At 34.4% G+C, this 105,270-nt stretch overlaps 6 protein-coding genes across 8 annotated transcripts; 1 reads left to right on the top strand and 5 right to left on the bottom strand.

Moving 5' to 3' along the window:
• Nucleotides 1–4,688: 4,688 nt before the first annotated feature.
• LOC111044292 (UDP-glycosyltransferase UGT5) lies at nt 4,689–20,950 on the bottom strand. Of its 2 annotated transcripts, none has more exons than XM_039436407.1 (7): nt 20,624–20,950; nt 17,644–17,823; nt 15,555–15,745; nt 13,081–13,546; nt 9,039–9,267; nt 6,883–7,102; nt 4,689–4,967 (listed from the first exon to the last, which is right to left on the bottom strand). In XM_039436407.1, the coding sequence occupies exons 1-7, from the start codon at nt 20,624–20,626 to the stop codon at nt 4,694–4,696; spliced, it is 1,563 nt and encodes a 520-aa protein (XP_039292341.1). In that variant the 5' UTR covers nt 20,627–20,950; the 3' UTR covers nt 4,689–4,693. The 2 variants fall into 2 exon arrangements, with proteins under 2 accessions (XP_039292341.1, XP_039292342.1); XM_039436408.1 differs by lacking the exon at nt 20,624–20,950 and adding an exon at nt 18,861–19,116.
• Nucleotides 20,951–31,084: 10,134 nt separating this feature from the next.
• Nucleotides 31,085–33,022, bottom strand: LOC120353334. The gene is made up of 2 exons (XM_039436633.1): nt 31,640–33,022; nt 31,085–31,090 (listed from the first exon to the last, which is right to left on the bottom strand). Exons 1-2 carry the CDS (start codon nt 33,020–33,022, stop codon nt 31,085–31,087), a joined length of 1,389 nt encoding a protein of 462 aa, XP_039292567.1.
• A 1,680-nt stretch (nt 33,023–34,702) lies between these two features.
• Nucleotides 34,703–35,455, bottom strand: LOC120353288. Of its 2 annotated transcripts, none has more exons than XM_039436410.1 (2): nt 35,329–35,455; nt 34,703–35,281 (listed from the first exon to the last, which is right to left on the bottom strand). In XM_039436410.1, the coding sequence occupies exon 2, from the start codon at nt 35,254–35,256 to the stop codon at nt 34,723–34,725; it is 534 nt and encodes a 177-aa protein (XP_039292344.1). In that variant the 5' UTR covers nt 35,257–35,281; nt 35,329–35,455; the 3' UTR covers nt 34,703–34,722. The 2 variants fall into 2 exon arrangements, with proteins under 2 accessions (XP_039292344.1, XP_039292345.1); XM_039436411.1 differs by having other exon boundaries at nt 34,703–35,276; nt 35,324–35,430.
• Nucleotides 35,456–37,229: 1,774 nt separating this feature from the next.
• Nucleotides 37,230–40,201, bottom strand: LOC111044299 (protein-S-isoprenylcysteine O-methyltransferase). The gene is made up of 4 exons (XM_039436632.1): nt 40,188–40,201; nt 39,605–39,774; nt 38,664–38,881; nt 37,230–37,415 (listed from the first exon to the last, which is right to left on the bottom strand). Exons 1-4 carry the CDS (start codon nt 40,199–40,201, stop codon nt 37,230–37,232), a joined length of 588 nt encoding a protein of 195 aa, XP_039292566.1.
• Nucleotides 40,202–42,680: 2,479 nt separating this feature from the next.
• Nucleotides 42,681–44,135, top strand: LOC111044298 (ankyrin repeat and zinc finger domain-containing protein 1). Its single transcript, XM_022329395.2, has one exon. The coding sequence runs from the start codon at nt 42,681–42,683 to the stop codon at nt 44,133–44,135; it is 1,455 nt and encodes a 484-aa protein (XP_022185087.2).
• A 6,627-nt stretch (nt 44,136–50,762) lies between these two features.
• LOC111044297 (nitric oxide synthase, salivary gland) lies at nt 50,763–94,720 on the bottom strand. Its single transcript, XM_022329393.2, has 21 exons — nt 94,627–94,720; nt 93,260–93,401; nt 91,612–91,751; nt 83,909–84,083; nt 80,224–80,325; nt 76,957–77,151; nt 69,927–70,024; nt 69,331–69,475; nt 68,686–68,790; nt 67,695–67,774; nt 67,094–67,216; nt 65,983–66,157; nt 63,682–63,808; nt 62,013–62,279; nt 59,992–60,161; nt 55,870–56,080; nt 54,502–54,589; nt 53,888–54,009; nt 53,245–53,393; nt 52,395–52,586; nt 50,763–50,876 (listed from the first exon to the last, which is right to left on the bottom strand). Exons 1-21 carry the CDS (start codon nt 94,680–94,682, stop codon nt 50,763–50,765), a joined length of 2,976 nt encoding a protein of 991 aa, XP_022185085.2. The 5' UTR covers nt 94,683–94,720.
• Nucleotides 94,721–105,270: the final 10,550 nt, after the last annotated feature.

The raw sequence follows: 105,270 nt of genomic DNA, 5'->3' as shown, positions 1-105,270 counted from the left end.
CTTAGGATAGGAAAAGCTTTAGGTTAGGAAAGCTGAGGTTAGGAAAAGCTTTAGGTTAGGAAAGCTTAGGTTAGGAAAAGCTTTGGGTTAGAAAAATTTAGATTAGGAATATCATAATTTGAAGATTTCAATAATCAAAATGGCTGCTACTTATAGGTTAAATGCATGTAAAATTCTGCTACTTTGATCTTAGTTTATTTTGAAAACAATAGAGACCGCCGTTTAATTTTTGTGATTTTGTGTGTGCTCAAAATAACATACTAAATCGATCCCAACCAAAAATTTGATGACAGGTATTTTGGCACTGGACGTATAATTATGACATTGAAGGAAAAACTAGGCTGAGCCTGTACTATTTCTCTCCAAAAATTCAGATAAAAAGTTAATGTTGTCCCAAGTTTGACGTTATATCACACTTCGTCACTTGATTTTTGGTCCAAGAATAATTATTTGAAGATTTTTAATTTTGAAGGTTGACATACTTTGAATAAATCACAGAATGTATCACAATGAATAATAAGCTTGAGAAATATTACACTTATTTGAAAAATTTGAACAGTATACAAATAGTAAATATAGTCAAGTTTACAAATAAGGCAAATCAGTTTTTTAGTTTGATTATTTGTTTTTCGTTTATTTACTATTACTGCTGTCCAAGTTATTGAAGTGATGAAATTTTATAAGAATCGATTCACAGAAATCAAGACCACTTTAGTTAGATCCATGAAAACAAGATTGGAAAGACTTTAGAAGTTTAGAAAAGATGATATAGAAGTGACTCAGGAAAGATGAATGAAAGTTTAAAAAAAAGTAAGGGAATGTAGAATAGGTGCCTTTTGGTTTTCATCCATCAAAACTCCTAAACTAATGGTGTGCTTGACCAAAGTCATAAAATTGAGCTAATGCTCGGAAAGAAACATGAAAATTTGTCAGTATAATTATTGTATATATATACAAAGATATGCAGGCGAAAAGAAGTTTAATAATGTTAGGATTTCCCATCCATCGACTGAATTTTATGAAATAGTCTATTTTTTAGTCTTTTTAGTTATAAATTTTAGTGAATTAGTGACCCCCATTTATTCCAACTAGTCATTTTTCGGAAAGAATTTTCATTTTTAATTCACTTCGCTTCAAAATACTTATATTATAATCTTGGCTACTATATTCTGCCAAAAGTACAGTTAGTCTACTAATAAATGTGACAAATATGCTTCACATCAAAATCCTGCCTTCATACTCATTTTAAAGCTTTCAAATTTTATTGGTTTTATCATGTTTTAAAATTATTATAAAGTGATGAAATTATCATGTCTTTGTTTCTCTACTGGGTAGAATTTGCAATTTGAAAGCGTTACTATTTTGGTTTTAGTATTGTATAATTTTAGGACTCTTATTCTCGCACAAGCTGCTGGTTTTTCAAAAACATTCTCTACTATTTATTGTAATTTTAATTTATTGCGATGGGTATTCTAGTTGAAGCATTACGTGTTAGAAAAAATGAATTGGAAAATATTGACTATTGAGATTACTAGATTTTAAGTTTTTTGAGTATGAATTACCCCACAAATCATTTTTATTAAGTGTTAAACTGAGTGGCAAACACCATTTTTCAATAATATGTGCGAATTATTTATGGAAAATGAATCCTTTTCATTATTTCTGGATCACAATTATTCTCAATGTATTCACTTACCTACAGTTGACATAATATAAAAAAATATGACTATCAGTAGTATAATAACAATATCTCATCTAATTGATCTCATTTTGTGTCAAATTTAAATTCAAATGAAATCAGTTTCGCTTGTATTTTTCCTCTTAGTTGATAGAAATAGTTGTAAGACAAGTACAATGTAATAGTGTTTTAATAGTTGAAAGAAATAATTACTCACGAAATTACGTGTAAAATATAATTTCTGGTAGTGATAGAAAAATCTATAACCTAGTTGTATTATTTTAACTCATTCATCTACAAATTATTCTCTACATTTATTTAGTTGCAATTGAAGTTTTAAACATTTCATTAAAATTTGATTTGATTTACTTTTGAAATAGATGTATTCGACTGAGATATTATATAGCATTATTTTGAAATTTTTAACAGCTTTCTAGTTTATTTGTACTATTTTTTTATAATATCGTTGGAGTATTGTAATTTGTAAACTGTATTGATGTAAAGTACATTAAATGTAACAATTACATCAAATTACCCATTTAGTAAACTTTTCAATGTATACTATGTTTCTGGTTAGATGTGATAGATGATATTCCATGTGATGAGTTATCCTTTAAGAGTAGTTTGTTACCAAATTTTAAAACTCTCTGAAAAATTCTTGCAAAATTCAAAATATTCACCTACCTAACGTCTGAACTGTCTGTCTTGTACAACACAACAACTGTATTATTTAGAAGCTCTGTAAAATTCGATGTTTTAATGCCAAACTTTACAATTAATTCAAGTGATTAAAGTCATTAAATCGACCATGTTTAGTAGTTTAGATTCTGGTGTTTTATTTCTCATCCATTAAAAATCCAACATTATACCTATATGTTACTTTAATTTTATAAGTAACTCCACTCAAATCCTGAAAAAAGATCGAAAATAAGACCTCTTAATAGAGATCTTACTTTAAATGAGACCTTGAAAATAAGTTTCAAGGTGAAACTTCAGCCCCATCTACAGACCCCAAAATTATACAAACTGCGTATCATCTATTCTTCTGTACATCTTTGTTAAAATTTGGAAAAGAACAAACAATGAAATGAAACGAGATTGCATCGAATCAATGCTAATAGTCTGAGAATAAAAAAATGCTTTTATAGTGAGGTCCACGTTATAATGACAATAGAGAAATATAGGAAAAAATCTGGTGTGGTGCACTCACACAACTTTCCTTGCCGTTATGAAAATTGATCACCTGACGCTAGTGTTCAAGCGCATCAAGTCTACTATTCTAAGATCTGAGCCAGCTGGTGACAGGACAATAACGCTGGAGACACATGAGGTCTGCTATCTCTTCATAGTGAATGATTTGATAGAATCAACTGTTGCAATCAGAATTGAATAATCACATTTTCTCGAATTTCAAGCTTATTTTCAATTTTAGGTGAAAATGTTACTGAACATTAATTTATTGTAGAGATTTTCATGCTCAATCTTTTCCACTTGAATATTTCGTTTAAATAATTGTATCTGAAGCCTGATAATTGAGAATCTAAAATCAAACTTTGCATAGATGGGTCGGAGCTCCTGAAATTTTTACAGATATGAGACTTGTGGCAGTTGATAGAACTTATCAATGACTATTTTAGGTATAAATTTGATCAAAATCGTTGGAGCCGTTTTCGAGAAAATCGCGAAAAACCCGGTTTTTGACAACATTTTCGACATTTTAGCCGCCATTTTGAATTGCATTTGATCGAAATTGTTCGTGTCGGATCCTTACAGGGTAAGGACCTTACGTTCCAAATTTCAAGTCATTCCGTTAATTAGTAGATGAGATATCGTGTACACAGACGCTCATACACACACACACACACACACACACACACACCACACACACACACACACACACACACACCACACACACACACACACACACACAACACACACACACACACCACACACACACACACACACACTCACATAAAAACCAATACCCTAAAACCACTTTTTTGGACTCAGGGGACCTTGAAACGTATACAAAATTTAGAAATTTGGGTACCTCAATTTTTTTCGGAAAGCAATACTTTCCTTACCGTACCTATGGGCAAGGAAAGTAAAAAACGTTGCCGATCCTTTGTCTTGTCAATGCCTTCTATAGACGGTAGCTAATTCAGGTTTATTGATGTAATTAATATTAACGGTTCATTCTCATTTAAAATAATCAATTATATTTTATTAAGCAAGAAATTATATTTTTCAATAACTTCATAAGACCACGACGGAAATGGTGGAGTCAAGTGAAAGCCGATATGGAGAGAATTGGAGCAACAGAGGAGGACGGCAACGAGAGAGGTGGAGTGGCTTTGTTGGTGCGGCTAAATATCTACTTAGATTTATGTAACTTCATAATTAAGATGAAATATTTGTCAATTAATTATTAATTCTACATTGTTAAAATACAATTTGGCAACAGAGCAAAGCGAGAAAGATATAGCGCTATCCGCTTTGTTGAATGATAGACATGGATAGCAATACCATTGCTAATCAAACACTGCCATTATAACGTGGACATCACTATAAAACCTGAGTGAAGAAACTTCAGATGATTCAGTAGAAATAATTATTGAATTTTTAATTCTAAAAGCAACAACCTGAAGTGTACTACTTGTTCAAGTGAATGTACCAGTTTTTACTTTTTGTGTAGTTAAGAAGTTGATATTGTGGTAATTATTCATATTAAATTAAAAAGACTAAAAAATTATCAAAAACCACAGATTTATTGATACGGTACTTAGAAAGACCGGTTTCGGTTTATTAGAGATTGTCAATGGTAGTGTAATAACCGAAACCGGTCTTTCTAAGTATCAATAAATCTGTGTTTTTTTGGACAATTTCTTAGTCTTTTTCATTTAATACCAGTTTTTAAATTTCTGTTTCTACTAGACTGTCTTCTAAATTAGAAGAGAATTTATAGATAAATCTCTTTTATCTTTGGAATAGATAGATTCAAGAAAAAAAGTATGATCAATTAGTTTTTACTTTTTTGTGAAACATTTTAGAAATTACAAATTTTAACAAATAATAGACTATGGCTAGAGGTAAAGCTGCAGCTAATAGGAGCGCTGCAATGACATCTAAACACAAGTACTGAAACCAGTAGAGTTCCAGGGAGACTGGAGTCAAGTGGGGTGCCCCACTGTGTCTTAGTACATATTCCACCCACCAGACCGCCGTTTCTAGCGCTGGCATCGGCTTATCATTCGTTATCTTTGATAGCCGCATCATGTTTTCCTTGTAACTGCAAAAATAAATAATTCACTTTCAGTAAATTATAACCATTTGATGATTACAATAGCTAATCGGAAAAGGTTGTGAATGTCGGCTAGGCACACACCAGTTAGTCAAGACAAGACAAGACACGTTTAGTCACAATACTTTACATAGTTGCTCATGGAGTCATGTCTAATTGCAATGACTAATCAGTGTTTGTTGCGACATACACCGGTTAGTCAAGACAAGACTAGTCACGTTTAGTCACAATACTTCACATTGTTGCATTATGAAGCAACACACACCGATTAGTCATTGCAATTAGACATGTCTTCAAAAGTAATTATGTGAAGTATTGTGACTAAACGTGACTAGCCTTGTCTTGACTAACCGGTGTGCGCCATGCCTAAGAATCGATTGATGAGTTACTTCTTCTTCTCAGCCTTCTCCCACTGAGGTCGGCGTTTCGGGTCAATCGCTTCCAGGAGTCTCGGTCATGGGCTTCGTTTGGTGTTAGTCCCTTCTCTGCAAGATCTGAGGCGACAATTTTCCCATTTCTTCCTAGGTCTTCCCCTCTTCCTAGTGCCTTCTACATCCAAATGGTCAATTTTTCCCCACATAATCGTCCTCCCTTCTCTCCACATGCCTGTACCACTGCAGTCATTTCTATTGTATTTTATTTGATATTTCTGTAACCTTCATTCTGTTTCTTATCATTTCATTTCGGATTCTATCCCTTCTAGTTACGTCGAAACTCCACCTCAGCATCTTCATTTCAGTGACCTCCAGTTTGTGTTCATGGGCCTTTTTAACTGCCCAGGTCTCCGCTCCGTAGGCCTATGTCAACGCCGGGCCGCACGACTGTTTTATAGATTTTTCCCTCAAGTTTGATGAGTTACTATCACATCTAATTTAGTCAGCCGGACTTTGCTTTCTTTTACTCATAATGATGAGATCAACAAATTTTATAATTGAATACCACTCCATATATTTTTATACTATTTTATCTATACTCACTAACTTAATCTATGACAATAGCAAGTAGATATTACTAGACTACGATACTTTATTGTTTATAGTTGTTTATTGTTTTTGAAGGGACGGATTCAAGGATCCAAAGGTTCAAAGAACCCCACACGTCAACCGAAGCTTATTGTGTTCCCAAGTAGTATGTTAGTTAGGCAAACCAATGCCTGTGTCCTTTACAAGAACCAGGAGTTTTTCCCTATACTAACATCCCATTCATCACCTGGTCGCTTGTCGATATGCTTGGCAGTCTCTTTAGACTGATTAGTCCCCGTGACCTACATGAGTTCCACTCCTGGCCTTCTTTGAAGGTCCTTCCGCTGAGAAAGGGGCGGTCAAGTTGCCTCTAGGGCGCCCGGCCACCCGCTGACTCAGCCCCTCTTGACCCACATTTGTTCCTGGAGTTTCACCCATCTCTGGTCTCTTGGGTTTTTCTTTTTGCCCCTCCGAAACTTTGCAGGGTCAAAAGCCTCACCTCTTCCAAGAAGTTTTGCCTAAATGGCCGCCCTTCTTTGAGCTGTGGTGAGGTTTGGTCTCTCCACCCTAAACTCGTGACCTACGTGAGTTCCACTCCCGGCTAATTTGTAGGTCCCTCCGCTTAAGGAGGGGTCGCCAAATTGCCTCTAGGGCACCTGGTCACCCTTGACTCAGCCTCTTGACCCGCATTTGTGCCTAGACTTTCACCCATCTCTGGTCTCTTGGTTTTTTCTTTTTGCCCCTCCGAAACTGCCCCGATGGGGCAGATCCGTGGGTTTGAAGGAAAGACAACTTCTGGAGTTGCCTTGAGGTCCATTTAGTCGCCTCCTACGACAAGCAGGGATACTGTGGGTGAATTCTGGTTTTCAACACATTCTTGAGTACTCAAAGCTCCCCCAACCCACAGGGGGAAGTATAGTAACTTTAGTAGGCTTACTCACCTTGAATGTTTGAGCAGCTTGTTGAGGGTCTCATAGACAACTTGGTAATTAATATCGGCAAACTCGACGACAATGCCAGCCTTGGCTTCGGCCACTTTCATAGCATTGTAGTCCTGGTCTCCGAACATTGGTATGGCCATCATGGGCACTCCAAAAGTGGTCGCTTCTTGCAAACTTTGTAGACCACATTGGCTGATGAATAGACGCGTTTTTGGGTGCGCTAAAACATTTCAACAAGACACACGATAAATAGTAAACTAATCTCTAATTGATCACTTACATTTTTTAGATAAAAAATAATCCCGTGTTATCGGATGAGCACGTTAAAATATCGGTCCCGGCTGAAATATGACTGTCGTAAGGCCCATTGACGGCTTAAATTATATATTCAGGCGGTGGGACCTTCCCGCAAGGGACTCCCCACTAATAAAAGCCATACGAATTTACTTTTTACTTTTAGATGATAATAATGTTTCAATTAAGAAATTTTGTGTTTTAAAAAACAATCTCCCTATGTCCAGGAGAAGATTTTCCTGGAAAAATGTTTTATTTTTATAATAATAAAAATAATTAATATTTTGTCACAATTGTTGGATATTCTTCATCACAGTTGAAAGTTCTCATAAAAAAATGAGTTTGATAGGTCTCGAACCTTTCTTGAGATTCTTGAGCCGCGCGTGCTACAAATTATACGTTACGGAGTCACTTGGAGAAAAGTGTGTTTCGTTGGGCTTTTATATTGTTGTGTAAGCTTTTTAATCACAAATTGGATACACTTTCCCAATGATACAATTAAAATTCATTGATCAATAGCAATGAGAATCAGCTTATATCGTCGGTAAATTCAGAATCTCTATGTTGATTATGTTATTAGTTTGTTATAACTTAGTCTACATGGAAATGAAATAAATAAATATGAAAACTTGTATGAATTTAAAAGTAGGCTACGCATCTTTATTGGTTGAGTACGAATCGCTCAACAAGACAAGACAAAAAAAAACTCCTCGTTGTCCAGCTGACTTTTTAAACAGTGCTGCCACACTCTTGCAGCATAATGAATAATATGATTGAATATGTAATGTCTCTGAAAGAGACAAGATAATCAGTCCATTCATACAATCAGTTCGACTAGAGTTCATAAGTGATGATGCGTCAATTGTGTTTTTCCTGTTCCGTACAAATCCTTCTATAGATAGCCTGCTACTTATGAATATAGCCATAGCCACCTCTAATACAAGGCCCCGGCCTACGATATTGCAACGTCGCAGTGTAGGCCTAGAATCTAATACATGATTGGTGAAAAACATCAGCTGGTATTTTTTTAAAATCTTTTTCACCAATCATGTATTAGATTCTAGGCCTACACTGCGACGTTGCAATATCGTAGGCCGCGGCCTTGTATTAGAGGTGGCTATGATATAGCATAATATGAATCCTGCATTTTCAAGTTAGGTATTGTACAGCACTGGATCTATCCTTTGTTTCTCTATTCTATAGGCTGAGTGAACCATTATTACCAATGTAGGCCCTATATATTATTGATTTATTTGAATATAAGTATTTAGCGAAATTTATTATATTCCTTTATTTTCATCACCAGTTCTGCAAGGAAGGCACTATACCAAAGACATTTCAATCATTTAGCACCAAAATTATATAATTTCCTCCTGCAAACTTTAAACAGATTAATCATCCTAGAAAGTTCAAAACAATAGTAGGTACACAATTGGTTGATGAGCAAAGGAAGACAGAACATAGAAAACATTATTTCAAACAACTAACCACCTACGATATTTTACTTACTAAACACTAACTAATTATTAATACGCTCAAAAAAACTAACAAAACCTACTCTAGAACATGGTACGCCATAGTGGAGTAGATCAATTTCCACACAGAAAAAACTAAACAAGTAGAGGACACATTATAAGAATTTTTTGTAACTAACTTTTGTATGTAATATTATAATTTATCTAATATTTTGTGTAATTGATGTTGTAGTTTTAGTTTTTTGGGAAATAAACATTTATTTATTTATATATTTATTTATCTATTCATTTATATATATATATATATAATATATATATATATATATATATAATATATATATATATATATATATATTTATTTATTTATTTATTTATTTATTTATTTACCTAACACAGACTGTTGCGGCAGCCATTTTCTCGTCAACACATTGTCGGGCTGCCCGGGAAGTTTTTCGTCGCTCTCCCATTTCCAGAGCACCCGGAATGTGGGAAATTGCGAGAAAGCCTTAATAAATGCGGCCCTCTTCTCAGCCGGCACCGAAGTTCCCTTCATGTTACTGCCCAGGCTGAAATAGACCACTCCATCCTCAGACTCGTCCATCCACTTCTGTATTTCCTGCACAAATAATTCCACTGCGACATCAGAAATAAAGTAGGCTATTTGCGAATAGAGTAGGATAATCATCTTCTTATATTTTTATCATTATTCCTATCTCAATATTCATTCAATTGACGATAAATTATTATTGATTAAACTTCTGCGCATTGAGAAATTGTCATTGAAATCCTAGAAATCATAAAATCAGACGATTTTGTGAAATGAAAAACTTTGGCTCAATGGAGGGAAACCTTTTATTTGACATGTCGTACACCGTTTGAGCCACGGTATATAGAAGAAGACGGTAGGTGTCACGCGCATATTAGTGCTGAATTTCCGGTATAGCTGACATCATTTTATTTCTAATCATCTGTTTTTTACAAATAAGTTTCATAAATTGCCGATAGGTGTTATAAACCTCGGTTGGTGGTGATGACGCAATCTAGCTGGCTGGCCACTGCGCACACATTTCATGACCACTACCGTTTTCATCTAAATACCGTGGTTTGAGATGTGCTCATCAAATGCGGTTTAATACGATGAAATAATAATAATAATAAATTGAATTTTTTCATCTATCATTTTTGGGTTCCTGTGCAAATACTTGAATCAAACTACTGATCATCCAAAAAAATGTTCAATAATTAAATGTATGCTACTTAGATTGTTTTCAATTTTATAAATACAAATGTTATAGCAAAAACTATTTTTCAAATTAACAAGAACATTGAAACAATATGGAATAGGATATTATCATAGCCACCTCTAATACATACCGTATTAGAGGTGGCTATGATATTATTCGGGCTTCATGAAGAACAAAATATTATTGGGTTCTATATCATTCACAATGTAAGTTAATGCTGTGTATAAATATGGGATAGGATATTATTCGGGCTTCATAAAGAACAAAATATTATTGAGTTCTATAATTCACATTTTCAATGTAATGTAATTTAATGCTGTGTATAAATATAAATCAGTTGACATTTTCTTAGGAATTGTGTTTTCCAAGCTTCGATGTAGGAGTTTAGAAATCTAAACGATTGAAGAATTGACATGTCTACTAAGGTTTGACATTTCCACATCCTCCCATGATACAGTCATAATGAAAATAAGAGTCCTCACCCGATATAAGATTGATAAAATAATACATTTCCATTATTTGATGAGCTCTATCTAAATCAGTAAAAATAGAATAATTGTTATGAATAATAGTCTTCTGTTTATACTGATACTATTGAACCTGTTCGTCCTTCCCTAATCATTTATGGATTGTGTTTTTTGTATCATTGAATGAATAAATAAATACCTTCACTTTTTGTGTAGTTGAAAAGTTGATATTGTGGTAATTATTCATATTGAATGAAAAAGACTAAGAAATTGTCAAAAACCACAGATTTATTGATATTTAGAAAGATCGGTTTCGGTTATTACACCATTGTCAATCTCTGATAAACTCTGTTTTCTGTGACCGAAACCGGTCTTTCTAAGTATCAATAAATCTGTGGTTTTTGACAATTTCTTAGTCTTTTTCATTGGAAATAAATACTTACATGAATTCTCATCAAGAATCTTCAACAGAGATGAAAATCCTTCAACAAAAGTACTGCTTGAATCCTTTCGTGGGATACCGTACAAAACTTTATTAGTCTCATAATCTTATAATAATTTTTTAGTATGAGATGATAATTTGTATCTACTTAATTTAATAATTATAATGAATTATCACTACTACTATGTCTACTTTTTGAAGTGAAAGTAAAATCTTAACCTTATTCTTTTTTTAAACATTTATTTGTAAAAATTTGGGAGAAGACAGTTTTGGGCTATGCCTGTTGTCTTCTCCCAATCATATTATATTTATTATAATTATGATTTGTAATTGTCAATGAGATAAATAAATAAATGAGATATCTGTATTCGACCGGATCTTGAAAACGGCTCTAACGATTCTCACGAAATTTTGAACAAAGTAGGTTTATGATAAGAAAATTCGATTGCACTAGGTCTCAACCCAGGGATAACTTGCTGAAGGACATTAAAAGGATAAATACGTCCTTGGAAGAACAGCTGGAAATTTTGTCGTCTGTCGATACCGTAATGGAATAGAGTGAACGTGTGCATGTATGGTATCATCCAGCTGACGATCTCACATAAAGAAAAATTGAGCAAGAAAAACGTATTTTCGTTTATTTCTCTTTTTTTTTAGAAAACATGTTTACGAAAGTCCAAAATAGTAACTAGATGCTGGTAGTGTAGAATAGTGCATTATATATTAACAAATATTGTAGAAAACATAGTATATCATTCTAAATCGAATTCATAGTATATCTATCTGTAATTGATGATGTGTTTGTTTTTTGAAGTGTGAATAAATTGTTATTTTGATGAGTGATAGTAGCTTAACCTAGATTTAGATTTGGACTGTGGTATAGATTTGAAAAGGGACAGTTTTGGGCATCAGCCTGTTGTGCCTCCTCATATAACTGTAAAAATAATTGTACGACAGAGAAAATGAATAAATTAATATAAACTATAAATTCAATCTTTCGTCACAAATTTTCTATGCTTTTACACTCCAGAGCAAAGCTCGGTCTCCCGATATTTAATTTTAATAATACAATCAGAAATCATGAATGGCTGGGTACAGAGCAATAGGCTCAGCCCAGAATATACTAGTAGTTCTGTGAACAGTAGACCTCGCGCTCAGTGAGTTACATTGACCTGTTATGTTTTCTCAAAAATTAATAAATAATTTATCAATTAAAAATGTCTATAGTGAGGTCCAGGTTATAATGGCAGTGGTTATTTGATTAAATTTTCTCCCTGGAGACTCTTTAAAGAGTATAGGAAATCGTCAAGGACTATTTGTCAAACAAATAAAGGAATACATATAAACATATATTATATACATCACATTCCACAATGTACATTGCAATTTAATCCTCCCAAAAGCCTCATTCTCCATCCATAAATTCTTGAATACTGTAGTAAACCCCGTTTGCTAAATATTTGCTCAATAGCTTTTTGAAAATATCCTTATTCTCATTTTCTCTCAAAGCTGACGGCAGTTTACTCATAAATTTCATACCCATATAAGAAGGCTTATTTTCATACTGAGTTGTGGACCTAGAAAAGGATAGTACCACCGGCTTTGTCGAATGATAGACAAGGATAGCAAAACCGAAGTTGATCAAATACTGTCATTATAACGTGGACCTCACTATAGAAAAAATCCTAAATAGACATAGAGCTTTCTGTCCTATATCGTACCGTGACGTGTCGTTCCGGAATGTGAGTGTGAGCGCTGTTATCAGGTCTGGCTGCAACTGTCTACAACGTTGATGGAAAGATACAATTTTCAAGATTTTCCATGTTTTTGAACGGGTAGTATTATAGTCAACTGTCAACTAACGTTAATGGAAAGATACATTTTCAAGATGTTCGATGTTTTTGAACGGGTAGTATTATAGTCCACTAGACAGCTGATTTATGATGAATAATTCTATAGTCTGATGTTTACAGTGATATTGGCGTATGAAGGAGGCTCCTTTTTCCTTTTATATTATCCTTGAAATGCAAGATTTCCAAAAACCTTGTATATATGTCGACGCGCAATTTAAAAAGGAACATACCTGTCAAATTTCATGAAAAACTATTACCGCGTTTCGCTGTAAATGCGCAACATAAAAACATTTAAACATTTAAGAGAAATGCGCCAAACCGTCGACTTAAATCTTAGACCTCACTTCACTCGGTCAATTACCTTAAATAAAAATAACATATTCATTTTTGTTTCATTGATAATATTTCTATGATGAGGCATACCTGCGGCAAAGTTGGAATCTGTTGCTGTATGTGCAGCGGCCCCACAAAAACCGTATTAGGATTGACAGGCCTGGGGTAACCGGTGGCCAAATCCGCGCTAGCAATCACCAAACTGACATTCCTCTCCAGCTCATAGGCGGTGTGCTTCACCGCCCCGAAATACCTCGTTAACAGCCTCTCATTCAGCGGATCCAAGTATCGGATCCTTGTGTACTCCATGTAGCAGTGCATAAGGAAATTCGCCATGCGCTCCGTGAACGACATTCTGTGCTCGTGGGGGAGAATGAGAGAGGGGATGTAGGATGGGAGGGAAGGGTTGCCTGTCATGGCGTCCCCTGTAGAGGATGGGTGGGTGGTGATGATGCCGATGATTGGAGGATTGCCGACTAGCTCGCTGAAGCCTAAATAGCCGGAGTAGTTGAGCGATTCAAATAGGATTAAGTCGTAGGTTGTGCCGTTTATTTCCCTGTAAAATAAATAATAGAATCCTATAATTAAACATTCAAATAGCCGTTTTGAAATACCGTACTTTATTAGTAAATATAAACCATCAACTTTTGTCCAATCGCATTATTTGTATGGACGTGATTCATTAATCCTTATGGTCACATTTTGTGTAGTTGAGAAGTTGATATTGTGGTAATTATTCATATTAAATAAACAGACTAAGAAATTGTCAAAAACCACAGATTTATTTATAGTTAGAAAGACCGGCTTCGGTTATTACACAATTTTCAATCTCTGATAAACGTATTGTCTATAATAAAACTATCAATAAATCTGTGGTTTTTGACAATTTCTTAGTCTGTTTATTTAATAATCCTTATGGCTTTTATTGGATCCTTTCGTAGAGATGCCTTGCCATAATATTGAACATTGAAGTAGCTCAATTAGTGACATAACGTTACTAATATTCAAATACTCAATTTTCAACGTTCAATACTCAAATACTCAATTGGTAAATAGAAATAATTTACTTTTGTCTTATCCCACTATTAATTTGGTCATTTATTTATTCTGACCTTTATTGGCAGAGAGATCCTCTTGGATGCTCTGCTTTGTCATATTACCCAATGTCTCTTATTATATACACTCAAATTCATAGCTAAATTTATGTGGTATTCAATTTTTATTTCTTTTTTTGTGTCCTATCTCATTATTTATTGGATGTTGACATTTTGATTCCCTTAGATATATCATTAATATATTAAGATATAGTGAGCCTACCATTTGGAAAATGGAAGTACCAATGGAAAATTTAAATGGAAAGAAAAACTTGATGTGCGTGTGTGCTTGTCTAGCTCCGTTTAATCTAATAAAATCTATAAGGACGGAAATAGTTTATTTCGCACCTAGAGCAGAAAATGAGATTTTTGCCCGTGGTGCGAACGATATTTTTCGCCACACTACAGGTGGTATTGCTGACAAAATAAATAAAGAATGCAAAATAAAGAATACTTGTTATCGTACTTATCTCTTGATTTTAGTGGTAGAAGATTTGCAGTCAGGATTTCAGATTCTTTTAAAATTTCACTTGGAATATCACGGGCGTCGTCATCTTCAAGCATTTTTGAAAATTTGGAATGCGCTAATCAACAATAAATAATTGAATAAAAATGGTTGCGAACCAAATGCTGAATTAGTTTGATTCGAAACTCGAACTGAAATCATGGCGACTTTGATGAAGAAAGTGGACACTCGCCCGATCCAGCGGATGACTTATTAACTACGGACTTCCAAGCGGCTGGAAAGAGAACACTTTCTGGCCTAGACCGGAAAAGAAACCTGTTTCTTACGTCAGACGAGAGTCGTCTGCAAACAAGGTCTTTCAGATCTACGTAGGGACTGGAAAACAGCTGCTTTCTGTGCAGTGTGGCGAAAAATAAACATTTTATTCATATAGCTTTGGTGTAAACGCAGCTTAAGAGGTTGTATCTATTCAAAATTCTCTGCGTAATTTAAAATATTCGAATTCAAAAGTTATTATAGTCTATAAATTATTTATAGAATGAATCACATATAATTGAAGTCTTGAACCACTGAAACCTATCTCTAATCTATGAATATGGAAAATAATATTCCCTCCATTTTTGAAAATAATAAAACCATAGACATATTACACTAAAGTATGGTGATTAACTTTCACCAAGTCTGCATATTTAATTTGCCTATTCAAATCTACCTAGGACTCGTTGATAAATTATTGAACTTAATAGTAATTTGCTATTTATTACTATAGTGAGGTCCACGTTATAATGACAGTATTTGATCAACTTTGGTTTTCCTATCCTTGTCTATCATTCGACAAAGACGGTGGTAGTATCCTTTTCTAGGTCCACAACGATGCCAATTATGTTTTTGACAGTGTAGAAATATATTTATTTAATTAATGCAGAGAATCGACATCGCTATTCTTCTATCTTTATCCACTGCCATTATAACGTGGACCTCACTATAGTACATAATTTACCTACTTGATGAAAGCCTGCATCTCTGGAGAGCTCATGGTCGATATGAACAAATATTCGAAGAAGTTTGGTAAATTTTGCACAATTTGTATTGCACTAATCCTGGTTTGAAAATCCATCTCAATGTTTTTACTCATGTTCCTGAATATATCGTACATGAAACTTATATCGACATCTCTGTGGTTTTTGATTGGAGACTGCAAATGGAAAAATCATAATAATTCAGGTAATTAAAATATTAATGAAACATCGTTATTAGCGAGTAGAAGTTTAATATTATAATGGTAATGGTGAAAAGTGTAAATTTAATGTATTGTGCTTACTATAACCTTGGTGTCCGGTTTCCCATTAGGGAACTTTGGACTATATACGGCGAGGTGCAACTACCCTTAGGTCTCCCCACCATTCAAAGCCATACGCTAATAATAATAATGTAATGGTAAATTTATACAATTGAATGAAATAGGATAGGAAACATGCTTATTCCTTCATTATGAACACCACAATTTCTTTGGCAAAGATGAATTTTTGCAAACTTTCTGATAATTAATTTAATTTTAGAGTTATAAAACACTCCAACACTTACATTAAAATTGTAATTACCGCTGAAATTACTAACTAGAAATCACGCATTGGATAAAGAGCAGTATACTAAATACAGTAGAATCACTGTATTCAAAATTCTAAATTATGTAAAATTGAAAAAAGGCTGAGGAGAGATAAAAACATGAAAAATAATACTAGAATAGTGTGCACATAAATAATACAAAAAAGTCAAATTAAGAAAAATGATTCATTTATCTATTTTCAACGCATAGGCGCTAACATGTGTAAAAGTTATCTCCTAATACCTATTTAATTTTTAATTATTATTGAACGAAAATCCAAATTAAATGCTGTAAAACACCCCGAAGACGTCTGCTATTTCAAATATTGACAATAGGGTAAACAGCTAGATGGAAATTCGATGAGCGTTACTATTCAACAGTTTTTTGTCAGCCCGAGAACATTGAATTATTAATTCACTAGCCGTCAGGCTCGCTTCGCTCGCCATATCCGTCTAGCCAGGGGGCTCCGCCCCCTGGACCCCCGACTGGATCGTCCAAAAATGAGATCAGCGGGCTCACTTCGCTCGCCTGCATTTTTCATTTCATTCCATCAGAAAGTCAAAGTACTGAGAAAACACAGAAAAGCTGAGAAAAACGCTGATTTTGGGCGTATCTTTGATGAAATATTAAAGTCACCTCATTACAAAATTTTTAGACCCTAGCTAAACCTCTGTACCAAATTTGCACATTTTCTGTCTATTACTTGATGAAAGGACTGAGAAAACGCAAAAAGCCGCTAATTTTGAGCGTATCTTTGACGTTATTGCGAATTCCTTCTAACACAACATTATTACACCCTAGCTGAGCTTTTGTACTAAATTTGAGAAATTTCTGTTCATTTGTTCTCGACAAGGCTGAGAAAACGCTGGAGAAACGCAGATTTTGGGCGTATCTTTGGACATTTTTCCAAATCCGTTCTTAGTGCGCCTCTAAAGGGCCAACTGAACATATCTACCAAATTTGAACGTTTTTGGTCCGGTAGATTTTTAGTTCTGCGAGTGAGTGAGTGAGTCAGTCAGTGAATGCCATTTCGCTTTTATAATAATAATAATAATAATTCATTTATTTGATCCATAGATTCATATACATGAATATAAGATCTTGTCAAACATAAATTTACCCAGAAATTGTCAAGTACAGAGTAAAAATTTTATAAATATAATAATACATAAATTCAAATCAATTTGGGCAGGTACTATAAACTAAAATGTTAGTTCACAGTTGGAATTCAAAAATTCTTCCATATATAGACTAGGATTTGACTAATTGCAATATCTCAGTAAATTCCATCTGTAGACTATTTAAATTTTTACGCTTCAAAATGAATTTTACGTCATAATAATTATTGTGACTGAGGTTAGATTACACAGAGTAAGAAAGACTAATAATAATTTGATGACTTCATGCACTTAATTTATGGATTGCATAATCTTGATAGGCGATTAATGACTTTATTATTTTAAAAAACTCAAGGCTATCATACTTACTTTACTTGGATTAGTTGTAATAACAGTCAACTTGTGACCCTTTGCAGCCAATGCTCTGCTGATTGCAAGCAGAGGCTGCTGATGACTGAAAGAAGCCGTGGGAAAAATACCAAGGATGTTTGCTCCATTTCCAGTTGATAACAATATCGTGAAGATTATCAGTTTCAGGTAGTTGTTTATCTAATAGAAAAGGAAATTATTAGGATTGAGTAAAAGATGAGAGAAAAATAAGGAGTGTCACTTGACCTATAAAATCTACTATACAGTATAATTATCTACTATATAAAAAAATCATGAAGAGTAAAATTTAATATACGATAAAACATGTGATATGAAAGTAATCAAGCTTATATAAGACTCCATATATGCTACACAACGCTAAAATAGTAGCCTACCAGCAAAGGTTGGAGGTCATTTGAATGAACATATATTATGGAAACTTGAAACTATCAAATACTAACTTGTTTATGTACAAATAATATATATTGAAAAATATATTCATTATCAGTATTGTAAGTACAGTAATTTATACAGGGTGACACAGAATAACGGGAACTTTTAAAAACGCTATAAAACATTAGTGGGAAGGGCAAACATGATTTTATTCAAACTAATGCAAAGTTCAAGACTTGCCATTTGAGAGTTATTAATAACATCTATCACTTTTTGACAATTACTTTTTTAAGATGGCTTCTTCCTGAACGAATACACTCTTGAAATCTGTGTTGAGATTCCTGAACGATTGCTGCAACATTTCAGTTGCCATTGAATGCTGTGCAGAGTGGATTTCGCTCACAATTTCATCAATAATTTTGAATTAATTAAAACTTCAAAATTAAATCTGCAATATCCCAGATATGAGATGTTGCAGCGATCAATGAGGAATCATTAACACAAGATTTCAAGAGTGTATTCGTTCAGGAGGAAGCCATCTTAAAGAAGTAATTGTCAAAAAGTGATAGATGTTATTAATAATTCTCAAATGGCAAGTCTTGAACTTTACATTAGTTTGAATAAAATCATTTTTGCCCTTCCCATTAACGTTTTATTGTGTTTTTAAAAGTTCCCGTTATTCTGTGTCACTCTGTATATGCGATATTTATAGAATTTACAGTACGGTAGGTATCATGTTAATCTAATATATCTTATAAAAAATGAATCAACATGGTAAAATATTATCAAGGTTTTTGATCATTTTTCATACTCAATATACTTACGACAGCTTTCTGGATTATTGTATTTGAAATTCTGCAGAATGAATCGGATTCAATAATTATTTAATAGTGCGAATTATGGTGCACTTTACAATTGGTGGACTCTGGAATAACTATCATTCGAATTTACACTTCCATATTTGTTGAGACAACATATTAGATCATAGTATTTCTATATTCAAGCTGTACATCATCCAACTGACCTACAATTAAACTTATCTCTCCTGCTATTTTGAAATGCTCTTTACGCAATCTCAAGTGATACTGGTAATTTTTCATTCTGAAATCAAATGTAATGCTGCCTATATTATAGTGAGAACCACGTTATAATGGCAGTGTTTGATTAGCAATGGTATCCTTGTCTTCCATTCAACAAAGCGGATAGCGCTATCTCTCTCACTTTGCTCTGTTGCCAGATCGTCTTTTAACAATGTAGAATTAATAATTAATTGACAAAATATTTCATCTCAATTCATTATGAAATTTTTGAAAAATATAATTTATTGCTTGATAAAATATAATTGATTTTAAACGAGAATGAACAGTTAATATTACATCAATAAACCTGTATCAGCTACCGTCTATAGAAGGCATATTGACAAGACAGAGGTTCGGCAACGTTGTTCTCCTATATTTCTCCTCTGTCATTATAACGTGGACCTACCTCACTTTAGGCTAATAAACTTGATAAATTCCTATTTTTATTTGAGCTGGAAATAAATAAATAATAAAATTTACACTAGGAACAGAGTTGTTGACAAAATTTCTCCATATTAAGGTGAAATTAAATGGAACTGACAACATATCTTAGATTTCATTTTATCAAAATTCCTGGAGAGAAATAGTACAGGCTTAGCCTAGTTTTTCCTCCAATGTCATAATTATTGTATTATGATTATAGTATTCAATACAATAAATAAATGAATAAATTAAGTTTAATGACAATAAAATATTATTATTATTTTAAATTGACACAAAAATCAAGTTGATTATGCATTGCAATATTATCTTCTACACACATTTACTAGTTTGATCTTTGAAGATTTGATGACGCTATATAATTTTAATGGGGAGCCATTAAAACTTATTCAACTCAGTGTTATTATAAACTGGTTTGTTTTTCTCGGTATTCTAAAAAAGACAACTTTCTTTTTCTAGTCCTATTCCAGTAGTCATCGTTCTATAGGTACTTACTCCAATTAAGATCTTAATACGGCTACTTGAATTGTTTAATTATTATAGAAATAACTAGTAGAGTATTCTTTACAAAAAAATAACAATTGAAAATGGCATGAGTGCTGAAACTAGTAGTGCATATGTAAAAAACGTTTAAAAACGGTTCCTACTAGTTATTTCTTTAATAATTTATTAAAGGTAGCCTACTTACTCATTCTATTTTTCTAAAAGACTTGTAAGAAGCGTGTCGTCTGTTTTGAGAATCAGTATATTTTGCCACTCCCATTGAAGTGAGAGCATTCATAAAAATAGACTGATCGATTCAAATATTAGATTGAAATAGATTAATCTTTCTACAGTTGGTATTTATAATGCGAAGTAGCTCTAATAATCCAGATTATTAATTTGATTACTATTATAATAGTTTCTTTATAACAAGAGAATGTATGAAATGAAAAGGAAGAGTATTTTTAGCATTGTAAATATAAAACATGATTTTCAAATTCAAAGTGATAAATATAACAAATTCTAAGACAGTAAAACATTATAAAAAATCACACAAATGAAAAAAGACCGATAAAAGTACTCACCATTTTTATAGTAGTATGTATGTCGTTGAAACCAAACTACAAATTTCCAGATTAAAAAAATCAATATGGATATTGAGAAAATTCGTTTTCTAGATAAAAATCAACAATCACATATCAGTAAAATAGTTTTGTATGAAGTTCCAAAACTGGATATCATAAGAAATGTCTCGTAACAATATGTTTCAACTCCAGTAGTTTTGTTCAAAATAACAGCGCTTCAAACAATAATAATAATAACACAGAACTGAGTCGACTACGAGATGGAACTAGTTGCTATGCCAAGAGTCGACTGATCTAGGAGCACAAGATAGTTCAGACCAACTGCTGGTAGATATAAAAATGAGTGATAATGATAAGGTCTGCAACACAAGACAGGGAGAGAGAGTTGATAATAAGAGAGGGGATGAGAGGGATTACTGGTTAAAGTGAGAAGCCATGATGTTGTTATTGGTGCTGTTTAGTGAGAGACTATGATGACATACCTTTTAAATAGCATCAACGATACTTCCAATTCAGAAACAGTCTGACAGTTTCAAGTGAATCCAACTAGTGTATCAGCCGGCTTCCTAACAGGTTTATTGACTAGCACGCATTATTGAGCTGTCATCCTTCTTTCTACATCAATAATAAACTAGTAGTTCTGTGAACAGTAGACCTCACGCAGTATTCTCATCCACAAGTACCTGATTGAAACTATAGACCTTATACAAATACAGCAATAGACTGACTTCTCCACACATCTGTGTAATCACTTGTCAGCTGATTATTTATGATGAATAATTCTATAGTCTGATTTTTACGGTAATATTGGCGTATGAAGGAGGCTCCTTTTTCCTTTTATATTATCCTTGAAATGCAAAATTTCCAAAAACCTTGTATACACGTCGACGCGCAATTTAAAAAGGAACATACCTGTCAAATTTCATGAAAATCTATTACCGCGTTTCGCCGTAAATGCGCAACATAAAAACATATAAACATGTAAACATTCAAACATTTAAACATTAGGAGAAATGCCAAACCGTCGACTTGAATCTTAGATCTCACATCGCTCGGTCAATTATTGTTGTCATGAAATAGGGAGAAATAAGATAGAACGTAATTTTTTGGGAGATTAGGCCTATTTGGTTCGATATAGGCAATTCAAATGTATAGTGAGGTCCACTTTATAATGGCAGTGTTTGATTAGCAATGGTATTGCTATCCTTGTCTATCATTAAAGCGGATAGCGCTATCTCTTTCTCGCTTTGCTCTGTTGCCAGATCGTCTTTTAAAAAAAATTAATCTTCTTTTAAAAATAAAAATTAATTATAAAATTATTGAAAAATATAATTTTATGCTTAATGAAATATAATGAATTATTTTAAACGAGAATGAACAGTTAATATTACATCAATAAAACTGTATCAGCTATCGTCTATAGAAGGCATTGACAAGACAGAGAACCGGCAACGTTGTTCTCCTATCTTTCTCCACTGCCATTATAACGTGAACCTCACTATAGGCTATTAATTCAGAACTATTTTTAGTTACGCACTTCTATACTGATACTCTTTTGGTGACCCAACGACATTATTAATTTTATCAACAATTTTAGTATTATCATCAAACACATTTTAGGTTTTTTTGTTCACGGGAATCGGTTGCAACAGATTGAATAATATTGATTTTTGGTCTTTTTAATCTAGTATAGCTCACTCTTGGATAATTTTGTTGCACCATATTGGAAATACTATTTCAAATAAACATACTCTATTATTTGGTAACTCTGAGGAAAAAATGGAAATGAATGACTGGGAAAATCAGCCGTCAATTACTAGTAAAAGGAGAATTTTTTTATCAAACAAACTCGTTTTAGTGAATTCAATAGAAAGCGTTTTTGAGAATAGAAAAGAATGAGCTATATTTAAAATACCTACATTTTTATAATAATGATTATTTTTATTGTAACAGCAATGAACAAACATGTTTTGGATGGACACGTTAAACCGTCGGTCCCGGCTGCCTAAAAAACAGTCGTTAGGTCATGTCAGAGGCCCTGAAATTAATCAGTTGCGACCTGAAAACTCTGACACCAGACCTGAGCCAGCCAGGTCACTCGATATTATTATTATTATTTATAGCAAACAATTCAAAGCTTAAATAAAATTATTGAAAAATATAATTTCATGCTTAATGAAATATAATGAATTATTTTAAACGAGAATGAACAGTTAATATTACATCAATAAAACTGTATCAGCTATCGTCTATAGAAGGCATTGACAAGACAGAGAACCGGCAACGTTGTTCTCCTATCTTTCTCCACTGCCATTATAACGTGAACCTCACTATAGGCTATTAATTCAGAACTATTTTTAGTTACGCAGTTCTATACTGATACTCTTTTGGTGACCCAACGACATTATTAATTTTATCAACAATTTTAGTATTATCATCAAACACATTTTAGGTTTTTTTGTTCACGGGAATCGGTTGCAACAGATTGAAAAATATTGATTTTTGGTCTTTTTAACCTAGTATAGCTCACTCTTGGATAATTTTGTTGCACCATATTGGAAATACTATTTCAAATAAACATACTCTATTATTTGGTAACTCTGAGGAAAAAATGGAAATGAATGACTGGGAAAATCAGCCAATTACTAGTAAAAAGAGAATTTTTTTTATCAAACAAACTCGTTTTAGTGAATTCAATAGAAAGCGTTTTTGAGAATAGAAAAGAATGAGCTATATTTAAAATACCTACATTTTTATAATAATGATTATTTTTATTGTAACAGCAATGAACAAACATGTTTTGGATGTACACGTTAAACCGTCGGTCCCGGCTGCCTAAAAAGCAGTCGTTAGGTCATGTCAGAGGACCTGAAATTGATCAGTTGCGACCTGAAAACTCTGACACCAGGCCTGAGCCAGCCAGGTCACTCGATATTATTATTATTTATAGCAAACAATTCAAAGCTTAAATAAAAATAGTGAACAAGTCCTCATTACTAAGGATATTCAGGACTTATAGTACTCAAAGTTCTACGCAACTGTGAAGTGCGTATCTCTTCATAGTGAATGATTCAATACTGAATCAACAGTTGCCAACAGTTTGCAATTGAATAATCACATTTTCTCGAATTTCGAGCTTATTTTCAATTTTAGGTGAAAATGTTACTGAACATTAGTTGTAGAGATTTTCATGCTCGAAATTTTCCACTCGAAATGTTTTGTTTAAATTGTATCTGAAGCCTGATATTTGGGAATCTAAAATCAAACTTTGCATAGATGGGGCGGAGCTCCTGAAATTTTTACAGATATGGGACTCGTGACAGTTGATAGAGCTTATCAATGACTATATTAGGTATGAATTTAATTAAAATCGTTGGAGCCGTTTTTGAGAAATTCGCGAAAAACCCAGTTTTTGAAAACATTTTCGCCATTTTGAATTGCATTTGATCGAAATTATTCATGTCTGATCCTTATAGGGTAAGGACCTTACGTTCCAAATTTCAAGTCATTCCGTTAATTGGGAGATGAGATATCGTGTACACAGACGCACAGACACTCATACACACACACACACATACAGACCAATACCCAAAAACCACTTTTTTGGACTCCGGGGACCTTGAAACGTATAGAAATTTAGAAATTGGGGTACCTTAATTTTTTTTGGAAAGCAATACTTCCCTTACCTATGGTAATAGGGCAAGGAAAGTAAAAATCAGACTATAGAAATATTCATCATAAAAATCAGCTGACAAGTGATTACACAGATGTGTGAAGAAGCCAGTCTATTGCTTTGTTTCCATAAGGTCTATAGTTTCAATTACAGTAACTATATTGGGTAATATAGTTACTGTAGTTTCAATCAGGTACTTGTGGATGAGAATACTGCGTGAGGTCTACTGTTCACAGAACTACTAGTTTAAATTAAAAATAAAGTATCATTAATCATATTGGATTTTTTGATGGAATGATAATTTTATATCGGGGCACCGAGCTTCGCTCGTTATTTTTATTTATAAACAGATCACAATTCTCTAAAATGATCGTGTTTACATTTTACAGCTGGCTATATGTCATCTTATGAATTTCGGGGATGCGATATTTTGATTTTCACATACTCACTCGCTCACTCACTTTTTTACTATCCACAGCTTTTTCAGCCAAGAATGAATTATCCTTTTAATGTCGTTCAGCGAGTTCTACCAAGGATGAGACCTAGTGCAATCGAATTTTTATATCATTAACCTACTATGTTCCAAATTTCGTGAAAATCGTTAGAGCCGTTTTCGAGATCCATTGAACATAAATAACCAGATATAAATATAAATAACCAGATATAAAAATACAGAAATTGCTCGCTTAATTTAATAGGATTAGGTCGAAGAAAATAGAAAACTTCTAGTTGGGATGCAACTTTAGTAGCGACCTTATAATATGATTCAAGTTTAACTGAAGTCTTTTAGAATAGATTTTTTGTGATTCTTGATTTTCAATGACAAAAGGTAGTTTTTGTTAAAAAGACGTTTTATTTAACAATTCCATATTAGAAACAAAGACAATAAAATACACTTATTAATCACTCTTAATGAACAGTTAATCACAGTTAATAATCATATTTGGCTCTTTTACAGAGCAGTCCCTAAGAAAACTTTCAAAGTAATGGACAACTGTTACTAGGAAGGACAATAAGGTGTTGTATTTTCAAATAACTCAGCTATTTTGGTTATTCAACCAATGAATAATAAATTGCGAGCCTGTCCACTCTACATGAATATAAACTGTGTCCCACGAAGAAGTTTACACGTTTGATTTTATATTACGTGCCCATTCATGCACCGAACTTTTTCAAATTTTACACAGTTTACGAATTAGGTTCTAAAAATATTCTGGGAAAATTTCAACTCCCTAACCTTCGTAGAAACTAAATGGCAGCATATTGAAAAACGATACTTTAAGAACATTAAAAATGTGTTTTTGGTTTTATAAAATATGTTTATTGTTGCACTTTAGGGTAATATAACTTTTGAATAAAACAACAATGAGGAATAAAAGAACAAGGCCTAGTAAAAAACCTTAATAGTCTAAAATTATTGAAATTCAAACCCATCCACAGCAACACACTGATAACAGCGCTCAAGAAATGATTAGTAAGCTCTTACAAAGAAACTCCACGGTATCCGGAGAAGTTCCTCTTCTATTGATCGTTTTAGTTCCTCATCATTATTGAATTTATGGGTATAAACTGTTTCCTTCAAGTAACCCCATAAAAAGAAGTCACAAACAGTAAATCTGGTAATTGGGGTGGCCAATCTAAGAAATCACTTCCACGACCAATCCAACGGCGATGAAGTTTGTCATTTACAAATTGCTTGACATGATTTGCGAAATGAGGTGGAGCACCATCTTGTTGGAAGATTGCTCGATCCATCAAACGAGCCAAGACTACCGCAACGTAGTGACACAATTAGATAATAAATCTATGAAATCTGTTTTCATAAAGGCTACGAAGGTTAGGGAGATGAAATTTTCCCAGAATATTTTTAGAACCTACTTTGTAAACTGTGCAAAATTTAAAAAAGTTCGGTTCATGAATGGGTAAAATAACGCGTATAAACCTCTTCGTGGGACACAGTGTATGTGATGAGCGAAGCGAGCCTGTTGGTCACTTGTGACCCAAACGTTAATAAAAACTTTTATTTTATATGCAAAAAGACTTGTTTTTATTTTAGTTACCAAAATCAAGTGACTGTCTCGTTCATATTATAATGTGCAATAACAATAGTGTAGAACTTCAATCACAGCTGTTAAGCTACCGTACTGAAGTTCTTTTCTTTTTTTTTCCATCATGATACTGTTTCTTTATAATGATTGCATTGTAAAAATATTTCTAAAATATGTCTGTGTTGTGAATAAATTTCAATTTCAATTTCAATTTCAATTTCAATTTCAATTTCAATTTCAATTTCAATTTCAATTTCAATTTCAATTTCAATTTCAATTTCAATTTCAATTTCAATTTCAATTTCAATACCCAGGTGGTGCTATTTTTATAAGATTATCGGAAAATGAATTATATTATGAAAATTACACTAATATTTTATAAACAGCAACATTTGAAAAACCTTTAGGAAGAATGTTCAATTTAATTACATTTAATAGAAATCAAGCTATGATGTAATATTCCAATTGCTTAGACTAAGAATAGTTCTGTCAAATAAAGTTATACCACATAACTTCTGTAAACAAGCTAAACCATTAACACACTTTTTTATGTATTTGAACACGACATGCAGTCAATTTATTAAGTAAATAATTAAAAACTTTTACTTACTGACTGAAGCACTTTCGACCGTCTAGCGATCATTTTCAACAGTCATTTTCAACACTGTTGAAAATGATCGCTAGACGGTCGAAAGTGCTTCAGTCAGTAAGTAAAAGTTTTTAATTATTTACTCAATAAATTGACTGCATGTCGTGTTCAAATACATAAAAAAGTGTGTTAATACAAAGCAGCTCGAAATTGACCAAGAAACCATCACAGCTAAACCATTATTTTTAATGAAATGACTAGTTAGACAAATATGTATGTCGGTACCATTTTGAAAATTAGGATTGTAACGAAATTAGGTTTTGAAAAAGCATTTGAAAGTTTGATAGAAAAACAAGAGTTCTGCTGTATGAAATGTAACGATATGAATAATAAATAATTAATGAGTTTAGTTTTTGGGTAACATTTCCCTGTATTAACTTCCATGACTTCTAATTTGTCCAAAATAGATTATAATGACCAAACACTTGATTTTTTCTTTTCCTGAGAGTACAAATTATGTTTTTTTTTTGCAAACTATGATATTGCAATTCCACTCTTGAACTTGCAATTTTCACAGCAGTAGAAATTGTTCTTCCCTTATGATATTCTTCAATTCACGGACCTCCAAAAAGGATGCAAGTCGTGGGATATCCTTTAAATATGAACTATCAAATCTCACCACCGGCTATACAATATCCTGCTCCAAAACATTCACTCGGATCTACATAATATTCGTGGTCTAATAATGACTTTTTTCCTCATTTTTCCCTTGGTTTCTCATTTTTCGCCTTTTTCTATTATTATATTTTTTCTTTGTAGCACCCTCTTGTGATACCTTCTTTGTGATATATTTTTCTTTCATGTTTTCAACTAAACCAAAATACGCATAGTCCATTTTGCATTGTAGGTGTTTTACAAAACGAGATCTTGAAACGCCGTAATTAAACGGACTGACTCTGCCCGTTCCTATACCACTCCCTCTCAGTCATTGTCTGTAGCCATAGTTGGTACTACAAAACAGTCCGAAAATTCAGTAGAGTTTTCTTGTCAGTTAAATAAGTTCAATGATTCAAAAGTGCTTGACTAGTTGAATTTCGTCAAGTTCAAATTACGACAACTACTTGAGATCGAGATCTATATTTGAAGTACAAGGTTTGTACGATAATGGATTTGAGATTAAAAAAGGGTATATTTGAAAAAAATCAGAATAAATTACATGCACGGCATGTAATTATTACTACATAAGATTAGATTTTGTAACACGATACCGGTAACAAATATTATTGTGTCATATTTTCCCCTTCCATTAAAATATTCCTCGCACTGCCCTTCTTAGGTTTTATAGTCTCTTCTTTGTTCATTCTCTATTAAGTTTGGTTATTCAAAACTTTGTTTGATTAGGAGTTATTTATTAAACTAAATTTATTGTTTGCACGCACAATAAAATATTGAAGTTAGATAACAATATTAAAGTGTAGTATGCACGATGTCATTTGGGAAATAATTGGCTAGATCCAAATAGTTATTATTATTCAAACAAACTCTCATGGTAATGTAATGAATTTCACGGCTGAATACCTCTGACAAGCAACACTAACTATCAGCTAGTATTTAGGCATGAAACATAAAACAGTGGCCTACAATAATCAGAAATTAGTACTCTTTCACTTGTTTGATATAATAAGTACCTTATCTTATACATTTTTTCAGACTTTCTTAAGGCTGTGCAAAGGCTAAAAATATACTTTTCCTACAGTTACCTTGAAAAGTGGCCATTGCTGCACTGATTACAGAACGCAAAGAATCACTTTTCCGCACTAGTGCGCAAAGTGAGTACTTTGCGTACTCCAGATTTGCAGCATGACAACGCAAAATACTTAGTAGGTTATATGGAGCAACAGTGCAGCAAAATCAAAATGAAGTTGGTAACAGTGACTGGGCTGCTATAGTGAGCAGAGGTGCAACGAAGCACAACGCGCTAATTATTAGTATTAGATATTATAACCAAGGACAACGAGGACTTTAGGATTTTAGGATTAAGGTTTTTATCAATAATAAAATGACACAGAAAAACATTTGATGGATTTCAGGCAATTTTACCCATAATTACCCACTTTTCATATTCAATGGTAACTGTAGGAAAAACTTAATGTGAAATACGTGCGCAAAGTTCCTCTGCTGTACTCAACAAACCATTCCGCCCTCGCCTACGGCTCGGGCGTAAACGTTTCTTTCGGTGCAGGAAACTGTTACTTTGCGCACTAGTTGCACAAATAACTATTCTACTCGTGATCAAAGTCATTCGATTTGTATATCATGAATCTATCAAAATTAAAAAGCTTTCTCAGGAAAACATATTTTCCGATCATTACTTTTTAAGATATGAGCGCTTAAAGTTTAAATTTTTGGGACAGAACATTTCAAATTCGGTAGGAGATAAATCCATGAGATTTATAGGATAGATTCTTCATTGATCTGTTAAAACAAGAATTTTCTGAAAATATAAATTTTCAAGATAGTTTATTCAATTTACTAAAATTATCCAGAAATAACTTTCAGTTGAGTGATTTTTGGTAAATTGAATAACTTTTCCAAAAATTTGATATTTTCAGAAAATTTTTATTTTACTAGATCAACAATACAATGGAGAATCCATTCTCTAAATCTCATGGATTTATATCTTACCGAATTTGAAATGGTCTGTCCCGAAAATTCAAACTTTAGACGCTCATATCTCAAAAAGTAATGATTAGAAAAAAATGTTTTCCTGAGAAAACTTTTTCATTTTGATAGTTTGATGATATGCAAATCAAAAAACATAGAAAAATATCACGAGTAGGAAGTTTATTTTTTGCCTTTGCACAGCCTTAATATCTCAAGGTCACAACATTCAATAAATGCATCCTATGCGGTGAAATATTCTCATAATTTATAATCACTTCACTTATATGGGCTACTCTATTCAAATTAATGAAAACAATATAAAAAATTGTAAAAATATTTTAAAAAATTTAATAAAAGGGTAATACTAAGTTTTTATATTGTTTTTATCAATTCTCATAATTTAGTACAAATCAGTACATAATACCATAGACAAATAAGGCTGTATCTTTACACTCAGACTGCATCATTACATTATTTTATAATAGACTGTATCTTCTCTATGATAAGACTTATTCGACAATCTATGTAATTAATTCATATATGACTATTTTCTTTCTCATGGACACAGAGCTGGAAATACAGCCAATCTATAGTGATGTCCACGTTATAATTGCAGTGGAGAAAGACAGGAGAAAAACGTTGCCGATCCTCTGTCTTGTCAATGCCTTCTATATACAGGTTTATTGATGTAGGCCTAATATTAACAGTTCAATTATATTTTATTCAGCAAGAAATTATATTTTCAATAATTTCATAATTGAAATGAAATATTTTGTTGATTAAATGATTAATTCTACATTGTTAAAAGACGGTCTGGCAACAGAGCAAAGCGAGAAAGAGATAGCGCTATCCGCTTTGTTAAATGATAGACAAGGATAGCAATACCATTGCTAATATTAAACACTGCCATTATAACGTGGACCTCACTATAGTATTCTATTAGTGGGAACACTCTTACATGAGTGACAAATGATGCCCAATTTCATCAAACTCGGTCACAACATTTCAACATAGTTGAATCAAGTACGATCTACATAGAGTGCACGGGAACATATCATTTTTATGGGAACATTTTTTATTATTGATAATTCCAGTGCACTCTTGTAAAGCTGCGTTTACACCGGAGTTAATAACACAAGTTTTCAACATTTTTTTTATCAACTGATGTTAACTATGTGTTTTCAACAGAAAAGTCCATGTTATTAAAAATATTTATGTTATCCATCGAGAGTCGGTAAAGATCTTCATATAACCAACGATCTTTATTTTAATACATTCAAGACTAAACTGTTATTAACGTTCTGGTAACTAATGTATTGAAATCGTTATGATAATAATAAATATCATCTGTAACACAAAGGAAATGTGTTATGCTAATAACAAAAGCCTCTTTTATCGCATTAACTTTTGTTAATAACAGGTTACTATCTTCCCCGCACCCCCTCGCCCAGCATCCCTACCCTACAACTACAGCTGTTCCCTAATAACTACAGCTGAAGACAAAACACATGACAAAGTTATTAACTTTTATTGATAACAAAACTAGCAGCCAAAAGAAAATGTTATTAACTTATATTGAAAACTTTTGTTTTAAACTCTGGTGTAAACGCATTATAATTTATTTACATTAGATCAGATGTAGATCAATATGTTAATGATTACACACATGTTTCAATTCAAATTTGAAGACATTTTTTTTGCTTTTTTGCTGGTTGTTATATCATATGAATACTCTCGTTAAATGAAATCATATGGAAGTCAATTATATTGATAATAAGATCTTGTTAATAACAAGGAATTTTCTGTTAGAAACATGAGTTATTAACTTTTGTCAAGAGAAAATGATGAAGATTCAGTCAAGTTAATAACTTTTTGTTAATTACTCGTGTTATTAACTACGGTGTAAACGCAGCTTGAAGGTAGACGCACACAGATCGTCATCGGACGGACGGCACGCATCGGACGGATCGGATTATTAGATTTAATGCATTGTTTTCAATTGGAGTGCGATAGTGTGAGACACTATCGAAAGCCTTGCTGACGTCCAAGACCCCCCAGGCAAGCGAAGATTCTTTGCCTCTCCTCAGGATCTCTCCAAACATCCTGGCGTTAATGTAGCACCCATTTCCGGGCACAAATCCCCTCTGGACATTGGACAACATCACCAACGATTTTATCCTCTTCTCCAGGCAGCCGCTATACAACCTTGCCAACAGGTTACCAACCGTTATTGGCCTCCATCCACTGGCCCTAGACAAATCTTTCCCTTCTTTTGGGATCATTGTCGTAGAGTTTCCCCTCCAGCAGTCTGGGTATGCCCCGTGGGACAGTAATGCGTTAAAGATTCCCGCTAGCAGCCCATAAATTCCCTCGACAACCTCTATGTCCGCCCTACGAATACCTGCTGGGCCGGGAGCACTTCCTGGCTTTATTCTACGCAAACGTGCCCGTACTTCATTAGCTGTCACTGGGCCAATAGTTTTGTCGTTCTCTCCTGATGCCCAATCTATATTACACAGTCCCTCAGTGGCCCATAAGTCTGTATACGCCGCTCGTATCAACCCAGCAGGTGGTTTAACCTCCTCAACTTCTAGCATTCCCGCCAGACGGTTTGTTTTGCATAGTTCTGCCAGCCTTGAAGGGCATTTTTTAAACAGCTCCTGAGCATTAGCATATCTCTTTCTCTTTCTGCTAGCCCGGTTGCCATTACCGTGCATTCTCCTTCCTCTCCACTGATAACCCTCCCCATCATTTCTATTGGCTATTATCTCTTCCGTTAGTCTGACCACCAGATAATCCAAGAAACCTTGACTAAGGGGACCTTCTGTCCATCTTTCTTGAAGCTCTATTGCCAGTGGATGGGTCTGCTCCGTATTTAGCCATACTCTTCTAGGATCAGCCGCCCAGGAGCTACCTTCAAACAATAGTCTCAGGTCTTCTACCTGTTCCTCTTCTTCGTGTGGAGCTGCTGCAGGATTCTCATCTTCCTGTGGTTGGTCCTGATATCTCTCAGTAGGGACCAAACCTTTTTTCCTCAGTATCACAACTCTATCTCTTATTTGTTTGGAGGTCTTGCCCTGGAGAATCTCCACCAGTCCCCCCGTGTATGACTGTCCCACGTGAGCTCTGAGGTATTCAATAATAACGTCATCCTCTTCAGCCGACCAGACTTTATAGCGAGTGCCCCTCGCCACCCTGACATCCTCAGATCTTTCAGTTATCCGCTCCGCTGGATGCTTGTGCCGCCTATGTTGCGTAAGACCCACCGGCGTAGCGAATCTATCCCCACAGAGTTCGCAAAGGTGTTCATTTGCATCCTCTACAGGTCCCCTACACTTAGGCATATGGCACGAAGCAGCGTGCGGCTTTCTGAACCTTCTGAGGCACACGGAGCACTCGAACAGGATATCAACGTCCGAATGCATTGCCAGGTGATGTTTGAACAGAGCACCTGGCTTTTGGAACCATGCCTTGCAGAGGTCACATTCCTTAGGTCTAAAGGGAAAACTATATACAAGGGTCTGCCTACCATCTAGCGTTTCATTGGCCATAGTCGGTTTTGCTAACGCTCAATTTTACTGCCCGTTGGTATGCTGGGCAGTCCCTTTCCAGAACAGAATGGTCATGTTTTTGTCCGTACCGTTTGCATGCCCCGCACACCGCATCCTTAGCCTTGTTCGGACACTCCTTGAAATCATGCTCCCCAGCACAGTGACTGCAGACGAGCCTCTCCCTACAATATTTGGCCACGTGCCCATATGCTTGGCATTTGTAGCACCTTGCCACATCCGCATAGTCCTTGATCCTGCATGCATTCCAGTCGACATACACTCTTTCCTTGGTCTTCAACCACTTCCAAACCTCCGCAGAGCATTCAACGACCCAGTGTGTCTCGTCGTTCCTGGCCTTCACACTCTTTACTTTCTTGAAGCCACGGGAGAAATCGTCATTCGAAATTTGCCCGTCATGGTTTTGCTTCAAGAGGCTCTCTAAGACCTCTTCGTCAGTCTTGCCACCAGGAATATCATATATCATTACCTTGGGGAGAGCTTTCCTTATTTCCTTTGCTCTCAATCCACTATTCCCTTGTGGGGGTACTGCCGCACGTACTTTCTCTGCTGACTCCTTATTACTAGTCTCCACCAGGACTCCTCCATTCCTTATTCTCCTCACATTCCTGACCTGGATGAAATCATCCGCTGGTTTAATCACCTCTACCAGTTTCTTCCTTGTCTCGTCAGAAGTGAGTTTAGGCTTTCCCTCCCCGTCCCGCTCAGGGTAAATCAGGATGATGTTCTCCTGCGTTGGCGGGACTCTTTTCAGAGAGGGGGCTCTGGGAATATTCAAACGCGGCTGTCTAGCAGCCTCGGCAAAGGTCTGTCTAGCCCCCTGCCTTGGCTCCACCAGCTCTCCTCTTAGTGCCTCCTGTAACTCCTCTCGAACAATTTTACGAATGGAAGCCTGCAGATCCCCAGAGCCCTCACACCCTTCACTTTTGGATGATTTAGCCATTCTCATACCAGCTTGCCGCAGGTCATCCATCATAGTTCTACCCACGTCCAGATCGACTTTCTTCTTGTGCCCTCTTAATGCTACAGATTCCTCAAACCAGTTATACATTCCTTCAATCCTTTCCATCAAGTCCACCAGCGGGTCTGTTTTAATCTGCTTATTAGGCTCAGCCTCGTCCTCAGATCTTTTCCTTTTTGAACAGGCATTATCCTCAAATACCACGTCTTCCTCTTCATTGGCACCACCTCTAAGTCTTATTTCTAGCCTATCCTTGGTCATCCTCACTGCACCTTCTTCCCCTGTCCTTGCCTTCATGGAGTCCAGAGCCTTCTGCTTCTCATATTCCTTAAGTCTCTTTGTCTGTTCCTGCAGATAGAGAATCGCTCTTGCCGCCTGTGTCTTCGACAGCCTTAGCTTGTCGGTATCAATCACGAAAGCTCCCGGCATTCTTTCGTCTGTCTGCACCGCCGAGCTGGAGGTACATCGCTCTAAGTGAGCCTTCAGCTTCTCTCCCTCAAGAATGGATTTTGCCCTTTCCTTTATTCTTTGTTTTTCCATCAAAGCATTTCCGCGATTGATCCTATCCTCTGCTTGATCAGCCAGGTATCGTCGTTCACTGTAATATCTGTCGACTTGCTCTAATATCTAGCATTTGCTCTATTTCATATTCTCTCTGTTTCTCTGTCCTACCCGCGCTAGCAATGAGTCGCTCACCGATTTCCGCGAATGCTTCAAAAGCTGAACCTTCACTTCCATTCTTTCGTCTAGTTAACCTTGCGCTTTCTTCCATCACTCTAACCAGACTCTCTCGCTGGGCCTCTTCATCCACCGGCATGTATTGGGCTCTTGGCACACTTCGTCCGTCGTTTGGATAGAGTATTCCCACACAAGATTCAACAACGTATTTGATTCCTATCCCCATACAGCCAACAGCACTATGCCAATTACGATTCTCCACACAGTCACTAAAGAAAGAAGCAATGGCCTCCCTGTCCGATAACCTGATGTCCTCCGCACACTCCGCGTAATGGTAGGCCAAGTCATGAATCTGCGCTATGGCATCATCAGAATCGACCGGCTCGCCATTCTCGATAGGGTTACCAGGGCCCAAATAATTGTGCCCTGGGAACAATAATTCTATGGGCATCGACCAGCGGTGGCACCTATCCCAGAGGCCCTCACCCCTCGCACAACAGGTGGGGGGGGGGTCCCTGCCCAGCCCAACAAACTTCCACTGGCTAGATCCACTGATCCCGCTGTGGTGCCGACTATGACCACCGCTACAGACAATGACCCTGAATCCTAACTTAATATATACTGATAATCGACAACAGATTAAGGTTAACTAGTTCTAGCCAAGACCACAAGGTCTCCAACACAAATACTAGCCCCCACTAAGAGACACAAGACTATAGAAAGGCAATATGGCTCATATACAGGTCTCAGACAAATATTAAAATTTTTCAAGTACCTGTAACTTTGTCTAAACTTAACCGACGGTAATCAAATTCACCCAAGTTGTTTGTCACCCAAGCCACCACAACTTGGCAGACGAGGGGAAACCTCTTTCAGGGGGGGGGGTAGGTACTTTGACCAAATTATGGAAAAACCACCCCTTAGCGGTGCTCTTATCGGTGCTATATAATGGAAAGGGGTGGGGGGGGGTAGGATGAGAATAACTAGATAACTAATAAGGGTAAGAGGAAATTTTTTTTGGGAAGAGGGGTAGTGGGAATCTCAACCCTTACCCCACTGGGTGCTCTCAAAAAATTCAACTACCCTTAGCTCAGAAACGGGGGGGGGGACGCAACCTGTGGTGGTTGGAATAATGTGATTCCACAATCCTCCACCTAAATCATAAGAGAGGGGTAACCTCCCACCCTCGCAAGTTCAAATCACCCTTTAGGGGTTGAGGGGTGAGATAACAAAAATGGTGGTTGTGGGGGTGAAACCAGAAAGTTTCATCAGAAGATGCTAATTAGTGAATTATATTAGCATTTAACGACATTCTAATACTATAATAAAGATAGAATATAAATAATTGTAAATATTAAGAATTGCACCCTCAAATTAATCTAAAAACCATTAATTAGTGAAACTACTATCCTATGTATCCCTATTAAACAAGAAAATAACAATTAAAATTTTACAAGTCCAAAAATAGCTGACAGAAAGAAGTCAGTACTATTAATTAAACTATAAAACATCTATTAGTGAAATGCTAATTTACCTAAAAACTATTTATTAGTGAAATCCAGTTAAACTAAAAATTATTTATTACTGAAATCACTCACAACTGTCTGAAAAAATTACAAGTCCAAAAAATGCAACTACAAAAATGGCTTGCACTTTTTTTGCCACTATAAAAAAGAATTAAAATTAATTTATTCTACCTCTAATTTTTCTTATCAAAAAGCAAGCTTGCTCTTTGATAGACAAGAGTTGATAGGCCACTAATGAAATTACTGTCACTTTCTTCTTCCTAAAACATTATTCTTACCATTTCTTATTTAGGTCATTAAATTCACTGGAACTTAAAAAAATTCTCCTGCCCTAAGGGCAGGTAATTAAGGAGTGAGACCAATGACACTTCAAAGTAGACCTTAAGCACTATAACATAGTCAAAAACCAGATCAAAAAGTACAAACCCACTCACAATACAGGCCAAACAGTAATTCAGATGATCTTCCTATGCTAAAGCATAGGCAGAGCAAAAATCAAGCACTCAAAACACTTATAACTTAGGAACCCTAAGTCCTACTGACTTGAAATTTTGCACACTTCTTCAGCTTTTCAATACCAACAAGATGGTGTAACACTCAACTCAAAATTCAAAGAAAAAAAAAACACTTTTTTGTAACTTAACACAGGAGCTCCAAAAAGTGATGTTCATGCCAGCTCTGCTGACTCCAAACTGAAAATTCCAATTGAAAACAATGCATTAAATTAATCATCCGATCCGTCCGATGCGTGCCGTCCGTCCGATGACGATCTGTGTGCGTCTACCTTTAAGCGTACCTTGTTTGATCAAGTACAAATCTCTCGACCGGGCTTGGTTGAACCGGCGGTCAGTGATTTTATTACGGTTAGTTACTCAAGATATCTCACTTGGATGTGGGCCTATTCATCAGTCAAGATGTAGCCATTTATGAAGGGCAGACCCGTGGGTACCGACTTCTGGTAATCGATGTAGGCTTCGCCGAAAAATGACAACAGAGTCACCTCTTCAATGGTCACTCTATCGTGGAAGAACTTCCAGCTGGCCAGAGTGTACGCTACTATGCAGAATGGGTTCAGCAGAATCAACTGCAAAAAACAAGCAATGAATAGGAAAAATTATAGAAAGCTATCAGATACTTAAATTGATATTTGCTCCCAACTATTGAAAAAATAAAGCTGCGAACAGAACGTGTAGGGCCCGTATGCAGATACTCGGTTTAAACGGAGAAATGTCAGCTGTTCGTTTAAACCCCGTATGAAACACATTATGATAAATGCAAACTTATCTACAAGTAAACGTGGCTTAGTGTTAAACGTAGTCACGGTATTTAAAAAAATACTTCATCAAAATACCGTGAACGTAGTATTAGCATATGGCACTAAGTCACAGTAAAGATCACGGTATATAGAAGAAATATTATATTTTCATCTAAATACCGTGGTAAAGATCAATGCCACTAAACAGCTGTGCAATGATGGGAACATTTAAGCCCGGTTGCACAAAATATTGTTGAATTTTAATCATGATTAAATCCACGAGAACTAATCAGAGAAGGATATTTTAAAAAAAGGCTTCTCTGATTAGTTCTTCTTTCTCTTTATATTAAAAATAATGAATTATATATTTTCGACTATACAATTTTTTTTTTAAGATTTAATAATACATTTTTGCAATTGAGATTAAATAATATTTCCTTAATTAATTATATTTCTACATTGTTATAAAACTATCTGGCAACGTTGCAAATCTAGAAAAGGATAGTGCTATCTGCTTTGTCAAATGATAGACAAGTATAGCAACACCAATGTTTATCAAATACTGTCATTAAAATAAATAAATATTGTCATAAATATTGTCATTAATTTGGACCCAGGGGTGCCCACAGCATGTTTTGATGTCGCAAGTTGCGACATGAGGCTGAATTTTGGGGGGGGGGGAGATTTTTGGAAAAATTGGACCTTACTACAGTTCAACTCTTTTTAGTTTCCTAGCCCTATTACCATAGGTAAGGAAAGTATTGCTTTCCAAAAAAAATTAAGGTACCCTGATTTCAAGTTTTCTGTACATTTCAAGGTCCCCGAGTCCAAAAACATGATTTTTATTTTGCTTGGGATGATTCAACCATGCAACAATAGCAAATTATCAGACGATTCAAAGATAAAACTCCAGTTATCGATGATAACTGTAGTATAATAAATGTAGTTTGATAACTGTCGTATAATTTACTGCAGTTTGATAACTGGTGTTTTATAACTTTTATAATAAATGTAGTTTGAAGATAAAATGAAGCTCCAGTTATCGATAGAGATAAGATGAAACGGCAGTTCACTAACCTGAGTTCCAATCGACCAATAAAACCAGCCGACATAGCTGGGATGCCGAAACAGACTGTAGACCCCGGTTGTGACCAGACTGTGCCCTTCCTTGTGTTCGTCCTGAACAATATGGTTGAAGTTTTTCTTGGCAGTTAGCATGGCCAACTTCCGAAGCCCCTCGCCGAATAAGCACATCAGTAATCCAAACAGGCTCACGTACCTGAATGTTTTCATACCTGCAAAATAAGTGCAATATGATGTTAATTCACAATCTGTAGTAAATAGTAAATTTTCAGCAATATTAGTAATAAATAAAATAAAATCAAAATTTTTATTCACAATTCAAACAATTGCCAAACCCGAAGGTTTTTCGGCGGGTGCCCAGTTACAGAAAAACAAGATACATTTAAAATTTAATGATAAGTAATAATAAATATCTTTCTGAAACTTGTACACCGCTAAACCGTTTGTAAAGGAACTTGATATACCTAAGTTCAGTATACCTGTTGGTGATCGTGTCTTGTTGGTGATGTTGTCCTGTTGGTGACCATGTCTTGTTGGATGTAGATTTCGATGGGCTCTGAAGAGCCTGCTGACGGATCACCCTCTCTTCTCGCTCCATGAGTTCTATATGTAGGAGAGCAGTGTGGTGAGTGCTTATTATCTTATTTGATTTCTGCCTTAGGGCAACTGTTTTCTCACATTTTCTTGACGTGTCTCAGTGGGCTTCACTTTAGTGATCCCTTTTATGGATCTAATTAATTAAATAAATACTAAAATACTAGAGTAAGAGTAAGAAGTAAGCTTTTCTACTAACAGATGGAAACACATTGGAAGTTGCATTTGTTCAAATGCTAATTAATAAATAATTATTATTAACAGCATTTAACTGAGATTTACATAATTTAATTGAGAATTTCGTTTAATAATAATTAAGTAAGCTTTTAAAGATTTTATACCTGGATAAAGCCACAGCTCAAAGAAGAATTCAATCCAACTACTGACAGCCGCTACCTTGTATTCAGTGCTGTGGTTAAGGATGAATGAACTGATGGATAGACTCTCAGGATTTGTTAGCGCTATGGTCAGAAATTCTGAGTAATGGAAGAACGCCATGAAGCATAAGTACCTGCAAAATAAATTGGTAATAAAATATTTGTAGATAGAATAAATAATATTCTATGATTTTGTGTTTGTGTCATTAATGGATAAAAATAGTATTTTCCAATCAGTTGAAAAATTAGTAGCCCAACTTTAAAATAAATAATAGGGGAAATTGTAAATTGAATTAAATTGTAAATATTATTAGGAAAAAAGCGTTAAAAATTGAGAGCAAAGTTATTAGTGGACAATGATCAATGTAAATCAACAGTATCATTTTTTGGTCGCTTTTATGAGTTTCAGAATCTTGGGTAAATATTTTTTCAAGAGTTTAAAATCTCTTTGCTCTCAATTTTTAACGCTTTCTTTCTAATAATAACTCATTAATGATAAGTAAAACATTAATCAATTTTATGTAACATTTTATAGTTACTCACCAACCAAAGATGTCCCATGTTTCATTAGCTAATGCTGATACATGCAGTCCAAGGCAAAATATGAAACCAAGGAATGCTGCTCTAACTCCAACCTGGAAGTAATTTAAGCTCTGATAAAAAGGAAAAATTAAGTTGATCACTGATCAGTTGTTTATAATATACTTGCGAAGAAATACCTAAAAAATATCAGCAGAGAATTCAATCACGTTAATTTATTTATGAATGGAAATATCAGTTACGGACTTACGTACTCTCAAAAACGGAATTTTATAACTCAGGTAAATGAGCAAGTAATATTGATTATTTGAAAAGCAGTCAAGCCCGTAGCCGCGCTAATACCTAATCATTCAGGTTTTCTCATACATTGCAATCTAGATTTAAAGCTAGACTAAAGAGCAATTTTAATTACTCAGGTAAGATGAGAAATACATGTGCTTCCTACGTTGACAAGGAGACGACTTGAGCTGACGAGGTAAAATATTACTGGTACTTCGAAAGATAAAAAAGCTGTAGGTTCTCTATTCTTATTATGTTTATCATTAGCCATGGACAAGCCTGGAGCTTGAACCTATGGGGGCATCAGCAAGTATATCAGTACTGCATGGACCTACCAACGGTTCTTGAAATTCATCAAAAATCTCTTTTTATCTGGAAGGCCATTTTTTTCAGTTGACATACAATAATTTCCTAGCAACGACTAGAGCCACGCGGCTTAAGTCGCGTGGTTAAAGCGGCCGCAGATAAAGTACATAATCTTTAAAATCATAAGATTCTAGAATTCTTAAAATGTTTATTTTGTATCAACTTTATGATGAACGCGTAACGCGGAAGATGAACTGAAAGGCTACTTTACAGCTTTCTTGATTCATATCTAATAAGTCATTGAGTCCTATGAAATTATAGGTTATGTGCTTCAGGGAACCAGCCGCAGCGACTCTACTCAAGCGGCTCAAGGAGATGCTAAGGAATTGCACCCAAAAATAAAAATTATAAGAATAATTTGAACTTGAACAGTATACAATTTATTCTGTAAGCTACTAACAAAAATAATTGAATATGTTTATAACAATCATATTTAGGAAAAACATAGCTTAGGTACTTGAGTGAATATTGTAATTGGGCAACAAACAATATTCAACTTGGCTACACATATTTCAAACAAGAAAATAAAGTTAGCAAACTTACCTGACAAAGGAATTTCCTAGTTAATGCATGAATTGCAAAATTGAGAAGAATATAATTTATTGGTAAAATATAAATAATGACAGATAAGTAACTGCGGAAAAGGGGTTCACTGATAAATTGAAACAAGAGAATCACAGCCGAGCTAGCTCCTAAAAGAAAACAGTAAATACTAACAGCAGCAGGGCTACTCTTCATTTTGCTAGACAAATCTTCATTAATCAACTTATAAACTCAAAAATTAAAAGGCATTCAAAAAATCTACATCTATTCTCCAATGCCGATTGTTTTTCGTAAAAATGAACATAACCTAAAATTCATAAAAATCCAGACAGACAGTGTTACCATTTGGCAGTTTGAAAATTACCATATTACGCACCAAAGTAGATTTTCGAGATCTGACTTGCCGGCAAGAAATAATGTTGCTTATTTTCTAAAAATATTCAAATGATAAATGGTAAAATCAACTATCATAATCGGATAATCTATTTGAATTCTGTACTAAACCAAGATGGTGAATTTCTATATCAAGTCACCAGCACAAAATACGGACAAGAAATCAGGTGTTTCAAACTTCAAAGTCAAAACAGCTGAGCTGAAAAGTTGAGGTTATGTTCTGACCATGAGTTTTGTTTTGTATTTTCTTATCATTATTCCGTTTAAAGATACTTTTACTAGACTTTAAACGACTTTTAATACTTTTAAAAGTGTTATGTTTTAATCTTCCTTAGTTATTTATTCTACTATAATGGAAGTAAGAACAATATCAATTTATAGTGAAACTTTCAATGAACTTTTGAGTGGGGTTAGGGTTTCACAATTTATGAAAACAAAACAACCTTCCAACCTAACAGTGAATGATATTTCCAGTTCTGTGGTGCCTCCAGTGGACAATAAAGAATTCCAGAAAAAATCATGTTCTTTCTGCAAGGTAGAATTTCGAGATATATTATCACAAAGACAACACTACAAGCTTGATTGGCACAGATACAACCTAAAGCTAAACTTGAAACAACGAAAGCCAATTACAGAAGAGGATTTTTCAACTAAAGCATTCGAAGATGACGTTTCTAGTATTTCAGGATCAGAAACTGAGAGTGAAGATGAGTGCGATTTGAAAACTGTCGTGAAAGGTGCTGATGACATTGGAGACATCATCACCCGACGGATGAGGATGATATTTGAAAACGGTAAAGGTAATTTCTTGTCTTTCTCTCAATGCTGGCTTACAGACAAAAAAGATCAAATTCAATCCGAAACAGAGATGATTGGTACGGTTAAAAAACTTTCTTCCTGTTTACAAATATTTGTGGTTATGATTGGAGGGGGCCATTTTGCTGCTTCGATTTTTAATAAGAACGAAGTGATTCAACACAAGACTTTCCACTCATACACAGTTCGAGCCAAACAGGGTGGTTCTCAAAGTATGAAAGACAACAAGCAGAGTGCTTCAAAAAGTGCAGGAGCCAGCCTTCGTCGTTATAATGAGAGGTCTTTGATGCAACATGTTCAAGAGATACTGGCCAATTGGTCGAAAGACATCGCCGGTTGTCATTTCGTCTTCATTCGTGCAGTCGGTCCAAACAATCAGTCAATACTTTTCAGCGGCAAGCAGGCATCTTTGCAGAAGAATGACCCTCGAATTAGAAAGATTCCGTTCCCTACAAGACGAGCCACCTTCAACGAGACGCGACGAGTTCACAGTTTACTCACATCTATAGATGTTTACAAATCTGAATCAGTGTTCCAAAGCAAGTTCCTGGGTTGGTCTACAAAGAGCAATTTTGAAAGTGAAGTCAAAGAGAAGTCTGTAGATAAACCTAAGCCCAAACCATCGAAGAAACCCAAACCTGTAACTTTGTCAACACCAGAAGAGTCTCTGTCAAATTCTGTTACTCAACTTGATATCAAATCTGATAACAGTGATCATGGAGAAAAACTATCAGAAACCGATAATATTGAGTTGTCATCTTCAGAAGTTGCTTCGGTTGAACAAGGTGATAAGAAACAAGTAAGGAAGAAGAAAAAGAAGAAAATTGTAAAAGAGCTTGAAACAAAACCTGAGGAGCATATTTTGAAGTTTAGAGTTGATGTTTTAACAGCTTGTACTAATGGTAATGTGGATGGTTTGAAAGAGGTTTTGGATTCGAAGGGAGACAACATTTCAGATGAAGAAGTAGTTATAGCTATGAATCAAATGGCTCCAGATAATGTGACACTACTACAGTTTGCAGCTCAAAACAGTTTCAATGAAATAGTTCATTTGGTTCTACTGAACGGAGGAGACCCCTGTGCGAAAAATGCCAAATCCATGACTGCCTACGACTTTGCCACCGAGAAGGAAACGCGAAACGTTTTCAGGCGTTTCATGGGCGATTATCCTGATCGTTACGACTACAGCAAATCGCACATACCTAGCGCACTAACGGACGACGCTAAAGAGAGACAGAAAGCGGTGAAGAAAGCGAAACGAATGAGGGAGAAGGAGAGGAAGAAGGCTGATGAACCGAGGAAAGCGGAAATCGCGGAGCAAAAACGCTTCCTGCAGTTGGATGATCGGGAGAAGCGGGCGCTTGCGGCCGAAAGAAGGATCCAGGCTTCATTAGGGAAAAGTGGCAAGGATTTAGTTTTATTGCGGTGTTACAGATGTGCCATTAATATCACGGGGAAAGTACCTTTTCATTATGAGAGCTTCAGTTTCTGCTCAATGCAATGTTTGAAAGAACACAGACAGTCCAGCCAAACTTCCAGTAATGAGATTAGTAGATAGCTTGAAAAGCGGTATCATAATCAATATCTGAATTATCTGTTCTATATAAACTTTTTATGTCCTAGGTGGACTGTGACAATTATATAATTTTGTTGCAATTATTCTGTGTTGTTTTATTTAAAACTTTACATCAATAGATGTATACTTTCACATTTCACAATTAGTACAACAGATAAAAATGTAACTTATTTATTACGGTATTTCTATTAGGTTAATAAAAAATGGAATGATCAGTTCAAATGTTGCTGGTCAAAAATGACCTACGTCAGTTGATGTCTCAGAAATAAAGTTTAAAAACTGGAGAAACCACTGTAACTTAATACACAAATATATTTGATGATTATATCGAAGTCACTGATAGAATTTGAACTTTAATATTGAGATCAGTAAATCCCACACTCAGATCAGTAAAATCACTCATCTTCAAATGCTTTTAACTCAAGAATAGGAGTGAATTTTGCCAATATGATTACATTATATTGCTCCTCTCGTCAAGTACTATCATTCCTGAGAGTTTGAGCGATTTTAATTCTTGACATTTTTACAAAAATAAACCATGATGTTTTATTTTTTTATTCATGGATTTCATGAAAATGCGAATCTCCCAGATTTGGTTGATATTCGGGCTATGGATAGAGTTTGGCCATTTTTTTATCATAGAAGTGTTATTATTTTGTTTATTATTACCAGTGTTTGCCATAGATCTAATCAGACCTGGCAATGTAAGTTGTTTCAAATAAATATAAAATATCTCAGGAAAATCATGCTTTGAAAGGATTGGAGACTTGGACTCTCAATATTAAATGCATATTATCGGTGGCAACAATGATAATCTGATGTTCCATGAATCATTTTACACAAATTATTGTAAAACGTGAAATTTTTTCATGTTTGAACATTTAATTCTGGAACTGGAAAAACATAAAATTGTATGAAGTGTCTATACTTTGATAAATGCTTTGAAAAGTTCTGGAATAAAGTTGTTTTTGCTCCATGAATTATTTTTTTGGGCTAATTTCAACTGAGGTCTTTTTCATGAAAAATCTGGCGTGGTACACTCACACAACTTTCCTTGCTCATTGAACTGTAAGCCTTAATAATTTAGGGGAACAACATAATGACGGTTGGCGGCTACATATTTAAAACTACGATCATGGGGTTGTGTGGCAGAGAGGACCAGGAGTCCTAACTCCGCCCTAATAAAGGCATTTTATAATCAATCAATCATACTATTGAATAATTTCAAGTTACAGTGAATAACTCACTCTGTATTGTAGCGAAACGTCTCATATTATAGTACGACACTTGTTAGGTCAACCTCTATCCATAGCCCGAATATCAGCCAAATCTGGGAGATTGAATTTTTCATGAAATTTATGAATAAACCGAGATCCACGAATACTCATAATCACATACAGCAAAATTCACTCCTATTCTTGAGTTATAAACTTGCAACTTAATTTAAAGGGATTTGAAATACAAATAAATAGACATGACGTTTGAAATTTTTATTGAATAAAGCTTGTTTATATTTTGATGAAAGACAAGATTAAAAATATTGACAATCATCAAAAAGATGTTCGAGTACATGAGAACAGAGAGAAAATATTCATATATTTCTCAAGTTGAGAAAAGTGTTTGAAATGTAAGTATGGTTAAAGACTGGAAAAATTTATTTAGGAAGGTTCGGAGTACAAATGGAGGATTAAAATTAAGCTCATTCAAATAAAATAATAGGATTTATTGAGAAAAAATTAAATAAACAAGTGGAAATTAAAAAGATCTTGGTGGTGAAGGCTCCAAGAACTCCCAGAAAATATATTTTACGAAACTTTATTCACTCGGCCCAGTTACTGTACCTATCTGTGACGGCATTAACTGATTCTGATGAAAATCATGGAGTCCCAGCTCGACAGTTTAAATTCTTACTACCTTACTGGAACAAAAATAAATGTACAATACATTCAGACATACAAATAAATACGAATTATTCAATCTATAATCTTCAAAAGTCAGCATTATTTTGACAAGGGATGACATATAAGTGTCAGAAATACGATAGGCCTACTATTAAGCTAAAATAACAATCAATAACATAATCAATAAATTTATAATTACAAACATAATAACACATTTTTAATTGCAATAACAAGATTAACAAATCTGCAACATTTCCTCATAATAAAATGAATAAAACAATATTATTACTATTAATTTTATTTTGTTCTATTGTGATTTTCAAATAACAATGATATTCTGTGATTATTCTTCCATGAAAAAACTTCAAAAAATTGTATGAATAGAATAGAATATCGCCTATATTCTATAATATTTTCATACACTAGATTCATTGCAAAACATTAAAAGTAGATAAAATAAAAAATAGATATCATAATGGTTTATTAAATAGCCTACCTAAAACTATACTATTACCTTTTTTTATCCAGACAGGTCTAATACTGTACTAATTATCTTGTAAAACATGGTTAGGCTACTGAATAACTCGAAAAGCATACAAACAACATTTTTAATCATGAGAGTTCTATAAATTTCAGAAATATTTGAACTTGAACCGTTGAAAAGAGTGGGACTAAACTTGAATTTATTGAATAGTACATTTTCAAAGAATTTACAGATAGACTTTTTACAATATTTTCTTTCAGCAAAAATTGATTTTAAGCAAATTTAATATTAGCAAGTGATATGACTTATTACTAAAACACTATCGTATTTAGTATTGTTCCCAATAATAATTTCATCTCAATGAAAGCTCAATAAAAGGATATGTAGGGAGTAGGATTCAGTTCAGATTTACAATGATTGATAATTTATTTGAAAATAAGTTATAAAAATAAATTTAATGAATTGAATTTCTGTCATTGATGAAAGCTTCATGGAGAAAGATTTAATCAATATTCTCATCATATTATTTTAATTCAAATTAATGTACTTACCGTAGGTACTTCAAATTTCAAATTATAATCATGAACAAGATTCGTTTATAAATAATCCAAGAGAATAGTTTAAAAGTTGGCAAGTATTGTAGTAGAGGGACGAGATAATGTACAATATATTACCATTGAAAGTTTACAAAGTGTGATATGTATATTTCATGAAAAGAATTTAACATCATCCAATAATTATTATATTTTGAAGATGCTAGTAATTATTTTGGAATATTGATTTTTTTCAAAATATTAAAAAAGATTAATATATCATTATTATATTATCATTCAGCAAAAGGATTGTTCGTTAAATTTCATTAGTTCAAAATTTGAAAATTTCATATGCATGCAATATTTTAAACTCTTTGTATGTACATAGTGTAGATAGCAAAGATTTATGAAAGATACTATGAAGTATATTATTATTGACATTGAAAGAATTTGAAGGAATATTTTCATCAGATAATATACAATTGAAATAGGAAAATTTGCGGGAAATTAGTTTGAAAGTGATTTACAATCATGCAGAAATTGAGAATATCTATTAATATTATTATCGTCATATTTTATTAACGAATAGTTCAATATTGATATTTTTCTTGAAAATATGAAGCTTATTAGTATAATCGAAACGTTTTGTATAGTAGTTAACAACATTTTCCGTCATTTAAAAATAATATGTACCGTGTTCATTTTTCAAATATTCTGTACAAAGACCTAGAATAATTTTATTATTACCTTCAAGATCTGAAAAAAGCATTGAAGCTGGTCAAATTATTGACTTCTTGTTGTCATTAATCTCCAATCGATTACCATTTTATAGAAATTTTATACACTCAACGACCAATAAAAATAGAGAAAGCATTACTAGATCTTTCCTCTTCTTGAAATTCAAGATTCCGATTTTATGAATAAAGCTTTTAAACTTTGATCAATTACAATTTTATAGAAATATTTTACACTCAACGACTAATAAAAATAGAGAAAGAATTACTAGATCTTGCTTTTTTGAATTTCAGATTCAGATTTTATGAATGAAACTTTTAAATCGAGCAACAATGAGTGAAAAGGGAGGACCCCCATTTTGAAAACTGAATGAAATATATGATTCTTAGTTCCTTATTATACGGTACTGTTGTAACTAGGTAATATGCAACTCATTTAATTATTTCAGAAATCTCCAGAATAAAGAGCTCTATAAGATCAAGTTAAGTTTTATTTATTTTCCTAGACTATAAATCTTATAATCATTCACAAAAATAATATTCTTCAATCCCCAATAATGGTCAGAAATGATAGGTACTGTATTAGAATTTTTTTTTAAGATGACATCTTTCCAATAATAGACTACCTATTTAATAAAAACCTCTTCATGATATGAAGTTTTACCGAAATATCATCATAAAAACAGAATTTGAAAGAAAACCAACGTCTACAACTCCTGATGAGATCTCAGTCTTTTTTTAAATCAATGAACTATTTTCCACAATCAGCAAGACTGATAATATTATACGAGCGTATAGTAGATCATTAATTTATCAATATTATTATAAACCATTATTATTATAAAATCATTATTATTATATTAAAAACCGAATAGTAGATCATGAATTTATCAATATTATTACAAAACCGAATATGAGGATACCAGAATATAAGGAACAGAAATCTTTTTATCTAATTAACTAGGTCCTGTTCCATGAAAATTGAAATGCTCCGTCACATGGGAAAAATCCTCCATAAGGCTACACTCTAATACAAAGGAAGGTCTATGATACGATAAATCTTTAAAAATATTTATATGTTTTGTGTGGAAGCGTTTTACCCATATTACATCACTTCTCAAATTTTGTAGAACAGGTCCTGACGTATTGAAATATACAATATAATTTCAACGTTAATATAATTTCAGAACAGGCCCTGACGTCTTGAAATATACAATATAATATTACAACGTTTAAATTAACAAACTGAATTTTATTGTTCACTAACCAAATAGGCTAACTCTTTTCTATTCTTTAATTTGATTCTGGTAACTCATGTGCGATGATGTTAACTTCTAATACCTAACAAACTCTTCCGTTTCCTAATTCGATTATTCGGAAACTATTTCAGTTTTATATTGGTGTTCTTCACTTATTATTGAAAAATCCCACATCATACCTATATACAGTACATACAGGTCCAGTATACTATACAAACTAGTTCAGTATACTGTTTATACACAACATACTGATATATATCCGCGTATGAGATCTCTACAGAGTGTTTACCAACTCCCTACCAATACTCTAGGGCATTGTTTCTGGGTAAAAAACATATCTAAATATCATATTTAAATTGTCCGTTAGTCTTCAGTTAAGCCTACTCACACAGCGGCCATTTTGCTTTTTTCATTTATTATTTTTCCTAAATAATGGTTGAACATACAAAATTGAAACTTTGCACAATCATAACAACTAGACAAAGCTACAAAAAAATTATGATAATTTTTCAAATTCATAAAACAAAATGGCGGCCATTCAAATAACTCAGAAACTGATGGTTTTACAAAAACTTTAGAAAAATAACTTTATTTCGTAAATTTAATTGCCTATCGATTGGTACCTGATTTTTAAGATTGAACCAATATTAACTGAGATATGGCAGCCTTAGTGATAGGCGACCACTAAAAGTTTGTTGTAGTGCAAACCAAAGCATGCTAATAGAGTCGCCTCAATGATGCAGCAATCTTTCTTTGCATTGTATGTTAATAGTAAGCGATTTTAGGTACCGGTAATTTCAAACAATAAAATAACGTTACATAACCTTCTAAAGGTGGGTCACCAACCACTAAAGCTGCCATATCTCAGTTAATATTGGCCCAATCTTAAAAAATCTTGTACCAATCGATAGACAATAAAATTTACTAAAAAAAGTTATTCTTGTAAAGTTTTTGTAAAACCATCCGTCTCTGAGTTATTTAAGAAACAAAATTTTGAATGGCCGCCATTTTGTTTTATGCATTTGAAAATTTATCACAATTTTATTGTAGCTTTGTCTAGTTGTTATAAATGATTGTGCAAAGTTTCAATTTCGTATGTTCAACCATTTAGGAAAAAAATTATAAGTGAAAAAAGCAAAATGGCCGCTGTCTGAGTAACTGAAGACTTCCGGACAAATTAAATATGATATCTAGATATGTTTTTTACCCAGGAACAATTCCCTAGAGAATTGGTAGGGAGTTCGTAAACACTCTGTATAATGTTATAAACTAGTTCATCTATAGTTTTCATGAACAATGATTGGGTAATATTAATTCCAATCATGTTCACTCTAATCATATGATGTTCGCACTAATCACGTTCCCTCCAATCATATGATGCTCTCTCAAATCATAGAATGTTCACTCCAATCATATGATGTTCGCTCTAATCACGTGCACTCCAATCATATGATGTTCATTCCAACTACGTTCACTTCATTCATATGATGTTTACACCAATCTTAATAATTATTATGATGCTCACTCCAAAGATTGCACGGGGGGTTCACTCCTCCATCGGTGACGCCGCCGTGAATCGAATCTGCTGATGAATTTTGACGAGGTCAGCAAAATCCAAATCATTCACTGATTCAGGAAGGACCGAATGGAGTGGATCAGGTCAGCAGCCACTAAGAAAGGGCTGCTTTTCTTCCTTAGCTAAGGATTCGCCTGGGAGGCCATCCTGATGCGAGCGGACTCCCGGGAGCGGTTGTGCACCTCGGCTGTCCTCAGGGTGATACCGAAGATGTCCTCGTGGTAACGGTTCTCATCCTGCCACAAAATAAAATAATTGTTTATTCAAACAATAAAAGTAGCAAATCCTTTCAAGTGCTTTACACTCTTTTTGTAGGCTAATTTTGTTTTGAAATTATGAAATGTTGATGATCAGAAATGAGGTGATCACTCACAAATAAGGCGAAATGGAAGTTCAAAACGGCAGGGAGTAACTATAAAGAGGGTAACTTATACACCAATATATTTGATCAATCTATTATCATAAGTATCAATTATAATTATGTTTCCTAGTCACTGATAGAACTAAAATTACCTAGGTATAATATTTACCAAGTCCGAATTCATGTTCTGAAAGGCTATTAAAGTCGGATATCTCAATTTTTCTGATTCAATATGATACAAAATATTTTCCAGTCGAAATAAATTATTTTGTGTGTTTGTGGCGAATCAAAGTAGGGCACTTCAGCCACCTTACACTGGTCCCCATGAGGTGGTGGACAGAGACGTTAAAACCTTCACATTAAGGATTACCTAATGGTAAAACCGCTAAGGTTCCCATTGACCGGGTGAAGCCAACATACATCCTTCAAGACGACTCACCTCAGCCTTCCCACCCTGTTCCAGAAAAAAAGTGAGCTTCAAAATTTCGGATGGCCAAATCGTCTGCCCGGGGGGGGGGGTAATGTGGCGAATCATAATAATGATTGCCACTGCCACCTGTGATGTTTTCAACTAGCATAGTTTGTTTATCACTTGTAATAGTTTTATTTTCATATTTATCCAGAGTTCAATTTTGTGATTCCAAACATTAAAATTATTCTATCATTCATTTAGTTCCATTTAATAAATTTTAACATAGGAAATCATCAAATAAAATTCCTATATGTTCTACACTCTGGTAAGCCAATTTTGTTTTAAAATGATGAAATTTGATTAGAATTTTCTGAAGATTATTATGTTCACTTTCTTGGTTACTAATCTAATGCAGATACATTGATTCACTTAAACATCATCACCGTATTTAACTCTGATCTGATTGCATTTAAAAGGCACTGGGCTTTCTTTTCAGAATACAGAAAGTAGATACCGCACTACGTACCCTTTAGTAGGCCTATCTACTGTAGGTAGGTACATTAGTATATTATGATAAATAATCATAAGAAGCTATTAGAGGTTACACAAAATAATGATCAATCATAGATTTCTAACTGTACATATTTTATATTTATGAAGTACCTAATTAATAAAAAATCACAAACCTTTGATTAGTCACTATTTTGATTAATCACAAAGATTATTGACTATTCTTGAAAACCAATAGTCCATCCAAAACAGAGGCCTATAAAAAAGTGTAGTACCGTAGCCTATGAGATTAAGACAATGAGGCCCAGTTACACAACCGCCGGTTAAATTTTAACCGCGATTAATTTCACGACAACCAATCGGAGAAGGCGTTTTATAAAAGACGGCTTCTCTGATTGGTTCTTATGGAATTGATCACGGTTAAAATTTAACCAGCTGTTGTGCAACCGGCACTGAGATGATTTAAATTACCCTCATCTTCAGCATGTAGGTTTCGGCCTGTTGACTGGACATGCCTCCTTGTTCTTGTATGATTTGTTTGAGTGTCCGATTGACATGCTCAGCCATGGTGCAGTCGCCGCACACATAGAAGTGACCAGACTCACGCACTATGTAGCTGAATAGTGTTCTCGACTCTCCTAACATCAAGTCTTGAACGTAAGTCTGAAAAATGAAATAAATCATGCAATATTTTAATGGGATAGATTTGGATGAGAGCAGATGATATTCCGAATAGAATCCACCTATTGCAATTCTGTATGTTGTAGCAGTACTTATAAAATTCTGTTAATCAATGAGACAATGAAGATTATCAAGTTTGATACCTGATTACAGTATTTCCAATAATAAATCACGACAGTATTATAGCAGATTCTGTCAATGTTCATATCATAATATGTTCCTTCCAATCTCATAGATACAATTCAAAATATATCATTAATCAATTTTTTATGGTTCAATAATGGCGATTCAAAGTACGTTTTCTAGTTCCATTCTCCACCAAATATTTTTTATCCTAGGGGTATGAGCAAAAAATAAATAAACGATCAACAAGAAAGTTGATAGAAATAGAGAACCGACCAGCAAAATCCACTTCTATGCATGTGACATGAATGGGAAAATTTATTGAATTATCATACGCCAAGGTCTATATAGACAAGGCAAGGTATTTATAGACCTTGGCATACGGTAGGCCTATTCGCTTAATAATTCATTTTTTTTTAAATTTGTCCATTTATTACATAATATTCCATATTACATCTATTACATTACTAAGATGGTTTATCTAAATATTTAGGTTTATTGAAATACTACCCAGTACCTTTCTTATTTTGGGCTCCCTAGACAGCGCCAAGAAGACCTGATCGAGAACTCCCTCCCGCACCATGTCAGCCTTCTCATCCTCATACAAGTCGAGGCACTGTAGGCGACACCCGAAAAATAGAGTCATCTTGCCAATGCTATTTGGACCTGACACAACATAAAATAATTATATGATTGAATAAATGATCAAAGTGGATAACAATATACGAGCAGATACTTCATGAAACTGATGTTTGCCGAATGATAATAATTGAAAATAGATTTGTATTCAAAGTTTATAATAATATATCATTTCGAACAGACACTTCATGAAATTATATGCTATTATAATAATAATAATAATATAATTATTATTTATAAATTATTATACGATTACAAATCATATAGCAATGTCTTCAAGAGAGCAACAGGCTCAGTCCAAAACTGCTCTTCTCCCAAATTTGATGAACACTTTAGTATTTCATCAATCAATCAATAATTTTATTCAATTCAACACAATATACACAAAAACAAAACAATACAATCAAAATATAAATTTCTAATTCATGGTGGGGTGTGTTGAATAGAAAAAAACGAGGAAAAATACCTACATGGTTTCCCATGTAATAAGCTGGCTGTTGTAATATATTAGAGCTACTCACTTTTTAGTTTCCTCTCAGCCCTCCTCTGTTGCCAAAACCCTCTGAAGGGGGCGATTCCTGTGCCTGGGCCTACCAACACTATCGGCCTCCTACTGTCGCTTGGCAGGTGGAAATTTGGAGCACTGCAAAAAGTTGTTAATGGAGTTGCAACAATTCTTTATTGATTCAAACAATAAGTACATCATCAAAAATGATAGGGAGAGGAAAATAATGATGCAGTGTTAGATAGTTTCAAGGATAAAAGTGAAGCCATCAAAATTACCTACAAAATTAATCTTCATCGAGATCAGAACTTTCACTTGCATGCACCACATAAGTTGTTATGTTGTCGCACATGATGATTTATCTCTAAATTCAATTATTTATTTATTTCATTCAAATACAAACACAAACTCAATTATTTATTCAGCTATTACAAATTATATTTAAGGATTGGGAGAGGACAAAAGGCTAAGCCCAAAACTGTCCCTCTATCGAATCTTGATTGAAGTTATAAAAATGATATTGATGTGCAGCTATTAAATCCATCGATGCTTGATACATATTACGCAATTGGTGATTCGTCTTGAATGCATTAATTTGATGATCATAGCGAAATGATTTTATCGACTTACCTCCTCACAAACAAGAAGATATCACTCCCAACTTTAGCATCTAGAAGGTAATTCGAACATACACCATAATGGACGGGTCCTTCTCCATCTGCAAATGGAAAAATTAATTATTATAACGTATCACTGTTATAAAATCAGTTATTAAAAAGGAATTAATGTATTAGACCTAACGAAGAGGAATAGAAGAGAGATATGTCGTTTGAAATGAATTTAAATTTTAAACTGAGAATGACAACTACTCAGAACAATTATCGGTACCGTAATTATTGGATAAATATGAGAAATAGGTCAAGGTTGTAAGGATTAGACATACTATAATTGATAACAAACTATTGGAGCTAAAAATTCTGGATTAAAGTTATTCTGGAATGCTTGGAGATAGTAAAATGCACAGATTATAAGCAACAAAACACATTCATTAAAAGCAGCAATTCAACAAATAAAGATTTTGGAGAAAACATAACATTGGTTTTATTCGATGAAGATTCATAGGGAAAGCATTTACTACCATCATATTCAATTCAATTAGGGAAAGAGAATAAGTCAACAATGATCTAGAATTAATCTACGAGTTGAGGAACAAGTGTAGAAAATTTGTATATTTATTATCTAATACAAGTAAAACAAAATCCTCATAATAGAAAGAAATACACAGATTGGAGAAAAAGTTGTATCTATGTAGGCCTACCCTCCTAATCTGAAATATAATTGGTTATCCAAGAACAGAATCAATTGACAATATATTGTGAGACTAGTATAAGATTTAGCAGTCAAAGAAACTTATCAAGAGCAAAATTAATTTATGGAATCTGGGAGAAAACAGAACTGTTTTATTCAATGTAGATTTCTAGAAAGAGAGTAACTTGTAAATTGAACATTAGATCCAACACCAAAAGAGGGATGACAGAGAGAAACTACTGGTCTTGTCTTGCTTTAGAAGAGAATGCAGAGAAAAGTATCTTAGTTTAATTTACAAGAGAAATCATAAGATAGAAGAGATTTTCAAAGATTCAATCTCATGTCAATTTTTCGCCATCAAGGTAGGCGCACACAGATCGTCATCGGACGATTAGATTTAATGGATTGTTTTCAATTGGAGTGCGCATACCTACCTATACGATGCGGATAGGTATCACTCCAATTGAAAACAATGCATCAAATCTAATCGTCCGATCCGTCCGGTGCGTGCCGTCCGTCCGATGACAATCCGTGTGCGCCTACCTTTATAATCACATGAGAGACAGTAGTAGTATTGAAATAATATGGAGCCAATTAAATATACATTTAATTAATACGGTATGGTAGTTGAAATTCATGCAATTGAGGGGTGGTCGAGTGTATTAGCATTCTAGTGATTAGTGAGCTTGCCTTGTGTGCGATAGGATACAACGGCTACAGTCAGATGGATTTGATTGTGATGGACGACCTTGGCGGAGGAGATGCTGTAGAAGCGGGGCTGGAGGGGATTCAGGTGAGCCAGGAGAAGGCCGGGGAGGGGCCGCACTGAGGGGAACTCCTCCAGAACCTCCAACAGGTGCGGGAACCTCCAGTGTCTCCAGTCTTCGTAGGCAGCTGGCTCCTGCAAAATTACGTTCAATGTTCAAATATCTAGGTTTTTTTCTAAATTTTCAAATGATAAATTCTCTCCCATCCAATTCTTGCTGGTGAAAAAATATCTCAAGTGTTGCAGTAACCTAAGTCCGGACATGTTTCAAAGTATTGAGCATAATCTTCTAGATATAGAGAAAAGATAGCATAAGAAGATATCCCATGGTATAGGTCGTTAATGTCCCAAATTTCAAGCCGATTTTTTCAAGGCGATTTTATCTATCTTACGATCAATTCGACTACTGTCAATTAATACTGCATAGCCGGGTGAGAGTGTGTGAACGGCACAGTATGAAAAACTACCAGCATCACATAGCTTCACGAAAAAAGTACTGGAACTATCAGCTTGCGTTAACATTGAAAATTGGAACATAAACGCCCTTTACCATGAGATATCTTCTTCTACTAACTTTTCTTTATTATATAATGGAGTATCGAGGTACTCTCTAGACTCTGAAAATGGGACCCAGAGCCTTGAAACGCGTTCGGACTTGACTAAGGGGAGAAGACCAAAAAATAACTCCATATAGGCCGTAATGTTAACATATGTACCTTTTTCTCAGGAACCCTTTGAGGTAGATGTCTAATATTTTGTACAGTACTACTTAGCACTATTACGAACACTTTAGCGAGAGGTGATTTGAAAATAATTTTTAAATTCCATTTTATATGCGTTTTTGTAATTCAATACTGTGTTTTCGAGCAGTCATTCAGAAAAATCATACTTAGTGAAAAAATGGTTGAAAACTGAAAAGCTTGTGCTAAAGTATGTAAAAAGTCATGTTATTCAGTGTTTAAAATATCAGGTTGATCGGTTGGATGGATCTCTAGTAGGGATGTCAATCCCGGGACTGATTTCCAATCCCGGTATTTCGGGATTATCCAATATCAATCCCGGGATCCCGGGACTGATCCCGGGATTGAAAAAATTCAGTTTTATGCATTTTAACCAATTTTTCCTCCTCAATTACATGTTCAGAAACAGTGTGTGGAGATGAAAAAGGGCCCATTAAAGAGGGAGAGGCTATTATTAAAATGAAAAAAAAAACTTGGGGATAATATTAAAATTGATCATTTTATTTCTATAAATGTTTTCATGATTAGGAGTAACTGCTTCATTTCATGTCCTACCTCAAATTTGCTGTATCCCAGATGATAGTGAGAACTGAGGAAAGCAAGATAACTCATCAGAGTATTTTTTATGTAGAACAAAAGCATTTCTATCCTACATCAGGACGGGATAGAGCTCACACTTGAATTACGTCAAATACTGTAAAGTGAATTAATATCACTTGAATTGATAATATTAATAGAAGAATAGAATACTTTTTGTAAGACCGTAACGCCATACCGACCAAACAACACGAAAGCTGAACCACTACACTATCAAATGAAATTTCGTAGAGCCAACTATAATATTTACTTCAACTAGATATTCTACTTATGATAGAGAAAGAGAAGAGGAGAGGAATAATTAGACAGAGAGTGAATCGTTAGTGCTTTTTTATTTCTCATTTCTGAAGTCTTTTCAAAGTTCGGAATGTAATCCAAGGAAAAGCCATCAGCACTATTGCAAATATTGCTTCGTCTAGACTGGTAATTGTGGTGCTGTGTAAACAGAAACAAGTGTAGAGACATAACAAACTATCAACAACCATTCTGCCAATTATGCCAACTGATAATGCGAATTTTATTAAGTTAGTACAGAGTACAGTATACAATCAATATTATGTATAATATGCAACTGTAGGCTGTGCCTGTAGAATAAATTAGTCAAACACTTAGAACAATAAATTAGTTATAAAAACTCATATTCATCACCGTAAATAAATTCCATATTGAATTGTTTTTGGAAAAATATGATTCACAATTTCAGGTTTACAATCCCGAAAATCCCGGGATTGACGCTGAAAAATCCCGGGATTGTTAGGTATCAAAAATGGACCGGGATCCCGGGATCCCGGGATCCCGGGACTGATCCCGGGATTGAAAAAATTCAGTTTTATGCATTTTAACCAATTTTTCCTCCTCAATTACATGTTCAGAAACAGTGTGTGGAGATGAAAAAGGGCCCATTAAAGAGGGAGAGGCTATTATTAAAATGAAAAAAAAAACTTGGGAATAATATTAAAATTGATCATTTTATTTCTATAAATGTTTTCATGATTAGGAGTAACTGCTTCATTTCATGTCCTACCTCAAATTTGCTGTATCCCAGATGATAGTGAGAACTGAGGAAAGCAAGATAACTCATCAGAGTATTTTTTATGTAGAACAAAAGCATTTCTATCCTACATCAGGACGGGATAGAGCTCACACTTGAATTACGTCAAATACTGTAAAGTGAATTAATATCACTTGAATTGATAATATTAATAGAAGAATAGAATACTTTTTGTAAGACCGTAACGCCATACCGACCAAACAACACGAAAGCTGAACCACTACACTATCAAATGAAATTTCGTAGAGCCAACTATAATATTTACTTCAACTAGATATTCTACTTATGATAGAGAAAGAGAAGAGGAGAGGAATAATTAGACAGAGAGTGAATCGTTAGTGCTTTTTTATTTCTCATTTCTGAAGTCTTTTCAAAGTTCGGAATGTAATCCAAGGAAAAGCCATCAGCACTATTGCAAATATTGCTTCGTCTAGACTGGTAATTGTGGTGCTGTGTAAACAGAAACAAGTGTAGAGACATAACAAACTATCAACAACCATTCTGCCAATTATGCCAACTGATAATGCGAATTTTATTAAGTTAGTACAGAGTACAGTATACAATCAATATTATGTATAATATGCAACTGTAGGCTGTGCCTGTAGAATAAATTAGTCAAACACTTAGAACAATAAATTAGTTATAAAAACTCATATTCATCACCGTAAATAAATTCCATATTGAATTGTTTTTGGAAAAATATGATTCACAATTTCAGGTTTACAATCCCGAAAATCCCGGGATTGACGCTGAAAAATCCCGGGATTGTTAGGTATCAAAAATGGACCGGGATCCCGGGATTCGGGATCCCGGGATCCCCGGGATTGACATCCCTAATCTCTAGTAAAAGGTACGTATGTTAACATTACGGCTTATGGAGTTATTTTTTGGTCTGCTACCCTTATCATGTAAGAACTATACTGTTTTTTGTCACATTTCTAAGTCAGATTTTCTCCCAAGCTGTGTAATGGAAATCGATAGAAGTTATAACTTATTTATATTGGAATTCAATATTGTATTCTCAAATTTAAGTTTATGGAGAATGATAAAATTCATAAGGCTTTTGGGGAGAGTCCCTGACGGATGTTCCACCTCGCCTGAGGAGTAATTGAAAGGCTGACGGAGTGTTTACGGTAATATACAATCATTACCAACTAAAATATAGATATATAAAAAACATAGACTCAATAATAAATCAATAGAATATGTTTGTACTTTCACACTCTTTAGTGCCTCACAATACAAGTGAACAGTTAAGATTCCATTTACAGTTGTTTCAGAATTTAAAATTCCATCATCATGGCGGGTTATACTGTATAGGACAGATTGGATGATTCGTGTTAAAAATAGAATTTCTTCATACATTTTCCTACAGAATAAATAATAATCTATCCAGCAGAGTAGAAATTGATTGGGAAGCATTATCTGGTCGCATTGAGAAGTGACCCACACTTCTTGAGAAGTTTTCCCATTTTGCTTTGCAACCTCATTTTGCTTTTCATGTCGACCTCTTCCATACTAAGCCTTCTTTCTATACACTGTACTTTCTCATTCTTACTTGAATGAATATTCATAGAAGTTATTTGCTCAAATTATACACAATCAATTAAAACTATAGCTTGGAATAAAATGTATAGAATTTGTAATATAGTACTGACGTTGGCAAGCAGATTGAGTAGGTCCTTTTCGCGCGGGTCCGAGGCACAAGTGGCGAGGAATTGGAGCAGGAATGGTGAGGGGGGAGTGGTGATGTCCACAAAGCGAGAGAGAAGTGTGCGTAACGAGCACGCCGGCAGGCGTTCGTATGACTCCCAGGTGCGTGTCACTCCTAACAAAACATGAATTAAACACGACAATAGCCACAATAATGGAATAAAATTAAGTAAATATGGAATAAAACCACGAAATAAAATGAAAACCTTTAAAATTTATTCAGCTACAAGGTACAAAATTTAGGAAAAGAAAGCTTTTGGACTATTATACAGTATCTGCTGTTCTCTCTACATCGTAGTATTATTATGTAATTCATGATTGTATGAATCTGATGATTTTTGTTTACATTAAATGAAACGGGCTGGTAGTTGGCTGTGAAAGCAACGCTTGCTACTTCCCCAACATCGTCTTGCCTTGTCTGAAGGGGATATAAATGTCACTGGTATTAAAATTTATAATAAATTACCAGATAGCTTGAAGTCGATTAATAATGATGCTTTGTTCAAAAAAACCTTAAAAAGTTTGTTGTAGAAGGAGAGTTTAACTCGTTGAATGAGTTTTTGTCTGGCTGACTATTTCTAACCTTTTATTATGTTAACTAAATCCAAAAAAAACATGTTACCTATGTGTATATATTTGTATTTGTTTGTTTGTACAACACACTTTTGTACTTATGACGACTGCGATATACAGACATTTCTTGTTATTGTATTTATGCAGAAAATAAAGAATTTGATAGAATTTATCAGAGATTGACAATGGTGTAATAACCGAAACCGGTCTTTCTAATTATCAATAAATCAGTGGTTTTTTGACAATTTCTTAGTCTTTTTCATTCAAAAGAATTTGAATTTGAACTATTGTATTTTCACCAATATTCTCACCTCTCTTCAAGTTAATCTCAAGGGAAATATATAACTAAATTCAAAGTAGGTATATTGGCTTTACTTTAATTACAAACTAAATATTTTTGTACCTTTTTGAAAAAAGATTAAACATGGGAGAACAGAAGAAATATAATTCAATGTGAAAATTCATAGTTCCCAAATGTAAATAGTAATAATAGGTACCAAAAAATAACAAATAATAGGTACCAAAAAATAATAAATAATAGGTACCAACAAATAATAAATAATAGGTACCAAAAAATAATAAATAATAGGTACCAAAAAATAATAAATAATAGGTACCAAAAAATAATAAATAATAGGTACCAGAAAATAATAAATAATAGGTACCAAATAATGTAACATTTCGAAACAAGTAACACTACAGAAAAAGCACAAAAAATATTGTTTCTATGAAAGGTTAAGTCACAAGAGAAAGTTTGGCTATCCTTACGGCAAAGCCATACGAAGCGTTTTCAGGCGTTTTCGGCCGTCAGGAAGCTCTCCGATTGGCTGATTATCGGCTGATTCCAGAACGCCAACCCAACCAGCTTCCTGCTCTGCCGACTTGTCTGGAAACGCCTGATAAAGTGCTTCGTGTGGCTTGGCCCTTAAGGTACGAACAGAACGAGTGGGGTGTGGTGAAGATTTCAGTTTCAGTCGATGCACAAGAGCCTGTAAAGGTGCGTACAGATATACGCGCCGTGAACATGAGCAATTCACTTTTAATCAGCTGATTATATCTGTATTTTTACAGAAACGGTAAGATACAGATATAAAAAGCTTGGCATGAGCTGATTAAAAGTGAATTGCTCTAATCAGACTCTAATCATTATTAAATACTATGAAAAACAATCAGAGAAGGCTTCTTCGAAAAGTAGGAATCTCTGATCGGTTCCCGCGAAAATAATTAATCACGATTAAAATTCAACAGGTTTTTATGAACGGGCTTATATTGTGTTACAAGAAGGTCGCGACCTACACACTGAAAGCTAAACATTGACCTGGCCGTTCTGCTTGTACCCTACGTCACCGCAATCTAAATCTCATTTTCCCGTGACTGACTCATCTTCACCAACCTGTGGAAGTGTGCGTCTCCTTGAGCTTCTGTATCTCGATGGGCTGGTCGGGGTCGAAGTTACCCTCTAGGTGCGCGAGGGTGCCGTCCACCAACTCGGGCCGGTTGCAGGCGAGTACACCAACGTGGTCACCCGGCTCGTAGGCGAGGGTGGGCTCAATGCGCACCTTCAGTAGCAGGGTGGTGCGGGACGACGCACTGCCGTGCAGGTTGTGTTTCTCCAGCAGCGGACACTGCCAGACGGTGCGGTTGTGTACGCGGGAAAGTGCTGTAAAGTCACAAAGCATGCATTAGTTCCATTGTCAAATATTAACAAATATATTATATTAACAAATATATATTACAAATATTAACAATATATATATTATGCAAAGTGACAAAACGAAAACTATCCTCACTGTGCAATATTAGAGAATATATATCATTGAGTCACGTTTACAAAAGAGTATCAAATTGTATATATTTCAATTCACAAGATTCACAATCACAAGCAATAATATAACAAAAACACACAGCTCAGCAAGAAGAGAAATAATAAATAGAAAATGTATTAAGTAATAATTTATTATACAGAGTGATCAAAAAGTCCCTCCATAGTGGAATATATATAAAAAACATTCAATCACTTAAAAACAAGTATTAATAACAACAGGGGTATGATTTATTAAGGTGCATACAGATATACGCGCCGCGAACATGAACAATTCACTTATAATCAGCTGACTATATCTGTATTTTTACAAAAACGGTATAAGATATAGATATAAAAAGCTTGGCATCAGCTGATTAAAAGTGAATTGCTCATGTTCGCGGGGCGTAAATCTGTAGGCACCTACAAACTCACGTGTACATTCATTGCAGTAGATGTTGAAAGTGCATTCTTTGTTCAGGGGAAGTAAAGGGGGAGTAGCTTGTCACGCGTTTCTAATCAGAACACAATATGTCATCATACACAGCTACTGCGGAGAGGCGTTTAGATCACTCGGTACAATAAACAAAAATGATTGAACATCGGTATGTTTTATCAGGACAAAGTTTTTTGGAGGTGAAGTCAGAGACGCTCAATTGAAGGGGACTTTCTTGGGGGGTTGAAAACGAATTTTTTGGGGTCCTAAAGAAGGTCAGAAGTGATTAACATGAGTGACGATATTCCTTTTTTTGCGAGGATGTCCTAGCTTATTATGGGGGGTGTTGTCACCCCTGTTGAAATATTTACATGAATATTTATCATAAGTGAAGATGAAGATAGCATCGATTATATGAGTATCCTTTATTGTGAAATGAATATTGAAGAGATTCCTATCTCATTAGATTGAAGTCAAAGAGGTGTTTATCATTATTATTTAACGAAAATCCCAAATAAATGCTGCAAATCACCCCGAAGACCTCTGCTACTGCAGACATTGGCAACAGGGTTAACAGCTAGATGGAAATTCGATTAGATCTACATCATTTTTTGGATAGTAATTCTCATCGGATTTCCATCTAGCTGTTAACCCTGTTGCCAATGTCTGCAGTAGCAGAGGTCTTCGGGGTGATTTGCAGCATTTATTTGGGATTTTCGTTGAATAATAATTATATATTAATTAGCATTTGAATAAATGCATTCTCTATTTAATTCCATCTGTAAGGTGTTTATCAATATTTGGATCCACGAATGAAAGTTGTACCTTTTTCCAGTTCCTCTGCGTCTTTTGCTTTGACAGTGCGAACAGTTGAAGGCGTCAACAATTCTGAGCCCATGGTCATCCTCTCCAGTGTGTCACTACTGTCCAGGCAGAATGTCTCGCAAGCAATCTGTACAATAATAAGATTATAGATAGTAGCATATAATCTTTTATTAGTAAAAGTAAATTCGTATGGCTTTTGTTGGTGGGGAGTCCCTTGCGGGAAGGTCCCACCGCCTGAATATATAATTTGAGCCGTCAATGGGCCTTACGACTGTCATACTTCATCCGGGACCGACAGTTTAACGTGCCCATCCGATAACACGGGAGTGATCTGGTTAAAAAACTTTTGGTTGTGAGTGGGTTCGAACCCGGGATCTCTATGCTGCTACGCAAGCACTCTATCCACTAGACCACGGATCACTCCATCTTTTATTATGATGGATAGTCAACATTAACAAAACAAAGACAATGATAATTATTAAAGAAAAAGTTGACAATGTGCATTTTACTATTGATGGTAGGGTAGTGGAGAGAGTGCCCAACTTATATTTACCTGGGTACAGTTTTCAATGAGCAGTGGGACCATTCTCAGGAGGTGAGGGCTCGGATTGAAAAGGCGAGAGCGGCATTCAAAAATAATGTCAAGAGTATTCAAGTCGCATAATTTGACCCTTGAACTGAAAATTAGACTCCTCCGTTGTTATATATTTTCCATTTTGTTATATGGAGTTGAGTCTTGGACCCTGACTGAAACAGCAACAAAGAAACTTGAAGCCTTCGAGATGTGGACCTATAGACGAATCCTGAAAATATCATGGATGGACAAAATTTCCAACAACAGGGTTCTTCAACAACTCAATAAGAAGACGGAAATAATGTACACTGTCGAGAGACGAAAATTGGTGTATCTGGGACACATTATGAGCAATGGAACTAAATATCAGTTGTTGAAATGTGTACTACAGGGTAAAGTTCTTGGCAGGAGAGGTGTTGGTAGGAGACGAATTTCCTGGTTAAAGACCTTGAGAACATGGTTTGCAGTGTCCACCCCGGAACATTTTAGAGCGGCTGTCAACAAGGTTATAATATTGCCAGAATGATTTTCATTCTGATTAACATTCGGTAACGGATAGGCACCAGAGGAAGAAGAAGATGGATAATCACTGGTGACTAATAACTCAAACCTTTTCTACTCGTAGACATTGAATTAAGGAATCTTCATTAGAAATTATTAAATGTATTATAACTAAATTATAATGATTAAATTGTATGAATATGAGTGTGAAAAAAAAACAATTTTTTTCAGTTTAGAAATGTTGAAACTCTTTCTAAAAGGTTCGCATTAGAAATATCTGGAGACGAAATATCCAAATCGATTTTACGTAAAATGGAGGAATCTTCATTAGAAATAATTGATATACCGGTAACTAAATTATTATAATTTTTTATTTATTTAGTGTATCTGTATAGCATTTTTCCAAATTTTGAAAATTTCACACTGTTATAAGTGGACATCAAGGAACTGTATTGCCTGGGGACTGGCTACAGTGAAGTCGTTAGTCTCGCCCTGGTAGGCACGTCTCTCAAATTCAAATATGTTGTGGTGAACTGTCTGCTTAAGGTTGTGAATTCAATAATATTTTTTTCAAAAAATTTTTGTTTTACTAGATCAACAATACCATGAAGAATCCATCCTCCAAATCTCATGGATTTATGTCGTACCGAATTTGAAATGTTGTCCCAAAAATTCAAACTTCAGTCGCTCATATCTCAAAAAGTAATCATCGGAGAAAAATGTTTTCTTGAGAAAACTTTTCCATTTTGATAGCTTGATGATATATAAATCGAAAAACTTAGAAAAATATCACGTAGTAGTTTATTTTTAGCCTTTGCACAGCCTTAATCGCCCACAGTCACAAAGTGGGGAGTCTGTAAGTCCTCATTTGAAAAATTATGCATTGCATCTCCCACGTTAGTATCGAATTCTGTTGAGCGCCACCCAGATGCGCCGGGGAAGCTCAAACCTAGAAGCCTAAGAAATAGCTCTCTGGCATTTCTGGGGGCAAACTTTGAAAACTTCAGGAGCCTATAATTTTAGAAAATTATGAATTTTGGGAAAATATGTTTAGAATAGACTCTAAACATGAGAGTAGACGAGTATTCTACTCTTAGACAGTGAATAGAGGAATCTTATTTAGAAATTCAGTAATAGAATGTACGATCTCAATTAGAATAATGAAATATTATGAATTTAATATGAATATGAAGGACTATGACGTTTTTAGAATAGAAATATGTTACTTTGAAAACTTCAGGAGCCCACTTGCAGAAGGCCTGCTCCTGACCACACATCTCATCCCCCCGCGCCAACTTGGTGAGTCTCTCCCCTCCCAGCTCTCCCAGAAGATTGTCCACGTACGAGCCAAATGCACAGAAGTTCGGGTAAGCGCTCGAGCCCAGTGCAAAAACTGCAAACCTGGAACGATAATAATTATCTATAATTAACAAAACATGCGAACTGGTCAAGTTGAGTATCTTTATACAATGTAATAAATAGATTAATCATATTCAGCTGTTCTCAATAGTCATGCCCAGTTGCTCAAAAGCCTGTTAAACTTTAATCATGATTGAATGCCTCAAGAATCAATCAAAGTGTTTTTGAGAAGAAGGCTTCTCTGATTGGTTCTCAAGGAATTTAATCACGATTATTTATTCCTTCTTTATTCTTATTGATTCATACAATAAAGTACACCATTAAAATGTTAGGGAGAGAAAAATAAGTTAACCTTGTGCTATTCCTCTCCCAAATTTACATAAGTTTACACATAGTCCGAAATAGGTTGAGTCTTGTAGTTGTTCACTTCACAAAGTTTTCAGTCCTTAATTATTTTCACAACGTAGATTCTGAATTTAGATGCTTCAAAACCAAACATAGAACAAATTAATTTAACAGGCTTTTGTACAACCGGGACTCAGGAAAATAGTTCTGGAATCCTAATGGAAAATTATAAAAAGTCAGTAGGCTACTTGAACTAATCGTTTACAGTGTCTGATGAAAGCGAAACATAATTTAGAAATAGTTGTCACACAGTAGTTTCAGTAGGTATTGTGGAATTGTTTTAGCTGTGATACAAAGTGATTATTGTTGAAATTTAATATCAACATATTATATCTTCAGGGAAATAATGTTTCATGACAATGATACGCTCTAGTCTTAGAGTCTAGACTTTATTCAGAACTACAATTAATATCAATTTAATATCAACTACGGTACATATTATACAATCAGGTGAAAAATATTTCTGACAATAAAGTCTAGACTTTATTCAAAACTTCTCATGGTCACACAACTAATTCTAATTGAATTGAACTGATAAAAGTGATGTTGATTGATAAATGATGAGAGCATTACCTGACGTTACTGAGAGGACCGAAAACATCGGCATCTGTGAGAGAATCTCTCAAGGAGTCAGTTCTCTCCAGCACCTGATCCGATTGGCTGTTGGCTTTGATGAAAGATGCTGAAGACGCCATACTGTGATATAAAAAAATAGTCAACAATTCAATTCAACAATGGAACAATATAACAAAAAATATGGAGAGAAGTTCATGCATTGACTAGAGACTATGGAGAGAGTATGTAATAATATCAGAACAAGGTTTATTAAATATATGAATTTTATTAATAGATTATAGGCCTACATTTATTTCCGGTATCTAGGATACTTATTGAATTGAATGAACCATCAAAGTTATAGATTTGATGGTTTATTAGATGAAATAAGTTACCTAGAAACTGTGCCTAAATGAAGGATATAATACATTTAAAATTATAATACGGAATTCATTGAGATGGATCCTGAAAAATCTTGTGAATTTTTATGAAATACATCGAATCTATACAATAAACGAATACAGTTTAGAGCTGACTGATTTTTTAAAAGATTTCGAATTTTAATTATATGAATTCAATAATTAGATTCAACAAAACTTGATAAAAGCATTAAACTTACTTCAGGTGGTTATTTGTTTGATGTCCGTTTTCTAATCCAGCGTCATCCATTTTTATTGCATATAAATTTTGAGCAAAGGCCTGAAAACAACAAATAATTAACATAAAATTCACAAATGATTGACATGAATTTTACAGTCGTCGACAAGAATGTATCTATTATTGAAAAGTAGTTAATAAAATGCAAGGCTAGGCACACACCAGTTAGTCAAGATAAGAAATGATCAGATACGTTTAGTCACAATACTTCACATAACTGCTTGTGACGCAACTCACACTGATTAGTCATTGCAATTAGACATGTCTTCATAAGCAACTATATGAACTGTATTGCAACTGTAAGCAACTGTATTGTGACTAAACGTGTCTGATCATGTCTTGTCTTGTCTTGACTAACTGATGTGCGCCTAGCCTAAAACACTAACGTTCTCAGTTAATCGACAAAATGGATGGTAATGTATAGGTGCGTACAGACTTTCGCTCTGCTCCGCAATCGAACGCCACTCGAGCAGATCGATTGATGATCGACCGGGGAGCAAGAGTGGAACGCGAGAAGAGCTAACATCTCTCGTAACGTTCATGTGCCGAGCGAGGGCGGAGCGAGTAGGAGGCGCGTATATCTGTACGCACCTTAATATAAAAATTTAATTTGAAAATAAATTCTTCTTCCAAACTACCTACGTGATAGAAATACAGTAATTACATTCATTTTTCCTTATATTCAGTAAAAAATATATTATTAATATTATATTTCCTTATATTAAGTAAATTCGATATTTCGTAAATGACACAGCTAATGAACACGTGAAAATCAAAGTTGAGAGTCAAGCTCAAAATTATCCCCAGAAGATGTATCAAGTTTATATTCACCAAAGGGGTAGGATATATTCAAATTCTTGCACTACTTAATACTTGAATTCCTTGCACTTTTGAACATCAGCGATAGGAATGATTTTGACCTGAAATACAATAATACAGATTAGATAATATACCTGTCCATTTTCGGGGGGATCTCCATTTCCAAATGTGGATGCCACAACCAATAATAGTGCTTCATGCTCTAAACTACTTATATCATAGTCTTCCATACACAGCACCTGCAAAATAGCATGATAAATTGAATTTGAGTTTTCAGCAAAACCAGAACAGTGCCATTATCAACTCACAGACGATAAGGATTCAAATCAAATTTAATATATATATAATATATATATAACAGGTCTACAGGTAAAGCACCTTGTCTCTCAAGGTCGCAGAAAGTGGATTTTAGAAAAAACAAGTTGAGATTTTATAATAATAGGATATTGATGGGACAATGATATTCTTCCTTGGTGGATTAATACTTGACATATTATTCAATATATCTTCTTGAATAATTGTCTTTTTTTTCTTTAGGGCTACTCTTAAATATAAATAGAAACTGGAAATCTAAGTACCCTTTTAAAATTGTTCAATAACGACATGTTTCGGCTATATATTGCCATTATCAAGTGATTGGAAAATAAATAAATTCTTGAAGAAGTATGTAATACATGAGGCATTGCATACAAAAAGAATCACCATATTATACTATGAGAATACATTTTTCCAGTATAAAATATTAGAATAGAATATAATGTTGTTTTGAAATGACTCACTTGTGAGTGGAAGGCGTGGCCGAAAATCTCTGACAATCTTTTCGCATAGTTTTCAGACTTTCCAGTTTCAGTTGCGTACAGAATCGTCGCTTTTATCCTTCGTGACAGAGCGCTTCCAAACAATTTTGATGTGAACTTCACGGCACTGAAAAATATTGAATCATTGAAATGTGGTAAGATCCCATTGCAAGCAAGAATTTTTGTTCGATCCAATTTCCAGTTTCCTACTACGTACGAATATTAACTAAATATGGTGAAAGTTTTGTGTCGAAGCTTCAGAAAAAAAAATTGTAACTAAGAAACAGAATCGGTCCAATATATTAGACCAATACAAATATAGATTAATAAAGAGCAATATATTGAAATAAAAAAAAGAATGCATTTATCTTTGTTGAATAGCCTGACATTTTCTATTCAAACAACCAACAATTCAATAATTGAAATATTAGAGAATATTGAATCAGAATTTGAATACAATTTCAATATACATGGTACGGTAATAGTCGTGATTAATAATCTAAGCTACGGTTGTAATGATTCAATTCTTATTTAAATTGAATAAGTTTGAAAATCTCATGTTTAAATAGCTTAATTACCTTGCAATTTGTCTGAAATGGAATTTTCGTCGGGGTTTCTTCAACGCTTTTGATCCTTCCCGGCCCTTTTTCCAGACGTGCATTTTCCAGGCGGGATCCTAATGAGAAAGAAAATGCTACACATAAGTCCAATGCCATAGAATAGTTTCAGTTCAGAGATAGTAAAAAGTAAAATAACTGCATCATTCAGATTGAAGGATTTGCGACATAATACAATAACTGGATTAAAATTAATGAATGCTGGATATTTCTGTTGAGCTACTAAGTTATATCATCATTCTTATAGACAAGAATGCCACTGATAGAAGTTAATCGACCAACTCAAGGATGTGGAACTTAAACTTCAACCCTTCACTACTTCACTTACTCTTCGTTTCACCCTTAGACCAGTTATAGAATAGACACGGCCTCTTGTATATTCATACTGAAAGTCGATGAAGCCGCCATATCTCCAAATCGTGACGTCAGAATCAGATAGAAAACTTTTCTGTAGAGTTTGTTTACATTGTTTTCCATAGCAGATTGTGTCTATTTCAGCGGGAGTTTACCATTTCAATGAATAAAATTCACATCATTCTGAAATAGACACAATCTGAAAGTTTTCTATCCGATGATGACGTCACGATTTGGAGATATGGCAGTAGATGTTGGCTTCAGAGGCTAGACTTCCCAGCGCGTCTATTCTATAACTGGTCTAAGGTTTCACCATACAAGTGATACACTTGACAGAAATTTGATGCTGGGACCTAGATAAAATAGTTCAACCTTTCTAGAGCGGAGGGGTATTGTATTGGTGGTATTCTGTAGCATCACGCATTAGTATTGGTGGATGTTGCTCTGTTCTCAACTGATTGATTGCAGGCAAGCGAAACCTGATGACAGAGCTTGTTGTACTTGTGTATCACCTCCACGTTTCCTCGTTCAAATTCCTTTCCACTTCCTACTGCTCTTATTCCCAGTTCCTAGCTTTAGGGGCGATTGCTGAGATCGGGATTATCTCTTGCGCTCGGCTAAAAACCGGTTTTTGCGCCGCAGATCGAAAATCGGTTTTCTGAGATTGGGATTAACCACGCTCGAGCGCAAAAGTTAGCCGACCGGCAATTATCGCAGGGAAAAACCGGCGGTCTAAAAATCGGTTTGCTGAGATCCAGTCTAGGCTAAAAATTAATCTCGGTGGATTGCTGAGTTCAAGCGTAGATCAACTCGAGTTTAAAAGATAATCTCGGTGGATTGCTGAGATCGGGATCAGGCTAAAATGAGATAATCTCAGGAGCAAAAATGATGATTTTAGACTCCAACTTAGACCTGCTAGGAGGCAGGTTTAAGTTCGGGATTAAGCTATTAACTCGCTATTCTTTTGATTTTATTGAAAACAAATGTCAAATTGGGGTTCACCTTTGAATTCTGAATAATTTCATTACCCATAAAGTCATATTTAAAATGTTTTTTCACTAATGTTTAAATATTATAACATAAGAAAGTGAAAATGAAAACACCTTCAAACAACAAGGAAATTCTTTACCTCTCACAAAAAAGGGGATCCGGGGGCCTCCCCCGGAAAATTTGAGAAAAATGCCCTCAATTTGGTGTGATTTCAAGCAATTTCCACTTGAAAAACTACATCCTAATAATGAAGTTTCTTTATGTTTAGTGGGCTGATCATTATTTAATTTTTATAGAAAATATCATAGGCCTAAGTTATTTCAGTTCATATAACAAATAGAATGGAAATATAATTTCATTAGTCATTCAATTGTTTCAAAAAATAGTTTCAAATCTATAGTCTACAAACCTATGATTTTCATGATTTTTACTAAAGTGAAAAAAAATTTTACTGTGGGGGGGATATATCCATGTTCCCAGATATTACTGGAGATTTGTATATCCTCCTGTCCCCGGTGGAAACTACTCTTTTATCATAACATAACAAGGACATTTTGTGGGTACCATACTAAAAAAAGGTGCTGGAGCATTGTTCAAGGGAACTACGTTTCAATCACATGAACTGGTTTAAATACATGATCTTTTCATATTCATGCATGAAACTGAATGAACAATTATCAATACATGTTAAATTGAACTTTCAATTGCTAAAGATGGTAAAAACAAAACTGACTTACTTCAAAAAGATTTTTCTGAAGTATTCGCTATATGCAGTTCCATAGAGTAAAGATACTTTTTGAAAGATACCTATTTATTTGTCTCTGGCAGTACTGGCATTCACTGAGTAGCCCATAATTATATTATCATTCTGATATTCTCTCAACACTCATATTATATATTTTTTGGTTTAAACAATGTCTGAAAATATATTAAATTGGAAGCCAATTCTTTTAACTCAATTTCTATCAGTGGTCGATTACCTTCTACCAATCTAGGCTACACGATAGTATCGATGCTATCTATAATTGGCTTGAACATAATATGGACCTGCAACTATATCAGTAATGAAGGAGAACTGTATTAAATACGTTGTAATTGTAAAAATGTGTGAGATGATATCTATGTGGGGTTGATTGTTGCTAATTGGAGGCAGCTGCGTTTGCTTGCATCATCACGGGATGCAGAAATAGTCTGCATTGCATAATTGAACTATTAAGTTGAGTCCAGATGGTGATGAGCGACCCTTCGTTTGCGTGATCCTTTCTGTGGAATTGATTTTGTGAGTGGATGAAGTGAATAATGGATTACCTTGAATATTTGGATTATTACGAACCAATACCTCAAGTCGGCGAGTACGGTATCAGAATTTAAAACTGAAGAGAAGTGCTGATTGCTCTCAGATTTTTCGCTGATGGTAGTCCACATAGAGACTGGTGATTTATGTGAGTAGGCTACTGCAGCATCATGTCGCATTATACATAGTGTTGCAGCAATAGCTATTATTTGTTTAATAATTGAAAAATATTACATTAAATTCCTAGCTGGACAATACGCTAGAAAAAAACTACATTTTGGAAATAAATGAAAATGAATTCCAAATGAACACCAAAAAGGTGAGGAGTTAGTTGTTCATGTGTTCACTGTAACAACATTCGAAAGAGTTAAGAAGATTATCTAATCACAGATAATCATTATAACGACGGTCAAGAGAGGATCAAGACTGAAATAGAGAGAGAATGGGAGTAAGTGGGGGAAAGAGAGAGAGAGAATGAGATTGATTGATTGTTTTTCTTCTTCAATATGCATAAAGGCATATTCTTCTTCAATAAAGGCATATTATGCCTGAGAGAGAGAGAGAGAGAGAGTGAGTGGGAGTGAGGGGATGAAGGAAAAACAAGAACGAAACGAATGATGGGAGAGTGAGTGAGTGTGAGTGAGAGAGTGCAAAAGCAACACGCAAAGACAGCGTGTGAGAGCCAAAGTAGCATTCGAGATGGCTGTTGCCAACATTGCGACAATAATTCCCTGTGGATTCCTTCAGTTGCTCCTCGGTCTGGCTAAACTTGAGCGTCGGTCTGGCTAAACTTGAGCGTCGGTCTGGCTAAACTTGAGCATCGGTCTGGTAAACTTGAGCGTCGGTCTGGCTAAACTTGAGCGTCGGTCTGGCTAAACTTGAGCATCAGTCTGGCTAAACTTGAGCGTCGGTCTGGCTAAACTTGAGCGTCGGTCTGGCTAAACTTGAGTGTCGGTCTGGCTAAACTTGAGCGTCGGTCTGGCTAAACTTGAGCGCCGGTCTGGCTAAACTTGAGCGTCGGTCTGGCTAAACTTGAGCGTCGGTTTGGCTAAACTTGAGCGTCGGTCTGGCTAAACTTGAGCGTCGGTCTGGCTAAACTTGAGCGTCGGTCTGGCTAAACTTGAGCGTCGGTCTGGCTAAACTTGAGCGTCGGTCTGGCTAAACCCGCAGATCAAAGTTGCTCTCGACCAAGAGATAACTGACAGCTAAACTCGATCTCAGCAAACCGATTTTTTAGCCGAGACCAACATTGCGCCGGGGTCAGCCAGACCCGATTTCAGCAATCGCCCCTTAGTGTTCACAAAATAAAAACGTCTCCTGTTTTTACTTTCCTTGCCCTATTACCATAGGTAAGGAAAGTATTGCTTTCCAAAGAAATTTAAGGTACCCTAATTTCATATTTTCTATACGTTTCATTACTTTCCTTGCCCTATTACCATAGGTAAGGAAAGTATTGCTTTCCAAAAAAATTTAAGGTACCCTAATTTCATATTTTCTATACGTTTCATTACTTTCCTTGCCCTATTACCATAGGTAAGGTAAGTATTGCTTTCCAAAGAAATTTAAGGTACCCTAATTCATATTTTCTATACGTTTCATTACTTTCCTTGCCCTATTACCATAGGTAAGGAAAGTATTGCTTTCCAAAAAAAATTAAGATACCCTAATTTCATGTTTTCTATATGTTGCAAGGTCCCCTGAGTCCAAAAACATGATTTTTGGGTCTGTGTGTGTGTGTGTGTGTGTGTGTGTGTGTGTGTGGTGTGTGTGTGTGTGTGTGTGTGTGTGTGTGTCTGTGAACACAATAACTCCATTCCTAATTAACCGATTGATTTGAAATTTTAAACTTATGGTCCTTATACCATGAGGATCCGACAATAAGAAGTTCAATTCAAAATGGCGGATAATGGCTAAAAAACCATGTTTTTCACGGTTTTCTCGAAAACGGCTCTAACGATTTTCTTCAAATTTATATCCTAGATAGCTATTTATAAGCCCTATCAACTGACATGAGTCTCATTTCTGGGAAAATTGCAAGAGCTGCGTAATATTCCTGAGAAGAATGAATTTTGTTAAATTTCTATCACAATTTTCTCAAAAATGACTTGACTGATTTTTTAAAAATTCATACCCTGTATAGTTATGTATCAGCTTTATTAACTGGCATGAGTCTCCTTCCTGAGAAATTTACAGGGGGTCCATCCCATCCTTGAGAAATTTACTTTGTAACCTCCTTCTCGTGCGTGAGGTAGGTAGGTAGAGCAGTTTAATCAAAAGAACACATGTCGATATTTTATTTGTAGAACAGCTGTTTTGACAACTTTTAAAAAATCCTCAAATTTCATAATTTGAACAAAGGAAAATGTACTCTGAACACAATCACAATAGTATAATCGTAGTTTTAATTATTTTGCCGCCAATCGGCATAATGTTTTTCCCTAAATTATCCTCGTTAATGAGGCTTATAGATCAATGAGCAAGGAAAGTTGTATGTCGATATTTTATTTGTAGAACAGCTGTTATGACAAATTAAAAAAAATCCTCAAATTTCATAATTTAAACAAAGGAAAATGTACTCTGAACACAATCACAATAGTATAATCGTAGTTTCAATTATTTAGCCGCCAATCGGCATAATGTATTCCCTTAATTATCCTCGTTAATGAGGCTTATAGATCAATGAGCAAGGAAAGTTGTGTGAGTGTACCACACCAGATTTTTATAGCTGGATTCACGTTACAAAGTCAGCACCTGATTAACATTGGTGTGCTACAATTTTATACAAAGCGGACAGCTCTCTCCTTTTCTACATTTGAACTATTGCTAAATTGTTACGCTGATAATTGTAGCTCTTGAATGAGATAGGTACTGTACATTGATAAGACGATGTGGCGAATGATAATGAAATTTGAGATACATCGATATGACAGTGTGGCGATACACACCCAGATACGTTTAGCTAGAAATACGTCTTCGGAAGCAGCAGACGTCCTATCTCCCAATGTTAAAAGCTACGCTATTATGGTGAGATTTGTAGCTTGCTTATAACTTTAGGAGATAAAATGGCTACGTCTTTCCATAGAGAAACAATAGCATAAGTAGATATCTCATGGCATAGTGCGTTTATGTCACAACTTTTACTGTTATCTCAATCCGATAGCCCACGTAGCTTTCCCGTGAAGCTTTATGACGCTGGTAGTCTCTCATATTGTGCCGTTCATACACTCTTACCCGGTCAAAACAGTAAAAATCAACAATAATCGACAGTAATCGGCTTGGGATAACAGTAAAAGTTGCGACATAAACGCCCTATACCAGTGGTCGCCAAACAGTCGATCGCGAGCTACCGGTAGCTCGTGGGGTAGTTTTTGGTAGCTCACAGAGATGCTCATGCAAAAGAGTGTCGTCCAGTTTGAATATAAACACTTTCCCAGTCTGAAGAAAATCAATGACGAGAAAAATCCTCCATAGCACCGCAGCAATAACAAAGAATACACTACGTTACAATCCTTTCAGACTTGAGACAACAGTTTGATCAATGATTTCAAGTTTTAAAAGCATATCAAATATGGTACAATTCATCAACTCTCTTTTATAGATTTATGCAGAAGATTTTGCAGCTTGTGTTGTAAAACATTTTGGTGGAGATCAGGCTTTAGTTGAAATGAAATTTGTCGATTTTCAAAATGATCTGTCTCTCATATCACTTTCTCCAACTGGAAATATTAGCACCAAAGAAAAATATTCAAATATTATTCAAGTTGCATTGAGGTTGAAAGCCATGTTCAGCTCTACTTATTTGTGTGAACCATCTTTTTCAATTACGAAATTCATAAAAAATCTATATAGGAACAGACTGACTGATGAACATTTGGACAACTGCATCAGAATGGCGGCTACAACGTACACTCCAAACATCAAGAAAATACTTGAAGACCAAAAAGAGCTCTCATTGAAATGTACATTTCAACTTTTGTTATACGTTTTGCTATGATATAAGTAGATTTCAACTTTTCAACACTAGAAATGTATCTTTATGGGCAATAAAGGTGTGAAAATTTAATTTTGTGTACCGTATTTTCTTCAGTCTAATATTCCTTGGTAGCTCACTTGAAGATTTATAAATGATATTCTAGCTCACAGGCTCATAAGTTTGGCGACCATTGCCCTATACCATGGGATATTTACTTACACTATTGTTTCTCTATGGTCTTTCGAAGGCGTATTTCTACGTTTAGCTGGGTGTGTAATAAAATGATTATACAGCGTGGCAACTGGTATGATAGCTCTTAAATCGAATAAGATAATAAGAGAGTGTGGCGACTGATATGAGACAAGTTCAGCTACGAGTACCTGATACTCATACCCGGGATGGATCGTATAGAGCGCCATCTCCTGGTGGAAGACGGGGGTGATGGAGCCGGACATGGGAGGGACAATCCACACCCAGTCGGCCGGGCAACCCCTTCGCAGTTTCTGTTCGTTCTCGTAGTGCTTCATGAACGACTCGGATGCTGTGTGGTGGTCCACTATTGTCGCGTTGTGCATCTGTACCAACAGAAAACACAAATTATAATGATTGTTTGTTTTATTCTAATTTGTATTTTTTCGCCACACTGCACGGAATTCACAGAAAGCAGCTGTTTTCCAGTCCCTACATAGATCTGAAAGGCATTGTTTGCAGACGACTCTCGTCTGACGTCAGAACAGGTTTCTTTCCGGCCTAGGCCGGAAAGAGTACCCTTTCCAGCCGCTAACATGGAACTAAGAAAGGTGATCAAAAAAGGTGATCAAAAACAGCTGATCGAAAAACTTTTCATTACTTGTGTTCATTATTCAATAATTAAAACATTTATAATAATATCACCTTATTGTCATTTGAAAGAATAAAAAAGTATAAACTCAACCTCCCACATAATTGAACATCATCTTTTAGGTTATTTAGACAAATTAGAATGAAAAATAAAAATACTTGGACAATTTCCTGATATTCAGATTACCTCAAGATTTGCTAGAGCTATCACCTTCCACTTCTGCTTTCGGAAGTGCTTAGTAAAACAACTATTCTCATATTGTTTATTTTTGTGTGTGGCGAAAAATAGCGTTCGCACCACGGGAAAAAATGTTTTTCGCCACACTTGGATGTAATGAGCTGGTTTACGTGCGTCATATGGAGGCCGAAAGTGATTGTTTTCCGACCAGGCCGGTAAAACTTTACGGCCCTAGGGCTGTAAAATGACCTTGAATAACAGCTGATCGTGTCCGATCTCACAAAAATCATAAAGATAATCTCATAACGACTGTAATAATCTATATAATTATGTATCGTGAATCGCGGTATCATGTCTATAATATATTTTATGAATTACTGTTTCATAATTTAATATTTATTATTGTGTTTTTGATATCAAACAATAGAATACGATGATATCTCCATAGCCTCAACAATATAATGTTGGCTGCATTGTCCATTGTCAGAAAGGCAAGTATCGCAAGTCTTTAAAAGTGAAGAATCGAATTTGAAATCAAAGTACAATAATTGTATCAATATTAAAAGTGAGGTAGAGTAATAATTGTTTCTTTTTTATTATCGAATTCCACTTCTTAATGCAATACAATCAACAATAATAATAGGAAAATACAGCAGAGATCTAAAGTTTAAGGTAAGCCTACTGGTGAAACTCAGCCTTGACTGAAAAATTCCTAGTAATTTTTCCTTAATTCATTATTAAAACTTTTAGATAATTTTTCTTCAATATCAAACCATATAGAGAAAACATTAGGCCCACTCAAGATTGAATCTTCGAATGTTTTCTCTATGATTTAACTATTTTCAGAGCAATATTTTGTTGTGAAAATGCCGGCAAACCGACTTCAAGTTTGCCGCTATAGGCTACACTATATTATAGTAGCCTACATACGTTACCTGACTTACAGGCCTCTTCAATTAAAAATATGCAATGGCCGAGGGTGTAAAGGCGTGAGACATCAGAACTCTAAGTTCAGTGATTTACAAACATGATCTAGGTTCGAACCTCGGTCAGAGACATTTTTTTTTGTCGATGAATTTCGACTTTTATTAGCTATTTTTTATATTAGTTACCGTAATTTAAATTTCAATCAATTTTTTAGATATATTTTGAGACAAAACTGTGAAATATGCAATTATATTAATTTTTCAAACACATTATTTCAAAATAGTAATGAAAATTCTATTCATCCATCTATCCATGAGATATTGCACCAGGCGCAAAGCGCGAGCTATAAAAATTCAAACAATTATTCGAAATATTAATAGTATAAAAATATTGTCACTATTGTAAATTATTAATTAGTAATATTGAAATTAATTGACAGTGAAAGTTGTCATAACCAAGATTCAAACTATCAAAATAGGCTGTTTGAATTTTATTTATTTTTTAATTTCTTATATATTGGGAAGTTTTTTTTGGTGTGGCAAAAAATAGCGTTCGCACCATGGGCAAAAATGTATTTCCGGCTCTCAATCTTTTCTAGTCCTCGGCCTACGGCCTCGGACTTAAAAACCGATTTCGAGCCGGAAATATCTCATTTTCGGCCCTAGGTGCGAAATATACTATTGTCCGCCTACGTCAAGTAGTTGTCGGCCTACGGCCTTGGACTTGAAAACCGATTTCGAGCCGGAAAAGTCTCATTTTCTGCCCTAGGTGCGATATATACTATTAGATTGATGATTTGGTTTAGAAATTAAAATGTACATAGCCTATGTATAATATTTGGACAATTTTAAACTAAAAATTGAAGAAGTTTTGGGCAATAGCATGTTTTTTTCTTTTCCGATCATGGTATTGTTTGTGCTAACTTAATAAATAAATAACTCAACACACTAATAATAATTCAACACAATTATAATATTAATAATTCAACACAAACAATTCTTAATTGAACTCAAAGATGATGATAATGGGGGAATAAATTGAAAAGTCATGATTGATTAGTAGATTCAAAGGTTTCTGATTGTTGAATATTGTCGTGTTGTGCATCTATACCAATAGAAAGACAAGTAAATTATTTTATAGTAGTTGTAAAGAACACAATGAACACATAAAAAGTTATGATTGATTAGTAGACTCAAAGACTGTCTGATGGTAAACTATTGTGGCGGTGTGCATCTACACTAATGAATAATTAAACGAGCGTTAGCGAGCTCTTACTTTTGACTTACTGAGGGCCAAAGTCGTTGTCCGTCTGTTTGTATGCTCAATAATAACTCAAGAAAGAATTGATCAATCAGCTTCAAATTTTGAACACGTATTTTTCGAACTTTTTCAAAGGTCAAGTTTGTTGTACAAAAAAATTGACTCGTCCTTCGTCCTTTTTCAGGATATAAAAATAACATTGAAAGTGCATGGGAAAAAATTTGTTGTGATTTAGTCAGCTGAAGAATTCATTGCATGCTATTACTACAGTTTTTCCATTCATTCATAACATCAGCTGAGACAATTTGGGAGCTATCACTAAGACATGCTCTGACACATGATTTCATTCGGTTAATATAGAACATAATTCACAACTTTTACATCAACAAACTGATAGGGGTTGAGATATCAATGTACGGTTTTCGTACATAGACTTATTTACCTGGAAACTATGTAGCACGGCCACATTGACTTCCACTAGAGCTCGGTCCTTCCACAGAGTGACTGGTGTTCTCGTATCGAGACCCATTTTCTGGGCAACTGGCTGGAAAGAAAAAATTATCAAGTTAATCAAAATTATGAAAATGAATAAATTCATAAGGTTAAAAAATATTATCAACTGTTATAATTCACAATAAAGATTCCTCAATCTCATTAGCTTTGTGACTACAGTAAGGTCCACGTTATAATGACAGTGTTTTATTAACTTTGATGCTACCTATCCTTGTCTATCATTCGACAAAGCGGATAGCGCTATCTCTTTCTCTTTTTGCTCTGTTGCCAGATCGTCTTAAATTCAATGTAGAATTATTAATTAATTAACAAAATATTCCATCTTAATTAAAAAAAAATCATTATGAAATTATTGAAAAATATAATTTCTTGCTTAATAAAATATAATTGATCATTTCAAACGAGAATGAATAGTTAATATTAAATCAATAAACCTGTATCAGCTACCGTCTATAGAAGGCATTGACAAGACAGAGGATCGGCAACGTGTCTCTTCTTTCCTCACTGCCATTATAACGTGGACCTCACTACAAAAGTGGAACAACTAAATTTTAGAAGGACTCAAATTCAACTTTAAATTACTTGAATTAATAACTATATTATAATTTTATAGTCGAGCACTGATGAATTTTTAAAAGATTGCATAGAAAGCTACAAGCTACAAAGGTTTTCTCTCTCTCTTTTTTCTGGAATGTAAAATGTAAAGTGGACATCATTCTAGAATGAATGTAAAATGTAAAGGTGGTCATCCTTTTAGAATGAAGTCTGTAATCAACGCTTTCTATTTCCATATGCAGGAAATCAGCGTAATCCGCAAAGAGAAAGACACGTGTTCAGGTTTTTTGTTACTGCTTGATAATAAGCTAGCTACTTACTGAGAGTACCGTATTTAAATAAGAATACAAATTCACCCTTTGCATTAGACAAAATCTTGCCTTGAGATTTTGTAAATTTGGTCTTCCATGGAGAAATTTTCAAGGAAAGAGGAGAAAGTAGGTCAGTAATGCATGCATGTTTTGCTCTCGTTCTATACATGTGATCCTCTTTTTCTTTTCACATTTCATCGTGCACTGTAATTAGACTACATGTAGCATCGATTTTCACCTCAACGCGGACTGTTGATGGATTTGAAGCAAAATCACTTCTTGCAGAGGTAGAATAAAAGGGAGTGTCTCATTGTCTATGTATTCAAGAGACTTGCAATGAGAGACTTGCAATGCGAGAATGAGAGACTTGGTATGTCTGCTATCGAAGAGATAATTAGGTCTATATCCCTCCTCTCTGCCTGTTGTAATAATGGTTAAGTTTACAACAATCCAATATCTTATTGGCTCTGCCAATATTGCCGTCCAATAATGAGTATGTGATCAGCTATAAAGTGTTATCGTCCACGTATGGATATGAGCAAGCTAATGTGAGAGATAGAAGAAGGGGATGTGGAAGAATGAAAAAAGGAAAGAGAAGAAGAAGAAGAGGGAGAAGGAGGAGAAGAAGAAGAATTGCAATTAAAATCAGTACCTAATTTTAATAAAACCCAAACTTAGATTTTAAACTAAAGAGAGGAGAATGAAAAGAGGAGAAATAATGAAAAAAATAAAAAAAGAAGAAGAAGGAGGTGGAAAGAGAAAGGATGAGAAAAAGAAGAAGAAGACATGGCAGTAGACGCTACAGATGACAGCAGTTTATGAGTCAAGTGATTGTGATTGGCTGGCCGGCATTGTAACCGCCTTTTTCTACGTCAAAACTCTTCCTATTGGTCGACGCAATCCCAGTTCACTAGTTGTTCCAAATCGCTACAGATGGCAGCATGTCATGGGTTAGGTTATTTTACTTCTACAATTTATAATGTCTTCCTGCAGTATTGTATCTTCTTAATTACATTTCCGAGAACAAAGAAGAAGAAGTGAAATGAGAAGAAGAAAAATGAGAAGAAGAAGAAGAAGAAAAATGAGAAGAAGAAGAAGAAGAAATCAATTTATAATTCAAATTCCTTCTCTTTACAACAAAATTTCACTGTTAGAAGAAGAAGAACAAGAAAAATATGAAGAAGAATAAGAAGAAGAAAAGAAAAAAGAAGAAGAAAAATGAGAGAAGAAGAAGAAAAATGAGAAGAAGAAGAAGAAATCAATTTATAATTCAAATAGAATAATCATTTTAAATTATAGAAATCCATTTTTTTGTCAATAATCCTGATTGAACTCAGTAGGCTACCAAATTCTAATATTCTGATGAATATCAAGCTAAGATTTCAAACTTCCAAAATGACACTCAATTCTGATAAAACTAAGTAATTGGTTCCATATTCAAATTAATCTTAAGTATTAAACTTTGAACGTGTAACTCAGCAGCATACCTCCACCATATTGTAGCGATGTTTAAAAAAATCCATTTTATTCTGGAAAAAGACTTTATAATAGGATGTCTACCGTCATTCGAAATATTGAATCAGTCATACCATTCAAACAAGCAGTAAAGAAAATGGTAATATAGAAAAGCCTATACGTATAGAGCCTATATACACAATCACAGAGTTTCACACCTCATTTAACTAATTATAGTTTTAGATCAGTAAATAGATGCTTTGTTCCTCGAACAGATCTAACTATATGCAGAAGACAATTCAACTATACAACAAAAAAGCTTATTAAATTTTGTGCCAGAACATTTCATTGCAAGAAAACCTAAAAAAGCACTTAATTAAAAATTGAAAGCTGGATAAAGACAGAAGATATCATACCTAAAATATTTTAATTTGATGTACATATACTGTCTTCCTCAGTTCCTCTGAATTTATTATTAGTAGGGCTATACTCCCAGATTAATTTTCTCTCTCTGAGTTTAAGTTTTATTTTTTGTGTCATGTGTACTGTATTGTATTGTTTTTCTAATTCTCTTACAAAAGGAATTGCATATATGCTACAAATGAATTACATTATGTTACTAAATGATTACATATGTACAGTGAATGTAGATTAATAATTACATGAATCATCTCTTTTTCTTTTGAGTTTTTAAATTATTATGAATTCATTCTAGTTTTTCTGCTCTCTTAGTATTTCACTCTTAGTACTTCTTCTTCTCGGATTGAATTTTATTTTTTTTCTAGTTTTTCATACATCCATATGTTTCTTTTTTCTTTATTATATTTTTTCTATTTTCGACTGAATCTCAAGCCACTAAATTATAGCCGACTGATTACTCGTTGCCATCGCTCAAACTACTTAGTTTTGCTGGTAACGCCAATGATAATATTATAATCGGTTTTTAAATGGAAAATATTTTAATTTTAAGTTTTTGTAATGTATTGTATATGAAAATTTTTATATTTTTCACATTTGTACAGTTTGTTTAATGATTTTGGCAATAGATATTTCTTTCTTTCTTCTTCCTTTCTTTCTTTAGAGTTTACAATCACTCAGTGGCAGAGCAGGCTACAATGATCACACTACCTGACAATTTCTTTTATTTTTTGATCGTATAGAATTAGTATTATAGTATTATTGGTATTAGTACTGACAAATTATTTATCAAATGAGATTATTCCTAAAAGATTGAAGTAATGTAATGATTATTAAATAATTATATAAATAAATAAGCTTTGAGCAATCACTCACCTCTAGCATGTTGTATCGATGCGTGTCACAAAGATTGCGACAGCCTATTTCAGTGCTCATGTACCAGCCATTGAAGGGCGCCGCCGTGAACTGCAACCCGCCGCAGTCGAACATCATCCCGGACACGGCGGGCAGCACGTACCACTTCAGGCCCAGACCGCCGAACCATTCGTATCTGGCACCAAACAAAAACACTAGTTAAAATCAAGGCCTACCAACTACGTCTATTAGAATCTTGTTGCAAAAATAGCAATCAATACAATTCTTATAATAATGGAATGCTATCTGGAATGATATAACAATCAAAGCTTGTGATTGTAAATTTTAGGTTTTAAGTTTATTTTTGATTCAATATTATTGACCGAGCGAAGTGAGGTCTAAGATTCAAGTCGACGGTTTGGCATTTCTCTTAATGTTTAAATGTTTGAATGTTTAAATGTTTATATGTTTCTATGTTGCGCATTTACGGCGAAACGCGGTAATAGATTTTCATGAAATTTGACAGGTATGCTCCTTTTTAAATTGCGCGTCGACGAATATACAAGGTTTTTGGAAATTTTGCATTTCAAGGATAATATAAAAGGAAAAATGAGCCTCCTTCATACGCCAATATTACCGTAAAAATCGGACTATAGAATTATTCATCATAAATCAGCTGTCTAGCAGGGGTGCCCAGCCCCCCCAAGGCCAATGGCGCATGCCCCCCCCCCAATTCAAGTGTAATGCCCCCCCCAATCCATGGTAATGACCCCCCCCAAAGTACCCCAACTCCCAACTCTTTAGTTTTTAACATTAGTCAGTGTATGACAATAAAATTCACATCTTAAGGTGCTTACAGATATACGCGCCGCGAACATGAGCAATTCACTTTTAATCAGCTGATGCCAAGCTTTTTATATCTGTATTTTACCGTTTCTGTAAAAATACAGATATAATCAGCTGATTAAAAGTGAATTGCTCATGTTCGCAGTGCGTATATCTGTACGCACCTCTACATTCTAATCTTCCAAGGACATTATTTACCTTTGGTCTTGTGAGTAATTCTTTCTGTTTTCATAATATTGTAAAAATATATACCATCGTTTCTTATCTCTTTAAAATAGAAATAAAGTATCTTTTTGATATTATTTTTGAGACTAGCAGTGCACCCGTTCTTGTTCGGGAGGACTAGAAAGAACTTCATTACATCAGGAAAAACTACATGACACATATTTTAATAGGATATCAAAAGATAAGTAAGGGAGGCTTTGCTTTTTAAATGTTAAGGTTACTTATAAAAATTTGAATAATAATATAATTGATAATTCTTTATTGCAAAAGAATATTTCATAGCAATCTTGGTAAAAATTCATACAAATTTGGAACGATTTTATTCATACAATATATAATGTCGGCAAGTTTAGGTATTCTAAATCATATACTATTAAACGAGCAATTTCTGTTTAGATGTTTTGATGTTTAAACTTTTAGATGTTGTCACGTTATTCTTTATATTAAAATAACGATTAGCCTCCTGCTTGGCATCAGTCGGTAAAGCATGAGATTTAATATAATTAGGTCGTGGTTTTTCTAATAGTATTCAGTCTTAAAAAATCTTGATAGGCCTAGATATGGGCTTCTCCAATAACTCTTGTAATTCAATAAATAATAAATATATATATATAAATGATACTTATACTATAGTGTTGAGGAATAAAAAATAAATTGCACACCATGAAAGTTTCATACATATATTACACAAATAATGCAAAGATCAATCGAGGCAAAAAATATATATAGAGCGATAAAAAATATAATATAAAAAATAGAACAATAATTTTATATCAGCAAAATATCACAGGCTAAACTTTATATTCTAGATTTATGGCACGAATCATTACCATGTGCCTTTATCTTAAAATCATATGCATTCTTTTGCATGTAGCTGCGACATGCACTTGCTAATACTTGTCGACTTGGATAATTCAATCAAAAATATGTGCTCTAAGATCAGCTTGATAAATTAGCCACTAATAATCCAAATATATATATATATTAAAATCTCTAGTATTTAGTGGATTTATTTGTATCGAATATATATTTTCATCTCAGGGTGCAAGATTCGGCACCTGACGGAATAGGTAGAGCCATTCATCTAGTGAATTAGAACTATGATAAATTATCGCAAATTGTATTGCAAAAAATTAAATATTATATGCATATGTTTTAATAGCCTAGATTTCGTACTTCTTTGATTAAATAGAAATTTCTAAAAATATTGATCTATATATTTTTCTTTCAATTAAATACCTTTAATACTAATTTTTACTTGCGCAAGTATTACTCTTATTAATTTCTTAATTTATAATAAAAACCCTTTCGGCGAGCTAGCTTTGATCATCAGATTAATTCGAAGCACTAGGGCGCCCATCACTAATTCAAATTTAATCACTCACGTGTCGAAAATCTTCTTGTAGCCGCCGATGTCGATCCAACTCCATGCGGTCCGGGATATGGTAGCCGGAATCGTCTCCTCCAAGGGGTTATAAATTTATTTGAAATTGAAAATGACTTCTGCTTCACAATAGCATCACGAAGTCTTTTAAGAAATTTAATAATTTACTTTAACTTTAACTTTTACAAAATTATTAATAAGGTACTTCGCTCTAAAATATTTGGGGTCCTCTTATGGTGGCATCTGGCTGGCGAGTGCTGGTTCTTCCTTTTCAAGTTTTACAGATCCTCTTTCCGACTTTCAAATTAGCATAAAATTTAAATATCTTAATCCTCCGCCATTAAGTTCAAATAGATCTTACAAAAAATACCAATATTGCTTAGATTATATGATTAATAATTTCTTTGCATTCGAGCCATATCGATAACATAGATTACACAAATTTTTAACACAAATCTAGTACATTTATATAAATATATATAAAATATTTTTGAATTGGCCTACAGTTGCCGCCTATTAACTGCCGTTTTACTATTGGTGCATGCAAATTTTATTCGGTATTCATGCGCCTGGTAACTCTTATTTCCTGAATACATTAAATTATTTTTATTTGGTTTTTTATTTATGCTCTTTGCATGCTAGTTAATATTCTATACATTAATATTAATTCCATGCTACCTAATAATTAGCCACGTGGACAGGTGTTTTTTCACATTGCACACCATCCGATTGCAATAAAGCTCTGCCAAGGGGTTTTGGTCAGATTCTACGTTCTTCGGTTTGATCGATCTCTAGGTCACCGATCCGTGAATACATCTACATAACCTCAATCTTCAAATATTTTATATAATAATCTATTTATGAGCAATAAACTTCCTTCAAATCCTTTTTAGGTTCTTGTACCATTTAGCCAGAACAAGCTGATGCTATCTAATCTTGGTTATTATCTGCTTGGCGATATTAGCCAATTACTTTATTTTTAGACCTATTACTATTTCTGTTAGGGCTTTTTATCTACCCAGATTTAATATGTTACAATGTTTATATGTTTGTATTTCACCGGATCTCGAAAACGGCTCTAACGATTCTCACGAAATTCAGAACATAGTAGGTTTATAATATGAAAATTCGATTATACTAGGTCTCATCCCTGGGGAAACTCGCTGAAGGACATTAAAAGAATTTATTCATCCTTGGAAAAACAGCTGATAATTTCGGCGTCTGTTGATGATGGAAGTGAGTGAGCGAGTGCATGTGTGTAGGACTGAGACAAAATTATGACTCAGCTGTTGAACTTTTGTAGATAATTCAATCAGGTACTTAGTGACAGTTGTACAAAAGCCGGTTAAATTTTAATCCTGATTAATTCCAGTAGAACCAATCGGATAAGCTATCTTTTTGAGATTGTCTTCTGTGATTTGGTTCACGTGACATGAATCAGGATTGAAATTTAACATGCTTTTGTGAGAGAAATTTTTGCATTCCTCTGCGAATTAATCTCAATCCACTGTGATTAGATAGAACCTTTCTGTATGAACTATGAATATTTATCATAATTTCTTCTTTCGTAATAATTTTTATATACTTTTGTAGGTACTCTAGAGCGGAGCTCGGTGCCCCGATATTTATCATGAATTGGAATAGGTTGTCACTGATGTTGTGTTGTTGGTAGTATTTACTTTTTAACATTACAGGAGTAAGTAACACAAGTCGAACAAAATGTATCTTTAAATGGTTTGGTTTTTGGAATAAAGATATCATCTGAACAAGTACATTTTGTAAATTCTATCTATTAATACCAAATATCGGGGCACCGAGCTTTGCTCGTTATTTATTCATTGATAATCATTTCTTTAAAATGATTGGGGAAGTACTAACAGACACAGCCCAAAATTGTTACTTACCCGAATTTTCATTTATTCACTACGAAAAATATATTTCGTCTGTGATTTATTCACAGACGAAATCATCATCTGTTTTTCCAAGGATGAATTATCCTCTTCATGTCTTTCAGAGAGTTTTCTCAGGGATGAGACCTAGTGCAATCGAATTTTGATATCATAAACCTACTATATTCCGAATTTCGTGAAAATCGTTAGAGCCGTTTCCGAGATCCGTTGAACATAAATAACCAGATAGCCAGATAACCAGATATAGAAATAGAAAAATATAAACAGATATACATAAATTGCTCGCTATTATAATAGGATAACAACTTATAGTCCAGTGAAATGGTCGTTTTTCAGGAACAGCCCCGAAATAATTTTTTTCGATGGTTCTATAAATATTTTGGGGCGCTGAATTCTAATCTGAAATTTGCTGACACACCAGAAGGCGACTTCACCCCAAAATTTTCGATTTTTTCAAGTTCTCCATTTAATCTCGAGAACCTTGAATTTTTCGAGAAAAAGCATTCTCTATATAATATTAAAGATAATAAATTTCCAATGAATTGAGTGGTCGCGCAGGACTACTTTTTGGATTTTATATCTGAAGTGTTCCACAAGATACGCAACTTTGAATGTTCGAGAAATTTGTGATATTTTCCCCATTCTCACAGTCTCGCATATGCAACGTTGCGTATCTTGTGGAACACTTCAGATGCAAAATCCAAAAAGTGGTCGAGGTTGTGATGAATTTTCTCCTCTTTTCACTCCCATGAAATATTCTTCTGTTTTCAATACCGTTAAAAAGTTACAGCCAATTGAATGATGATCTTTATTTTCGCATTTTTTTTGCGATTTTACTGTTAATTAAGAGTCTCTAAAATGAGTACAATGCATGATAGAAACTTGCGATTGGTCTTAAATGAGAGAAAATTTCATGCTCTATAAGCTGAGTTACCCTAAATTGATCTTGCATTACAGTTTATATCGAAAAACTGTCGAGACTGTGAAAATGAGAAAAATATCGCATATTTCTTGCAACAGCAAGGAAACTCAAACACAGGACCATTAAACATTAAAATGAAGCAAAGGAAATCAGAATAATAGTGGATGATGAAGTTATAATTTATTTTTGTCAAAGATTCACCTCCAAACTCATAGGCTTAAAATTACTGAAATTCCTGCATACAAAATATTATCAATTGTGCTTATGCTTTATATTGAGTTACACTTAGCAAAATATAACATTGTAAAGGTGGAAAAATTAACTACATTAGGATATCTCTATTTAATACTTGATTTTTTAATCATAATTCAAAATGTTGACATAAAATATACAAAAAATCATGCCCCCCCCCCAAAAATGTTGATGGCGCAAATTGCGCCATGCCCCCCCCCTTGTGGGCACCCCTGCTGTCTAGTGTACTATAATACTACTCGTTCAAAAACATCGAACATCTTGAAATTGTATCTTTCCATCAACGTTGTAAACTGTTGCAGCCAGACCTGATAACAGCGCTCACACTCACATTCCGGGACGACACGTCACGGTACGATATAGGACAGAAAGCTCTATGTTTATTTAGGAATTTTTCTAGACATTTTTAATTGATAAATTATTTATTTATTTTTGAGAAAACATAACAACAGGTCAATGTAACTCACTGAGCGCGAGGTCTACTGTTCACAGAACTACTAGTTGAAATGAAATTAGCTTCCAGATTTTCGGCTTTCTAACAACATTACTTAGTTCATAATTGTTATCAGTTGTAAATTATCACAAGATGAAGTGATTAAATATTATTTAAACTTCATAAACTTTTCAATTAGGCTAGGCTCAAGTATTCTCGGACCAAAAATGTGAAGTGCGAGATCTACACATACCATTTTGGACCTCATCACCATTAAACAGTCGAATTCAAGCTGCAGAAATGAGGTTTCTAAGGAGTGTATTTGGCTGCACTAGAGTTGATAGAATCAGAAATACTGATATAAGACAGGTTTTATTGGTTGCTCCTCTGCATGAAAGAATTATTCAAAATAGACGCAACTGGTGCAGTCATTTGGATAGAATGCCACCTGGAAGAATTCCCGTTGTAGTCCAAAACTATAGACCTACAGGAAAAAGAGATGTAGGGAGGCCAAGAAAGAGATGGGTACCGGAACAGGTTAATTAATAAAGCTAATCCCTGAAGTGAAGGTGATGATGATGATTACCATTAAAATTTGAAGGAGGTATATTAGTACAAGCTAAGCTCTGTTTCCCCTATCAGATCATGATATCTATCATTGTATATCATTTTAATAATTGTATTGATAAATGATTGATTGATTGATATGAAAATATATCGATTTCCCCATCAGGTCTTCACAGATTCACACGTCTTAACTAGTAGTTCAGTGAACAGTAGACCTCGCGCTCAGTAAGTTACATTGACCTGTTGTTATGTTTTCTCAAAAAATAATAAATAATTTATCAATTTTAAATGTCTAGAAAAAAATTGCATTGATTGCATTAGGTCTCAGTCTTGGGAAAACTCGCTGAACGACATTAAAATAATTTTTATCCTTGGCTGAAACAGCTGAGACTTTCGTCGTCTGTGGATGGTAAAAAGTGAGTGAGTGATTCTGTGGAAAATCAAAATATCGCATCCCCGAAATTCATAAGCTGACGTATAGCCAGCTGTAAAATATAAACACGATCATTTTAGAGAATTGTGTTCTGTTTATCAATAAATAAAAATAACGAGCGAAGCTCGGTGCCCTGATATTGAATTCCTAGTTATTGAAATAATATAATTTAGTTCACCAGAGAATAGTAGAAGTTTAATATCATTGAACTCATATAGACAAGGATGGTTTGACATGCTTTCCCTCTTCACCAACTTGAAAAATGAGGCAACAAGAAACATACAAAAGGGGAGAATAAAATAATAGTTTTAGGTGAGTTGACATGAAGAAATAGGATAAAATATTACAAGAGTTATAATAGAAAATGAATAAAGCTGTGTTTACACCAAAGTTATAAACAAAATGTTAATAACTTAATCCTTATAGATTCTATTACATTGAACATAACTTATCATACACATGATGATCATATATGTTTGTCAAGTTCCGTTCAATCTAATAGAATCTATAAGGATTAATTTATTAACATTTTGTTTATAACTTTGGTGTAAACGCGGCTTAAGTTCGATGAAAAATATCAGAATAGAATGATAAATAGGATAGGTCAGTGAATATGAAATAAACATGGCTTTTGTCAAACAGTTGACTTAAAATCAGTTAGGCCTTCAGTAGACATAATCATATATCAGACACAAGACATAATGAACATGCAACTTTAAAAGCATTGAATTTGATTTGTTCAGTTCACTCACGTCGGATGGATGATGTCGACTTGCATGACAAGTTCAAGAGGCACATCAAAGTAGTCGGGGTCATGGCCATTTGCCGACAGCACAAGTGGCAGTATATCGAAGTTGCCGAATTTCGGTTTCCAGCCGAGTTTCACGCATACCTGTAACCATTCATAAATCAGTAAATTCACAAACCATGAGTGGATAATGAATTAGTAATACTAGAATATACTGAATTATAAAAAGATACTACTGGAGTATACTCGATTTTGTAAAGACATCTCTACTGTTCACTCGTTCACCAATAATCTTATTACCAGAGCTAGAGAGAAAATTTTTTATTGACTCAGGACATAGATATTTTCCATAATTTACTTATTTCAATTTTCCTTAAGGTTTCAATGTAATTGGGGTATCAGAGTATTTGAATCGGACTATTCATATACTGAACAGTACAGTTAGTGGATAGATCTTGTCAGACCTTGAGTTTGTGGCCGACTTCACACTTAAAATTCACACTAAAGTGAGATCCACGTTATAATGGCAGTGTAAGATTGACAATACTGTTGCTGTCCTTTTCTATCATACAACAAAACAGATAGAGCTATATCTCTCTAGCTTTGCAATGTTGTCTGTTTGCCAGAATATTTTATTTTTACTTTTGACAGTGACTGTACAAAAGTGAGCAAACAATTCTCAGCCGCCATTTTTTTCTTCATTCTATCAAAATACTTTAGTACATAAGTCGTGTAATTGATTTAAAATGTATTTCTGAAACAATGAAATAATTTTTGGACATTACCGTATGAGAAACACAGATTATAATACCTGAAATGACATTTTAAAAGTTAATAACTAACCATCCTAGACTTCATCCATGCTTCAGTTAGCCTACACATTATAGGTTAGACCTACTCGTACCGGTATAAATAATATTGAAAGGTTATTTCAGAATTATTTCCATTGAAATTACTTATTTCAAATAAGATTTATATTTTCCTATTATTTTAAAAGAAATTGGAATAGAATACCTACCGAATAACTTCATTCCTTTTGTTTTGAAGTTCAGATTGGTGTATCACAGATTTTCAAATTAGCCGCCATTTCAGGTTTGTAAATCTGATCTCAGTTATAAAAGCATAGTTTGGAATCAAATTATGAAAAAAAACTATTTCATTGATGAATTTAATTAATTTGAAATAAAATTGATTATTTTATCAAAGGAATTAAAATTAATATTAGATTAAATTTAATGGGATTAATTGAATAACAGCTGTGTACACTCAGTGGCAAAATTGAGTCAATTTGGCAACGTTGTTCTCGTATCTTTCTTCTCTGCCATTATAACGTGGACTTCACAATAGAAACAGAGATGTTGTGGGATTTCTTAATATATTACTATAGATTGGCTTGAATAATCAATTTGGAACTGACAACATCCCTTTCATTCCGATTTGATTAAACACTGGTTTGCATTTTCAATGTTTGCTACCTTAGGACTTCTCTAGATATAGACAATAGATATAGAATATCCTCTAGAATATAAAATTCTCTTTTAAAAAAGTTGAAGTAAAATAAATGGAAGTTCAACTTACTATAATATATATCCTCTAGAATATAGAATTCTCTTTTGAAAAGTTGGAGAAAAATAAATGGAAGTTCAACTTACTTCAGTGAACTCAACATTGATGGGGTCACCAGTAATAGTACCATCCGGATTTTTGTATCCAGCGTAGGAAATCAGCTGATTGTTCCAGACTCTGAAGTCATGCTTCCCATCTGTCCTTTGTGGGAATATCGTTATTGCTGATCTGAAACAGAACATTCGGTTAAAAATTGTTCATATTTCAGAAGATTTAATATATTATAATCTTCTGCTACTTATAATGTATGCTACTCGTAACAGTCTCATAAATAAATAGTACAGAGTAACTGTAGTATAATATTATGGTACATAGATTAACTGTAGCAGATACATTTCTTCTCATATTATTTCAAATATCGGGGCACCGAGCTTCGCTCGTTATTTTTATTTATTGATAAACAGAACACAATTCTCTAAAATGATCGTGTTTATATTTTACAGCTGGCTATACGTCATCTTATGAATTTCGGGGATGCGATATTTTGATTTTTCACATACTCACTTTTTTACTATCCACAGCTGTTTCAGCCAAGGATAAATTATCCTTTAAATGTCGTTCAGCGAGTTTTCTCAGGGAGCTAGTGCAATCGAATCTTTATATCATAGACCTACTATGTTCCAAATTTCGTGAAAATCGTTGGAGCCGTTTTCGAGATCCGTTAAACATAAATAACCAGATATAAAAATAGTCAGATATAGAAATAACCAGATATATAAATACAGAGATTGCTCGTTCAATATAATAGGATAATTGCGTAGTGAAATGGGTTATCAGATCTTTCTCATTTCAAACATTCTATTGCCATGTTTTCCTAGAGTTGCTGATAATATTTTATCTTCTGAGAAGTAAGCCATGATTGCTCTGGGAATTTTTCCAGCCTCCATCCTTTCATTGAACAATACATCTATCTTTATTTCTTCATTGTCCTAATCGAACTAAGTACCAGTTGTACAACAGCCGGTTAAATTTTAACCGTGATTAATTCCATGAGAACCAATCAGAGAAGCCGTCTTTTCAAAAAACACCTTCTCTGATTGGTTCTCGTGGGATTTAATCACGGTTGAAATTTAACCGGCTGTTGTGCAACCGGGTACCCTCAACAGCATATTCACTTCAAATTATAGACTAAAGCGTTGAAGTTTGAAGTTTATTGGTATAAAAGTGAAAGATGAAGTCTTTTATTCGTTTCTGGGATGAATAAAATGTTGATTCATGAAAATATCAGCCCAAAAAGGCGTTTTTGAAAAGACGGCTTCTCTGATTGGTTCTCGTGGAATTAATCACGGTTGAAATTTAACCGGCTGTTGTGGAACCGGGCCTAAATCTGATCAATATCTATATATTAATTCTCATTGAGATTGAAGAAAACTTAAAAAAAATGATCACTTACCTAATATTTCCTCTATTTGTGCTGTATTTGATGTGATTACAAATGGCTTCAAACATTCCTGTTGTCGTTGTTACTGATCTGCAGTCGAAAACCTGAAATTCATGACAAAATTCAATTATTTATATTATCAAAATAAAATGAAATATTTATTGTTATTTATATTTTAGAAGAAATCATATAATAGTGTATGGCAGATACATTCCATTATCGCATCCTATAAATGATCAGGTAGATGTAGGTTACCAGATATTTGGAATAATTATTCAAGATCAAACTTCAGGGAACAATATAATTATTTTAAAAATTCTAAAATCGTATTGCTCATCACACTACTATAGTGAGGTCCACGTTATAATGGCAGTGTTTGATTAGCAATGGTATTGCTATCCTTGTCTATCATTCAACAAAGCGGAAAGCGCTATCTCTTTCTCGCTTTGCTCTGCTTCCAGATCGTCGTTTAACAATGTAGAATTAATAATCAATTGACAAAATATTTATTTTTAGTTATGTAAATTCATTATGAAAATATAAAAAATATAATTTATTGCTTAATTAACCCTTCTACTACCAAGCGGGGTAATTGGACTACCCGAACCCACATTTTGTCTATTTTTTGTAGATAATGTTAATATATTTCATTGAAACTTAGAGTACTCGTTAAAAACATATCACTTTAGTTATTTTATCTCATAAAATCATTTCATTCCTCTTATTTTTGAAATTATTAGCAGTTTTATCCTGGGGTAACTCTATCACCCCACTTGGTATTCCATGTCATACAATTTTTTGGTATATTTGATCCATCATCAGAATACATAAGATATAAATTTAATGTTCAATTTCTATTTTTTTGCCAAACCTGATTCATAATGATCATTTAAAATCTAAATGAAGAAAATTTGCTTCTCTATAACCATAATTTAATTATTTGACAACATTTCTCCTACAACAATATGATAGATAATGCTCAATTTTATTGTCCTGTCAGTTTTTGATTGAAAACATATTTTTCAATAAAAGAATTTCATTTTAAATTATATTAAAAGCTTTTGAAATTTATCTGATTGATGAATTAATGAGAAAAATATAAAATAATTATATAAAACAGAAATCTTGTTGGGGTAACCCAGTTACCCCACTTGGTATTTCGTGTATGTGAAAAACGTTGGTAGTGAAAGGGTTAAATATAATTGTATATTTAAACGAGAATGAACAGTTAAAATTACATAAATAAACATTTATCTGCTACCATCTATAGAAGGCATTGACAAGACAGAGGTTCTGCAACAGTTTTCTACTATCTTTCTCCACTGCCATTATAACGTGGACCTCACTATATACCCACATCCTTTAACATCTCTCTACCAAAAATGTGTTTTCTATTTATAAACGAGTTTTAGTTTCGACTTGAGAAGAGGCCAGATAATGGGGCGAGAGAGCAAGCGGACAAATAAATAAAGAAGGAAGTCCCCAGAGAGAAAGGCCGGGGAATGAGAAGTGTAACGCGAATAAAACACGACCCGCCGACGAAATTGGTGAGTGAAAAGGAATGGAGAAGAAGGAGGGAAGGGAGTAGGACAAATGGACAATGCAGGAAATGGAAGGCGAAAGAAATGACCGGAATCGTGTCCAAGAGCTGGGAAAGCTCGGAAAAGCTCTGGGAAAGCTTTGTATCGAATTTCAAGGCTTCATCTTGACGCCTACCTACAAGTCTCCTGGGAAGAGGTCCAGTGTCCAACAAGAGCGAAGGATTTCCGCCGCTAAGATACAGACAGAATTGGAATAGTAATTAAGGTGTTGAGTCATTGTGACAACCGAATAGATTGCACTTTGAATGAAGATCAGGATTTCAAAACTTATTGTCCATCTTCATAGAGTCTTTCCGTATTTGTGAAAGACTAAACATCTTATTCAAATTATTGACTAAACTCTTCAGTCTGTGACTCGAAAATTTTTTTTTAGTATAAACGACAAATTTTAGTCTATGATTCGATTTAGGAAAAAATAAAATTTCCAGTTTGATTCTTAAAACTATAGCTCAAAATTCACATGATTATTTCGTTACATTTAGTTGACTTTTCTTGTGAGTTTATTACTGAAAACTGACTAGGATCGATAATTACAGTATGTTGAATAAAAAGACTAAGAAATTGTCAAAAGCCACATATTTTATTGATAGTTAGAAAGACCGGTTTCGGTTGTTACACCATTGTCAATCTCTGATAAACTATCAGAGGTTTATAAACTATAAATATAAACTATCAGAGGTGTAACAACCGAAACCGGTCTTTCTAACTATCAATAGAATCTGTGGTTTTTGACAATTTCTTAGTCATTCTATTTAATATGAATAGTTACCACAATATCAACTTCTCAACTACCTACACAAAAAGTGAAATTCTACACAGCATGATTGCTCGTTTTACGCCAATTTTCTGTCCACTGACACATTGATTATCACCTATCCTTCATATACGATAGGATCCATTTATTTCACTTTTTGTGCATTCAACAAATCATTTCAGCCTATGAGGGATGAGAAAAAATTCCACAAATGTGACTGTGATCTATCAATGATCAAAGAACATCAAAAGGTTGATGCTGTGAATAGTAACTGATGAAAATTACCTCGATGAAGATGATTGATCTCCATCAGATCGCAAGAAGTGGCTTTTTAGAACACTTCGGAGCACCAGTCAATCGAATGTGGGTAGTGATTCGTCGGCAGTTGGGTAATCTCAGTGTCTGATCATGTATAGTGAGGTCCACGTTATAATGACAGTATTTGATCAACTTTGGTTTTGCTATCCTTGTCTATCATTCGACAAAGCCGGTAGTACTACCCTTTATTTCTAGGTCCATAACGATGCCAATTATGTTTTTGACGGTGTAGAAACATAATTAATTAATGGAGAGAATCGGCAACGCTATTCTCCTATCTTTATCCACTGCCATTATAAAGTGGACCTCACTATTATAACAGTGAGTTGCTCCTCATCCTCCTACTTCTCCTCTTTTTCCTCCTCTTACTCCTCCACCCTCTCACCCTTCATGCCATCTTCTTCTCCACCACTACCTTCATGCTCTCTTCAACCACCTTCTTCTTCTTCTACTTCTCCTCCTCCTCCACTCAGTCCCCCTTCTTCACCTCCACATCACACTCCTCCTCCTTCAAGTTCTCCTCCTCCTCATTTTTCATTTCCTTGTTCTTCTTCTCCCAATACTTCTCCTTCTCCCCCTCCTTGTTTTCTTCATCATCACTGTATTTTTCGTTCCTTTCCTTCATCGTCTTCGTGCGACTACTACTTCTCCTCTTCCTCATCGTTCTTATCCTTCTTCTCCTACACCACTTGCTTTCTCTTCTCCTCCTTCTCCTACTCCTCCTCCTCCACCACCACCTCCTCCTGCTTCTCCACCACCACCTCCTCCTCCACCCTAGCGGCAGGAAAGAGCATTAGCCGAGAGCTGCTAATTGTCTAATGTCTATTTGTCTAATGGATGAGCCTAACATGGCCGCACCTGTCTCGCTGAGTCAGCAGTCTTGCAGTCTGCGCTTTTACGCGGCCAACAAGTAATTAACGAAATGAATTTTCGAAATTGTGAAGTTGCCCCGATTTGGGGGTGCTGGGGTGAGGTTGGTTAAGGTTTTAGGTAACAAACAATAGACAAGAGTGGGCTGTGATTGACGTGTAATTGTTGTTATTGCTGCCGGCGGTAAATTGGATGGAGGTTGTAGAAGTTTCAAGAAGATCTAAGCTTAAGAGAGCAGCTAAATATCTGGTTAAGTTTAATCGTGGAGAAAGAATAGTATTATTTTCATGTATGATATTTGTTATGTTTTTATAGTATGTTTGGTAATTTTCGACTGTGTGACTGTGTAGCTTGGAATAATAAGGTCTTTATGCTCAATCCCAGTTTAAACTATCAACTGACCCAATTGAAACTCTTTATAATAAATACGAGCCTGATTTGATCCAGGATTAACTAGTTTCACTACTTGTAAGATGGGTGAAGTTGTTGCGAGGAAAGCTGTAGATCAGTTGCGAAATTGGGTATACAGTTAAAGATGAACACATATAGGGCTCGTGAATAGGTAAAGCTTTAATAGCTTTGAAAATTTATAGGCTTTTGGATTAGATGAATGTTGAAACTTCAAAAATGAATCATAATCCTATTTTCCAACATACACATACACTAGTAGTTCTGTGAACAGTAGATCTCACACAGTATTCTCATCCACAAGTACCTGATTGAAATTATAGACCTTATAGAAATACAGCAATAGACTGGCTTCTCTACACATCTGTGTAATCATTGTCAGCTGATTTATGATGAATAATTCTATAGTCTGATTTCTACTCTAATATTGGCGTATGAAGGAGGCTACTTTTTCCTTTTATAATATCCTTGAAATGAAAAATTTTCAAAAACCTTGTATATACGTCGACGCGCAATTAAAAAAGGAACATATTTGTCAAACTTCATGAAAATCTATTACAGCGTTTCGCCGTAAATGCGCAACATATAAATATATGAACATTTAAACATCAAGAGAAATGCCAAACCATCGACTTGAATCTTAGACGTCACTTCGCTCGGTCAATAAGGCCTGTATGCTCAATCCAAGTTTAAACTATCAGCTGACCCTATTGAAACACATAATAATAAATGCGAGCCTGATTCAATCAAGGATTAATTCATTATATTGATGTAATTGATTTATTATTAAGATTAATTCTTTGTTCAAACGATTATTGACCATAGATGCCTAAGACAGGGCGGTTTGGAAGAAAACTGCATCCTTGAAATTCTTATGGTGGCGCAAAACAAATCTTGGAGGGTCCAAAAAAGGTCAGCATTGTTTAGAATCAAGGTCTATAAATACAGGTCATGACACAATCCCGTGATGCATTGCAAAATCACAATTTTATGGGGTTCAAGTTCACCAATTTTCAAATTTATCAGCTGTTATCATTAAAGATTGAACAACATGATGTGTTATTTTGTTATATTGTTCAAGGATATTGCTTGGCTTTGAATTGTAAAATAAATTGTTCCGACAGAATAATAATATTTATAGATTCCAACTAGGAACTGAATTGTTGATTTTCAGATTTAACTGATCGGGAACTCAAAACTCTTTTTGAAGTTGGCCTCGCATATTTCTGTCTTGTCCCAATGCTTTATGAATCATAATCCTTAAGATACAAAAATAAGAACAATTTTTAATAATAAAGCATTTATTATTGAAATTCCATTATTAAAAAATTGAAAACCTGAAATTCCCATATTATTATTGAACTGGAATATTGTTTTTAAATGCATAATTTTGTTACGAGCAAATAGAATTAGATTGGAATATTTCAAATGTACCGCCATAAAGACCCCATAAAATTGCCGCTCCATAAGGAACACGAGTGTCATGACCTGTATTTATTATATAATTATAAATATATTATATATACCTTGGTTAGAATGAAAACTGACGGCATTCTTCGGGTTCTAAATTGAAGGGGGGTGGCAGCTGATTTTCTATCTAATTCAGTGGTGGGGTTACGTCCATGGGTTTTTGGGAAGAAGGTGGACCACTACCTCTGTAAACAAAGCCATAGTGCATTCTGGTGACGTCAGCACAGGTAGGGCTCCTACATCAATAAAAATTTGTTGATTTCAGCTAATCTATATCAGCTAGTGTTTTTCATTGGTGTAGGAGCCCTACCTGTGCTGACGACACACGAATACATTATGTCTTTGTTTACGGAGGTAGTGGGTGGACACCCCTGTCTAAGATGTAGGAAATTAAGGCCGGTTTCCGATCTCATGATTTAGCTAAGCTCTAGACTTCAAACTGCTGAAGACAGAAAATTAGCTTTCCAAAACGGGGCGTAGTCGCAGTTTTTATAACAGTAGTCGCAGTTTTTATTTTCTCATTTCTAAAATTGGAAACGTTTTTCCTTGACAAAATGAAACATTTCTAAATAATTCAAAATAGCTGAAACTTTACACTATTATCTCTTCATTTTGTTTTGTTGTTTAATTTTCTAGTTTTTTGAAATCCAATTCAAACGTGACTATGACAATGACTACGACTACGCCCCGTTTTGGAAAGCCAATTTTCTTAGGCTAGCTTCACACGCATTCGGTTTCATTCGGTTCGGTTCGGTTCGTTACCGAAAACGAATGAAGCTTTCATACAAGTCAGGTTTTAATTCGTACGGTTCTAATAAATTAGGTATTTTCTTCTCAAACACAGCTGTGTATGGATTTTCACAGTTCATGCTGGTATATTTAAATATAACAGCTGGTGTTAAATTGTAAGATGTTATTTCTTGAACAACAAAATTTTAAAGTTAATTGGAAATTGTGAATTATTCGAATAGTTTATTCTTGATTATGTTAATAATTTTGGATGTTCAGAGAGATTATTTTTTTAAATTGGAAATTTGTTCCTTGTACACATGGTATATGAACTTCATCTCTTCTCTCCATTGATAAAATCATGTAATATTCGTGGAAAAAAATTTAAAATTCTCCCTGATTTTTAATTTATATCTTTCATTTTTTTTAGGAAACTATTCATTGTGAAAAAAATGTTCCTGTGAACTAACAGAAATGAATTGACCATATGATTTTGACTTGGAAAATTTTGAAACAGATAATCACGATATCAGGTCGAAATAAGGCGTGTGTAAAAGACTTCCTTTTTTCCTGTTTCCCTAGCAACGAATTCGAATATGATGGAACCTATTCGTGTCGAGGGGACGTTCGGTGCTATATGCGGTTGCTATTCGGTACCGGATTCAAACCGAATTACCGTTTCACACTTATCGGAATTTGCCGAAAACGAGCTGAAAACGAAACGAACCGAACCAAAAGTGCGTGGAAGTAGTCTCTTGCTAGCAACGAATTGAAACCTGATGGAATTTATTAGAGTCAAGTGGGCCTTCGGTTCTATGCGGTTTCTATTCGGTACCGAATTCAAACCGAATTTTCGTTTCACACTTATCGGAATTTGCCGAAAACGAAACGAACCGAATGAGCCGAATGGAGCCTTACTCCAGCTGTTTAAAGTCTAGAACTTAGCCAAATTTCGAGCTCGGAAACCAGCCCTAAGTGATTGTGTGACTTTGATTGTAGGAAGGTAGAGGTTGAAGAAGTTGATTTGTTCTAGACAGCTACATATTATAATAGTGAGGTGAGCTACATATAATAATATTGTATAATTGACGGTTTTTCAGATTTTTGACAACTTGAAATAATTTAAGGTATAGGAGTTTTTTATATTCAAGTTTGAGCCCAAATATAATGCATTGCTGTATAAATACAGCTCTACTTAGTAGAGTTGATACCGTGATACGTCTCGAGGCTTCAGTAATGAGTTATTCTGGTTACTATTATAACAGAATCCCACGCAGTGTCAACAGTCTCAATTTTATTTAAACAAACATCAGTTATTATTGTTTCAGATGCTCAGCTCTGGCCAGATCTAGATTTTGTAAACCCGGGGACACTGCAATTGTTATACGTTACATTCACTGCTCCATATAACTGCAATGGAGCTAATGTCTATGATGTAACGCATCTTCCGGGCGCAGAGAGCTCCATAAATCTGTATTATCTCTTGTTCTATGCCATGTTAGCGGGTCGATTCTCACCACAAAAACCCAACAAACTAATTACCAACTTGTTATAATCTCTGGAGTCGTTTTTTGTGTGTGAACTGCGCACAAATCATATTCCGAATACAATATTCACAATGCATCATACTCTAGTTTTTCGTCTTGCTTTGTTTTTCGTTTTTCCCCATTCATCCTCTCTCACTCTCTTGAGATAAAACTACAAATCAGATACCTGATCATAAAAAATAGAAGATTCATTTTCATTTTACATGTATAAATTGCCTTCTAATATTGTAATGTGTTCTCATATTTATGTTATTTATTTTATACTGTAATGCTTTTTTATTGATGTAATTAATTTTTATTTCATATTGATGTATCTTATGTGTGTGTGTGTGTGAATAAATAAATTGAATTGAATTGAATTGAATTATCCTGTTTCAACGCCCTCTTTACCTTTCTAACTTATTTTTCGGGGATATATCATTCTAACAGATGAAATAATTGTCAGATGAATACTTCTCAATTCTTCTTAGACTACTAAATAGATCAACTAATTTTCATAGATCAACCAGTTGAATGAAGTCGAATCTCCGTTCTGCTTGACGTTTTCCTCAATCTATGGAAGTTTTCAACATTAAGTTTTGAAAAGTGTTTTCATGACCCCTTTTGGACTATTTTTATCAAAATTAGGGAGAAACCCCGTTTGGGTTTATCCTGTTGATTCTCTCCCAATCATTAATTTGATGTTGTGATTGTGGAATGTAATAAATAAATAAAATATAATAATAATTATGTATTATCACTAATCATCCATCTCTTTTGCAGAAGTTGTAAATTTCTTGATCCATACTAACTACGATGTTAATAAGTGATTTTTACGTTAAATTTCTACTTCCACTTGGAATCAACTGTGGAGATTTCAACTGTGAGTTGCCTATCCTTGTCTATCATTCAACAAAGCGGATAGCGATATCTCTTTCTCGCTTTGCTCTGTTGCCAGATCGTCTTTTAACAATGTAGAATTAATTACCATTAGTTCTGTGAACAGTAGACCTCACGCAGTATTCTCATCCACAAGTACCTGATTGAAACTATAGACCTTATGGGAAATACAGCCACAGTATACAGTATGGAAACTTGGCTAGTACCCTGGCGCAAAAATACGCCATCTTGTTAGGAAGAGCTGCATTGTAATAGAATTGATGGGAGGCTCGGATCACTCTACTGATCCGGATCAATTGATCTCGTTCACTGCCGCGGGCCAATCAGAAGACCAGGGTTAGAACTTCCCAAGGTCACGTGACGTGTCTAGTATTTTTGTGCCATGTAGAAAGCATTGATAAGATAGGTGTTTGATTGACAGTTTCCATTCTGTACCTATTCTGTGATACAGCAATAGACTGGCTTCTCCACACATCTGTGTAATCACTTGTCAGCTGATTTATGATGAATAATATTCTATAGTCTGATTTTTACTCTAATATTGGCGTATGAAGGAGGCTCCTTTTTCCTTTTATATTATCCTTGAAATGCAAAATTTCCAAAAAACCTTCTATATACGTCGACGCGCAATTAAAAAAGGAAATACCTGTCAAATTTCATGGAAATCTATTACCGCGTTTCGCCGTAAATGCGCTACATTTAAACATTTAAACATTAAAGACGCGTTTACACCAAGTTATTAACAAAATGTTAATAGCTCAATCCTCAAAAAAGGATTAAGTTATTAACATTTTGTTAATAACTTTGGTGTAAACGCAGCTTAAGAGAAATGCCAAACCGTCGATTTGAATCTTAGACCTCACTTCACTCGGTCAATTAACTAAAAAATATTTCATCTTTATTATGAAAATTCATTATTAAACTATTAAAAAATATAATTTCTTGCTTAATAGGTATAATTGATTATTTTTAAACGAGAATGAACAGTTAATATTACATAAATAAACCTTTATCAGCTACCGTCTATAGATAGGCTTTGACAAGACAGATGATCGGCAACTTGTTCTCCCATCTTTCTCCACTGCCTTCTCATTATGTTCATTCATCGACGCGCATTACTAATTAACAGTAATTACCAGTAATATTTTACCCTTCTTCAGTAAGTATAACGTGGACATCAATATAGTTCCTAAAGAAACCTGTTTCAGCTCAATTTCGCTGTGCCATATGAAAATAAGCAAAATCTACATTGATTGGAGTCGAACTTTGAAGCTTCAAAAATATTCCAACATGTTGAGGATCAGTTCCACACTCCATATAACCTCATTCCTCCACAGGATGAATTTAGAAGTCATTTTCATTCAGAAGTATTATTCAAATCATAAGTAAATATTTTGAAGGGGATTATTGACCGAGCGAAGAGAGGTCTAAGATTCATGTCGACGGTTTGGCATTTCTCTTAATGTTTAAATGTTTATATGTTGTGCATTTACGGCGAAACGCGGTAATAGATTTTCATGAAATCTTGACAGGTATGTTCCTTTTTTAATTACGCGTCGACGTATATAAAAGGTTTTTGGAAATTTTGCATTTCAAGGATAATATAAAAGGAAAAAGGATCCTTCTTCATACGCCAATATTAGAGTAAAAATCAGACTATAGAGTTATTCATCATAAATCAGCTGACAAGTGATTACACAGATGTGTGGAGAAGCCAGTCTATTGCTGTATTTCCATTAGGTCTATATTCTCAATAAGGTACTTGTGGATGAGAATACTGCGTAAGGTATAACTGTTCACAGAACCACTAGTGTATGTGTATGTTGGAAAATAGGATTATGATTTATTTTTGAAGTTTCAACATTCATCTAATCCAAAAGCCTATAAATTTTCAAAGCTATTAAAGCTTTACCTATCCACGAGCCCTATATGTGTTCATCTTTACTAAACTGTATACCCAATTTCGCAACTGATCTACAGCTACCCGCGCAACAACTTCACCCATCTTACAAGTAGTAAAACTAAATTTCAGAGCAATTTGAAAGCCGAAATTCATAAGCCGCACAACTCTTGAGCGGCT

Source organism: Nilaparvata lugens, chromosome 10 (genome assembly GCF_014356525.2).
Source record: "Nilaparvata lugens isolate BPH chromosome 10, ASM1435652v1, whole genome shotgun sequence".
NCBI lineage: Eukaryota > Metazoa > Arthropoda > Insecta > Hemiptera > Delphacidae > Nilaparvata > Nilaparvata lugens.
The sequence above is the reverse complement of the archived record's forward strand: the minus strand, read 5'-3'. Positions and strand labels throughout refer to the sequence as shown.

Bases quoted from the DNA above. Each gene is read 5' to 3' on its own strand.
- LOC120353288 (XM_039436410.1), bottom strand. From the start codon at position 35,256: ATGCCCATAGAATTATTGTTCCCAGGGCACAATTATTTGGGCCCTGGT.
- LOC111044298 (XM_022329395.2), top strand. From the start codon at position 42,681: ATGATTGGAGGGGGCCATTTTGCTGCTTCGATTTTTAATAAGAACGAA.
- LOC111044292 (XM_039436407.1), bottom strand. The intron at 15,746-17,643 runs GTAAGTATGATA...TTCCATTTGCAG, and splicing joins TTACAACTAATCCAAGTAAA to TCTCCAATCAAAAACCACAG. The intron at 9,268-13,080 runs GTATGCCTCATC...TTATTTGTGCAG, and splicing joins AGATTCCAACTTTGCCGCAG to GAAATACAGAAGTGGATGGA.
- LOC111044297 (XM_022329393.2), bottom strand. From the start codon at position 94,682: ATGTTTGAAGCCATTTGTAATCACATCAAATACAGCACAAATAGAGGA. The intron at 67,775-68,685 runs GTATATTATCTA...TGTTGTTTTCAG, and splicing joins ATCCCCCCGAAAATGGACAG to GCCTTTGCTCAAAATTTATA. The intron at 56,081-59,991 runs GTCAGTACTATA...GTAATTTTGCAG, and splicing joins TACTCAATCTGCTTGCCAAC to GAGCCAGCTGCCTACGAAGA.
- LOC120353334 (XM_039436633.1), bottom strand. From the start codon at position 33,022: ATGCATTCGGACGTTGATATCCTGTTCGAGTGCTCCGTGTGCCTCAGA.
- LOC111044299 (XM_039436632.1), bottom strand. The intron at 38,882-39,604 runs GTATAAAATCTT...CTTATTTTGCAG, and splicing joins TGAGCTGTGGCTTTATCCAG to GTATGAAAACATTCAGGTAC. The intron at 37,416-38,663 runs GTTAGTGAACTG...TGTTTTTTGCAG, and splicing joins ATTGGTCGATTGGAACTCAG to TTGATTCTGCTGAACCCATT.